We start from the raw sequence: 142982 nt of genomic DNA, 5'->3' as shown, positions 1-142982 counted from the left end.
TGAGAGTAATTTATTTGGGGGAACATTTAGACACTGGATAACTCCCCTTTTCTCTGAAATGGTATAGAGTGACCATTAACAGATAAGTGAAGTCATGTACACATTGCCATTTAAAGAGGACTTTCCTTGCCCCACCCCCTAATATGACCAATAAGTCCAGAGCAGGGCTTCCCAAACTTGGGTCTCCAGCTGTTTTTGGACTACAAATCCCATCATCCCTGGCTACTCATCCTGCTGGCTAGGGATGGTGGGAATTGTAGTCCACAAACAGCTGGAGACACAAGTTTAGGAAACCCCAGTCCAGAATTCAAAATTCCCCACTACACCATGGTGCAGAGATGGGCGGTTCAGAAGCATTTTAGGAAAGCTTGGTGTTTATTTCCAAGCAGAAGCATCCCTCTTTGAACTCCTTTCTTAGCCCTGCAGCTGAGGACACAATCAAGCTACTGTTTTGCATCTGAGAGCCAGAAGTTGGTCATATGTCAGAGAAGCAGCAAAACTCGGCTTTCGCATGTACTCAGCTGGGAAGCCTCCAGTGCAAAATATTTATGTGAGATGTAACTGTTTGTGCAGGCTGACTTGGTTATTTCAAGTTGTTTTGGATGTTAGCCAAGGCACCTCCTGATTACAATTAATCAGGAGGTGCCTTGGTGAGGAGCCAGAACAGTTGTGGACACATGGCATGTGAGTGTAGGGTCTCCTTCATGGGGACTTTTTTTGAAAGGGCTGCTACTCCTGCTTGCCTTCTCTGAAATTGGTACAGCAGCAACAGCTTATACAATCTGACCTTTGGTTCATCTTGCTTAGTGTTGTCTACAATGACTGGCAGGATCTTTCCAGGGGTTCAGGCAGGAGTCTCTCCCAACCCTGCATGGAGATGTCAGGGATTGAACCTGCGACCTTCTGCTTGCAAGGCAGATACTGTCACCACTGAGCTATGGGCCTTCCCAAGAACTGCCCTCCTCTCTATTTCTAGATGCAGAGATCTTTGTACATCCCTTGACTGACAGAGAGAAGGAACAGAAAGTTGAACAAAATCTTCCCTATGTTAAAGAAGAAAGGAGTGGTTTTATGAAAGAGAAAAGATGAGATTAAGTTAGATCTTTAATTTCTCTGCCAATTTCCCATGAAGGAGATGGAAGCAGTTCACAATACAGTGGTACCTCAGGTTAAGAACTTAATTCATTCCAGAGGCCCGTTCTTAACCTGAAACTGTTCTTAACCTGAGTTACCACTTTAGCTAATGGGGCCTCCCGCTGCCGCCGTGCTGCCACCCCACAATTTCTGTTCTCACACTGAAGCAAAGTTCTTAACCCGAGGTACTATTTCTGGGTTAGCGGAGTCTGTAACCTGAAGCATCTGTAACCTGAGGTACCACTGTATACAAAATAGAAGCAGCAATCATGAATGCAATTGTAGATTGAATTAACTGAAGCGTAGTGTCCAGATCACAGGAAGTAAGTGTTCTGACTTAGTTCTGCATTTTTTATGCAGCCTAGGGATAAGTAAGTCTTTTTCACTTTCTCTCTGTTTCTTACTTTTTCAGTTTTCCAGTTTTAAATTCAGTTCAGATGCATTTCTTCATCAGTCTGCAATTTATTTACAGTGGTACCTTGGGTTACATTCGCTTCAGGTTACATACGCTTCAGGTTACAGACTCCGCTAACCCAGAAATAGTACCCCGGGTTAAGAACTTTGCTTCAGGATGAGAACAGAAATCGTGCAACAGCAGGTTAAGAACGGACCTCCGGAACGAATTAAGTACTTAACCCGAGGTACCACTGTATTTTTAAAAGAACAATCTTCAAGGAAATTCATCAGCGTTTCTCCTAAAATACACTCCCCCCCCAAAAAAAAAACCCCATAATGCATTTTGTATACTATTTTCACTAACAATTAATTCTATTGTTTTTATGGATCACTGTTGTGATGCCATGATGCCAAAAGTTTTTTATGCCCCCCAGGCTTGGCCCCATTTTATTTATTTATTTATTATTTTTTAAAATAACGATTTTTAGAGGCTGCTTCCATAGGCCCCCTGCTGTGATACTGTGCTGCCAGAGGGGTTTTGTGGCATGTGTCCATTTTTTAAATAAAAAAATAGCAATTTTAAAAATTCAAAAATATTTTTAATTAATTTTTTTAAAAAAATATGCATTTACTGCCCACTCTGAGAAGTAGCCCGCTGTGATGACACAAGGTCTTTGTGCCCTCAAGCCAGCCCTAATTTTTCTCCATTTGAAAATAGTGGTGGTGGTCATGGTCATAATTTTACTGACCACTGACCACTCCCATAGATCCACTGCTGAGATTCAGTGGTGCCAAGTGTGCTATGTGACCCCTCCAAGATGAGCATTAGCTATCTGAAATATACTCGGAGTCGAGAGTGGATTTCATGCTCTTTATTCAGCTCATAGTGGTGAGGAGGAATGGAAGTTCCCCCAGAATGTCTGCTTTATATACATTATTTACACAATGGGCCCCACGTGATTGGCTAATTCCAGGATTCTCCTGTAGGCCAATCAGGTTGTGGATTCACTTCCACCTGGAGCTGGATTGGGTGGCTCCTGTGGACCAATCAGATTGCTGCATTCTGGATCCTATTGTTCTAGGACCAATCAGACTGCTGCATTCTGAATCCTATTGTTCTAGGACCAATCAGACTGCTGCATTTTGGATTCTATTCAACTCAGTACATAACACTCTCCATGGTTTCAGATGGGAAATGGACATATTTCAGTAGCAGAGCATCTGCTCTGCATGCAGAAGTCTCCAGGTACAATCCTCAGCCTCTGCACATAGCGCTGGGAAAGACTCCAGCCCGAAACCCTGCAGTACTGACAGTCAGTTTAAACAATATTGAACAGGATGGGCTAACTGCCTGACTTGGTATAAGGCAGCTTACTCTGTTTCAGGTGGGAGTCTTTTCCGGCTTTGCTAGGAGATAATGGAGATTGAAGTTAATGCCTTCCTCGTGCAAAGCATGCACCTTGCCCCTAAGCTCCTGCTGCTACTCAAAGCCCCTGTCTTGCAAGCAACCAGAGTCTGCCTCCTTTCTGTACACCCATGTACAGCCCACGTCTTCAGTGCCTGCATAGGCTGGGTATCAGGAGCACCTTCTCTGACCTTCCGATCACAGGAACGTAGGAACATCAACACAGCATTCCCGAGGAATAGGTCCTGGTGCAGTGGACTCGCATTTGCTCATGTGAGCACCTAAAACACAGCAGAGTAACGGGAGCAAAGCTGTGGAGGTTTTGTTGCATATCTAATATGTTTCTTCTAATTAAACAAATAAAAGAACACACATGTATGAGAGAAACAGCTCTCTCATACTGCCATCTTGTCTCTAGACAGGTCAAAGAAAAAGACACACAGTGCTAGGGATGGAAATCTGGAAGAGTAGCTTCTGTCCCCTCCTTTCTCTCAGACAGAAAGTAAAACAAACATGACCTGGTGATCCTTGCAATGGGAGGGATGAAAATGCTGACACCTCCTCCCTGTACCCAGAAGATAAGCAAATGAATTGTTTGTTTTTCTAGCCCTCATGCAATTTTTTTCTGGAGCAGTCTAAAGGCTAAATCAATTCATGACTGCTACCATTTCTATCTCTAAGGGGTGAAATAAGGGGTGAATGGGTGGGAATGAATGTCTGAAAGCTTTCCGAAGTGCCATGCACACCAAAAACTAACATCTCAAGGATAAAGATCAGCAGATCCCTTTCCCTGCCTTGACATATTAGCTTTCCATATGCAGGAAGGGTTTTGTTATGTACTGAAGTTCTCATCCTGGGCCAGCAGGGGGATACTGTAGATAGTTTTCACTCAGATCCACATATGCAAATAAGGAATTGAAAGTGACGTTCAGTGATTGGATAGTTACAGAAAGTTGTTACTGTTGCTTTGTAGTGGAGCTCTATATAAGCAGGTTGGCTGAACCCTTCAGTCCAGTTCTGTTCTGGACCTGTGAATAAACAAGAGCTGTTTGAATAATCACTATGTTGTCTGATATGTTCACCCACAATTTAACAGGTTTATTATTATTATTATTATTATTATTATTATTATTATTATTATTATTATGGTCCGATCTGCACTAAACATATAAAGCAGCATCATGCAAATTTAAACAGCCATAGCTTCCCTCCAAAGCATCCTGGGAAGTGTAGTGCTGAGAGCTGTTGGGAGAACCCATTCTCCGCAGAAGCCTGCAGTTCCCAGAGTGTCCTAGAGAACAGGATTGGTTGTTAAACCACTGGGAATTGTAGTTCTGGGAGGGGAACAGGGGGTCCTGTAACAGCTCTCTTTGCCCTTAATAAACTACAATTCCCAGGATGCTTAGGGGGTGGGAAACAATGACTGCTGAAATAGTATCTTAGCCCTTTAAATGTATGGTGCAGATGGAGCCTGTCATACCCATTAGACCCATTGAAATGGACTGAGGTCCATTTATTTCAGTGGGTCTACTCTGTGACTAATGTTGGCTATCACCTATAGTCCAAGAATGGCTAATTTTAGCTGTTTCCCATGGCTTAGAACTTCAAGCTGAGTTACTCATGGAAGTTCATTCCTGCACCAAAGCTCAAAGTCTTAATAGGCTATGTATGACAACTGTTCTATAAACCGGACAAGTTGTTCAGGACCTAACACAAAGAGGAAATCTCATTCTGGTTGTTGAATGGATATCCTAACTGTTATGCAATTTATTTCATTAATCCACATTTTATTATTTACCGTATCCGTGTAATCCAATATTTAGCGTGAACTGAAACAAAACTTTCCAGTCTAATTCAAAGTAAACCAGTCTGGTAATCAGATTTCCAAGACAGCTGATTCACTGATTTAAGAGCTTTTTAAAAAAGGAAAGAGGAACTTCCTCAGCCAGCAAATCATTTCTGAACATGTAAGGAGAGCTTTCATAAATTCTTCTAACAGTTTTCAAAACTGAGATGTTTTACCTTTATAACTATTTTGTTTCCAAAGTTCATTCATCTAATGATCAGAAATTATTTTCTGCTTTTCAGCTGACATTCTTCAAAATACATCTGACTGATATTTTACATATTTGTTCCATGAGCAGAACACTTGCATTTCATACAAGAACTTGCAGATTTATTTTTTTCTAGGGAAGAGGCTACACATAGCCAGAATGGTATTGTTAGACTCATAGGGACTCATAGGGATGCAGGTGGCGCTGTGGTCTAAACCACTGAGCCTCTTGGGCTTGCTGATTGGAAGGTCGCGGTTTGAATCCCCACAGCGGAGTGAGCTCCCGTTGCTCTGTCCCAGCTCCTGCCAACCTAGAAGTTCGAAAGCATGCCAGTGCAAGTAGATAAATAGGTACCTCTGTGGCGGGAAGGTAAATGGCATTTCCATGCGCTCTGGCTTCCGTCACGGTATCCTGTTGCACCAGAAGTGGTTTAGTTATGCTGGCCACATGACCCAGAAAGCTGTCTGTGGACAAACACCGGCTCCCTCAGCCTGAAAGTGAGATGAGCGCCGCAACCCCATAGTCACCTTTGCCTGGACTTAACTGTCCAGGGGTCCTTTTCCTTTTACCTTTACCTTACTAGTTGGGCTCAGTAGTGACTGATGCCCATTGTGACTGGTCCTCCACAGTCCTCCCCCCATTCACTACTGCCTGTGGCACTTCAGATGTGATTGGGCTCTGAATCCCATCAGCCAGATCTATAGCAGCCAATGGTCAGGCACACTAGAAGCTGCAATGAAGAAATATCTGGAGGGCCACAGATTCCCCATCTCTAAACTAGATAAACCAATTGTCTGACTCTATATGAGGCATTTTTATATGTTCATTAAAGTGATCTTGTACAGAGCAGTTGCTGCACCACTGAGTCCCTCCATGTTTGCTACTAGGGCGAGGGGATGTTTAGCATTTTTGTGTAGCATTTTGTTGTTGGCTAGCTTTGAATGGATGGGCATCAATTCAGCCTAGAACACCTACACAACAGAAAGAGGTGATACAATGGTGAAAGTTCAGAATGGGACTGTAGACTACAACCAAGGAACATTTCTGAATATTAAAAAGTACTCCTGGCAACCAGAAAGCCGGGGTGGGCACCAAATTGTCAAAGGCTGGTGTATAGGTTTGCCTGATACCCCTACACATGCAAAGAAATGAGTTCAAAGTTATAGGAATCCAGTTCTCCGCTGAGATGGCATGCTAATGATGTGTTTCCCCTCTTTCAGCTGCTTGCAGAAGACTGGCCTTTTGGTGTGCAGGTGTGCAAATTGGTGCCATTCATTCAGAAGGCCTCCGTTGGCATCACAGTCCTCAGCCTCTGTGCTCTCAGCATAGACAGGTAACAGACCACCTTTGTTGCCTCCTGTCAAGCCTGGTTAATTAGGTCCATTCAGCCATTCACTTAGCCAGCCCTACCTATACAATTCATTGACCCTCTTCAGTCTTCCCTGAACACTGTGGTGGATAATCTTTTCAGCCCGGTGGAGCTACACTGTCTTTAGAGGAGGAATGTGGTCCTGCAGATGTTGCTGGGCTGAAACTTCCACCTTCAACTCCCCTGCTGTATTTTCTCCATGCATTGTGTGGGAGTTTTCAGATGTGAGCAAAATATGTGTGCAGCAGGGAGGTTGGACTAGATGACTCTTCTGGTCCCTCCCAACTCTACAGTTCTATGATTCCATGATTCCATTTGCTTTTTCCTGGGCTGCACATGGCAGGTATAGAGCTGTGGCCTCTTGGAGCCGGATCCAAGGGATTGGCATCCCCATGTGGAAGGCTGTTGAGGTGACCCTAATCTGGGCAGTGGCGATCATCCTAGCTGTCCCTGAAGCCATTGCTTTTGACTTGGTGGAACTGAATTACCGTGAACAGACGCACTGGGTCTGCATGCTGGCCGCTGAACAGAAATCCAGCTTCATGACGGTATGTTCTCTCTTGTTCAGCCAGATGATTTGAACAACCAAGGGAAGGGATGGGCCAGACTGTCAATTACGGCTTCTCATTTCCCCTATTTTAAATTCAGCTCCCCACATTTGCGCATCAGCTTGTGAATTCTTATTTTGTAAAACAGTTCTCATAGAAATTCACCAGCTTTTTTTGGTGCAATTTCCCCCTTGTTTATACATTTTTATATGCAATTTTCCCTAATATAAATATTGTTGTATATCGGGGGCGGGGGGTTGAGGTTGGATTAGATTACCCTTGTGGGCCCTTCCAACTCTACAACCCTATGATTCCATGATTCTGGTTTGGTTTTTTCCTGGGCTGATCATGGCAGGCACAGAGCTGCATTTTTGTATGCTATTTTCAGAAATGTGTACCTTTACATGCACACTTTAGTTTATGCATTTATTTATTATTTTACGCATTGTTTGGATGGAGAACCGCATTCCTAAAATTTGGACCATTGGGAAATTTGAACAATGGCTGTGTTTTGGTTTGCATATTGCTTCGGAAAATGTGACTTGTGTAAATTTGCCATTAAATGCAAACTGAATCAAAGTGTGTATTCTTATGTTAAAAGTGTGCCCCAAATGCATACAATGAGATGATTCCATTTGCTTTTTCCTGGGCTGCTCATGGCAGGTATAGCGCTGTGGCCTCTTGGAGTCGGATCCAAAGGAATGCATACAATGCGTACAATGAGTTGGAGCAGGGCAGAATAGCATGCAGTTAACGTATCATAAGAACATATGAATAGCACTTGATTTCTTGGAGAAATCAGGCCAAAGGAACCCCATTTGGTCCAGCCTCCTTTTCTCACAGTGGCCAGCCAAATGCGCAAGAGATGCCCGAAAGCAGAACCTGAGCACAACTCACCCTCCCCTCCTGCAGCTCCTAGCAACTAGTATTCAGAAGCATTACTGCCTCTGACATTGGAGGCAGAGTATAGTCATCATAGTTAGTACCCATTGATATCCAATGGGATGCAATGGCACATCATGGGAGGGGAGGGAATGGAACAGCTGAGTAACTGAATGCCAGTGAAACCAGAACATGTTGGAATCAAAGGCTCAGTCCATCTCTGGTCTTCATGTGTTCCACAGGTGGTATAGGGACAAATGTCCCCCAGGCAATCCCACCCTCCACACAACAGCTAACAACTCCCTTGGAGAGGCAGCTGCTTTCATACCTTCCTTCCCTTCCATCTGCAGTTCTACAAGGATGTGAAAGATTGGTGGCTTTTTGGCTTCTACTTCTGCCTGCCTCTGGCCTGCACTGGCGTCTTCTATTCCCTCATGTCATGTGAGATGCTGAGCAAGAGGAATGGCATGAGAATAGCACTCAACGACCACATGAAACGGGTGAGGTCCCCCAACCAAGGCTCAAGGGAACAAACCCTGTTCCTTGGCTTAGATGCAAGGAATGACGTCAGGCCACCAGCCCACATGGCCAGGCTTTGCCTGCTCTGTCTGGCAGTGGCTTTCATAAGAAAATAAGAAGAGCTGTGGTAGATCAGGCCAAAGGCCAAACTGGTGTTGTCCCATGGGTCAACCAGGTGCCTATGGGAAGCTCACTAGCAGGAACTGAGTGCAAGGTGCCCAGAAGATGGCCTGCTAACTGAAATCTCTTTCATTGCAGTAGGGAGCCTGTGACTCTATGGCCATGTTTGGGCTCCGCTGCCCATCGTCTGTGCTCATTGCCTGTATCTGGGGTGGAGAGCCACAGCTGGAGATGCCATGGAATGAACATCTGAATGAATAGTGGCCTGTCCTCTGAATTTTAGAAGTATGCTCTGATACAGAGGTGGGCTTTCTGGTTGGACAGCCTGTCTCCCTCATGCAACTGGTGAAATATGAACATCCTTCCCTTTCTTCCATTCCTGGCATGCAGGACTCTGAGGGTGTTCTGAATATTCCCTAATACCAGAATATGGTAGTCATCTGAAGTGCTAACATCATGCAGTGGTTAGAGAGTTCCTTAGCTTTCATGAGGTTGTTGTGGAGATTAAGAGAGGAGGTGGGGATCTGTGCATGCCACCTTGAGCTTCTTGGAGAAAAATGTGGTTCATAAATGCAATTAAAAAAAATAATTTCAGAAAGAGATTCCATCACAGCTTCTTGTGTTCTGGAAGAGTCAGTTCAGACTTCAGGCTGGACTATTATTATTATTATAACTATTATTATTATTACTCACTGGAACTGTCCGAAGTCCTGCATTTGTGGGCACAGTAACATAGTAAAGCAACTCCTTGGTCTCTGCTTCTGTACATCACTCAGCAAATAGCTGAACTTTCAGCTCATAGTAGTGCAGGATGAACAACAGAGAAACCAGGGTGTGAAACAGCAGTGGGGAGCAGAAAGACAGGAAAAGACAGGGCTTGGGTGTGAAGAATATGGTTGATGGTATTTATTGATGTCTTTACCATGTTATACACATGCTCATGTCATCTTTGCCTTTTGTTGCTTCTTCATTCATTAACTTCAATGACTGGACTGCTGGTATTCCAGCGCCGGGAAGTAGCCAAGACAGTGTTCTGCCTTGTGGTGATATTCGCCCTCTGCTGGCTACCTCTCCATCTCAGCAGGATCCTTAAGAAGACCATTTATAGTCAACAAGATGCTGATAGGTGTGAACTGCTTAGGTAAGCTCAATATCAGAAGCTCCTTATTTTCTTCTTGGTGGTGGAAGAGATCTCTACCCTCCCTGAGATTAAAGAGGCCTTTTCCGATGAGATCGGGCGTGTTCAGGGTAGTATGGCCGTAGACATTACCCAAAGACATTTAAAGTTACCTCTTGGGATTTTTATTTGTTTGTTGCATTTATGACCTGCCTTTCCATTAAAAAAATTTCTAAGGCAATGATCAACAAAAAATATTTTGGAATTTAAAGTCCCACACTGGTTGTCACCATTAGAGGTAATGTCGGTAAAGAATATTAACATGAGGCCAAATTGGAGTGAGTTGGTAATGAAAGAGGGGGAGAAATGGAAATTGAAGCCATACGAACAAGTTAAGGAGCATGTCTATGATTGGCTGCACTATTTTCAGGCAAATGCAATGTTTAATAAAGATCTTAAAGAGAGGGGCTATACAGAAAAAGTGTCTAAATTTCAATCAGAAATAATTGATAATGATTCTAAGATAATTTCAAAAATGTATAAAATACTTTTGGAATGGCAAACAAAAGATGAGGAGATAAAGTCGGTCATGATTAAGTGGGCCAAAGACTTCGGTTATAATATACAGTTGGAGGATTGGGAAAAGGTATGGAATGAAAACATGAAATTTACTGCATGTACGGCACTAAAGGAAAACATAATGAAGATGGTATACAGGTGGTATATTACACCGGTAAAATTGGCAAAAATGTACAAGACATGTAATAGGTGCTGGAAATGCAAAGAAAAAGAAGGAACTCTCTTTCATATGTGGTGGGATTGCAGGAAAGCGAAGGGGTTCTGGGAAATGATTTATAGTGAGTTGAAAAGGATGCTTAAATATTCGTTTGTTAAGAGACCAGAAGCCTTTCTGTTAGGAATAACAGGAAGAGAGATAAAAAGACGGGATTATAAACTGTTTCAGTACACTGTCACAGCAGCAAGAATACTGATGGCCCAGAGGTGGAGACAAGAGGAATTACCGACTTTGAATGAATGGAGGATGAAACTCATAGATTATGCAGAATTGGATAAAATGACTGGAAGAATAAGATATCAGAAAGATCAAAAATTCATCAAGGACTGGGGAAAGTTTATGGAATATCTGGAAACTATATGTGATGAACAAACAACGCTAGTGGGTTTTAAAGAGACTTTGTAATATTTTAAGGTATATTGCAAGACAGAATTAGAGGTGAAAGGTTAATGGTAAATCGGCAATATTATATAGAAAATGCGGGAAAATAAGAAAAATGGAAGATTGAGGGAGGTGCTGGTGGAAGTTTAAAAAACTGTTAATCTGTAATTATCTGTAATTATGGTTGTAATTAATACTAGTAAAAAGAAAACTGAATAAAAATTTAATTGCAAAAAATAAAATAAAATAAAGAGGCCATTTCCAGTGTTAGAAATACAGGTAGCCACTTCATACTGATTTGGACCACTGGTTCATCTAACTCAGTATTGTCCACATTACTCTTAACTAAAAGCAAGATGTATGGGTGGTCCATATGGTGATATGGTGTAAGGGGTGAAGGAATGCAAGAGGTATAAGGGGATCCTCCAACATATAGGGCTTTCAGACTTACTCATGAGCTGTTGATAATGCATTTTCAATCCGTTACCCCTGAGGATGTGGACAGGCTGCTTGGACGCGTGAAACCAACCACCTGTCTCCTTGATCCTTGCCCATCCTGGCTAATAAAAGCAAGCCGGGAAGGGCTGGGCGATGGGCTCTGTGGGGTGGTGAATGCTTCCCTCTGTGAGGGAACATTCCCAGACCCGCTGAAATAGGCGGTCATTAAACCGCTTCTTAAAAAACCATCTTTAGACCCGGCCAGTATGGCCAACTATCGCCCAGTCTCAAATCTTCCATTCTTGGGCAAGGTGATTGAGCGTGTGGTTGCTGAACAACTCCAGGCACGCCTGGAGGATGCGGACCATTTGGATCCCTTCCAATCAGGGTTCAGGCCTCATCATGGGACTGAAACTGCCTTGGTCGCACTGGTTGATGATCTCCGGCGAGCTAGGGGCAAAGGTGAGAGTTGTTTCCTAGTTCTGCTGGATCTCTCAGCGGCCTTTGATACAATCGACCATAACATCCTTCTGGACCGTCTAGAGGGGTTGGGAGCTGGGGGCACTGTTATACAGTGGTTTCGCTCCTTCCTCCTGGGCCGTGTCTAGAAAGTGGTGGTGGGGGATGAGTGTTCAGACCCCTGGGCTCTCACTTGTGGGGTGCCTCAGGGTTCCGTCCTCTCCCCCATGCTTTTTAACATCTATATGAAGCCGCTGGGAGAGATCATCAGGGGGTTTGGACTGGGTGTCCATCAATATGCAGATGATACCCAGCTCTACCTTTCTTTCAAATCAGAACCAGTGAAGGCGGTGAAGGTCCTGTGTGAGTGCCTGGAGGCGGTTGGAGGATGGATGGCGGCTAATGGATTGAAGTTGAATCCTGACAAGACAGAAGTACTGTTTTTGGGGGACAGGGGGCGGGCTGGTGTGGAGGACTCCCTGGTCCTGAATAGGGTAACTGTGCCCCTGAAGGACCAGGTGCGTAGCCTGGGAGTCATTTTGAACTTACAGCTGTCCATGGAGGCGCAGGTCAGTTCTGTATCCAGGGCAGCTGTCTACCAACTCCACCTGGTACGCAGGCTGAGACCCTACCTGCCCCGCGGACTGTCTGGCCAGAGTGGTGCATGCTCTAGTTATCTCCCGCTTGGACTACTGCAATGCGCTCTACGTGGGGCTACCTTTGAAGGTGACTCGGAAACTACAGCTAATCCAGAATGCGGCAGCTAGACTGGTGACTGGGGGCGGCCGCCGAGACCACATAACACCGGTCTTGAAAGACCTACATTGGCTCCCAGTACGTTTCCGAGCACAATTCAAAGTGCTGGTGTTGACCTTTAAAGCCCTAAACGGCTTCGGCCCAGTATACCTGAAGGAGCGTCTCCACCCCCATCGTTCTGCCCGGACACTGAGGTCCAGCGCCGAGGGCCTTCTGGCGGTTCCCTCATTACGAGAAGCGAAGCTACAGGGAACCAGGCAGAGGGCCTTTTCGGTGGTGGCGCCCGCCCTGTGGAATGCCCTCCCATTGGATGTCAAGGTGATGGACAACTACCTGACATTCAGAAGACATCTTAAGGCGGCCCTATTCAGGGAAGCTTTTAATGTATGATATTTTAGTGTTTTTTGGTTTCTGTGGAAGCCGCCCAGAGTGGCTGGGGAAACCCAGCCAGATGGGCGGGGTACAAATAATAAATTATTATTATTATTATTATTATTTTGATCACTGAGATTTCCAGGCAAGACCAGTGTCAAATGTTGGCATTGCTCGGTACTTTATGCTGGCCCACACCTCTGCTGGGAACCCACTGCCGAACTCTGGAGACTCCCAGGGCACAGGAAGTTGCCTTTGTACAAAGTCATACTATTTGCCCATTTAATCCAGCACTGCCAACTCTAGAGGTAATTACAAGCACCCGCTATCTGATAATCTTAAGAGGTGACAACAGGGGGTTGAATCTCACACCATTGACATATGAAGCATGTGCTGTCAGCCACAGCCCTTTCTACAAAGTTTGCATGATGGTGGCCATAAGAATTGTCAAAGGATTGAAACATGCAGCTGCCATCATGCTCCCTTCTGACAGCACTGACTCTCCATTCTCTTCTCCACTCCAGCTTCCTTCTGGTCATGGATTACTTTGGCATCAATATGGCTTCGCTCAACTCCTGCATCAACCCTGTGGCTCTCTATTTTGTCAGCCGGAAGTTTAAGAATTGCTTTCAGGTAGGATTGGGATTGTGCTTATGGAGGTGCAGAGGAAATGTCCAAGTGCCCCAGCCAAGTTGTTACCGGGACGAGGAGGAGAAAACTTTATTGGGGCTAATTCTCTCTCTCTCTAGTGCAGATGTCGTTGTTGTTATTGTTATATTTTATTACTGAGCCTTCACCCTAGGGCAGGTTGTGATCCAAACACATTAATATTAAAACAAAATACTGCACAATATTATGAACAGATGTTGCTGAACTACAACTGCCATCATCATAGATTTCACAGAACTGTAGAGTTGGATGGGACCCTAAGGTTCATCTTTTCCAACCCCCTACATTGCAGGAATCCTGCCCATAACCATCTCTGGGTGAGCTCAAACCACTAAAATTCTGATGAACAGCCAGACGCACTGACCCATTGTACCACTGTCATTGACCGTTGTCCCTGGGCATTGACCATGCTTGGTGGGACTGGTAGGAGTTGTAATTCAGTTACATCTGGAGGGCAAAAAAGTTCCCACACCTGTTCTTGTTCTTCAATACATTTGCACATGCAGAACGAGTATCATCAGAAGTAAACATTACCCAAAGACACTTAAAGTTACCTCTTGGGATTTTTATTTGTTTGTTGCATTTATGACCTGCCTTTCCATTAAAAAAATGTCTAAGGCAATGATCAACAATAAAATCCGCAATAAAATAATATATAACCCTTTTAACAAATAAGCACCACAATTAATCAGATGAAATATATCAAAGTGCTGTTGCAGTAGAGGCAGTGAGTGAGAGGAACCCAAAGGACTGAAACTGGCACACAGTTTTCTTATCACAATGTTAATTGAGTCCAAAGGTCAAAAAGCCAGATTTGCAATTTTTTCAACATCCTGAAAAAATATCTCAAGGACAGCACAGAATGCAATATTGTCTTCATCTTGGCCTGCCCTTGGTAGTGTTGTCCCTGCCTCTCTCTCGGATGGGGACCTTGGTAGAGCCTTTATTTATTTATTTATTCATTACATTTTCAGCCCAACCTTTTCTCCTCCCAAAGAGCTCATGCTGGCATCTATGGTTTTCCCACTCCTCATTTTATCCTCACAACAACCTTGTGAGGTAAGCTAGACTAAGGAAACAGTGACAGGCCCAAGATCACCCACTGAGCTTTATGGCTAAGCAGCTATTTGATCCTGGTCCAACACTCTAGCCACCATACCCTGCAGGTTTATCATCTTCCTAGGGCTGTGGTGTAGGGTGGTTCTTCATAAGCCCTAAACATCTCTGGTTTCTTTCTCATAGTCATGCCTTTGTTGCTGGTGCCAGAGACCAGCTCTTGGCATTGCACCAACAGATGACAAGGGCTCTGTTGGGAAGTGGAAAGCCAACGGGCAAGAATTGGGCCTCGATCGGAGCAGCTCCCACCTGAAGTACAGCTCTTCGTAGACAAGGGGGTAAAGAAGAGAAGGGTCCACCAGGACTATGGAGATGGCCAGCCTGATTTTCCTTGTGGTTCCCCTTCAACTTCTCTGCTTTATTCTGGAAGGAACTGGCAGTTTCACCACCCAGCCCTTTGAAAAGATCTTGCTCACCTGATGTTCCTTAGCCCCTTATTGCTTCCTTAACCCCACCCAATTAATGAATCTTTCTCTCTTTCTGAACAGCAGAATGCCTCATAAAAATAAATGGCAGGTTGGAGCAGACCAAAGGCGCTTATAGTCTAGAGGTGGGGAAATTCAGGCCTCTCTGGCTGGTTGCTGATGCTCTCCCATGCTACACACCCCAACAGCCTTGCTTTGCACCCTCCTTGGCAGCTTTTGCCTGCTGAGAATGAGTCCCTGAATGAACTTTGATTGCGCTCCTTACCTGCCTGGATGGAGAGAGAGATGAGTAGGGGTGAGTGTGTGAAACCTTTGAAACATGCATAGCTGGAAAGTAGCCTACTATTCAAAGGTAAGAGTCAAATTCATTGTTATGCCCACTTTTGCTGCCCATTTGCATGTGGCCCTGTAAGGTTGCCTAATGGCGAATGTGGCCCTTGAGCTGAAAAAGATTCTGCACCCAAAGATGCAGTTGATGTATTAGGTTCCAATTTTCCCTAGATATCAAATAAGGGCACAGTTGGAGAGAGGGAGGACATGGAGAACAGGAAAGCAGAATGGATGTGGTTCTGGAAGTGACAGAATTCTGGAAAGGAACTGGACAATATAGCAGATTCCCTGCTCCCTCTTGCCTAAAGCTGGGTGGGTAGATCTGTAGCTAGGGATGGGAGGGAGAGAAATCTTATTCAATTCATGTTTAAAGCCAAATCTATCAAATTCACAACATCTGAAGCAGTATGAGAACCAAAACACAGCTGTCCTTCTGAATTTGCATGTGTCCAGATTCTCCAGTCAGTTTTGCAGCCAAACAGTGTTTACAAAAATGCATGTATCAGGGGGGCAGTGTGCATAAAAATTGAATATATTGGTGAAGATAACATAAAAAATGCATGTGTTAGTCAAAACTGAAGGCAAAAATGTGTTTATTAGGCACTAATACACTGAAGAAATTTCATGAGAATCCTTTGGGAAAAGATTTTTGCAAATTGCTGCATAAATGTGGGAAACTGAACTTAAGATGAGGAAAATGAGAAAGTGAAAGAACTAAAACTGAGAGTTATTTCCATCCCTTTCCATAGCAGAGCAGACTGTTTGGCTATGGATTAGGGTGAAGTGGTGGTAGATTTCCTGCTATGGCTCGTGCCTCTCCTACTTCCCCCTTTCACCCCTAGTCATCCCTACACTCCCAGGTTTCTATCTTGCACATGTGCAGGTAGGGATGAGGGAGAAATTTGATTTCGTTTGCATTTACAGGCAAACTTACTTGATTCATACTTTCTGAAACAGTAGGTGAACTGAAACTCAGCCCTCCTTCACAATATTAGCAAGTCTCTAAATTTTGCAGCAGTTTTTCACCCACATTTAATTTAACACACACCCATAAACATGATAATAGCATACAAACATGTCTTACATTAATGGGAAATGCTTTGCAAAAAAATGTGTGTATCAAGCAAGATTGCTTACAAATATGTGTATATGAGCAGAAATTCACACTGAAATGCAGATGAATTTTCATGCAGATTTTTTTTTAATGCTAACCGATATGTAAATAGGGAGAACCAAACTTGAGGTTAGAAAATGTGTCCTTGGACTATTGTACTTCCTTTTCGATGGAAGACAGAGTTGCATGTATAGAAAACCTCTGATTCCAATATAGCTGACTGCAATCATTATCTGTTGCTCCACCCACTTTTGTCTCTGGCCCCACCCATTCCTGGCATGTAGGCCTTGGAAGGTTGGCCAAGATGGAATGTGGTCCTAAGGCTGAAAAAGGTTCCTCACATTCTTCTTCTTCTTTGGCAATCACTTCTAGCCAAGTAGGATTGTCTTCCATAAACAAGGTTTTAACAGTGAGTCTGTAAGTGACTGTGGAGGCCAATTCTGAATCCACATGTCCTTCCACAGTGGGGGCATAGGTTTCCTGGCAGGAGTAGATCATAAACACATGGACAATAACAGTGCTCCACCTACTGTGTCATCACTTCCAGAATATGGGTGGTATTCAAATACAGTCGTACCTTGGTTTTCAAACAGCTTAGTTCTCAAACGTTTTGGCGCCCAAGCTCCGCAAACCAGTGACTGTTCTGGTTTGAGAACTATTTTTGGAAGCTGAACATCCAATGGGGCTTCCAATTGGCTGCAGGAGCTTTCTGCAGCCAATCAGAAGCTGCACCTCGGTTTCTGAATGTTTTGGAAGTCAAACGGACTTCCGGAACTGATTCTGTTCAACTTCAGAGGTAACACTGTATGTTCTACTCAGAGTGGCTCTATTGAAATTAACGTGTAATTTAATTATGTCCATTCATTTCAGTGGATCTACTCTGAGTAAAACTTAGTTGAATGCTGCTTTGCATATGTGACATCACTTTTTGTGAGCTGAAGCCACCAAGAAAGCAAACTATGAGATTGGAATGGGAATGCCTCTCCCACTGTAATGCTTTTGTGATCCACCATAGTCATTTTGTTTCATCAGCTTCTTTTCGCCTCTTCTCCTGGACTGCTTGGCTCTGAAGATAGCTCAGTCTTCTTTATTTTGCATTTTGCTAGCCTGCTGGTGTTTCAGTGCTTACCTATGTGAGTGTGTTTGTGTAGACAGTAGCTTATCTCTCATGCATGTATATATTATATATTGTACAGAAAACCATGTAAGCTTTCGGACTTCAATAAGGTAACTGTGAAACAGTTACAGAATCTATTCGAGATTAAGTCTTCAGTCCTATGCCCACTTAACATTTAACTCAGTGGGATTTGCTTCTGAGTTATATATAATGAGTTCATATAATCACAGTACAAGTAAACTCTTAAGGGCTGTATCCAGCGAAGCTGACCCACAGAAATTAATGGACACGGCTAATTTAGCTCCGGTAATTTCAGTTGGCCTACTCCGAGTAGGATTTCGTTGGATACATTCCTAAGCTTCTGCTAGACAAGATAGTGCTGTGATTTAAGAATGACAAGCAGCTGTAATTTGCTACAATATGACTGGTTTCCATTCGCATCAGGTAGATGTTCAAGGGTACCAATGAGATTTGAAACTGTTACATTTGTGAATGTGATCAACTCATGCGCTGGTGATCAGCACCACACCCGGGCCTCCTTTTCCAAGTATTTTGAAAAGGATTTCTTTGCAACAGAATGAACGTATCATAATTTTGGGTTGTGACTTTATTCTGTAGTGTATGTAGCCGTGATATATATTATGCTGAATTGCAATTAAAATTTCATTGACTGTGCCTCAAACCTTTTTCTGGCCAATATGCTGACTGGCAGTTGCAAGCATTAGTAGTAATGGCAGAAGGCCTTAGTCATCCCCATCCATACTATAAGCCATCTACTTCCTAATTGCTTGGATATAATTTATTCTATTTCTCTGTTTGTGATGGCTGGGTGCAAGGGCTTTTGCATAACTAGCTGAAAACAGCACCACCCATTCTGCAAGGATTCCCACAGATGTCGGGAACTCCAAGCTTTATAAAAGTACAGAATGTGAGGTTGGGGGACCTGAGGCAGGAGCACCCAGAGTGTTCAACACAAATATACTGAGTGTATACTAAGTGGCCATGGAATGCTGGCTGGTTGGGTCAGAGAACTGGGTGCTGGGTTGCACTGCCTCAGATACATCTCTCCCAAAGAGGGGGAAATACATCTGGAAGGTGGGGAGTGGAGGCTGGTCCATTAGGGCAAATAGATCACTGCCTCACAAACTCAACCTGCTTTCTTACTTGCAGCCAGTTCAGAGGGTGGCTCTGGCTGTGTGCTTCCTCCTTCTTAGCCTTGGTGTTCCCCTTGCAAAATTCAGCAGGATGGGGAGGAAACTAGAAATTGTCAAATCTGCCTGCTGTTGGTTCTGGCTCCACCTGCTGTTGGGCTCCTTCCTTTCCACCCAACCAGTTGCAATGAGCAACAGCCACCACTAGTTAGGTGATTTCGCATCCCTTCCCAGCAACTGTGCACTCAGCCTGAAGTCATTATCCTGCATCCCTTTGCACAAAAAAGAAAACCCTTGCAGGGAGGAAGTCACCATGCTGCAGTTTTGCCAAGTCGTTAACTCTGTCAGTCTTCCAAGAAGTCACTTCCTCAGCAGAAGTGAATGTGAAATACTAACTTGAACTAGGAAGGAGCGTTATTCAGAAATACCTAGTTTGCTTCCTGACCTAACATCTGCATAAGCAAAGCACACCATCAAGCCACTTCCAGGGCCATGTTGGTCAATTTGTAGGTGAAGGAACAATTGTACGGCAAATGGTGACATTCATACCCCTGTCATTCTCCCAGCTTAGTGTGAATAAAATATTTCCCTATATGAAAGATTTAGAAGGATTCTTATTAATGGTTACATGGGCCTGGGAATCTACTAAATACTTCATACTGCTATCTAATTCATCCCTCTCGTGTGTGCCTCTGGAGAATGCAAACATAGTGCAGACAATCCCATGAGCCCCAGTGGCTGACATGGGAAGGAGAAAGTATGCTCAGCACGTACCATGTACCGTATTTTTCGCCCTATAGGACACACTCTTTCCCCTCCAAAAATGAAGGGGAAATGTGTGTGCGTCCTAGGGGGCGAATGCAGAGCTCCCTGCAGTCCCAGGGCGAGCGCAGCTCTGCGCAGCCATCCGGAGCGGGGCGCGAAGTCGCACCCGCCTCCCGATGGCTGCACAGAGCTGCCTGCTGTCTTGGGGTGAGCTGCCTGCATTCCGAAGCCTGGGGAGACCGGCGCGACTTACCGCTGGCCTCCCTAGACTTGCGGATAGCAGGCTGTTCTCGGGGCTGGGATTGGGGGAAGCTCGGGCTTCTCCTGCGCCAGCCCCGTGCCTGGGGGGAAAAATAATTTTTTCCCCTTTATTCCCCCCCCAAAAAAAACTAGGTGCGTCCTATGGGGCGGTGCGCCCTATGGGGCGAAAAATACGGTAATTGCAGGGCTTATCTGAACATGTTTTAAGCTGCCATACAAAGTCCAGAACATTGTCTCATGAGAAAAATCATAAACAGATTGTGGGTTAATTTTGTTGCACAACAGATTGCATGTGCACCCTGTTGTGCAGTAAGCTTTCACTATCACAGCTGATTGGATTCCTCTTCTGTGCAACACTGACACTCGCTTGCTAGCACAACAGCCATTGTGCTAGCCGACAAAGAGCACTGGATGCAGCCGTTTGTCAACAATTACTGGTGAACTGTTCTGGTTCCAGGTTGTGGAGCTACTGAGGGGGCACCATGGAGGATGAGTCAGCTTCACTGCCAGGTGCTGCAACAACTCTCCCTCATCACTGCTCCCATCTGCTTGTTTGCCATGCAGAGAGCAAGCAGGCAGTGACATCTGCTGATCCTCTCTCTCACCACCGTCTGGGCCAAAGTGAAAGGCAGGTGAACAACCAGGAGGTTCCAATGGTGAGGTGGAGGCCGGGCCAGGGGTCCCTGTCAGGCTATCAGCAGGTGCCTGGCCATTGCTAGTGATGTGAATAAAATCTCCTTTTTGGTGCTCCTAGTACCACAGACAAGTTGGCTCAGCTTCCTTGTGTCATTGACCTGATGCTTTCTTGCTACCAGATATGAAACAATAATTTTTAAGAGAATTCTAAACAGGGAGCAAAAGCATTTAAAAACAAAAAGCCACACACACAATAAGTTGGAATCTTATGTTTATTGGGGGGGGGGGACTTTAGTCCATAAAAAAACAAGACCCTTTCTTTCCCAACCCCACCCCCTCCCCACAACAAGACAATCCAATTTATGTCACGGTGGTTCCATTATTTACTTATTTAATGAAATTTATAGACCGCTTGATTGTGATGCTGCAGCATTCTGCAATAACTGCAGCTTCCAGTTCAAAAGGCACCCTCCCAATGTCAGACTCGGTCCTGAAGATAGGGTTGGAACTGCTGCCCCCAAATCACATTTGCTGGAGCCTGTCCAGGAGGATACCATGGTTAATAGCATCAAATGCCAATGAGTTAACAAGAAGCAGGAGCAAGGTCACACTCCCCGTCCCACACTATGCAAAGGCCATTCATCAGAACAACCAAAGCAGACAAAGTTCTGTGGCCAAGTCTGAACAACAGATTGGAACTCAAGACTATACTTCCTCCATAGTCACATCCTTCTGGGCATTGTACTCTTCCACACTTGCCTGCAAGGGGGAGCAAACAAAGGCCGTGGTTAAGGGATTTGTGGTCCACATTTGAGATGCAGCTCCTAGGGGGTGGATGGACCAAAGAATCTGCACCACAACATTCTGTTACAGTCCCCTCTGTTAGCTGTAATAGGTAAATAGAACTTTTGGGCTCAGGCTGTGTGCCTCTTCATCCATCCTTCTAATTCTGATATTCAAGCTGTGAGTGTCATTGCTTATGTAGTCAAATGCCACCACCCATGGACAAAAGGATGGTAATAGCAGCATTGGGGGGAACCCTGAAATATGTTCCAAGTTCAGAAGAGGAGAAAAACAAAGGGGAGAGGTTCAAAAACCAATGAGTACCAAACATGCTCAGTGTCAATAGAATGGAGGATTGGGAGGGATGGAGAGAAAATGTAACTGAATCCTGCACCCATGCACTTCACACTGTAACAGGTCCTACTCTATAATGTATATTACAAGTTCTTAGTTGCTTTTGATAACATGTTGCACCTTGCTGAGTACTCTTGGGTGACCTAGAAAAACAACTGATAATTGGTTCCTGCCCTTCTCAGAACAGAAATGATGATGCAGCCAAGGACTGCAGCTGTGGTACCCCAAGAATAGCAAAATGGTGCTCTGTTTCTGGCAGAAGGACCTCAATCCTTAAATTAAAATAAATACATTTCAAGAGGGTTGGAAAGGACAAGACCCACCTCAAATTTGCTGAGTACATGCTGGCAGACACCCCTGAGATCCTCCAGCCCCTTCTGGAACACATCGACAGCCGGTAGGCCTGCTATGAAGAAAGGGAAGCATTCAGAGTCAGACAAGACTTAAAGAGGGTCCAGATCCTTCCTCTGCATTAATAGGTTCCTCCATTTTCAGGTGAGCCATGAACTTGTGAAACAGAACTGCCTGCAGGCAAAAGACCATAATAATTGCCTCCTATACAGTGGTACCTCTGGATGTGAACAGGATCCGTTCCAGAGCCCTGTTCACATCCAGAAGTGAACACAACCCACATCCGCGGGTTGCAATTCACCGCTTCTGTGCATGATGTCATTTTGACCGTCTGCGCATGCGGCGAAACCCAGAGGTAACACGCTCCGTTACTTCCGGGTTGCTGCAGCGCATTTCCTGAACTCTTGTTGCAGTACACTGCGCCTAAGATTTCAATTTAAATTGCCTCAGAGGGCGCTGGAGAAGTCCCTCTCTACCAGCCCTATGTTAAAGAGACTGCTGAAGTGGGAATTCGAAGTGAGCTGTAACCTGCCTGCCCGGGGGTGGGGTGGGGAGAGCTGTGGGGCTTCAGAAAGCCCTGCCAGACCCTGTGCCGCTGTGGATGCTGCAGAGGTGCTGTTGCCTGGAGCCCCATCAATGCAGCAATTGTGGAGCTGCTTGTAGCTCCAAACAACCCTGCAAACCCGAACAACCCTCTCACTTCAAGAGGGTTGCGGGGTGGTTTTGCATCCATGCTGCCACTGAAGTGCCAAAGCTGCAGGAGCTGTTTAAGAAGCTGAAGCAGCAGAACAAGCAGCTCCGCATTTGCAGCCAAGCACCCCACTGTTCCCTGCCGCTGCCCGGAGCAGCCCTAGATGTGCCTCTTTGGGTGCTGCATGAGCCAGGGGATCTGCCAAGCACTGCAACCCAAATGCGACCAGAAAGTGTGTTTCAGTGCCCCACAACCCAGGTTCCAGGCACTATGTAGGGCCTTGCTTTTCTTTCCTGGTTTCAAACACTGAGCACAACATAACATAGCCAACGGTCAGTGATTATGAGAATTGCAGTCCAACAATCAGAAGACCACTGGTTTCTGTTACACAAGATAGTATTACTATCCCTTATGTTGAAGCTGAGAATAGGACGGTGCAGAGAGTGACTGCATAAGGCAGGGACAAGATTCGGAACAGCATTTGTAACTCAGCCTCTTATTCACTAAGTTGTGCTATGTGCAGGCACCATTTCTCATAGAACCCACAACTAAATTCTGCAGGATTGCCCAAGCCTGATGGTGGGATATAAAGAAAAGTTAACTGGCAAGCTTCCCAAAGGCAAAGGGCTCACCACAGTAGGCCTCCCTGTTCACCACGGATGCGTATGGAATGATACAGCTAATGACATATAGCCCAGGTGGATGTGAGGAATACACCAATCAGCCTTGTCAAAATAGTGCAACACTATGTAAGAGGGAGCTAGACAATGTAAGGAAGGGAAGGACATATCCACCTAGCTCAGATTGTGGCACCTTGATCAGGTACTGTAAGGAAAGACCCAGAGCTGACAGAGATGCTGTACTGTGGCTGTAAGGGATCATTTGTGCTTTAATATGCAATTTGCAGGCTCAGAATCAGGTTGGCTATGTGTACTGTATGTTGATTCTTGCTATGCGTGAGTAAAATGTGTAGTTTTCACCCAAAAGTTTGTATATTGTCTATGAATCACAAAGAATAGCTGCCCTTTAGCAAAATAGACCTCCAAGAAGCAGGCCTGCACACTTCACCTTTGGTCTGGATGCGGAGGTTTATTTTTCTTTCAGAAGGATGGGTGATGCTATATCCACAGAACTCCACTTCAGGGCTATGGAGAAATGAAGAGGTTGTTACTCATGATAGAGAGTAGTTGTGCTCGGATATCGCAATAAGGTGGTTTATAGTGATGGGAACAAAGCCTAACTACCCCCCAGGCTTGCATGCTTCCTCTGACTTGGTTGTGGCTTCTCATTTCAATTAACCACAGTGTAGTATTAAATCTTGTGTTAAGAATTCACCTGTACACCACCTTGTTCATTACCCAGCTGAGGAACAACCAGCTTTTGAATAAACCACAGAACCAAGGAAACTATTTCAAAGTCCAGCATCCAGATTTAGGGATCCAGCATTTATTATAGCTATTGCAATAGGAAAGAGCTCACTCAACTCAATGTGGCAATTGAAAAGGTCTGCCCTGAGGCATTCAGAGCAAAAGCTCATATAGTAGTTCAAACACAGCAAACATCATAAAACATCTTCATATGCATCAGGAAAGGTTACAGATCATGAAAAGTAAAGCACATGTGGCTCCATACTGGTATCTTCACCCCCGCATCACCTTGGAGTGGCCCCGATGTGCCCAGAACATTTGACCATTTTAGGTCTTCGCTGTCTGACATTACCCTGGCAATCTAGCCTTCAGTGAGGGAAGAGCATCATAAAATCCTCTTACTGGGTCTCAGATAGCTTCAAGGATAGCAGATTTACATGCTGGTGCTAAAACATCATGCCATTTGTACCAATTTCAGAGGCAGATAAGGAGATGGAATGCCGCATAGGAGGGGGCAGACTCACAATTGCAGAACACAGAAAAAATAAAGCCTAGTACTGTACATTCTAAAAGGTTAAATACAATTAAAGTGAAACATTGAAACATTATTAAAATAATATACACCTGGGGTCTCCAATTCTTATATCAATCTGAACCCTATGCAGAACTTGATCTTAATTACAATTTGTTGAAGCGAGTCAACTTCATAAACTATGAATTTGACTTGCTTCAGACAAAACATAGTTAAGGTTAACCAAGATTGTCACATTTCGACAACATGACAAATTCTAGTTAATCAAAAACAGAAGCAACAATCTTCTGCTTCTGGATGAAAAGGGAGGGGGAGTGCCAAGAGGGAGCCTAGGTTCATTCCCCTCACAATAAATCATGGTCAATCACAATGTCCAAATACAACAAAAAAAGAATACTATCAGCAATGTGTGCTTATTGGAAGTAAGTGAAGATAAAGGCAGTCTTAAAGTAAACTGGTAGTGCACTTGAACCCAAGGCGATTTGGCAAAGGGAGAAACTGCCCCGTCTCTTGCACATGTGGATTGATTGGGCATGGGTGGCTTTCAGGGGCAGGAAACTCACCACAACTCTTCACAATCCAACAGCCACCGTGTTAAGATTGCTGTTCTTAGGGGCATTTCGGGTTAAGAAAAATACACTCTTTTTTGCAGTAGTTTCCTTACACTTACACACACACGCAATCACATACATCCCAGGACATTCAGGGAAACCTAAAATGTTAGTGGGGAACTTAGCAGAGATTTGAAGAGCTACAGTGGGTTTTTGTTTCCTCCTCATAAATAGCTGGAATTATAATCCCCCACCCTCCCACCCCCACATTTCATAGTGAATACGCCCATGACTAGGGAAGGGTCATTCTGCTTAGCTCCAGTTCTAATCTCAAATTTCCTATGTCCCATCTAATTGTATACTGAATTGAACCAAAATTTTCTGAACCAGCCAGATCCCACAGGTTCAAAATGGGCAAAAGTAACCTGCCACTGACTTAGCTGACTCCATTAGCAGTCCCAGCTACATCTGAACATGCATAAGTGCTCCTCATAAGGCAATCAATGGCTAGTCCAGGCAGCCTATGTGTTGGCCTCACCTTCGGCACGCCATCAAAAGGCAATAGGACTCTTACTTACTTTTTCATGATCATATATCGAAGAGAGTTGCCAAGGGTGTGGTCCTCATTGTGGAGCACAAACGTAAAACAGTTCTTATCAGTCCCATCTGCCCGTACCTAAAAGAGAAGTAGTGAAGATAAAGAAAATAAGGTCCCTGAAGGACAACGTAAGAAGTGGCTATATACCAAGTCAGACCATTGGTCCATCTAGCACAGTACTGTCTACATTACACTGATTGGTAGGGGCTTTCCAGGCTCTTTCAGGTGAGACTCTCCTAGTTCTACTTGGAGATGCCAGGAATTGAACACGGGACCTTCTGCATGCAAAGCGTGTGCTTTACCACTGAGCTATGGCCCTTCCATCACTTCTTTTAATACCACCTTTCCACCAAAATGGTACTGGTGATATATTAATTTCACGCTTGCAGTATGTCTCCATGTGCAAAAAGCAAGACAATTATCTGGTTAAGGAGGGCACTTTTTCCTGTGGATGGATTTTGGACAAGCAATAGTTTTAAAAAACATTTTTTAAAACACCACGTTTCAGCCAAGAGGGCTCCTGGGTCAGACCATACGTCTAACCTACTCCACAGGGTTGCTGAGAGGATAAAAGCAGGCAGCAGAGAAGATAAGAACTAGGCAGGCCACACTGGGTCACATATGAGGAATATAAAAGTAAATAATGGCAGCATTGCTATTGCTACTGCCAATAATAATAATAATAATAATAATAATAATAATAATAATAATAATGGTGTTTTTCAGCTGGCCATGCTGGTGGGGATAACGTGTTACTCTGTTACAATAACAACGCTAGTATAAACGCAATAGCAGTAATAACAACAACATTGTGGTGTTTTTCAACTCTGCATGGGCTGAACAGGTGCCTTTCCCTTGTGCCCAGGGGATCTGAAAGCCGAGTTAATATTAATCTGTTTTAGCATTTTAACTTTTTAGTGTTTTAAAGCAAGGTCGATTTTAGTTGTTTCAATCTCTTTATAAACCGCTTTTGAGGTTTCCCCCCACTCCCTATTTACCATTAAGCGGCCTAGAAATTTTAGGAAGTAAATAAAACAAATAAATATCTGTTGCCCGCGGTGGTTCTCACCGAATAAAAACAACCCGGTTCGGATGCCCACCTTCCTCGTCCACAGCCCCGGACAGAGGAAAGCTTCACCTGTTGGATGTCAGCCTGTCGCCCCCGTCGCCCCCCTGTGGCGGGGCAGCCTTAGCCTGCCCGGTCGCCCACCCCCCATCCCCGCCACGCGCTTCGGTCTCACCATCTGCAGCACTCGCGGCTTCTTCCCGTCCTCCTCGTCCCCCATCCTCTTCCCCGCGAGGCCACCAAGCGCAGAGGACGACGGGAGCCGCGGTCACGCACATAACACTCACACACCCCCTCACGCACGCAGAAGCCCAACCTACCAGTCATCAGCTCCCGGCAGCCACTGCGGCAGAAAGGCCAAGTACAGGAGCCCGCGCGCAAAGGGCTACTGGGAATCGTAGTTCCTTAGGGAGGGAGACCCGCACAGGCACCAATTCCCTCAGAGAGCGGGAATTCGAGCTAAAAAAAAAAAGTGTGAAGTGGGAGAGTCGAATGTTCACAAACCGCTATAACTTCGCCGCCGCCACAGAAAAACTGAGACAGGAACCCGATTCTTAAGCTCGGCGGCAGCAAAGGGGTTAATAGATATCAGGAGGCTGGAACTGCCATCCGCTGACCCAATCCGGAGCCGGCTCTGCTGCCGTACTTCCGATATGCGTTCCAACGGAAGGCAACAAGAACACGGGGGCGGGGTGTGCGTTTATAAATGTTTCCGCCCTTCCTCCGTGTTTGTTTTGGCTGTTGTCGGTGGCAGTAGAACTCCATTTCCCAGGATCCCGCGCGGCGGTCAGAAGCGGAAGCTCACGTGCTGTGTTTGCTTGTCCTCCGAGAGACGCGACGCGGGTACGGGGAAGAGAAACGGGGTTCCGGGTGGGTTCCCAAGCAGGTAGGGAACGGGCGGGCGGGCGCTCGGTTGTTGCCTGGTTGTTGTTGTTGCTGTTGTTGTTGTGGGGATTGCGGAGGGTGGGGAGTCACCTTCGTTTCTTCACCCCCTCCCTGCTACGAGGCCTGGCTGTGGCTGCCGAGAGGGAAGGGAGCAGTGAGTTCCCTTCAGGGTAGAAACGCCCCCACCCCAGCTGTCGCTATGACAACGCCCCCTCAAGGAAGGGTCGGTCTGCCCCCTCCCTTTGTGTGTGTGTTGAGGGGCGCTTGGACCCCCTGCCCTCTCTCTATGGGAATAAAGGGAGGGGGTCGTTGCTTCTCACCACGTCCACCGTAGCTTGAGATTGGGATACAATTCACTGTTTTTTTCTCTCTCTCTCTGTGTGTATATGTGTGTGTGTGTTTTTAAACATATTTATTTCCATATTTCATTGTGGAAATTACAGTAAGAAAGACAACAGCAATAGCACACTTGAAATTATGATGCAATACGATATGTGGGTATATAAGGTAGTACCATTATCCCAGCAAATGTAAAATTATTAACAAGTCGTTATAATTTTTGTAAATCATTCCAAATTGTTGTTCTATTTATCCACACAGAATCTTATCTAAAAGCAACTGGTTCGTATGTTGCAAGAATTGTCGTATCTTCTGTCCGTTGATCAAAGGGCGTGTAGGAAATCTAGGGTGAGGATACCAGGCTGCTTAACCCACATAATCCCCAACCCCCACGAATCCTTGGGACTGTAAGTTATGCCTTAGGGAGCTATGGTTCCCAGCATCCTTAACACACTACAGTTGCTATCCTAGGATTTTTTTTTGGGGGGGGAGTAATATGCTTTAAATATATACAGTTTGTGCACAGCCTAAAAGAAAAAAGGAAGTGCTTTTTGTCTTATTAAGTGCTGTCCGCTAGTTGCAATGCAATAGTTAGTGGAAGTGTGTTCAGCTAAAGGTGGAGTTAGTTTTATGAAAGCGAATGTTATTTGTTGTTACAACAGTATGATGAACAGATGCAGTGAAGTGTTTCATGTGTCTTGACACTGTGACAGAAGCTTCCTGGATCATCATCCATCAGATAATGATCATTATCATGACTGCTGGGGGTTTTAGTTGGTGTTATTGAATGTTTTTTTATTATTATTGTGATTTGCATTATATGCAAAGTTGTGTGTTTGTTATTAATGCCAAGCTGCTTTGGAAAGGCAATAGTCACAAAAGGCAGCTTAGAAATATCAGAAATAGTAAAGTGGGTTATGGACTGTGAAAGCATATGCAATAATAAATGCATTGGTCTCTATAGTGCCACAGAGTAACTGTTTTCATTGTTAGCGGTTTTTGTATGAGACTAATACAGGTACACTTCTGGAAATTATTATAATGATAAGCAGAAATATATGCTTCCCATCTCACATCCCTCACTTTTGAGGCAAGTTTAGATAGGGCCCTTCTTAATGCACGTCTTATTTGACAGAGCATAAAAGGATAGGCCCCTGCAGTGACAAAATTAAAATTTATCAAAAAGGAAAGATAGGGAGAAAGAAGACAGCATAGAATCTTGGAGGAAGATGGAGGCAGTGGTAAAAATGATCAGACTATGTTTTCAGGAAATTTATTCATAATTTTCAAGTGTCTTACAAACCAGCAAGTTTTTTTTTTTCTTTCTTGGTAAACATGGCACCTCTTATGAAGTAAAAAAAAGACAAGTTCTTGTTTCAAGGAGTTTGCAATTTACATTTTGCACAGTAAATGAATATAGGAAAAGAAGTGAGATTGAGTTGAGGGTAAATAGGAAGAATGAGTGTTCAGTCTAGTTATATCGACTTAAGCTTAGTTTTAGTGGTGAGGTTCAACTGAAGCTTTCGTTGAAAAGATTTTGAGGAAGGATTTAGAAATATTCTGAGGCAACATCACCGAAACAAGCACTTCCTTAATAATTTATCTGGATCCCAGATAGGTAGTAACTGCTTATTTGTGCTGAACAATGCATTCAGGAGCCTGAATTATTGCTAGTGGAAGTATCAGCTACCAAATTTCTGACAGTCGCAAATCTGTTAATTTTTAAATTATATCTCACCTTTTCTCCAATGAACTCAAGGTGGTATATGTGGCCTTTATCCCTGCTGTTATATAAACAAAAAACCACTATGTGATAGGTTTGCCTGTGAGAGAATGACTAGTCCAAAGTCATTTTGTGAGCTTCATGTCTGAGTAGAATTTGAATCTGGGTACAGCCCCCAGTCCTAGTCCAGTCGTTGCACCTGCCAGGGAAATATGGGAAATGTGGAGGAGAAGTTGATAACAATTAGGTGTGATGTGTGACTGACATTCAAAGTGGGCAAGTCCAGCTGAACTTTCAAGGCAAAGTCTGAAGATTCTGAGCAGCAGAAAAACTGACGCTTCTCTACATTTCTGCTTTGAGACTTGTCAGTGTCCACTTTTCTGTGAAACTTCTCTTTGCAGATAAGTGAAGCGCAGAATGGGGTGGGTGGTGGAAATATGTAGCTTATCTTCAGTATTGTCATGGGTACTTTCCCATAGATGTCTGACTTGCACAATCATGCAGCACATCAAATTACAATGGCCCCTGCTAAGCGGACAGAAGGAATTGCATTTTCTCAGCAACAGTATATTGCAGTCTGCTTAAATAATCATGCAACATCTTCCAAACTGAAAAACTTAATTGAGAAGGTAGCATCTGCACCCAGTTCAAGCAATGAGTGGGGACTTTCAGTTGTGCTGAATAAGGGAAAAGGACTGGAAGGAACTTTGGACTTTAGTATGGGTCTAGAACACAAACAAAAGAAAACAAGTGATGTTGGCCAAGCAAAGAGAAGGCATTTAAACTGTTGGGGGAAGCATGCAAGAAAGACCCTTCTTGGCTGGATCAAGTTGAGCAACAGCTGCTGCCTTTAGCAAGATAGGGAGCTAGGAAGTGGTTGGGAGATACCACATTAAACTGTCTCATATTTGTGCGGTTTTGTGCAAGAAGCAGGGTTGAATAAAACCTGGGACTTTTCGAACCTTTTCAACACAAGGTCAACAGCATGGGAAATGGATAGTAATAAAAAAGGCAAAGCTTACACTGAGCAAGTGTGGCTTTTGCCTGTTATATCTAGGAGGTGAGGAGGGTCTTCTAGATCAGATTGTGTGTCTTTTTGCCATGCCCAGGACTTCTGAGCATTCTTGAATACCAGAGCTCCTCTCCTTAAAGCTTTGGCAGAGGGCAAAAATTAATACATCACTTAAAGAGTAGTGAAGGCAGTTTGATTGTTTCTTTGCTGTATTCAAAAATGCTTGCTTTTTCTGTCCTGGAGGCAACGTCTGAAAGCAGCTCTGCAGATTTCCAGCATCGCTTCTAGTTGGCATCTCATTCCACCTGGAGCAGTCTGTATTATTATTGTTTTTAAACTGTACAGTTAATTAAGACTGACAAGACTTAACAATAACAAGGTTAGCTTACTCACCAATCCAGCATTTAACTTGTTGTTCTGTATACATTTATTGCATTAGTTGCAAAGGTACATTCACTTTGAAGGTGAAGTGCTCCTGCCCAACACTCAAAAATATGAGAAAAATAAGAAATTCTTCTAACAGTGTTCTGAAGAACAGGATGATGGTGTGAATTTGGAAACAACATGCTTGAGAAGAACAGTTAAAGTAGACAGTTTAGTCTCACCAGTTTGAAGATGAGCGAGAGGAAAATGTATGCTGAATACCCACAGTGTGGAACGTGAGTGTAGGTGGCACAGAGAAATGTCCATGGTTTTAAGGATGGATGTAATGTGATCTGTAGTTGCAAACTAAGTTAGGTTGGTCCAGGTATAGAGGTACTCAGTGGCTCTCCTACTCTCCCCCCCTTCTTAAAGGAACTGAATTCCAATGGAAACAAATAATGGGAATCTCTGAGCAGCGCTGGAATGTCACTTTAGGTTTGCTCTAGCTTTCAGTGGTTGGAGTTGCAAAACCTTTGGAAAGAGGAATGCTGTGATTGTTCCATGTGGAAATTTTAATGTATGCAGTATCTATAGGAAACTGAAATTTATTCACGATCTAGGGACCCACAGCTCACTGCTCCTATGACTGCTTCTTTGTTTGAGTTTTCCTTTCTGTGCCAGATGTTTGGTTCCATAAGCATCTTGAGGTGGTCAGGTGGCTAGTTGGATTGAATCATGTGCTCCTTTGCTTACCAACACACACACACACACACACACACACACACACACACACACACACACAATCACTGGGGATGACCTGGTGTTTTGTTCCTGCCATGGGGTGACTGAGAACTGTTGTTGAAACTGGAATAGCACTGCTTCGTATTTGCCACTGGTAGGCATGTAATTGACATTAGTTGCAGGCTATAAATTCCTTTGTAGGCCAGTTGAAGTGTCACATATATTCACATTTTTCATAGGGAGCTTTAGAGTCAATACTTTGTGGACAAAAGCCAGTATTAATTTAATCCTTAAAAAGTAGACTTTGTGGGGAAGTTTCTAGGTCAACAAATATGAGTTTGAGCAGATTAAGGCATAACATGTAAATTTGTGTCCTCCCGACTAGTTAATATGTACGATGATGTGGTATTTACTGTACACTGAGTTGGACCTTGCACTTGCCTGTAAATATACATAATTGAGCATCTGCACCATGAAAGTTGCAGAAAAATTCTCTGCATGTCTCAAGGATGAACAATACTGAGCTAGATGGACAGACCCCTTTCTTGTTTACCTCCCCCAGGCAGGAGTTCTTGGTGTGTGTAGAGGAACCTACTAATAACCCACTACTGTGTGAAACATGACCTCCACATAGCACCAGTAACATGTGAACAAACCTCTTAAAAGACCTGGAGAGGACTTTGTTTAGTTATACAGTACAACCTGCAATGGAATGACAACATGTGACTCTCATTTAAGGCAATATGCCATATGCATTTATGTTACTCAAAACAATTCTAAAAAGGGCAGTATGCCAATCACTTTCAGATTCCCTCAAATACTTAGAAGAGTTCTTGCAGAGAACTCAGAAAGTCCTTAGTCAAACTCCACTTGGATTGCCACATAGGCAAGGATTATCAAATAGAATGATGCTCTGTGGGGCTGTTGCCTTTCGTTTTACTTGAATGGTGCCTAGCGCCAGCTCTCTTCAATAGAGGTGTCTGCAGGTCTGAGCATCTTCTTCCTCCTCCTTCCATCTGCAGTAACAATGATGTTCTCATTTTGGTCCCCTATCCCTTGTGTCCTGCAAGAACTATCAATTTCAGAATACAAAGCTCTTAGGAGTGAATGCAAATGATGCAGACTTTGGGTGAGGGGAAAGGGGGGGAAATAATTGTTGCAAGCAGCTCTTGTGATGTTGCTTATCTAAAATGTGGATTTCTGCCGATGATAGTTAAAACCGGCTGTGGTTTGCAAGATATCTGAAAAGTGCGGAACCACCAATGCTTTGTTGCTGTGTGTTTCTTTTGCTCTTGGCTGCACACTTAAGAAGATGGGGCAGCGGCTGAGGTGTGTGTGTGTGTGTGTGTGTGTGTGTGTGTGTGCGCTTTGCTCTGATAGGCAAAAGTTTTCTTACGCTTTTTTTCTTTTCTTTTTTTTTTTTGCTTTTTAGCCAGCCGACAGCCATGGCTATCCTGTTTGCAGTTGTAGCCAGAGGCTCCACGATCCTGGCCAAACACGCCTGGTGTGGAGGAAACTTCCTGGAGGTGACGGAGCAGATCCTGGCCAAAATACCCTCTGAGAACAACAAACTCACCTACTCCCATGGAAAGTGAGTACTACTCTAGGGAGAAAGGAAATGGCAGGGTGGGAGAAATGGATCTGTTGCAGATGAGGAAATAAAGTGGGATGGGATGGTGGTGGTTGCTCATGAAAAGCTTGGTGTGATGGTCTCAGGTATTATGTTGCTGATCTAGGAATGCTTCCCAGATCCATTCTGTTATGTTCTCCAACTAGAGCAGTGGTTAGGGGCAGGCCTGCCTTGATCAGTATATGACCGTGTGATTATCTAGCAGCACTGGAACAAATCACCTAAAGAGGAGACTCCTTTCATGAACTACTGTTCTCAGTTCTGTCTCCTGGAGTTTTGAATCTGCTTACTTTTTGTAAACATAAATGTTATTTAATCAAAGAGAATTGATGCTATCAATATCTCAAGGACCACCTCTCTCCATATGAATCTGCCTGGACCTTGAGATCATCCTCTGAGGCCCTTTTTATGTGCCACCTCCATGAGATGTCCAGAGGAAGGCAACACGAGAAGGGACCTTTTCTGCAGTAGCTCCATGTTTGTGGAATACTCCTCCCAGAGAGATTTGACTGGTGCCTCCGTAATAAATGTTTAGGCGCCAGGCAGAAATGTTCCCTTTAACCAGGCCTTTGGCTAATTAACTTCCAATACCATTTTAGTTGTGTTGTGGGAGGGGGGGTTGCTAAAAAATATTGTTCTTATTTTTAATCTGCATTTTGTGTTCTTTTATATTATAATTTTATGTTGTGAACCGCCTTGAGATCTACAGATGAAAAGTGGCCTACTGCTATTACTATTACTATTACTATTACTATTACTACTACTACTACTACTACTACTAATAATAATAATAATAATAATAATACATTATTGCAGGGGTGGGGAATATCAGGCCTGGGGGCCAAATATAGCCCTAAGGGCTGTCCCCAGGCCATGCCTCTCACAAGCCCTGCTTCACACTCTTCTTGAGTGTTTTTGCCTGGCTGGAACAGGTCCTTCAACTCTGATAATGTCTCTTGCCTACCTGAATGGAGGAGGGAGAGTAGTGTGTGTAGAAGCCTACTCTATAAATGTAAAATTTACATGTATTGCTCCCCACATGTTTGCCTCTGGCTGCACGCACCAATAGCATGCAACCCTGGAAGTTGGCTTGGAAGGAAATACGGCCCTTAGGCAGAAAACAGTTTCCGGGCACAAATAAAAGTGTTGGTGCTGACCTTTAAAGCCCTGAGCGGCTTTTGGCCCTGTATACCTGAAGGGGCATCTCTACCCCAATCATTCAGCCTCTACACTAAGGTCCTTCTCCGAGGGTCTTCTGGTGCTTCCCTCACTGTGAGAAGTAAACTTACAGGGAGAAGGCAAATTCGGCAGTGGCGCCTGCCCTGTGGAATGCCCTCCCACCAGATGTCAGGGAGATAAAGAACTGCGCAACTTTAGGCAGCCCTGTATAGGGAAGTTGTTTAATGTTTAATGTTTTATTGTGTTTTTCATTTTTGTGGGGAGCTGCCTAGAGTGACTGGGGCGGCTCAGTCAGATGGGCAACAACTACTACTTCTTCTTCTTCTTCTTCTTCTTCTTCTTCTTCTTCTTCTTCTTCTTCTTCTTTCCCACCCCTGCATTATTGTAGACGAGTTTGTATTCATGTGATTTAATTCAAACACATGAGGGAAGTTGCACTATCCACAGTTCTTACAGAGAACTATAAATGGTTGGGTTTCTCATTCTGTTGAAGTCTTCTCATGATCTCCTACCTTCCCAACTACCAGTTTACTGATTGAGTCCAGGAAATGCTTTGATGTAAAATAGCACTGTTCCATGATTGATGCCAAGTAGGTGTGCCCCACCTCAGGATGGGAGTTCTAACTTCTGTATGAAATGAAAATGTGCTAGCAATAGCTTTGCCTGCTTGGATCCATGTTGGAAAGGTGGCTATGTTTGACGTTTCTGCTTTGTGTTTTGTGCTATTCAGTAATGGCTTTTGCACCATGTGAATATAGCTTTGTTTTCAGGTAATTTTGTTTTCAAGTTTTCTCCATGTTTTGAGGAATTGGTTGGCTGTCTTGTCTTTGAGACATTGAATTAATGGGGTCTGGTTGCCAGCAGAAGAAATTTTTTAATGTACGAATTTAGTGCAAACTTAGACCTGTGTGCTTGAAATGCCATTGAGTGTATGGCAACATATGGCCTAGTAGCTGTTATGTCATAATCTATACCCACCTACTTCTTTAAACATGGTTCTGGTATCTTGTCTTCCTCTAGCTATCTGTTTCACTACATCTGCCAGGACCGGATTATATACCTCTGCATCACTGATGATGTAAGTATGTAGGACAAAAAATGTATTTCTGTGCTCTTTAAAGGTGATTGCTGGAAATGCCCACTGGGGCCCAAATACTGTAGAGTTGCTACATATCTTCATTACGTAGAGCAAGGTCTAGACCAGCAGTGGCTATCCTATGGCCTTCCACATGTTGTTGGACTACAACTCTCGGCATCACTGACTCTTAGCCATGGTAGCTGGGGCTGGTGGGAAATGAAGTCCATCAGCATCTGGAAGGCCACAGGTTAGTCACCCCTGGGCTGGATCTTATTTTACACACTGAATATATGTAGCAACACCGCCCCTGCAGTGCAATCCAGGCCTTGTAGTTAAGGTTTAAGAAGTGTGCATACTTGGCTGCATGAAAAAATATTGGCCCTTTTCCCACCTGCAGCTTCTTCCCCTCCAGCTGTCATCTCTATCTAGGTCTTTGCAGGCTTACTTGCTTGTGTCTTGTTTGCATTGAAGACTAGTGGCTAGTGAGAGAATTTGCTTTTGCTTTGTACCCTATCTTTCTGCTTTAAATAACTTTCTGGCAATTTTTGCTGTGACAGTGTTCTTAGGTTATTTTGTTTGGAGAACAAAAGTTGTTGTGGGCCCCATCTTCCAGCAGTGCCCAACCAGGTGCCCCTGTGGTTTGTCCCCAGCACCTCCTGTTTAGATATACCTTGGTTTACGAACTTAATCCATTCCAGAAGTCCCTTCTTAAACCAAAGCATTCTTAAACCAAGTTGCACTTTCCTATAGCAGCGGGGGACTCAATTTACAAATGGAACACACTCAACAAGAAACAAAACATATTCTGCTTCCAAGGCAAAGTTCACAAACCAAAACACCTACTTCCGGGTTTGTAGCGCTCTTAATCCAAGTTGTTCATGAAGCTGTTCTTAAACCAAGGTACCACTGTACTGCCCAAGTACACTGAGTTTCTGTTTTGCAGTCACAGTTCATAGCTATCAATGCACCTATCCTAAGTGCATTTGTTGCTCTGATGAATTTGTTCTCCTTTTAGGACTTTGAGCGTTCCAGAGCTTTCACGTTCCTGAATGAAATCAAGAAGCGGTTTCAGACTACCTATGGCTCCCGTGCACAAACAGCTCTGCCATATGCCATGAACAGCGAGTTTTCCAGTGTTCTGGCTGCACAGCTGGTGAGGTTCATTGATGTCTGTCTGCTGGACACTGCATTCAACTATAGAGCACCTGATGTTGGGGAATAGGTCTGTGCTTGGCTAATTATCCTGTGGCAAGATCAGGGCCTCCCCAGGCTTCTAATACTGGTGACACACTTCTTTTATTTAAAATTGGCAGTGAATTTTTATTCAACCTCAAAAGATAGCTTCTTTGCATGCATTACAGTAAAAGGGGGTAAACTCTGCTCTTAGAAGAACATGCACCGTTGTGTTTCTGAGGAAGAGTCTTGGATTCTGCCTTTCCACCTCCAGAACTGAGGTGCTCAAGGTAGCTTAACATAAAGAATTAATAAAAACAATACAGCAGTCTTTTAGATCAAGAATTGTAGGCAAACCCATAAAAAGTGAAAAAGCAGTAACTGACCTAAAGTTAACACTGAAAAGAACTGAGACAAAAACAAGGAGAATCCTATGCAGCAGACAAATTGAAAGCATGCAGCAAAAGAAGCCATTCAAGGCGATGGCAGAACTCTGAAGTAGGAACCTCATGAAATTATCTTGGAGCTCATATGGTTTCATTGTTTGTGTAGTTATTTAAGTGTAGTAGCTTAAGCTATTAAGGACAATGACTGACTCATTGAATTGCACCTATAAATGAACAAGTAGGTAGCGTGATTAGTACAGTTTGGGAATAGCATGCTCCCCAAACCTGAGTACAGTCAGAACACTTGCAGAGCATTTTGGACTGGTTGATGATCTTCATGGGTAGCCCCATAGAGGGTATGTTGACATTAATTCAGCCCAGCTGTAACAAAGGCATGTGTGACTTTTGCAAGCTCCATGATCTTCAGGGTTAGGCACAGCTGGCACAACATTCAAACCTGAGCAAAAGTATTCTGGCTACTGTCATTGCTTGGACATCAGGAGCACTCCCAACCTGATATTTCAGTGGAAATCCAATCCAAAACAGGCATCACCCTATCATTGGGTTGGTTGGACCTCAGATGGAGAGCATTTCTATTTTGTCCTGATTGCAGTAACTTGTGCAGCAATGCTTTAAGCAGATTCTTCTGTTGGTTGGTATTCCGGACTTATGGTGCTAGTCTGCCCTGAAACATAGCTTAGGAATTTTGGGGCTAAATGCTGAGTAGATAAATCTCAGATCAGCCAGTAGAGGGAAACCTTATTTAAGTTACAGTACTGGGAAGCACAGAGATGAATTGTTCTGAGGGCTGAAGAAGCAACTAAAGTGGAGCTGAGGGTCACCCTGCCCAGCTCTTAATGCTGAGGATAGTTCCTTTTATGAGAGGATCCCGTTGGACTTTTCAGATTGCTCTACAGAGACTTTACTTTCTCTTGCTTCAAATTAAGCAAGAACCAGAAATTCGTTACATCTGCTCTTCCTTTCATGCAGAAGTACCACTCAGAGAACAAGGGCCCTGACCAGGTGGCAGAGACACAGGCCCAGGTGGACGAGCTGAAAGGGATCATGGTCCGCAACATAGGTATTGTAGCGCTCATTGGCATAAAGATGGTGCAAGGTCCTGCATGTGTACTGAGGATGAAACGGCTTGGGTGTGATGAGAGTCCCTTTCTTGCAGTAGCATAGCTGTGCTTCTGCCTGGACCTTGCTTTGTTGTGGGAAAGATCAGTATGGGAAAGGAGGGATGGCTCTCTGTGTTGGCTGTCACACTCTTGCACAGCTCTTGTACAGCTGACTCACCTGGCAAAAAGGTTGCATAGGACAAAATACAAGCTGCTTGTTCTACTTGCAGTCTGCCATCGCCCTGAACCTGGCATGGAGCTGACCCTTATGCTGCTAGCCCCTTTGCCTTGTGCTCTGCTGTTGCAGATCTTGCTCTGAGGTAGGGTAAAACCCACCACATACCTGCCCCAGAGATCAAGAGTACAATGCCCATGCAGTCGGCCTCTGTTTGCGGTCTTGAGGGTAAGCCGCCTGTTTAGCTAACAGCAGGAAAGGAGGCGTTTCCTCCCCATTGGATTCTCACTGTAGCCTTTCTTCATCCCAGATCTGGTGGCCCAAAGGGGAGAAAAGCTGGAGTTGCTGATAGACAAAACTGAAAATCTTGTGGATTCGGTAAGTTCTGGAATTGGCGGGGGAATTGGCTGGGTTTTTAGGGTACGTATAACACGCATGCAAAAAAAAGGCAGGATTAAAAGGGAAGACTTCCCAGCTCTCAGGCTTTTGCTGTTTCCATCTTAAGAAAATGCTTTGAAAGAAGTAGCATACAGATGTGGGGCTGGGAGTTGAGCAAATCGGGTGATGCTTTTTCTCAGAGCAGCCACTCCTTAGAACATACGTTGCATGTTCTCAGGTCACACAAAACCTTCTAACCTAGGTGTTCAGAACAAAATTAGTTAATGTTTGATAGGATGCTGTTTAACCTAGCAGAACTTTAGCTTGGCAGACCAAAACAGCAGAGTGGAGGTTGCCAGCTGCTGTCCTTGGATAGCTAGACCCTCCATAGTCCAAGTGTAAATTAGAAATGTGTGTTCGGAAATAAAACAAGAGAAGTGAAGAGTGGGTGCATTTTGAGGATTTCTCTAAAGCCCAGGCTAGACCAAGACAGTGTAATGACCCCCCTCATGCCAGAATTTATCCTGGTGCTAGGCTGTTTTTTTGTCCTATGTGAAAAGCAAGTTGAGGGTGAGAAAGCCATTCCATGGTGCACAGTAGGAAGAGATTGAGAACATTATCTGTTCAGGGCATAGGAAATTATCACAAGGATCAGAAAAGAAGAACCAGACTAATGAACAGAATCACTTTTTGCTGTAATTTGTGAATGGATTATAGATTCCCAAGTGGAGTTCAAATTCTCCAGTGTGCAAAACAGGGCCCAATAAATGGTTCTGACCCTGAGACCAGGTGCTTCTAATGGTTGAGGCATCTTTCTGGGGGGAGTGATCCTTGCAGAAGGGTTGCTTATTCTAGGGGAGAGTAATGACAACTAGACCTGCTTAAATGTTCATTTGAGTGTATTGGAAGCAAATTAAAACTTGCCTATTCTTATATGTTGAGGCTGAATTGCAAAACCAAGTAATAGCTGGGCAAGCTTTGCAGGGGGGTGCAGTGTTCAAAACTCACACTGTTATAGGCACATTTAGTGGCTGAATTTCATTAGCACTAGCAGTTTCTGAGCTCTGGGTGCAGTACTGCACCTAAGATTTCAGATTAAAACTGCAGAGTGGAAGGAGGAGCTTTTTCTGTCTCCCCACTTCCAGCTACTCTCTGAAGACTGGAGAAGAGACCCTCTCATAATATTTTAGCTGTACGTAGTTTATTCAGTTTAGCTTTGTATTCTTGTTATAAAAAAGCATGCCTAGACATTCCGTTGTTGCACCCATAACCTAGGATTTAGCTCCTAGCTTTCACATCTCAGTTTCTAACACTGGGGGCATGGCTAGGGAGAAACTGGCATGGACTTTTACAAAAGGCTAAGATGGTGTTGGATGTCTGATAGCATGCATCTCGTCTGTGCTTTTCCCATAGTCCGTCACTTTCAAAACAACCAGCAGAAACCTGGCTAGAGCGATGTGCATGAAGAACCTCAAGCTCACCATCATAATCACCATAGTATCCATTGTAAGTTGTTGTTCACATCAGACATTTGGGGGGGGGGGTTACACTTGAGTCTAGATCTCGGTGTAAAATTAAATAAACTGATGTTTACCTCTGTCCTGCACTGCAAATGTGAATTCTTGGGGTATTCTGTGTAGTCGTTTACAGTACTTTTCCCTCCTTGTGGCTGGTGCCCTTTATCTCTCTCCTATGCCCCCATTCTTTCCAGGCCTTTTGGAAGGAACGTTATAGCTAGGATGAATTAAGCAATAGGTCTGTATAATTCTGAGTGCCTTTGGTATCCTTAAACTCCTGGATTCCAGTATTTTACTTTTTGTCCAGAAGTGACAAATATGGCCTTTGAACAGCCACCCCCCAAGCAAGAGGGAAACTTAAGGCAACCTTGGTTGAAATGTAGAGTGGCTCTCTTTACAGCTATTGGGCAGTGTGCACATTTTGTCATGCACACTAAAGTGACTATCTTCTCCACAGGTCATAATTTACATCATTGTGTCAGCTGCTTGTGGTGGGCTCTCGTGGCCAAATTGTGTCCACAAGTAGCTGTTGGAACACGTCTACATGAGAGCACACGTGAGCAAGAATTTCTGAAGGAACGACCCTCATAAAACAAACATGGACCTCCTTGCTCTTCATCCTTCCAGGACACTCAGGTCTTTTTGCCTTATCACCCCAAAAGGGCCTGTGTGGGACCCCAAGCCAGAGGGAGGCATCTTTCTTTTAAAGCTACCTACTTGAAGGGAGTTTTGTCTTTTAATTGCAAGGCTTCCCAAGAGGTAAGGAAAGTGGTTGACATTGGGAGGGTCTAAACATACTTCTGTATTACCATGCTTTGCACTTTACTGTCCTGATTCCTGGGAGGAGGGGAGAGCTGATGGTCATTTGTCCTGTTCATCCTTTGGCCCTTGAGGGGGCAATGTGGGTGGGACCACCAAAGCCAATGGGTTCCTGTTTACATACCGTAGCCCAGATGCATGTGATCAGCTCCTCCCACAATTGCTTTCCCAGTGGTGCCTTTCCTAAACTCATGTCAGGCTGTGACTTGTCCTTGGAGGAGCCTCCTGTGGCCACCTGATGTGCACACTGGTGGGCTCTGCTTTGTGACTTGGGTGATTGCCAAGTGTGTAATGTTTCGATGTTGCTGTAATGTATCTGCTCTGTAGTGTTAAGTGTTTTTTCTCTTGCTTGGTTTGGAATGTTTTCAGTCTGGAAAAAGTGCTCGGCTCAGGCTCCACCTGCAGGGTCAGTGAGAAGGGCTAAAATATTGCTCCAGTGAACAAAGCCCTGTAACAGAGCACTTGCACAATGCACAACATAGGCTATTAGTCAACTTGATTATGAATGGGGTAGGGTGGAGAGGGGAGGGTTCTTAACAGGCAATGAGTAAAGTCAGATGACAGGCCAGAAAACAACACAGAGATCTTCTTCTGCTGATCTAGGGGAGGGGCAGGGGGAAGGCTGAAAAGAACTGCTTAAGGCTTACTCAAAATTCCCATGGAATCGACCCATCAAGTACTTTCTCTCCCCCTAGCCCCCCCCCCACACTCCTGTCATGCATTGCCCTAATTGCATACAGGAGTTTCACATCATTGTCAGCTGCTGGTAGATTGCGCAAATGCAATTGGATGCCATTTCAAAGCTTGTATGCATGCTGAGTGCACTCCTGGACACTTTGGAGTGATTTTTGTGGCAGACTCTACCTGGGAGCTAAAGCTTCTATGGGATCTTGCACTAAAAATATAGGGCTGCTGTTTGAAATGTTGGTGGGCAAGGCAAGATTGCAGTCCCAATGGGATACTCTACATATGCTGCCCCAAGACCTCAAACTGACAAGATACTTTGGCTGTCTTCATCCTTGTGTGTTGGGAGTATAGGACAAGAACAAATTATATAGGAAATGGACACTGATTTGTGCTGGTTACAGCAGCCACAGGACATTTAAACGTTCCTCCTCCCCAGATTTATATGCTACTGAAGAACTGAAGCAACTCCCTAAAGTAGGGTGGCACTTTGCCACTCCCTCTGTGCTGTTCTTTTACTAATGCTTTTTTTCTGTAATGAGATAATTTTCAACAGCAACATAGGTGAGTGTTGCTTTATGCCCTATCCACTGTGCTGCAGAAGTTGGGCTATCCTGGGCATGTCCTCACTTGCCAGGGCCTGCTATCTGAGAAGGGCTCCCCTAATATTTTTTCCAGGCACATGTCAATGTTCACTTAATTGTGCATGTTTCAGAATTAGTTGGTAGCAGTTAATTTTCTTATTTTTGTTGCCTTTATGTAAAACCTTTAAGAGAAACAGCTTCTTCCTGTTTTAAAATTACACTGATGCATTGTAAAATAAAGTTAATCTGTTTGAATAAACCTGTTGTACAAATAATTGATGTGAACCTTTGCGGGGGAGCTTACTGTTTTCCTTGAATGACATTAAAAATCTTAGAAACGTAATATGGGATCATCTCAGCTGTAGGTAGTGCATTGAGAAAGGGAATGTGTATGGTAGATATATGTGGAAGTCACACAGTATGTTAAAACGCTTCTGAGGAACTTTCACTGTATTCTGTATCTCTCTGGCTTGAGACTTCATGAAAGGCAGAATATAAATAACATACTGCGCAAGCTGGTAGTGTTGTAGAACTATATTGTAGACCCACTTCTGCAATTGGAATGTGCATCTGTGATGTTGCACCTCATCCTCAGATGTCTGGATTGAGGGTATATTAAGCTTAGTCTAGATCTTGCTTTTTGGCAATGCAATAGCTGAAAACAGCTTTATTTTTGTAAATGGGCAGTCACTAGTACTTGAGTTGGCATGCTCTTCTACCTTTGAGCATTGTTTAGTATGAATACATCCTTTTTTGTTATTTTTGTTATGTTAGGTTAAGTCCAGCTTTATTCACAAGCATGACTGTCCACTCCACTCTTCTGCTTATTATTAGTTAACTCTTAGCTGCAAGTTACTGTTAATTACTAGTTCAGGTTTATTACCAACAAGCCCATCCCACTTAAATGCTAAATTTAAATAGTGAGTTCAGCTGCTGCCATTTCAGTGACACCATTAATATACAAGTACTGAAGTAAAAGCTTTCATTATTTGAGGGCAATATTCCTCCCACAGAATACCTACATATAATTAACTTTCCCAGAGACTTACACCAAATGCAAGTCTTTTCATGGGAATTCACATTATCCTCAAGGCAAGACAGTGCCATAGGGAAGGGGTTTTTTGCTTTTACAAAAGAAACCATACAGCCCCACTCTGTGCACATACCCCTTTGAAATAATAATATAATAATAATTTATTATTTATACCCCGCACATCTGGCTGGGTTTCCCCAGCCACTCTGGGTGGCTTCCAACAAAACACTAAAATACAACAACCTATTAAACATTAAAAGCTTCCCTAAAGACAGAACTTTAGTATTAAATAGAAGGTAGGTATTAACTACAATATCAAGTCACATTGGTGGCAGGAACTAGGAGTGGCAGGCCAGTTTGCATTCCCAGGTATGATTGTGTTGTATTTATAGCAAGCACCAGCAGGCACTGATTTAGCTGAAAATTCAATTTCCTTCATTAAAAACAGTAAAATATAACGAGTTGTACAAAAAGCAGAAAAGGAGGATTTTAGTATCTAAGATTACCAGTTGAGAAACATCAAGCACTTGTTCTGCTTTCAGATGCAGTACTACCTACACTATATTACTGTGTGGTGTAGTGGTTAAGAGCGGTAGTCACGTAATCTGGGAAACCGGGTTCGCGTCCCCGCTCCTCCACATGCAGCTGCTGGGTGACCTTGGGCCAGTCACACTTCTGTGAAGTCTCTCAGCCCCACTCACCTCACAGAGTGTTTGTTGTGGGGGAGGAAGGGAAAGGAGAATGTTAGCCGCTTTGAGACTCCTGAAGGGGAGTGAAAGGCGGGATATCAAATCCAAACTCTTCTTCTTCTTCTTCTACTGCAGCACATTATGTGGGACTGCCTCTGAAGAGAGTTAAGAAACTTCAGCTGGTGCAGAATTCGGTGGCAAGGTGGCTTGAGCACATTACACCAATCCTGGCCCGACTGCACTGGCTGCCAATTAGTTTCCATGTTCATTTCAAACTGCTGGGTTTGTCTTAGAAAGTTTTGGACCACCTCTTCCCATATACTCCAACCCAGACTCTGCAATCATCGTCAGAGGTCCTTCTTTGTGTGTTCCCTCCACAAGAGTTCCAGAGGGTGGCAATGTGAAAACAGGCGTTTTCTGCAGTGGTTTCCCACTTGTGGAATGCTTTCTCCACAGAGTCCTATCTAGCACCTTCATTACATATCTTTAGGTGCCACGCAAAACCCCTTTTCTAGAACCAGGACTTAGGCTAAGTAAATATTCTGTGGCCTTTTAAATGGGTTTGGGGGTTATTGGTTTGTTTTTATGTATTTTGTGTTCTCGTTTTGTACTTCTCCCTGTGACCTTCAGATGAAGGGTGGCATACAAATTTCATAAATAATAAAATTATAATAATACACCAAAGACCATCATTACTCAGGAAAAGAAAAAGGGAAAAGAGCAAATAGGTACACATGAATTCCCTGCAGGGTACACAGCAGCCCTTCAAGAAACCACATAAGAGTCTTGGTGTTTTGATATATTTATTTGGGAGTGTGTACTATCAATGATCAAAAACCAGCTTCAACCACTACTATAATCAAAGTAACTGAGATACCCATACTTGGGATAATTAGAAAACCTCTGAAAAGTTCCTAGAAAAGTTAAGATACCCCATATGACACTGTAACTTCTAATTATTTCTACTTCTCTAGATGCTTTTTGGGAGGGAAACCCCCACCCCCCCCAAAAAAAAATCAAATGCTTTTATAGCCATAGGGGCACTATCCTGTGCTCATCTCCCCCCCCCCTTTGGGGGGAATGTTCAAACAAATGTTCAAGTGTAATCAGGAAGCTTTCTATATTCCCAAGTACAAAGCAATAAGAATATAACAGCTAAAGCAAAATAAAGGCAGTCAATTTCTACAACTGAAATAAAACAAAGGCAAAGAGGTGGCATGAATTCAGAAAAATATCCCTGTTGCTCAGGTGCACTGATGCTAAAGATGAATAGACTTTTAAGAACCTCCTCCTGCCCAGCCAGCTGGGCTCTTGGTCCAACTGCAGTATTTCCCAAACCAACCAGTCACTGTTTAGCAGTATAGTCGTACCTCAGGTTAAGAAATTAATTCGTTCTGGAGGTCTGTTCTTAACCTGAAACTGTTTTTAACCTGAGGAACCACTTTACCTAATGGGGCCTCCCGCTGCCACCGCAGCACAATTTCTGTTCTCATCCTGAAGCAAAGTTCTTAACCCGAGGTACTATTTCTGGGTTAGCGGTGTCTGTAACCTGAAACGTATGTAACCCGAGGTACCACTGTAACTTCACATTGGCTCAGAAGCACCCTTCTTTCCAAGAGTCATCAGCAGAAACATTGGCCTTCGGAAATCTGTAGGGATACAAAAAATTAAGTACTTTAGAGGAGTAGCCACATGCTACTGTAATAGAGTAAGAGCCAACATACATGATTAGCACTTATGTGCTGTATCTGTTGCTAAAGTACAGCAAGAATTTTAATGTTTGAATGCTCTGCTGTATTAAAAAACTCCAAGCACAAAGAAAACTAGCTTTCTCCCCAAATGTGCTCAGGACGTCTGTTTTCTACACAGCTGCAAGAAAAAACAGGTGTTAATGTGTTTTACTGCATGTGCATGTGTTGGGAAGTTATAATGAAAGGATGGTTCCAGAAAACTGATATGCAGCAAAATAGATGTAACACAACTTTCCCTACTACAATGTATACTGCTTCTCTTATATACACCAAAGAGAAACATTGGGTATTGAACAGTACTCTTATTTGTCAATTAAAAATGCAGTCTTTTCATAGGGGGTGATTTTTTTCTGGGCATGTTGCACAAATATGGAACCTTGATTGTCACATAGGAAATCCAAGGTGATACAGTGGTTACCATATCAGAGAGCTCTAGAGCTGAAATAAATGTCATCAAAGCAAAAGTACATTGGTTGGCTTTTAAAACATGCATGCTTCTCAACATCCCTGTAGCTACCCAAGAACCAGGATTCTTCCCTGTGCACTAGCATCAATTCTATACCAAACACAAGGCCAACCTCAAAATAGATGGTTTAAGCACCATATATTTCACATATACCAAGCAATCTTCCTTTACTACAGCCACTTACTGCTTGTTGAGGACAGAATTATGCAGACAGCACTTCACCCAATAAGTCAGTTCAGAATTAGCAAAAGTAACAGCAACTCGCGACTATAATGACTCCCTAATCTCTTGCTGCAAGCACCTGCCCTCACATCCACCTCCATGCTTATATTTGGCCTTTTTGAAAAAAACAAAAGCATTTATTCAAAAGTTACAATACAGCTTTGTCCACTGCCATAATATCATAGAATGATCAATCCTCAATCCCACATCATGTCTGCCTTTTTACATTTCATGCAGCAAAGAAACTTAACACACTGCCCCTAAACCTGACCACTCAGAAGGAAGTTCCACTGAATTCTGATAGAGCTTCTGTGTTTTCCTCTAAAGTTGAAGGAAATTATCACAATTGGTCGACAAATTTTGCTTGGCCTTGGTGAGCCAAAAAAATTGTGGATGCCAGGATCATATAACCACAAATCAAGCATTGCCTCTGATTTTGCACTGTGTCCCTGAGATGTCATGAAGTTGGAAACAAACTTCCATCTTGAAAGTGGACGGCAGGCACAAGCTTGCTTTGCGCCTATGCTTGCCAGATGCTCCAAGCACCTGGCCATGTAGCAACAAAAAAAAAAAGTTAAGTTTTCTTACCAATTTTTCAGCTGAGGAGGTAGGGATCATTCTGCCCTACACTGCATCTCCAGAACTAGGAGAATGCCTTTGGACTCTTGCCCAAGGGTGATGGGCGTTTGTTGTGGTGAGCAAAACTGTGGAGTCCTGACTCCAATGCAAATAATATTAGAAGCCAATATTGATATCCCAACCAAGCCAACGGCACAGATATTTCTTAATTCTCAGGGCACAAGCCCAGAACATCCTTTTATTACTTTGCACTTAAAGCTTTTAGCTCTTACCTCTTGGCTGGCTGTGCCAGCTTGCTCTTCAGGGAGGATGTTCCCCCAATGGACGTTCTACTTTTTGGAAGGGCGTGTTTTGCTCCTGTGGCCATACTATTGCTTCTAGCCACCAAACTGCCACCACCAGCAGAATTTGGATGCTGTGTGGAAGACTGTAGCTTTCGAACTCTGCCAACAGTACTGGCAAAACCAGCAGCTCTAACGGACTGCTGTGGTGTTATGGGACTACTGGCACAAGAACCTGCTTTCATTGGCTGTCGGACTATTAAGGGTGGCTTCCCAGCACCCGAGGAATAGCGGAGCTTACTTGGAGCCAGACCTTGAAGTAGGGTGGGAGAAAAGGCACAAGTGAGACCACAAAAAGATTTACAAAGTTTATATCCTGTCTTCTCAGGATTACAAAATTTAATAATAATAATAATAATAATAATAATAATAATAATAATAATAATAATAATAATAATAATAATAAAAAAATTTTATTTATATCCCGCCCTCCCCAGCCAAGCCGGGCTCAGGGCGGCTAACAACAATCAAATAAACAATCAAATAATAACACATTCTAAAAATATTTCATTATAAAAATTAGTTAAAATCAAATTGATGGCAACCGATTAGGAATTATATTGTTTAGGAATTATATTGACAAGCTTGAACACACGCAGAGGAGGGCGACCAAGATGATCAAGGACCTGGAAAACCAAGTCTTATGAGGAACAGTTGAGGGAGCTGAGTATATTTAGCCTGGAGAAGAGAATACTGAGAGGTGACACGATAGCCAGTTTCTAATATCTGAAGGGCTGCCACATGGAAGATGGAGCAAGCTTGTTTTCTGCTGCTCCAGAGGGAGAGGACGTGAACCAATGGATTCAAATTACAAGAAAGGAGATTCCAACTAAATATTGGGAAGAACTTTCTGACACTAAAGAGCTGGTAGACAGTAGAACGGACTCTCCTTCATTGAAGGTTTTTAAACATGTGGCTGGGTGGCCATCTGTCAGGGATTCTTTAGCTCTGATTCCTGCATTGCAGGGGATTGGACTGGATGGGATCCCTTCCAACTCTACTATTCTGATTCTATGAGTGGGTTTGTGGACAAGCCCATGGCAAGAGTGAGGCCTGCCGGCACAGCTGCCCTTGCATCCTCTGACCCACAATTGGAGAGATTTAAGAAGTCTTCTCTCCGCCTGACACACACAGAGGCACATCCCAATGGTGCCAAAGTCTGTAGGCTCTCGGTCTGAACAGAATCCTTTCGTTTCTCATTCAGGAATGCATCCTCAAAATCTAGGGTAGCCAAAAGCAGGCCTGGCTCTGTGACACACAGGAAACCCAAGGCTTGAAACCTGTGGCTGCTGCCTCCCCTCACATGGGCTGCTGCATGCAGTTCACTTGGACTAAAAGGCATTCATGAACAACAGTTGGCCTCTCATGAGCTGCTCCTTTCCATAAAGCAAATGAGCTGGCGGCAGCCGGGGGGGGGGGGGGAGAGAGACACTCTGATGAAAGAGGGCGACTGGCCAGCCTAAAACACTAACAAAACAAAAAAGCCAGGACACCCCCTTCCCCCAAAACCCCAAGAATAGCCATTAGAGTTCATTCCTGAAGACTTCCCATTGGAAGAGAATCTTCAATGCCATCCTAAAAGCAGACCACGAGGGAGTCTGATGCACCTCTCTTGGGAGGTTGTTCCACAAAATGAGTGACACAACAGAAAAGGCCCTGTTTTCATTCCTAATTATCAATGCAGCGACAGAAAGAAGTGCTTCAGAAGTGAAGCGGAATTCTCAAAAAATGCTTTATGGAAGAAGGCGATTGTTGAGATAACCTGTTCCAGGCTGTTTAGGACCCAAGCATGAATTGATCCTAGACACAAAATTGGTAGCCAAACAAGTTGGTAAAAATTAGGATGGCATGTTCCACCTCCTGGCTCTAGACAAAACCATAGTAGCTGTATTCTGGACAGCAGCTGTATTCTGCAGCTGCATATAGAGCACATTACAATAATCAAACCAGGAGATGACAATGCCATGAATGAACTTCGGTCCAACACCCTCGGGAAAATGTACAACTAGTTTGCAGAGATGGATCCAAGAGCATCTCCAAGCTGTGAACCAGCTACTTCTCAGAAAGTGTAACCCCATCCAGAACAGGCTGCATGTCTATTGCAAGATTATCATAACCCCCAACCCACCAGTACCTCTATCTTATCTGTTTTTAAGATAAGTAACCAACATTCACAGAAAGAAAAGCTAACTTACCAGCCGATGGCTGATTGATTCTGGAGAGTCGACTACCGGGAACCTGCAGATCTGGCTCCAAGCTGCGGCTGTTCTTTATAGACTCCAAGGAACGCCGACCTGTTCTGGCCAGGTTAGGCATGCTGTGCCTTAGCTCTTCTATAAAGGAAATGCAAAGACAATGAGAAATCCAACTGCTTTAATGTATTCACTTACACAACCACTGCAGGCACGTGATCTTCTCAAGCATGATTGGATTCAACAAGAGAATCACATACCTTCATTCCCAGAATATTTCAGCCTTTCCGGAATGGAATTCTGCACTGCTCTCCGGGAGGTGTGAATCCGGGTGCCTGTTGCCCTGCCAAAGTCTGTGTTTGTGGATGGGGACTGGCACCGTGGTGAGTTCAGTGGGGATGGTGAGTATCTGTGGCTACTATGATAGGAAAAGGAACAGCCATCATCCTCATCCTCCAGACTGTATGTGTCAAAGTCTTGGTCACTGTAGGTGCCTTTGCGCAATGAATGCAAAGAAGCACTGGAACTACGACGGGAAACAGAGGCTGAGCTGGAGGCATAATCCTGGCGAAGACCTAAAATATGGCCAACAACAAAGGATACAGTTATTGCTCATTGTTTTTTCCCAGAGTTCTTGCCTGACATATCTTTGCTGAAGTTTCTACAATATGACCTACCACTGAACTACTAAACCAGACAGAAAGCAAAGACATAATACACTGCTTGTCACAATCACAGTGGTGCAATCAGAAATATTGTTCCAAACCCTACAGATGGAAGATAATCATTCAGCATGATATATTCCCATCAGGTGCTCACATTTTATGCTACTTTTAAAACCTAGTTACAAACTGTACAAACAGTACTAGCACTGTGTACACAATGCTATATTTCTAGATTGGTGCCAGAACTCACCATGAATGCCTACCATGTTCTCTTATAATGGCAATGACACCCACCTGAGAGGTGCCAGAACTGCGTTGCTATGTATTCCGGCTGGGGGGAAAGCCCTGACTACACATATAGTTTTACAGCGATGTGTGTGGTTATTTAAAATGAATCGCTTGAATTTTAAATTGCAGGAAGGTTAACAAGACATTTGTTGAAACAACAACAAAAAGCATTTACACACACACACTGCATCCATTCTTTTGTTATGGATCTTTGCTTCCCCACTATTTGACTGGATTGTCTTCCAGTGGAATAATACTGTTAACAAGCAGCCACCCAGCCCATTTGCTCTTGTTTAAATTCTCTTAATAGGATAATTCAAGTTACTTTGTTTCCATTTTAAATCCCACCTAAGCAAAAACATCTTCAGACTAACACAACAGCTAACACAACAGCTCAACTGAAGATCCCAATATATAAGATGGACACATTTTTGCACCAAAAACACTAATTTATGCCACAGCTTTTGATGCCTCTAACCTCATGTCTTCTCAGTAACTTCAGAACATTGAAATTGCAGTTGTGAAAGCTAGACACCCTGCAAAGCAGCTGCTTACAGGTCATGACACCCACATTCAGGGCATAACAAAATCCACGGAGATTTCAACGAGTTTTTTAGCTGTGAAGTGCATATATGTATGAGAAACCAAATGCTCCATACGTGTTTTATACACTGCAGATAGTAAAAGACTTATTTAGTTTAAAGAAGCTGGCGGAATTTTGCTGCACTCTTCACAAAGATACTGTTTCCAGACCAAGGCCCCAGGACTAGATATGCTATTCCAACCTGTTCTCCTGTTCAGCAAACACTAAGTTTGCTGTCAAACTTATTTTCTTCCCCCAAATCAGCCTGTACACCTGACCATCACCTAAACTGAAAAGGTGCTCTTGATCCAGAAGCAACTGCAATGAGTCTGAAAGGTTTTACATTCATCAGAGCAATAGTAGTCCTTACACATATAATGTTCACAACATTTACTAGTATCAATATAATTTATTCAGCAGGGCTACTCAATTACCCAATCTAAGTGGAGAATTTATGTTACTGTGTTACATATAATGCGAGAAAACAAAATTAAAATGTTACATATAGGGAGAAAACACAAAAGTAAAATAAAAAAAATTCCTTCCAGTAGCACCTTAAAGACCAACTAAGTTAGTTCTTGGTATGAGCTTTCGTGTGCACGCACACTTCTTCAGATAGCATGCACACGAAAGCTCATACCAAGAACTAACTTAGTTGGTCTTTAAGGTGCTACTGGAAGGAATTTTTTTATTTTGACTATGGCAGACCAACACGGCTACCTATCAGTAACAAAAGTAAAATGTTATTTAGCCTCTATTTGGGAAGTTTTTTTAAACCTCTTGTTGTAGGTGCTACTGTCCTAATGTAGAGGAAAATAAATTGCTTTCACATACTTTCTTCCTGTAGACGGGCCATAACCAGCACATCTGTCAAGTCTTGCAGTTTGTATCCCATCGTGATAGAGTCATCTGAGGTACTGAGTTCACTGTCAACGGAAGACTGAGAGCTCAATGCTGAATGCATGCCCACATAACCTTTCAGAAGTGGTGGAGGAGAGAGAAAAGTCAAAATGAGGACTAGAAAGTATTCTTTAAAACTCACTAGTAGTAGCATACTAGGTACACAGCCTTGTTTGAGTCTAGTAATGAGTACAGTGACACTTCCTTATAAAGCATTCATGTTTACCATTAAGATTAATTGGCAATTACTTCTGAGTAAGAGAACTTCCTTATGTAACTAAATTACAGAGAAGGCCCACAAGTACAGAGTTTGCATTTAACATAGTTTTCATCTAGGAACACGGGTGGTGCTGTGGTCTAAACCACCAAACTTCTTGGGCTTGCTGATCAGATGGTTGGTGGTTCGAATCCCCATGACAGGATGAGCTCCCATTGCTCTGTCCCAGCTCCTGCCAACCTAGCAGTTTGAAAGCATGCCAGTGTGAGTAGATAAATAGGTACTGCTGCAGCGGGAAGGTAAACAGTGTTTCCATGCACTCTGGCACTCGTCACGGTGTCCTATCACACTAGAAGCGGTTTAGTCATACTGGCCAGCTCCCTCGGCCTGAAGCGAAATGAGCACCACACCCCATGGTCCCCTTTGACCGGACTTAACCATCCAGGGGTCATTTACCTTTACCTTTTTACCTATTATTGTTAACATCCTGCCCTTCACTTTGGGAAGGTCATAATAATTTAATGGCCCAATGGCATATAGTATCTAAGCAGGGGAGTAGGAGGGCAGGGAACGGTCTAGGGCCCTTGAAAGAATTTTGGTGGAGCTACAGCTAGGCCTATCATGACCTAGTGACTCTCTTAACTGCCATCATTCTCCATTTCCCAAATAAGAAAAAAGGCACTGTAAGTCAAAGGGAGATGTCTTTTAGAATGAAATGTGTTCATACAATATTTGTAGACATGTTCTTTTTAAAATAAAAAGTACCCCTTCTTCTGGCTATAGCGAAAACAAATAAACCAAATCAGATCACCAAATCTTCATGCGTCAAAGCCTCCTAGATTGCAACAATCAAAACCTTTCTTGTCCTCTTGCTGGAGGTAGATTTAGGAGTCCTCCATATTATCCCTTCCTCCTCGATTCAGACACTGTGGATTTAGGCTGAGTCCTAAGTTTCCTATAAGACACTTTCAGAGAGGGGAACACTTTTTGCCTGAAAACATCATAAATAATTGACTATTTAAATTTTTTTTAAGCCCAATACAAAAACTGGGCAAGAGAGAACAGCCCCTTTTCTGTCCAAACCCACTGCGAGTCCCCACAAAGGTTTGCTTGTTTGTGGAGAAGGGCTGTCAAATATTTGCTTTGCATGCAGAAGGTCTTGAGTTCAAACCCTGGCATCTTCAGGTAGGACAGAGAAAGCCTCCTAGTCTCTGAAACCCTGGAAAGCCACTGTCAGTGTAGATAATATTGAGCTAGATGTACCACCTCAATATAAGGCAGCTTTCATTTATCATGTTTTTTTCTAACCCATCTTCTAGTTCATTTGTGACCTAAAAGGAAACAACTTACAGTCCACTATTTGTCAAGTTTCTTTGGTTGATTGCCCAAAGATATTCTTACTCATCATAGATAACCAGGTAAATGGCTACTAACCAAGCCCTAGGACACCATAAGGAAAATACAGGCTTACTCACAGACCAAGAACCTAAGCTAATTATATTACATGGTTCATATGTATTTAGGCAGGATGTGCATTCAAGTCTAACCTCAGCAATCTTAATTTCCTCAGACTCTTAGACATGATGACAGCTATGATCAGGTACAGTGGCACCTTGGTTTACAAACGCTTCGGGTTACAAATGTTTCAGGTTACAAACTCCGCTAACCCGGAAGTAGTTGCTCCGGGTTGCGAACTTTGCCCCAGGATGAGAACAAAATCGTGCGGTGGTGGCATGGCAGCAGCTGGAGGCCCCATTAGCGAAAGAGCGCCTCGGGTTAAGAACAGTTTCGGGTTAAGAACGGACCTCCGGAACAAATTAAGTTCGTAACCCAAGGTACCACTGTATTCAGAGGCATGAATTTGTCTGTTGCTGAGTACCAACAGCAGGAAAGGGCTATTGCTATCATGCCTTGCTTGTGGGCTTTCCATTGGCATCTGATTGGCCTCTAGTTATATGGTCTGGTTATGCTGTTGTCACCTGTGCATACTGGTCACACTACTCTTTGGAAAACACTTTGACCAATTGAAGTTTTTCCCAAGTCTAAGCAAAGAAACTCACGTGCCATTTCTATAAAGTCCTTTGACTTCAAATGCCAAGCTAATCCTCCCCCAATACAGAAGGAATTTTACACATGCAAGTTAAACAACAAGTCTTCATACAAACCATGAAGTGTCAAAGCAGCAGAGGGAAGTCCTGTAACAGGCGGCTTCATCAGGGCTTTATCTTAAAGACCAATCAAATGCCCCAGAAATGAAATGCTCAGTTGTGCTGGGAGGTGGACTTTTCTCTCAAGAAATAAAACTTTTTAAATTCCCCAGAATTAGCACAAACAAGCAAAGAGGTCTAAACAATCAGCATTAGGCAAAGGCAAGAAAAAGAACTAGGCAATCACGTTAAGCCTGAAGCTACCAAGCCAGTCTCACCTCTTCCTCCCCCACTCCCTCATGCATCTCCCACCTCCAGTCCTCTGAAACTGTCCCCAATGCCATGCCGTACCTGAGCTGCCACAAGTTAGTAGTGGTTTGTTAGTTGATTTGCAGTACCCGGGTATGTTTAGTGCATTGCTACAGGACCCTGTGTCTGTATTCAAGTTATGCACACTTGAAGATGCCAGTGGACCGCAATACATGGATTTCCACCTACTGGCTAAAGGAAAATACAAGAAAGCCATGTAACTTTACCAAGTTAAATAAAGATATGGGCAGAAGGGGTGACAGACTACATTTGCATGCATTACATGCCAGACACACTCACCCTGAACACAATACAAACAAATCATTTGATTACCAACAGTTTAAAGTGTCTGGAATATAGAAAAAAATTAAGACAGTTCTCAGTTCTGCATGCAGGGTTCTCTCCTTGGCTTAATACTGCATGCCTGCACATGTAAAGACAAACAAAACAATTGCTTCTGCCTCAGCTTATAATGCCCTCCCCATATATACCTGAGACAGCATCAAAAATATCAGACAGAAGGAGAGTGCTTCATGCATTATACTGAAATACTAATAGTGCTTCTTCTTTCCATGCTTCCCAGATAATATATAGACAGGGTAGATGGGATAGCTCCCCTATGTGGGAAGACAAGATAATTTTGACCTCTACGTCATCCTGAAAGTGAGGATTTAAATGATTCACAAATATCGTTTTGTGCCAGTCCTGAGGAGCAAAGCTAGCCTCAGTCTAGTGTAATTAACATTTATGCTGGTAAAGTAGCTGGCCTACCCCAAGCAGGGGCAGGGAGCTTTGTTTCACATCACCCAATGTGGTACAGGATAATAATTTACAATATACATCGTGCATTCTAGAAATCAAACATCCAAGAGTAATCAGTGTGAATCAGCTATCCTGCTGGTCCAGATACAGGCAGAGTAGTCCCATGAAGCAGCCATCTGTGGACTTACGGGAATGAGGGGAAATAATGTTGTCCTTCTCTTCTCAATGCTCTCTTAAAGCACTTTCATTTAAAGTGTATTAAGAAGTTTTGAAAGACATGCTGCAAATAACAGCTATAAAAACCCTGCATGAATAGTCCACAGGTACTTGGCATACAGATATTTAAAATCAAAGACAGATTTCCCATCATTAGTTGCAACTAAGATCTAAAACAAGTTAATGTTGAGAGTTCAAAAAGGAGTGGTGTTATTAGTGCAGAGAACAATCAAGCCTTATTCTGAGCCATCTTGTCCTTGAAATCCCTCAACTCAGAATGGTACCTCAGGATACAATGGACATTTAGATTCTTTGAAAGCTAACTGAATGCCTTCTTGAGAGACCAACTCAGCCATAAAATGGAAATGGGTAGAAGCCTGAACAATATAACACATTTCCAGGTGGTCTGAATATATTTCCAGGGTCTGAATACAGGCTTGTTTAATAGTTCAAGACAAAATGATTACAGTGTTCACCTTACGCATATTAAGAGCCATTTTGAAAATAGTAAGATTAATATTTGGCCACCCAGTAGCAGGCAATTATACTGTGTTTCTGCCTCCCTGAGCAGGCTGATAGATGCCAAGTGACAAAACTGGGCTTTGGAGGGATGTGTCTCTCTCCACTCTACCAGTCATCAGAGCCTTGTCAGTTTTCTGTTGCTGGCTGTATGTAGGCTAACAAAATCCTGGTGCCTTGGTGCAAGAGGAGATCTGTGGAAAACAGAAGTCTGAAGGGCTCATTTAAAAAAGAGGATGGGAATTCTTTACTCCCCCATAACCAAGGCCTAAAATGGAGCAAATGGGACTTTTATGACTTTTTTTCACAGTAAGCACAACCCTTCTGAAAGCATTTTTAAAACATATTGCTACCACAGCTAATACATATGGATGCAACTTTTATATTAAAGATCAAAGCTAGTAAAATTAGCAATTATAACATGGCTACCAACTTGACTTAATTGCTGAACAAGCAATCCTAAGAGTATTGCAGAGTACATACAAAACATATTTTCAGTATTTGAAGCAGAAATGCAATCAAGAGAAGGATTCTGCCAAGCAGATTGCCACTGCAACATACAATTATCTATGTAGAACACATCCTCTGAATCTTCTTGCTTCTCATTTGCCTCAGACCTCTATTTTCTGCATTATGAAGCAAATGATCAATGTTTGAACATTTTCACACACCAATGAACAAACTGAAATGTGTGAAAAGTGTTGAGATGCTTGTTAAAATACATGCAAATCTTCCAGAATAAGTAACTACAAATCTTTCAGATACTGATTCCGAGTAAAAGGACAGATTTTTATTTGCATTCTACCCCATCCCAAAAATATATATTTTAAAATAGCATCATTTAATCAAGAATGTAATTCTTTTAAACTTGTAACTTAAAAAAACTTTTGCACCTGCAGTTTTTATATTGACGTATTTATTATTATTTTGTTCCATGATGCCTACAAGTTTTAACAGAAAGTTGGCATATAAAGTTTATACTTCTCATAAGGAGGCTAATCATCCATCTACTATTACTTGCTATGAATGATAGGAAATTGAAGTCTTCAATATTATTATATGGTGTGTAGACAGTCAACACAAAATCTAATGGACTAAAAGAATTTACTTTTAAGTAGGCATGGATAGAATTAGAATCCACAGGAGTTTCATTTTTCAGAGCTCTCTAAAAAACCACTCACCTGTTTGTGAATAAGAATTATGAGGTTTTTCAGAGCTCTCTAAAAAACCACTCACCTGTTTGTGAATAAGAATTATGAGGTTTGCATGATGATTTTAAGTATAGATCATAAAGCCTTACTTTTGTTTACTACAATATTGATGGCTTTAACATTAACGATTGTTAGCAGTCCTGGGCTAACTGAGTCAGATATGATAATAAGTATAAATTTTGCATATTATTCCCCTACGTTGAAAAAAATAAACAAAGATTAATTGGGGTACAGGAGCTTTCAGCTCCATCCACAGCACTGGTCACATCTAGAACAGTTATTATAACAGACATGTATACTTTTAAACAACTAATACATCACACAGTGATTATGTTATGATTAATTATCTTTATTCTGAAAAACTGTTTGAAGCAAATACAGTATCAAAAATTCAAGAAAATGTTTATTTATGGTTAAAAGTGATTCTCTATTTGACATGAAGTTACCAAAGCTGTTTACTTAGTATTATCATCCACTGATGAAGCCACCTCAGCCCAAGTATCATGTACACCACCTTGCCTCTGGCAAGCTTAGAAAGATTATCTCCATGGCACCCTGCCCAGCCATTAGTGCTAATGCAATGTGGTTTAAGCTCTGGCAAGAAAATGCTAAAGAGCAAAACAAGAGATCAAGGTACCAAAGCTCTTTGAACTAAATTCAATTGCAAAATTCCAAATACTACCTATGGAAGGAGCAGAATTGTCCAATCAAATTTAACTTTGCAGGTGCTTTGAGAACCTTCATGGTTTATCTGCTTGGTAATTCTTGTGACAACCAAGGCCTCAATCCTACACTCACCTTCCAGGGAATAAGTCATATTGAACTCAATTGCACTTTCTTTTGGGTAGACATGGACAAGATCACACTGACAATAATAATTTTGACCCTTCTGGTTTTTTTCTCAGCAGCCATACAACACAAAATATTAAAACACCCTTTCAAACACATTCAGCTCACCTACCTTGGTCAAGTCTGCTAATTAGGGTACGGCAGGCTGCCTCCGTCTCAGGACTAGGATTGTCTAACACATGCCTACACCACTTCAGGGGAGACTCCTTTTCATCTGCTGGTATTTTTCTTGAAGACACATATAGCCTTAAGCAGAAGGAGAAAGTTTAACATGCTGATTCAGTAAATAATTATATCAGTTTGTCCACCTTTACAGCCAGGGTAAGCTGCTGAAATAAGCAACATGAACTATATACAGTATGCATGCCCACCCCAAATAGATAACTACATTTATTACACTGCAAATAGGGAGTCAGTGTGCTTTCAAGGTCAGTTAGTAATTTTTGTATTTTATTTTTTCTAATGATACTTGGTGAATTAGGTGGTTCTGGTGGAGTCCAACAAGCAATGGTGCTACAGCAAAAGAAGCTACCTAGCAGCAGCTTTTACTAACTTGAACTGCTTGTAGTTAGAGCAGATAATTTTTACCGAATACATTTTTAGTAAAGTACTCAAAGAGACCCCTTTTAATGTTTTTAAAAGAGAGTTCCAAACTGGGAAGATTTTGATTTACTCATTCATACAGCTTAAGAGAAAAAAAACTGACACTACATCAAGAAAGATGGGAAAAGAAAGTGTTGGGAATTTACAAATTTCATTGTTTAACTTTTAAACAAGACTGGTTCTTTAGCCAAAGAAAGGAAAAAATCATGGTTAACTACAAGGGAAAAGTCCTAGCACAAAACAAAGACAAGCCCCTACTTTAAGAGCTGAGGAAGTCTTCCATTTTATTCCAAATAGAAAAAAAATACTAATATTTTTCTTACATTTTATGAGATCTTGTTCTGAAGCAGAGTACTACAGTATAAACACATAATGCACTTTTATTTCTGTATTCCAATCCATTTTCTATCAAAAAGCTATATTATGTTAGGATATCCACAACAAGATATGGGTACACCACAGAAAGCAGGTATGCCACAGTGCTTTAAGTAATTTCTAGATACCAGCTTCAAGTGCAGAAATGCAGAAATGATGCCTCTACCTCCGTTTCTCATTGGTAAGTCTGCCACACTTCACTCACAAAGGCTTGTTAGTGAAAAACAGAATGAACAATTAAGATGGAACTTCCTAGCGCTTATCTTTAAAACAGGCATTTATTGGAATGCAGCAGGTGTGACATTCCTTCAGAGAATTAGCAAGACCCATGGCTATATGAAATATAAGTCCTGCCACAAATTATTAGGTAACTATCTATGATATTGACATACGAGCAATAACTACAACCAGTATCATGACTCACTTCCTGAGAAGTAGTCACATACAGCTTTAGATAAATGAAGTTCTCTATTCTCACAAAAATTCAAGGTGTATACAACTAACATTCAATTCCCACATACCTTTCCACAAAAATTATAAATGCACAAGCCTCCACAGCAAGCATATTCCAGCCAGGAAAAAATGACTATACATAATTTCTTTCTAATGAATAGCTGGATTCATGCAAAAATAAATAAATAAATAAATGAGGTTGATATTTTAATTGTTGTATGTTGTATATTTCTATTTTTGTAAGCTGCTTTGAGACCTAGATGGTGAAAAGCAGGATACAGGTTTTTAAAGTAAGTAAATAACTGTCACAAGCAGTAGTGGCTCAGGGCCACTCCACACGTTTTATTATGTCTATATATAATTTATGTACCAAACACGTGTTGTATGAGGAACAAGAACTGGCAATAACACCCCACCACATTCGGCAAAATCAAATGTGAGTAGTAGTGGGAATGCATCCTACACTACGGAGGCAAACACTCCTTAATATCTTCCAGCTCAGTTTATGGCTGTCTCTCGAACTGATCAGGGCAGGGCCCAAAATAAACAACCACCCGCCTCACTCACAACTACAATGTGAGGAGTTATGCACCTGTAATGCATCGTTTTACACTGCTGTGTTAACTAATAGCTCTAGGGGCCAGTAGCAGTTACACTTTTTGTGGACTTTTTTGGGGCTGCTTCCCTTAGAACCTGTCCACTTCCAGAGTATGGGTGGATAGTGACTGCCCAAATGTCCTTTTTTTTTTCTTTGACTTTACATTTAGGAAAAGTTGCTGACAAAACCAAGGAGTCCTGGTTTAATTCCTCTGAACACAGATGAAGGCCTCATTTCTTTTATCTCAATTCAAAACAACAAAACAAAATAGAAACTGCTCCAGACATTTGATCCAGTTCCCTCCTCCCTTGATAGGCATAATTTTGAGTGACTTACCAGGTGTCCTCTTCATCGTCAGCATTCTCAAGTTCTAACAGCTCCACTTCATCCAGAGTTGTCTCATTAAAGAGGTGTTCTACTTCTGCATCCCCTTCGCTCTTTCTCAGTGCTGGCTCAATACCTGTGATGAAGTCTTCTACTAGCACTGTGCTGCCACCATTCCAACTAGACAAGTCATTGGTATTAGCATCACTGTTCTGCATTTCTGTATTGCTCACAAACTTTGGGTTAGGAGGCTGTTCCCCACAACCACTGGTACAGTTATTCTGTTCTGTGGCCTCTACATCCTTTTGCAAGATGTCATCAGTCTCCTCTGCTTCTGAACTCATTTTACTCAGTGCAGTGTGTAAGTCTGCCACTATCTGCAATTCCTGTTTATCCATCAGAGTGTTGATGCTATTATTCATTTCCATCCCATTGAGCCTGGAATTGCAATTATCCACTCTAGCACCAGCTTGGCTCAGCAGTTTTGCCTCTGGCACACTTTGAAGGCTTCTAGTTTTCAACTGCTCATTCTGGAGCTCAAGTCTCCTCACAAGTTCTTGCAATTTCCGCACCTCTTCCAGCTCAGGGCCCACTTGATCATCCACTGGTTCAGTAACGGGACCCATCACAGAGTTCTCTGCTGAGCCCCGGCTGAGTTCAGTTCCAAGACTATGGTCTGGCTGAATTACAGGGGCACTCCCAGGGACAACCATCTTCATGGAACCCCTGAGGAGACTTGCTAGAAAAAGATACTATAGAAGATACCTGTTAAAAAAATAAAGTAAACATACCAGTTCTTTTAACAATTGAATGTCTTCAGGGTAATGGTGCAAAGCCAAGCCTTAATAAAATTTGAAAGCACTTATCCGCAAGGGTAGTGCATGTTACTTACAATGGACATGTTGACATGAACTAAATTTGCCCAGCAGCAACCATAATCACTACCATGGGAAAGGCAACTCATTGTTGTTCATGGTGTAAGCAGATATCCATAATGAACACATACAAAATAAGTAGAGTGCTCTATAATCTTCCCAACTTCACATGGAGCTGCCAAGGCAAATGTGGTTTCAGGAAGACAGCTTTAGATCTGTGAGGTCAATTTGGAAAGGACATGACCAACTCAAACTTGCAAAATTCTTTTGAGCTAGCAAAAAAGAACCACATACAACAGTTACCTAAGTCTGTGCCAAATGATAGATTCGGAGACAAACTACCATGGAATTGATATTTCAAGTATAACTTGAACTACTGCCAGCCAGCATTAAATTTCAAGTGTTTAAGATTTTTGTAACCCAGGTTTTTCAATGGCGAGAAAAAAGACTGAATGATATGGAAAGTCTTGTTAAATATCTGAAACACTGATATTAGAGGGAAGTTTCTATATTGTGAAGCTGCATTACCATGTTCAGTAGATAAATTCTGCAATTAACTGACAGCTTGGTTACATACATTGTGCATGCACAAACATAGGAAAATTACTTATTGAAGGCAAGAAACAAAGTAAGCCAGTAGCTAATATCAGATCATGAAAATGCAGGAGAGGAAATTGCTTCTTTCCCAATTGTTTACATTGGAACAGTAAACCATAAACTTATTTCTGCAGGTTTTGGTAACAAGTGATCATACAGTGAAAGAGAATGAAGGACACCAGCAGTTTACTTAAAACTAGATGCATGGCACTGCCCATAAGTGACTTTTTACTATACTTTCCCCACTCCAGCAATTTGGCCTGACAAAAGCCAGTGAACTTGGGCTTCTGTTTACATAGTATGTATGTTTTTGGAAAAACAATTATACACACATACACCTCTTTTGGCTCAGTACTTTACTTCAAACTGAGTGGTTATGTTGACACATGGAAGGGTGTGTACAGAACCACCTTTGTCAATTAACTTTAAAGTGCACGAGACACACATAAAAGTACAGAGTGATGCCAATAAGTATGCACTAAGTCTTTCATTTAAGTCATACCCAATTACAGATGAGCACAAAAAAGGAAGCAATGAAAAAACTCAAGGTGACAGCTCAAGACTCTCTGGGCTCTATTATTAATGTGGTACATGGGACTTATTAGTAAGGGTGTTATAGAAACCTATCAAGTCTTAAAGTGAACAGGTTTCTCTGCTCACATTTACAACTCTTGGGAAGCAAAACAGATGTCAAAGCCCCTAAAGCAGGGGTCAGCAAACTTTTTCAGCAGGGGGCCGGTCCACTGTCCCTCAGACCTTGTGGGAGGCCAGACTATATTTTGAAGGGAAAAAATGAACAAATTCCTATGCCCCACAAATAACCCAGAGATGCATTTTAATTTAAAAAGACACATTCTACTTATGTAAAAACATGCTGATTCCTGGATCATCCGCAAGCCAGATTTAGAAGGCAATTGGGCCGAATCTGGCCCCCGGGCCTTAGTTTGCCTACCCATGCCCTAAAGGAACCATCATATAAAAACTGTGTAATTTCCAATTAAATACTTTATCTGTAGGGGAGAAATATCTGCCCCAATTCTGAGCCTAAAACACCCTCTCATAAAATTGAATTTACTATAAAGCCAGCTAACTGGCCTATAATTTTCTGAATTCCTCCCGAATCCCTTTTTTAAAAATAATATTATACTAATCACTTTCCAGTCCTCAGGTATGGAAGCTGATCTTGGGGAAATACTACACATATTTGATAGAATATCAGCAATTTCACATTTGAGTTCTTTAAGAAGTCTGAGGTGGATGAAATCTGAACTCAAGTCAGTTTTTGTTTTGTCAATAAGACCTAGAATTTTGTCTCTTGTATTCACCATTTGCTTCAGTTCCTCAAATTTTTCCTGTGAAATGTAGTTAAGATATAGGGATCTGCCCTACACCTTCTACAATCCACAGTGAAGGCAGGTGGAAATAATTCATTCAGCTTCTGTGCAATATTTCTTTGTTTAGCATACTTGCGACTCCAACTGCCTCTCCAGTCAGCTTGCTTTTAATCTTTGTGTATTCTGCAATTAGCATTTCGAATTATTTTTTATCATCCCTTGTCATCTGCTTGTGTTTCTTTTCCCAAAGCTTGTGTTCATTTTTATTGTCTTCTATGGACAGTTCCATTTTCTAAAGAAAGCCTTTTTACCTGTAATATATTCCTTGATTTTGCTCTTTAACCACACTGGAATCCTCTTGGCTTCAGTCCTACCTTCCCTAATCTGCAGTATATATTCTTCTCATGTTTCTATTACTGTGGTTTTGAATAACTCCCACGCATTCTGGGGAGACCTGACTTTCTTTATTTTCTCATTCAAATAATCTTTCCCTCTTATGTTTGTGTCCAGTCTTAGACCAGAAATGAGCCTACTGTATATCCTACAAAACTGAAGGAAAGCCACATGTAGTGATGTTATGTTTTCTTTTTTAAAAAAGAGTTCTGTTAAAGTATAATTATCAATGTTTCCCAGCCACTATTTTTAGCCCTATTTCAAGCAGGCTGCTGCAATTAAGCAGAAAGTGGCAACCATTATCTCTAAACTACCCATGAGATCAACTGAAGCTCCAAGCATCCATCTCCCTCTCTCTCTTTTTTCCAGGAGAACAGTCAAGTTGTTACCAGCATAAGTGTCAGAGCGAAGCAGAGCAAAAGCATCACCCTGGTCGGGATAGATGATCTTACAGACTGACAGAGGCGTTGCATGAAGCCCTGAGGAGTGAAAGATACACACAACCAGGAAAAGAAAGAACAAATCAATTGCCAGAAGAAGCAGGATCTGGGTCAAACAACAGAAGCACTTAATGTCTAAGGAGGGCCTCTCCACTTGTGAATGGAGGCTGGTGCCCCCTGCCCTAAATATGGGGTTCCTTTCTAAGAGAACAGGAGGGGCAGATAGATGAACAAAAACATAATCTCCCTTTCTCCAAGCCCTTAAAAAAAGAAAGGTGTGACTCTCCTCAGGAGAAAGAATTGGGGCAATAAAGCTGTGGGGGGGGGGAGTTTCCCCCTTTTCCCATAATGCCATGAAGGCAGCCACCACCAGAAGAGACAGATAGGTGGGTGCCTTCCCCCTCCAGTTTTTTCAATAACATTATTTATTATTATTATTATCATTTTCATTTCATTTCATTTATTTAAAGGATGACCGGGAAGGGTGGGTGGGGAGAGCAGCAGTTGCTGAGCAGGCAGGGAAGGTTTTGTATTAGCAGCAGCAGCAGCAGCAACACCACACACAATATGCACATCCTTCACACACGGAAATTTAACCAAAGATGAAGAGGAGAGAGGGAGGGAGGGAACATGCTATGGGACTTAAACACTCCTCCCCACACATTTCCTCAGGCAATTGAGTCAGGTCTCCCCCCGCCCCTTCCATACCTGCTCCTCACCGGAGAAGACCCTCCGATACCTGCTCCTCACCGGATCCTCCGCTCAAGGGAGGGGGGGTCCGAGGGGATCGTCCTCTCAAGGGAGATGTGGTAGGTGGGAGGGAAGGGACGGAGGGCAGGAGGGATGGAGGAGGCGCCGGGGACCCGAACTGAGCCACGAAGGATGCAGGAAAGAGAGCGAGGAGGCAGAGACGAGAGAGCGAGAGAGGCCCGGCTCCGCTGCCCATCGCTTCAGGGGAAATGAAGGCGGGGGGGGGGGTTCTGCCAACCAACCGTTGCCAGACCCTTATCATCGCCGCCGCCTCCTCTTCCACCACCCGCCACATCCCCGAGGGCGCGCTCATTACCTGCCACACACACACACCACGCGCGCGCGCGCCTCTTCTCTCTCCTTCCAGCGGCGACCGTTTGCCGCCGCTGCTACTGCTTTATGTTTCTTTCTTTCTTTTTTTCTCTCGTTTCGTCCTCTGGTGGCTGATTGGCTACGTTCGCAGCCTCATTTGCATATCTACTGCACGGCCGGCCGAGCGAAAGCGAATCAGGAGGGAGGGAAGCGGAGTTAGGGGCGGGATGGAAGCGTTTTGTGTGTGTGAGAGAGATAGAGACAAGGGACAGCGCTCAGAGAAAGTCCCGCCCACCTCCGGCTTTTTGAAGCCTCCTGACGCCGCGCGTGTCCTAAAGGTGTATGTATTCTTTTACGCCTGCGCGTTGATAGCTGCAAGGAGATATAGGGGCAAAAAAAGGTGGCTTAGTTGAGGCAAGGCAAGGGGGTTTGCTTTGCTGGGCGGGAGGTGCTAGGTAGATTGTGACTGATGCGTTAGAGGTGAACGCGGGGTCGGAGGACGACGACGGGAACCTGCCCTGCCAATATCGGTGTGCCCTCGCAGCCTCATGCCACATTTAATTATTTTATTATTACTACTGTTTATTGTGATGAGAGGAAGCAGAGCAGAGCAAACCCTGATGGCCACGGAGCACAAAAGGTGTTGAAAAGCAAACTTTTTGGAGTTTCTGGTCCATAGTCTCTCCTCCTGGCTTTGGAGGCGCTAATACATCTCTTTGCCAAGTGTGCAAGGGAGCCAAGGTACCGCTCTGTATCCCACAATGCTCAAAGTGGCACTATATTAGGGATGCTCTGAGAAATTTAAATGGTGGCTGGATCCAGCCTTCTTGTGGCCCATGGCAGGCATCAGCAGTTTGCTCTACCAGGACACTTGTCGCTACCATGGACATAGCCAGGATTTTTGTTGCGGGGGGGGCAGGACTTGGTTTGGGGGGCAGAACCAACATGATTGGTCAGTTAAGTATTTCTATTTTATTTGATCTGGGGGGGGGGCAGCTGTGCCCATGGTAACTAACCAAGGATGCCAGGTGGTTAGGCCTTCTCCGTGGTAGAGCATCTGCTTTGCATGTAGAAGACTCCAGGTTCAAACCCCAGCATCTCTAGGGAGGGCTCAAAGAGACCCATCTGAAATCTTGTGAAGTGATACTGGCAATACTGAGCTAGATGCAGTTCTGCCTGTGCTAACTGTTTTCATTATTCCAAAGTCTTATTCCGTTTGCCATCAAGATGCATGCCACTTGAATCGGTTGCTCTTTTGCGTGACATAGCAGGGTGGGTTGGAAAGGAGAAGACTCACAGATGAGCTAGTCTGCACTGAAAAAGAGGTGACACAATCTCTCCCTAAAAGAGCACATAGAATCATTGAGTTGGAAGATACCCCGAGGGTAATCTAGTCCAACCCCCCCTGCAATGCAGGCATCTCAACTAAAGTGTCCCTGACAGATGACCATTCCCCCTTTGCTTAAATACCTATAAGGAAAGAGAGCATGGGCACAGCCAGTTTGGGGGGGCAGGACTTTCGTTAGGGGGGTAGAACCAATGTGATTGGTCAGTTAGTTAAGTATTTCTATTGTTTTACTTGATGGGGGCAGCTGCCCCCTTGCCCCCTAAGCTACATCCATGAAAGAGAGTCCACTACCTCCCGAGGGAGACCGTTCCACCGTCTAAACAGCTGTTACTGTCAGAAAGCCCTTAAGATATTTGAAGATGGCTCAGTATAAAGCAGTATAATATTGACTCAGTATAAGACAGTTTCCTGTGTTCCTATGCTGGGCAGCCTCTCGAGTGCCAGCTTTAAAAGGGGTTAAGGCAAAATCCTGGAGAATAACGTTATCAGTGGTTACTAGCCATGACAGATATATGATACTTCTAAGTTGCTGGAGGTCACAAGCAGGAGAGGGCTACTGCAGCTGTTTTCCCTCCTACCATTAGGGTCCAGACCAGGATTTTCATACCTGGAAGCTGACCATCCTTGCAACCTACTCATAAGTAGACTAAAAGTATCGTAGTTAATAGGTTAAGCTGTCCAGTTTTAAATCCACAGTGCTCTTATTTATTGCGTACTGTATTCTATTTTGCCCTTTTGCTTGCTTTCCCCCTACTTTTTAAGAGATCAGCACATCCTTCTGATAGCTGGGAAGAGACTTGAGGTGTGTGGGCTGCTGCCTTTACTCAATTTATAAGAGAACCATCTGGGAAAAACAGGATGTGTTGGTCTCAATCCCTGGGTTTTCGGATGTTTGGAAGAATGCAAGCTGCTTTGATCTCCAAGTGGGATAAAACAGCTGGAAACTACCCCTGCCTGCCCCCAAGCAGTTTGTGTGTAGGTTGAATCAAAGTGTACAGGGTGAACTCCTCAGCAATTTGTTAGATTAATTGATTTGGTGCATCCCCAGTTTTCCCCTTTTGGTTCTGGGGCTGTAGGTGACCAAAAGAAAAAGTGGGTGGCAACATCTACCAGAGTATGATTCAACTGACAGTACTGCAGGGCTGTTGTGTTGCGGCTGGGCAAATAAGCCCCAGCCAGTTTAGCCAGTGGTCAGGCATGTTGCAGGTTGTAGTCTAAAACATCTGGAGGGCACCATCTTGGCTCCTCCTAGTCTAGATTTACTGGCAGTAGAAACTGCAGGAGGGTAGAGAGCTGTTGCACTCGTGTCCTGCTTGTGGGCTTTTCAAAGGTATCTGGTGTTGACTGCTGTGAGAACAGGTTGCTAGACTAGATGGGTCTTTGGTTTGATCCAGCAGGCTTTGTGTTATTATGCTCTGCGGGGTTCCAGGCATGAGTCTCTCCCAGCCCTGCTTAGAGATGCCAGGGACTAAACCTGGGATGCAAGCCAGGTGCTCTACCACTGAACTATGCCCTGTTTCCCATCTTGTGGCCTAAGTGAATCATGTGTTGTGCAAAGGACTCCCCCCATTCCTAAATCTAGGACTAATCAATTTAATGGCAAAGAGAGACAGATAGAGATAATGGTGTGAGACATAAATCTACCCTCATTCCCCATTTTGTGCAGTTTTGCAAATTTCCCTTAGCTGCCACATCTTTAAAATAACACATTTCCAGAGTTCTCAGGAGCCACAAGAATGAGAAATGTGCTTTTCCTCTGGAAACCAATAGTCTCCTCTGTCCCACAGTGTGAACTTTTTAGATCAGTGCACTTTAATCTTGGGTCTCAGTCCAGATGTTGTAACTCCTATCAGTCTCAGCCATCTTAGCCAAAAGTAACGGGTGGTGGGAGTTATAGACCAACAAAATCTGGGGACCGAAGGTTGATGATGAATGCTGTGTAGGACCTTTTTGGCTCTGGAGCACCAGGAAATATATCACACAGACAATTAAGAACTCAAGTCAGCTTTCTGCACATAATATTTATTAGAAGAACTGTTATGTAGAGATTAAACCATTGGTTCAGAGAAAATAGGTTGGCAAGGACAACGAAGCAAAACATCTATATGACCTATATCTCCCTTCCCAAAGCAGCTTGCAGCGGTACATGTCATTGAGGAAATAAAGCAATCAGTTAAACAGCTTCTGAAATCTTGCTTGTTGCTTGATAAAAATGTGTGCTCTAAAGCCTGCAGAAAAAGAAGTCAGCCTAGAAGTTAAATATTGACCATGGACTTCTAACAAAAGATCTTGCCCAAGTCACAAGGTTTTATTGCATGCTTGTGTACTACGAATTGGTAATTTTCAGGAGCAGCAGGTATTTTAACTGGAGGCATATCTTTAAAACATATGAGGGGCATGTAAAGGAAAAATCTAATGTCTTGAAACTTGAACATGAAAGATTTGATGAATACAGCAATTCACCATGCAAAGGTTTGCTGAAAACTCTGCAAGAGTTTTGCCTTAAATTTCTGCAAGAGTTAAGTAGCTATAGCCTGAGGCTCAAAATCAAGAGGAAAAAAGTAGTTTAGGAGAAAAGGTCGTAAACATTTACCTGTGCTCCACGCTTTCCGGACACAGGTCTGGGTTTTCCAGCTCTGTGTCAAAGCAGTTATGTTTTTGTTTTGTCCCAATGCTTTCCCCAGGAAAATGTGTGTTTTACTACTGAATTAGAGCAAACAGCAATCTGGAAAATCTGATTGCCAGGTTTTCCTGGGGAAAGTGCCGGGAGGAAATAAATTACCTGGACCTGGAAAGACCAGACCTGTGCCTAGAAATGAGGCACAAAAAGGAGTGTGGATGAGCCCCAGCATATTTGCTTCATAATGTTGTAATGAGCCAGCCAAAACACCCTGGTGCTTGACAGTACTTTTGGGCAGAGGTAGAGGGTCTCACTCAGCAGGGGAAATGACCAACCACTCTATGAAGTGAAGGAACAGACATTACCATCTAAAAAGCCCCCCATGAGAAGACTATTAAGTCTAGAGTCTAAAACGGTCACCACTATTTTTAGGTGCTGTAATAAGTTTAATATCTTGAGTTAAGATGGGTGGTCTTATTAATTAGCAGCCACAACAAACATTAATATTCTACTGGAGGCCTCTCAACCAGGCAGGCACTATTCTCCAACTCCTACCCCAATGTCTCTTGTAAAAAATAAAATAAAAATCCACATTACTATATGGATTTTTTTAGTAACTGCCATGAATGACACCCATTCTGGTCAGTTTATCCCCAAATATCAACAATCTTCTCACTTCCTCCTTCAATTCTACGTACTTTCAGAGAGAGAGAAAGACAACCACCCGCACTACTTCATGATGATGGAGGCAGCGAGTGGGGACCTTAAGAGTCTTTGTGGGCCCAGGTGAATCAAAGGCACTTTCACATCCAAAGACAACACTTCAGTGACCCTGGTCTAAAATTACCTAACTATACCACTGCATCCCCCTATATTTCACAAGTCAAATAAGGACACTCATGTGGACACAACCCTATTCTCACACCAAAAATGATGACACAAGGGAACGCCTTTCATGCAGTCACTATTATGCACTATTGTGTAGGCCTGCCAGCTGTACATCTGTATGCATTTACCCTGTGAATAACCTGTTGAGCAGTTTGTATTTAAAAAAGAAGAAAAAGCTTAAGAATATTCAAACCCACAACAGAACTGAGGGAATTTACAGATTAGCTACAATGCAACTCAAACACATTCAGCAACATTTCCAGACAAGCAATTTTGGTGGAATGGAAGAAAAGCTACTGGATATATGAAGCTGTCCTATAATGAATGGGGACATGGGTCCTCTTAGTTCAGTAAATATCTGTGTTGCATGACAGTATTTGTCCAGGATCTTGGGATATGTTATCAATCACCTGCTGTTCATGATCCTTTAAAAACAAAACACCTGGAAATGACAGAGTTCAACGTAATGCATATAAGGCATGTTTGAACTGAGCTACACCCATTCCGTATGTGCCAAGGGTGGCCAGTTCCACATAGCTCCAAAAGAGGAAATGCATCATATGTGCACAAAAAGAACAGGTCACAGATTTGCATACAATTTGCACATGCTCATTTGTATGTCTAGCTAGAAATTTAGAAAGAATTAATATAATAGAAATATTATAGCCTATTGGGGTAGACGGTGTGACCTGTGCCTGCTCAATTCTGCTGTCAAGGTGCTGTTGATGGGCTACTTCAAGGTTTCTGCAGATCTGCCTTCTTATAGTACTTTTCCTTTAAGCTTGGATCAGACAGTCCTTCAAACAGAAAGTTGCATTCTTGGACATATGGCCACCCTCCCAGGTGTGCACGTCTCCATGTTGATTTTGTTTAAAAGCACCCCAAAATCAAAACAGAGGATGTTTTCAGACTGTCACTATTTTCAGGTGGAATTCAATCACATATCAGCAAATTCAGGCAGCACAATTAAATATGATTCAGCTCTCTCGTGCAACAAACTTGCTTCCTATCCTCCACCCCCCCCAAAAAAACCTGCCCCCCCAGTACAGATTGGAAAATGCATTGGAACATGCAGAATGACAATTGCCTGGTGTAACATTGTATAACTTAGCCACCAGAGACAGGATTTTTAAAGAGATTAATACCAGAAAATAAGAGCTGTCTCTGGAAGATAGGGACAATGTCTCCCCCTCTGCATCTCATTCAGTTTAGCACTTGGACGAGTTTATCAGAATGAAATGTGTCCCAACAAATCTTCTCAAAGACAAATGATCTGGAGGTGCTCAGCAGTTTATAATTTCCCAACACTCTTTTCTTTGACTGGTGACACTGGCTTTTTGTTCCTATTTTGGACCTGCCTGCCTGCCTGTTACTGGGTAGTAAAGTTAAATGAGTGAGTGTGAATTGCTTTCCCTAGGAAAAGGTGGCTAAAGAAGAGTAACGTAAGAGCAGAGGAAGAACAGATGTTCGCTGGTCAGAAGGCAGTCAAATCATCCTGGCCCACGTGGGCTACGGTCTTCTCTTGGGTTAGGCTCTTCTGGCCGATGGAAATCTAAGAGAAAATTGGAGAATGAATGGACGATAATGAACTGGTTAGGCAATATACAAAGCAAAGCAGTGGTACTCTGCAAAAGAAGGAGGAGGAGGAGAAGCAGCAGCAGCAGCAAGTGGTGCAAAACAGCACAGTGACAATATACCACCGCATACAGGCAATTACTGCAAAATTGAGCTGCTGCTGCTGCTGCCAGTCAATAGCCAAAGATGGGGGGGGGGGGAGAGACTGATAACCATATTGGCTGCTACAACAGAGCAGCCATAGGAATGATGGAAGCTGCCTTATCCTGAGTTAGACAGTTAGTCCATCTAACTCAGGCCTCATCCACACTTCCTCTTCTCCCACTGCTTCCCCCCAGGGAAAACAGCTTTTTAGCGTTTAGCTGGATCAAATTTGTGTTTCCTCCGCATTGACGTTTACTCTGATTCAGCACTACAGAGTGAGTTTTCCCTGGGGAAGGAGTAGGGCAATGCTTTTTCAGGCATGTAAGAAGTGGAAGCATGGCTGAGCTCTCAGTATTGTCCCCCTTGGCTAGCAATGGCTTTCCAAGGTTTCAGGCAGGGAGACATTCCCAGTCCTACCTAGAGATGCTGAGGATTGAACCTGGACCTTCTAACTGCAAAGTGAGCTACCAGTGAGCTATGGCCCTACCTCCTGGAGGGAGGAGATATTAGCAGGGCAGACAAAGACTGGTGAGACCAGGGTTCAAATCCTTCCACTCAGCCATGGAGCTTACTGGGTGACTATGGCCCAGTTACATACACTCAGCCTAATTCACCTCACCTGGGGATAAAATGGGCAAGAGAGAAAAGGATCACGTATACTATCCTGATTTCCCTGGAGGAAAGGGACTAGTAATAAGTAGTTTATGTGATCCAGATCCAGCTACATTATGAATCGCAGCCACACTGTGCCTGCATCATCGGTGCCAAGCATATTATTAGTACATAATTACAGCAGTTACAATGACAACGACAAAACATATCATTAGCATTCCTGGAATGCCTTAACAGTGTTGAAAGTATCCCACATTCCTTACCTGTAACATCCGACAATGCAGGACATTATTATCCCTATGTTGCTGATGTCAGGGACAGGGAATGTATCCAATGTTAATCATACTAAGAGTAGGCCCATTGAAATGAATGGCTATGACTGACTTAGGTCCATTAACTTCACAAAGCCATTCCCAAGTAAAACAACCCACTGAATTTAAAGTTAAGCTGAGGCGAAAAGAGAAAAGAAAAGAAAATTCCCATTCCCGCACCCACCTCACACAAAAAATAATATTCTGCCATTTTTACTCCATTTTTTAAAACGTGTGTGTATGTGTGTGTGTTGGCTGCCATTTAATTCCCACAATGCTTCAAAATGCAGCTAAGGCCAGGGCACTGTGAAGGGCGCAAAATGGTGACCTGACTGCCAATACAGTTGATCCTACTGCTGCTAAGCCATGGGTGTGTGTTTGCAGGAGGGAGAAGCTGTGCTATTGCTACCACTTACAGTGAGGTCTGCTCTGTAAGAAACTGTTGGAGAATTTACTGTATCCTGGGGGGTGATTGGTTTTTGTTTTGTTTTGTTTTGGGGTTTTTTTGCAGGGTGGGATGTATCCTCCCTGCAAATTTCAAAAAAAAACTTTGAATAAAAAGGAGAAGGGAAAGAAACCGTTGGACAATTTTTCCTTCCCCTAATGAAATTCAGTGAAATGTCCCCTAAATTACTCTGCCTGTAGATAGGGTGGAAAATTCCAATATAGACCACGTGTGTACAGCACTAGTTAAAAGTTATAGATAGGTAGATATAATCAGCACTATTTCTGTTTCGGTATTTAGCCTCTTCCTCAGTGTTTTTTCAACCATGGGTCTCATTCCAGATGCTCCAACTCCTATCGGCCCCAGCCAGATAAGCCAATGGAAAGGGATGATGGGAGTTATAGTCCAACATTATCAAGGGAACCAAGGTTGAAGATCAATGCTGTATACTATACTACTGTATTTCCCTCCTCCTGTCCTCTACCTCTCCATCCCATTTTAATGCTTCAGAGGAAAGGACCCACTCACTTAGAAGAGCCTCTCGTAGCACTTATCACAGTGGACAATGTCCCGGTGAATGAAGATTTTATCCAGGAGATCTCCCATTGGCTTGTGACAAATCCCACACTGTGGAGAGAGAAAGAAGAAATAGCTGCAATTGAAATATGCCAAAAAAAAGAAGGATCTATACAGAAGAATCCCACACTGGTAGGGTGGCAGCATACAAAGGAAGATATTTATTCACACATCTTAGTTGGACAGGCAGCAAGCATATTAATATTTTCAAATATTGCACATCAGTTGTGGTTCGAGGACCCGACCCGGCGAAGTGAAATAAAGACACAAGGACACGTGATGTAAGGTTAATGGGCTAGAAAAGGCCACAACTTTATTGGTTACAGCAATTGAAAGGTATTGGCTTAGGCATTGGATCGAAATAAGTGGGTTATTCACCAGTAGGTGGAGCCTGTTGATGCTAATCCAACTATAGGCTCACCCCTGCTGTCACCGAGGGTCGTGCCAAGGCCTCCCGCCAAGCAGGCATCGGACGGAATACACAACCCCCAGATTCCTTTAACGGAATACCCCTAAAAATTGAAGGCATAGGCTATGGCCACACCTAGCACTTCGACACACCACAAAACATTATTCCAATGCCTAACCTACCCACCAATACCACAGACGTTGTGCCGATTGCTACGAGGTAGGCGAAAAAACCAAAAAGCCTAGTGCCAAATGGAAAAACTCCTACCAGGCCCCCCGGGCAAGCAGGGCGACCAACCTAAGGTCCATAGCAAGGCCAAAAACCTAAGCCCTAACTAAAAGGGAGTGGAGGGTGGGTGACTCGCGACGGACGGAGGAAAAATGAGGCTGGGGAAGGCTGGCGCTGCAGCAAAATGCTGCTGAACACGCCCCCTCCGTGGCTCCTGATTGGATGGCCACCGAGGGGGCGTGAGCGCCAGCCAGGTGAGCGGGCGGGCAGGGGGCCACGCCCCCTGCTAGCCGGAGCTCAGGCCCCGACCACAACCCCTCCCCTCTCTTTCAGGGAGGAGAGTCTTTATACAGCCACACAAAGAACAGGTCTTGTGAAGATTCTGAAACACACCGAATGCTAAATTTCCTTGAATTACCATCTGCAGGAGGGATGGTGGCGACAGCTGGAAGATCTGCTTCCCCATCTTACACAGGAAGGTCCTCCCTTCTCTCTCCTCCACCCCGGTTGCCGAGCTTTCAACTTTCAGCTGCTCTTTCTCCTTCCTCGTCCTTCTCTTCTGTCTGGGGCTGCCAAACTGTACCAGATACTGACAGAGCCCAGGGACTCATAGCAGATAATAAATTGTGTAACCAATACCCTACTTTTGTGCCTGGTCTTGGTGTGATGAAATAAGGCATCTTGATACTTGTATACTATTGTTTTCAAAGGTTTCCGATTAATAAGTGTGAGGTGGTTCCCAAATGATATAACCTCCCCATTTCCCCCCTTGCCATATAGATACGCATGACTTGTGGCAAAAAGAGGGACCTACCCGGAAGCAGTACTCATGGCAGCAGATTCTGAGGTTCTCAATAGTTATCTTAGCACAGTTGCGGATCTCACGGCCACAATAAGTGCAGATGTCTTCAGTTGGTCTGAAATAAAGGAGGAGGAGGACTTAGGAATGCATATAAGGGGAACTTGCCCATCAAGTGTCACTGCTCTTGACTGAAGCCTTCCTCTTGACTGATTTAAATGAACAAAAACAAACATCAGGAGATATGATGCTCAGTTGTCCAAAATGCTGTATTTTTTCTTGCCTTCCCTACACAAGGCCATGGAACTTATAGCTTCTACATCTAAACAACATCTTGCGTTTCCCCAGATTTCCTGCTTTTCCAATTTTGTGCAAAAGTTTTTTAAAAATCTAAATCTAGTGAAAGAAAGAAGAAGAAAATGCATGAGGAAAAAAGAGGAAAATAACTTTGTGTGAGCAACCCAATAGGCTCCTTATATAAAAACCTTTTTTAAAAATTGCCCCTTAGTTCCAAAGTATGTAATGTTGTCCCTTTGTAGGAATTATCTCTTGGACATTGTAATTATTTGTTATAATGAAGCTTTCCAGGTTGACAAACGGTCCTACCTTTTCGGGGGGCTGCTATTCAGAAAGCTGGCACTGCTATAGCTTGTCCTCTCCAGTTCAGACAAATCAGCCAGGCTGCGACTGGGGGATGAAGGTAAGAATAGATCATTACATGTACAACATTACATGTACAACTTAAGGGTTAATTATTTTAGTGTTAAAGTCATCTAACCAAGAAGGGGACAGGTGGAGGTGTTACTTAGCAAGTAGGCAGAATGGCATGATATTTGCTGAGGTAGCACATGCCCTGATTGGCTTTGTAGTTCTGAGGGAGCTTTTCCTCTGTAGGCTTGGTTGAATGTCTGCCTGCTATGTACAAACCTCTCTGTTCTTTTTTCCTTAAAGTATAGCCTGTTTTCGTTCAGTTTTCCTCATTAAAGTGTGATCAGGATTTTCTCTCTCTCTGGACCCTATCTGTGTTACTCAAGTGACTTTGCAATCAAATATTGCATACAAGGAGGATCATTTAAATACACAAATATTTATAGATTGCAAGGAGCAACACTGAGAGATTATGGCAGGCTGAGAGAGGTTGCTTTTATGCTGGAGTACCCAATGTCCTGGAGGCTTTCCCATTTTGAATTAAAATGGATATCCCACACAACCTTTATTACAATGCTATTCTATAATGTTTACTCACAAATATAGCCACCTTCAGTGAAAGGTCCCTCTAACATTAATAAAAAGGTTTCCTGTTGGAAATTCTCTGTTGACCACAGCAGAAAGATTACTAACTGCCTCATGCAATAGCCTTTCTTAATTCTTCAGTGTCCTACTATTTTACTAAATAGGAAAGAAAAGGGAAGAAGAGTGGAAGTCATTATTTAAAGCTGTCCCCCTGTAGGACAGGACACTGAGCCAATTAAGAGAAGCTTTTCAAGGGTAATTCATTTCTAGTCTCCCAGGATAGGATAAAGACTGGCAAACCGGGAACCGTTAATTAAAGGCAAAGGACCCCCCAAAGCCTCAATAGCAACTTTTCCTGTCGACACTGGCTGGGTTAGTGCAATAAGGCTTGCATCTTATTGCACCCAAACATAAAATGTCATAAATCAGAACTGAAAAAGCACTGGTGAACAATACAGAAAGCACTGGTTTGCAATGGCCTAACACTGATATTGTCTAGATGCTCTGCTGAAAGTGAGTGAACAAAGGATGGTAATTCCAAGGCAGGCTCTAATTTGGAAACATCCAGGGGAAGTCAGAGATATTTCTGATTTCCCACATAGATGCTAGCTCTCCAAAGCAACTCTTTGCTTCATCCCCTCCTATATCCATGCCTTTTCTCATCTACTACATCATCAAATTTGGGGGAGCTATCTGAGGGATCTTCTGCATGTGTGGGACCATTTTTTGGGTCATCAGAGCCAAAGTAGCCAAAGACAAACTAACAAAACGTTTTACACACAGATTTATCCATACATAAAAATGACATAGGTTTACATGCTGCAGAGGCAATCATAGATGCACCCATCCACTCCCTATTTCGTTCCCTTACCTATTGTAACGTGGTGAGGATGACAACTCCGTGCTGTTGACTGATTGCTTCACGAAGAGAAGGCCTTTGCTAAAAATGGCAAGAAAAAGATTTTGAACAGGTTGTTTTATACATCTGTCTATCTAGGCATGCCTGGCATGCTCTGGTCCATGGGGTCACGAAGAGTCGGACACGACTAAACGACTAAACAACAATATCTATCATCTATATCTATCTATCTATCTATCTATCATCTATCTATCTATCTATCTATCTATCTATCTATCTATCATCTATCTATCTATCTATCTATCTAATCTATCATCTATATCTATCTATCTATCTATCTATCTATCTATCTATCTATCTATCATCTATCTATCATCTATCTATCTATCTATCTATCTATCTATCTATCTATCTATATCTATCTATATCTATATCTATATCTATCTATCTATCTATCTATCTATCTATCTATCTATCAATCATCTATCAATCAATCAATCAATCATCTGTCTATCTATCATCTATCTATCTATATTATATTATTTCTATCAATTTTTAATTGTTTTTAATGATAATTTTTTTCTATGTTTTAGCAGGGGGGCGGGTTCCATCTGTAAACCACCTCAAGGCGGAAGTGGAGTATAAATATTTGTAGAAGTAGAATAACAAAGTTTACTTCAGATAAGACAGTATAAGAGTCTGTGATGTATAGTGTTTCGAGCAGGCATGTCCAAAGTCCATTTTGGTGACCTAATCTAGCCTGCCGGTTGCGTTATTCCGGCCCCTGTGGTAGTATTTCTTGGGGTAAAATCCTAAAAAAAGCTCAACAACTTCCAACTTCAACAACTTTGATTGGCCCTCTGGTCGGCCCCCATGGCCCTTCACTTCATCAAATCTGGCCCTCTTTGAAAAAAGTTTGGACACCACTGGTTTAGAGAGTGCCAAACAAGGAGCAGGAACAGCCACATTCAGATCCCTAGCTAAGCCATGAAGGGGTGTTTCAATGAATCCAATGAATCCCCTCATGGTTTGAAAGCATGTGTGAAGGGCACATGAGGTTGCAATGAATAACCCTTGCCTGCCCTTGCTGATGATGCATGCAGCAGCCTTGCTGTATGTTTGGTGGCAGTGCAAAGGGGGCAGTGCAAAGGGGCCATATATGGCTACCGATGAATACTACTACTACTATTATTATTATTATTATTAATTATTATTATTATTATTACTGTTGTTAAACCTATAGCCTGCCTCTCCTCCAAGGAACTCAAGGTGGCATACATGTTTCTCCCCATTTTATCCTCACAACAACCCTGTGAGCTAGGTTAGGTTGAGAGGATGTGGCTGGCTGAAGTCCACCCAGTGAGTTTCAAGGGTGAGTAGGGATTTGAACCCCGATCTCCCGGATCTCAGTCCAGTACTCTAACCTCTGCACCACATAGACTCATGCATGCTGGACTCCTCCACAGTGCCATATTATGGCTGGTGGAGGGCTGTTTGAAGGGTGAAGATAGCCAGTGCAACCTCCTCATGAGCCCTTCTCAGGTGACTCTGGGCTAGCCATGACCTCTCTCAGGCTGGATCTAGACACATCAAAAAAGTGATTCAATTAAACACGTTGTAGATTTCATACAGGGAAATCCCATTGGTGAAAAACGGGACTCCACAGCGTTTTATCTTTACCAAAGTAGCTGAGTCCTCAGTCTAATCTACCTGACAGGGTTGTAGTGCCAAATCAGTGTAGGAGAAAGAGGAACTTGTATAATATCCTGATCGCCTTAGAACATAGAGATGAAGGCGAGATTCTGGAAGTGCCGAAATGAAGGCCACATTCTGGGAACCACTAAGCAGTTCTGTCACTGTATTAATGTCACAGGCAGTGTACAATGACTTGTGGGAGTGAGTAGCCATGAAAACTAGCTTCCTCTTGCCCTCCACTTTTTACCTTGATGTGGTGGGGTCTGAGTCATAACCAGAGGCCGAAGGATTCTTAAGCCGAGAGGAAGCTGACGCAGCCCTCTCATCTGAATTCCTGTCAAGGGAAAGGAAATTAGATAAGCAGCACATCTAATTAGATATCAGCTCAGGGGCATGTGTTAGTGAAGGATAGACATTCAGAGTGGCATCCCTGCTGTATCCCCTCATTGCCTGAGCAGCCATTAATGAATGTTTGGTACAAGGGCTAGGTGTAGAGAGTCCAAGAAACATCAGCACTGGTCACCTCCACAACATAAATTTAAAGCACATGGCTTCCCACAAAGAATCCTGGGAACTGTAGATACAGGGAACCTCATGGAGATACAGTTCCCAGCACTATGAACAAACTAGGGCCAAATATCTGTGCCAGCAACCATAAATTTAAAGCTTTGGCAGGTTGTTATGGGTGAATAACAACCTGTTTAACCACCTCATCTTTACCTTCTGATATCTGTGTCACAGATGTCCTTATAGAAAGGCACCCTGTGGCTCCTTGGGGAGCCAATTATTGGGCCATCTCTGAAGGGGTAGTAGGACATACTGGGAAGAAACAGATATATCAGTGTTAGCAAAACAGCAAGAAATGTAAGAACAAATGAGATGACGCCTTTTATGGGTTGTCTCTAAATAACCAAAGAGAGCTATCAAAGTACATGTGCATTATTAAAAACACCCATTCCTACATTTTAAAGAAATTAAGGCCCTTGTTTTGATCCATACATATACATTTTTATTCATTATGCAGATGCCCCTGTTCCTTTTGGATTAACCTTTAGTTGTTCCAGTAAAATATGCTTTGCCTTTTGCTTTGTGCTTCTAAAGCACATTAAGCTCAGTTCGTGAACATGTTTCTCTGATAATAGTCACCACCAACAAAATATGGCACTGCATAATGCTCCTGGAAGCCAGCCATGTCCTTCTCCAGGACACTGCTTCCCACTCCCACAATTTCCCGTTCTTTTCCCCTAACAAACCAGCCAGTATTCCATGATCACTGAACATGCTAAGTCCCCATTTGCCCATTTTGGATTACCTCACCCCTACATTAGAGGATTTATTGTACTTCTATAAACCTTGATGTTCCCTCAAGCCTAGAACTAACTATGATGGCTATTATCTGCTTCCACTGTCAAAAGGCAGTGTGTTTCTGAATTCCCGTTTCTGGAAACCGCAGGAGAGGAAAGGGCTACTGCCCTCAGGCCTTGCTTGTGGGCTTCCCACGGACATGTGATGCGCCAGTGTAAGACCAGAGTGGACTAGATGGGCCATTGGCTTCACCCAGCTGAGCTGTTCTTACGTTCTCTGTCTTGTACACAGACTGTACCATTTTGGATGGACAAAGATGGATACTTGAAGAATGAGTTTGCTATTAGCGCATAGAATTCTGGCATGAGAAGTAACTACGTCAGCCACATATTTCAAAATGTTCTGCAGGACAAGCATGGTGCAGGGATAAGAAGAAGTTCAGCTAAACCACTGTTTTGCTCGCAGAGGGTTGAACAGGATTGCACACAAGCATGGGATCAGCAAGGTTAGGATAATGGTGATGCCTATTGCGATAATGCTATCCATGGCAACTGAGCTGATTTTTCCTCCCTACTATTCTGAAGCCATCACCACTGGTGTTCTTGCATATCCTGCCTCTATCATGTTATCTGGTTGTGATGATTCATAAGTTACTGCTTCCACTGACTTCTGAAGACTCTTTTTACTATACAGACCAGAATCCAACTGATCTGAGCCAGGTTATAAGATTCTCAGGTCCAATTCCCACACAGCTTTCACTCTACTGTTCTCTATGGATTTCTTACTTAGGTCTTTTGGACTGTTCAAAGCCTCTTTACCTTCCACTGTTGAATGCTTGGTTGTTCAGGTATGATGTTATCTCATGACTGATCTCCAACTTTCTGGCATTGGATGGCTGGTTGCTCAGATATGATGACATCCCATGCCTAGTCTCTGATCTGATGGTATTGTTGGGTTGGCAATCCAGATATGACGATCTCCTGTGACCTCTCTCCAACACATTGGGGTTGTCCATATAGGTTGGCATCCTATGACTTGTCTCTGACATGCCCAAAATAACCCCCCTGGAGAGACTGAAAGAAATCCTAATTGTCATCATAGCAAGATCTCTCAGAGGATGACTCTGTTGCCTATCTGCCATGATTAACTATTGGAGTTGTTAATCCATAAAACATGGAGAATCTCAGCACCATGTTTGATTTACAAGAAAGAATGTTGTCTCCTCTGTCCAAAGCTGAGGGGACAGCAAGATGGTTTGCAAGTCCTGGCATATAACGATGGATAAATTTATCCAGATGGAAAGCAGCTGGAGGAAAAGGAAGCCCACAACATCTGGTGGTGCTAACAATGTGAAATAGTTTGCAAAATTGCAAACTATTTTATTGCTGAGGAGGAGGAGGAAGAGTCAAGGACAAAGAAGGCAGCAATCCAATGCAGAAATCAATAGATCTCACATCCAAGTGATAAAGAAGGAAGTTTTAACCAGTCTGAAAAATAAGGGAAAGTGCCAGAAAGATAAACTGCACCACCGTTTTTTTAAGCCACCAGATCAGCTAAATCCTATAGAAAAAATAGAACAAGTTAGTCCCAACAAATCCCCCTTGCTTTTAATGGAACTGTTGGGACTAACTTTAGCTGGATTTGGAGCTAAAGAATGATGAAAGCTTAATGAGAATAAAAACAAATAGCCAAAATATCAAATCTAATGAAGTTAGTTCAGTAGACATGTTTTGGTTTTTTTCTAAACCAGATTGCCATTCTGAAATATTTGGCTATTTGAAATAAATTCAGATCAGCAGGATGCAAAGGATGCTGAAAGAGCTAGATGAGGAACTTTCAGAGTTACCAGCATCTATTTGGAGAACTCAGTGGAAGATGGATGAAAAGACTGTAGAAAGGTAAATAATGTACCATGAACATGATATTTCACATTCTAAATAAAGGCCTTGGCACAGTCCTACACAACACATGAAGAAGTTAATATCCTCCTCTCGTTCTGACTGAAAATCTGACCTGTGTTTTGGTTTCTAACAGATTAACAAAACACACAATAGGTCACAATATGCTTATTGCCGGTCTAAGATTAGGTGATGTTCCGATTTCTCATTAACCTCTTCTGTCAGCGTGTTTGTCAAATTAGCTAGTGCCACAAAACTGAGGACTGTAAACAATAAGAAGAATAGGATTAGGTTTAAAAATGATTGGCAGCAAAGAAGTACAGTGGTGCCTCGCAAGACGAAAAGAATCCGTTCTGTGATTCTCTTCGTCTAGTGGTTTTTTCGTCTTGCGAAGCAAGCCCATTGACGGATTAGCGGATTAGCGCTATTAGCGGCTTTTAGTGGCTTTTAGCGGCTTATCAGCTTATCGGATCAGCTGATAAGCGGCTTAGCGGCTTAGAAAAAGGGGGGGGAGGAAAAAAACCCCACAGGAACTCGCAAGACATTTTCGTCTTGCGAAGCAAGCCCATAGGAGATTCGTTTTGCGAAGCACCTCCAAAACGGAAAACTCTTTCGTCTAGTGAGTTTTCCGTCTTGCGAGGCATTCGTCTTGCGGGGCACCACTGTAATATAAAATGAGAAGACCCAACTATGTAAATATGCCAAAAGAAAATAACGCAACAAGAGAAACTTTTTCCATAGCACAGTTCGACAGGACAGGCAGGTTGAAAAATACGAATACTACGCCCAGTTGTGATTGCCGCTTTAAGAAAGGTGTAAAATTCATAACACAAACAAATTTAAATGGATTCACAAGACAGGAACAAATGAGATCAACTGCCAGAATGTTTGGGAAGGGACTCAAGAATTCAAGATTCTGAATCTAGAAAGATGAAGATTAATGATTTGCAACTTTCATATAACAAGGGGGAAAAGTGAAGCAACTGCTTTCTCTTTTGCCAAACATGGAAAAGACAAGAGGCAACTGAACTGAAGTCATAGCAGGTGAATATTTGTTTCACTGTCCTAACCATCATGACCTTGCCCGTACACTAAGATCTGCACTGAAGGCCCTACTTGTGTGCCTACTGGAATGGCTGATTAGGCTGATGTGTGCAACAGAGAGTCACGGAACTCCCTTCTGAATGACTTATGCATGCCCCCCTTTGGCACAGGTTTTCAAGAAGGCCCTGAAAACATCTCTCTTCACTGCTAGAGCGGTGGAACCTTCTGCATGCAAAGCAGATGCTCTACTACCTCTTCCTGTTGCTTATACTCAGCATGTGGCATTTCTCTGTTTGTGGTGAAATAACCCATCAAATTTAACATGCCGTCAGCATAAACCACAATTTTGCATGCTGACGTAACTCGTGAGAGGGTGTGCACTGAGCACGCAATTCCTGCTTGCTGTCTTCTATGGATGCACAGCTAGGGAAGTGTTGTGGGCTGTTATAAAAAGTATTCATCCAAGTATTCATCCTCTTCAGTGGAGAGATAAAATCTATCAGAAGCTTGCAGCAGCAGCAGCAGCAGCAGCGACCCATTATGTAAATTTACTAATTAACTGAGACTCTCACATTACCTGCCGTTTCTTGGCCCCTGCCCTACTCCTGTCCATTTCACAGCAGCCTCAGACATAGAAACCAAGTAGGCGCATGCGGAACAATAAAACAATGGAGAAAGAGTTCTGTTTGCTTTGTTTTCTCATGGCAGGATGCTCTTAAAGAACAGGATAAGAGGCAGGGAGGTGGAAATGGCAACCCTACTGTGCACTGGTGGGGGGGGGATGATATTTTTACAACAGGGATGGGGAACCTGTGGCTCTCCGAGTGTTGCTGGATTCCAACTTCCATCAGCCCCAGTCAGCATGGCCAATGACCGGGGGTGATGGGAACTGTAATCTAACAACAACTAGAGGGTCATAGGTTCCCTGCTGTAAGTCCTGCTGTAGTAGAAATGTAAATAATACTCAATGGTTTTAAAAGAGGTTAAGATTATCTGTACCTGCTGGCCACAATGGTGATGTTCTCCCTCCACTGCTCCTCTGAATACCAGTTGCTGGGAAGCTCAGGTGGGCAGAGTGCTATTGCACTCATATCCCACTTGCGGAATTCCCACAGGCATCTGGTTGGCCACTGTAAGAACTAGACTAGATGGGCCTTTGGCCTGATCTAACAGGGCTCACCTTGCATGCTTATTCCCTATGTTGCAGATGTGGATGCCAAGGTTGAAAGCGAAAGAGAGAGTAGCTTGCTGAAGGCCACCTAAGTCAGTTTATGGTAGAGACAAGATTTCAACCTGGGACTCTCTATGTTTCTGTTGGGAACTGGAGTCCATTGACATCTGGAGAGCTACAGGCTCTCTGGTAATGCAGCATCTTCCCAGGCCACAGCTCAAGTATGAAACTATGAGATCGGTGAGGAAGGGGAACTCTGCAGACACTGCAGCCTTCCATGTTTCCTTACCCTGATGTGTCCGAATCTGTCCCATGCTCTCCTTGTTGGCTTTCTGGAGTGGCAACGCCACTCTCTGTAGAGAGAGAACTGGACCTGCCAGGGAAATGGAGGGGATATAAACATGTGTGCGCAAACCATGCTTTCCAACTTTCCATTGCTGTGAGCATTTGGGCAGAGATGGCCAGAAAAACAATCCCTGCTCAAATCCTTGTGAGCAAGTTGGAAACAAGTGGGACCTTGCACATAGCATACAGTGGTACCTTAGTTCTCAAACGCCTTGGTACTCAAACAACTTGGAACCCAACACTGCAAACCCGGAAGTGTTCCAGTTTGCAAACTTTTTTTGGAAGCCAAACATGCTCCGTTTTGAGTGCCACACTTCTTGTTTTAAGTGCCACGCTTCCGATTTGAGTGCCACACTCCCATTTTGAGTGTTACGCTGAGGTCTGTCTGTTTTTGCTATTTATTTCACGTTTTTGTTTTTGTGGATCTTTTTGTTTTGTTTTTGTGACTGTGTGGAACCCAGTTCAGCTACTGATGGATTGATTGTGTGACTGCAGTACAGTGGTGCCCCGCAAGACGAACGCCTCGGAAGACAAAAAACGAAGGAGTTTTTCGTTTTCTTAGCCGCTTCGCAAGACGCATTTCCCTATGGGCTTGCTTCGCAAAACGAAGCTTGCCCCGCAAGCTCTGGGGATAGCGGGGAAGCGCAGCGCGCCTTCCCCTCTGTCCCCGGAGATTGCGGGGCAGGCAACGGGGAGAAGCAATCTTCTCCCCACCGCCCCTTGCTTTAAACAGCTCCAGGGACAGAGGGGAAGGCACGCGGCGCTTCCCCTCTGTCCCCGGACAGTCTCCATAGGAACGCATTGATTGATTTTCAATGCATTCCTATGGGAAACCGTGCTTCGCAAGACCAAAAACTCGCAAGAAGAAAAAACTTGCGGAATGAATTAATTTCGTCTGGCGAGGCACCACTGTACATTGTTTATTGCTTTCATTTTATGGATCAATGGTCTCATTAGATAGTAAAAGTCATGTCAAATTGCTGTTTTATGGGTTATTTTTAAAATTCTGGAATGGATTAATCCGTTTTGCATTACTTTCTATGAGAAAGCGCGCCTCGGTTTTGGAATGGACTTCTGGAACGGATTAAGTTTGAGAACCAAGGTGCCACTGTACTGTGGAAAACATAGAGAGAAGATTGTTCACTTCAAAACTGCAAGCACTGCCACAGCTTTCTCCCTTCTAAGACAGGACAGTGGCGTAGTGTGGGGGGTGCAGGGGGGGTGGCCGCACCGGGCGCAACATCTGGGGGTGTGCGCTCGCGCTTGCACTCGCAGCTCTCTGCCCCTACCGGCTTAGGGGGGCGCAAATTACTTGCCTTGCCCCGGGTGCTGACAACCCACGCTACGCCACTGAGACAGGATAAATATGTCCATTTCCATTTCTCTCCTTTTCTGTTTTTTCCAAATATTAAATTCAGTTTGGCACATTTCTGCAAACATTTGTGCTTTTATTTATTTCTACAGTCTGCATGAAAATTCATAATTGTCGCATAATTTTGGTATGCGATTTTGCCTAGTATATGCATTTTAGTATATGGTTCAAATCCCTGCGGCGGGGTTAGCTCCCGCCATTTGGTCCCAGCTCCTGCCCACCTAGCAGTTCGAAAGCACCCTTAAGTGCAAGTAGATAAATAGGTACTGCTTTATAGCAGGAAGGTAAACGGCGTTTCCGTGCGCTGTGCTAGTGCTGGCTCGCCAGAGCAGCTTCGTTACGCTGGCCACGTGACCCGGAAGTGTCTTCGGACAGCGCTGGCCCCCGGCCTCTTAAGTGAGATGAGCACGCAACCCCGGAGTCGGACATGACTGGCCCGTACGGGCAGGGGTATCTTTACCTATACCTTTATGCATTTTTGCAAGCAATTTCCCCCAAACAGAATGCATCTATGTACATTGTTTTCACAAGCATATGCATTCCCCCCATGCACTTTTCATTCATATACACTTTTGTGTACGGGCTCTTTGGTGAGATAACTGCATCACACAATTCAGAGAAGTGCAAAGTTTTGAAGGATAGTTTGGCTTTGGTTTGTGTATTGATTTGGGAAGTGTGAATTTTGCAAGTTCACATTTAATTACAAAGGGGGGAAGGATCTCCATTATTCCTCCTTCCTTTTCCTGCCCGAAAGACCCATTTATTTCCCCTTCAACAGAGGAAATATGCAGGCAATGGTGGAGACTCCAGTAGACCCAGTGAAGTTTGCTCCTGATAAGAAACTGATGCTACTTGCTTGAGTTCCATCAGGGAGAGGACCCTCCGAGAGCATTCTGTGAGCAAGGCATGTCCTTTTCACAGAGTGATACTCCATAGCAGCAAGAACAGCTCTTGAACCATGCACTCACCTTGCACTTTCCAGCTCTGACTCATCCCTTTTGGCAGCTCTTGGGAGTTCACCTTGGATGCCAGTACTAAGGCTGCTTTCACTGGACCATGAACCAGATCTGACCGACGAAAGACAGTAACATTTGCAAATCTTGTCCATTAAAAAAAGAATACAGATGCAATATACCTCTCATACCAGTTGTTGGGAATCACAGATGGGGTGAGTTCTGGTCTTGTTTGCAAGCTTCCCATAGGACTGCCACACTAGTTTATCTCTGCTGGTTGTGTGACAGTTTGTATATTTTCCTGTCTGCTTTGTTTTAATGTGTATTTGATTTTAATGTAAATCTGGCAATGAAGACTGGAAAAGGAATATCTGAAATAAATGGGAGAGCAATCCAGCCCCCTGAACTGCCATGAGCAATGCTATCACTTGATCTGGGTTTGGTTTGCTTTTCAATCCTAGGTTCTCGTGCAGCAAAGGGGCTTCCTTCCTCTCTCCCTCCACCACACCTTCTGCTCTGCCTAGTGTGTGGCAGGGCTGTGGCTGTACCACTCCATCAAGCCCTGCTATTGTTTGCCAGGGATTAGGGCTGTAGCCTAAGTATAAATAAATAATGGAAACTGAGCATGCTCAGCAAGCATCGGATAGTGATTGACAGTTTTGGAGAAAAGCTGGAAAACAAAGTAGGAGAGGGAGTGGAAAGTTGTGGTTCGAACTCTGGAGACAAACACTCCACACTGCAACATAGTGCTGCAGGGACCCACTTATATATAGATTACAGAAGCAAGAGTTACTTTTAAGGAACAAAGGCACAGGTGAAAAATGCCATTGGTATCCTAGAGACAGTGGAGCTGCAAAATATCTTCAAGGGAAGGTTTGACAGGGTCCTCCTCTCACTGCTTCTGTGAAAAGTTTTATAGAAAGCAGCTCATCTGACTTTTGCCCCGACCATATCAAGTAGCAAAGGTGGAACCTTCTGTTGTCTGCCTCCTTACTTTGCCAGATGAGCTTCCACCTTTTTGTATTCTGTGTCACTTGGACTCTCATATGCCATCTCTTGCACAGCCTTCTTCTCAAAGTCAGAGAAAGATCTGCAAGAAGAAAGGAGACGGTTGCGGACCCACTTGCAGTGACACCTCCCCAGGGAGCAAGGCCTAGCCTTAGAAGGTGAACAAACTGGACGAGACAATGTTCTCGGATTTAAAATTGGCCACGACTTTATTGATTCCAGATGTAGGTAGGATTTGACTCAGATACTGGATGTATATTATCTCAGCCTCCAGGTAAAGGGCTGACATATGACAGGGTCGAGCCTGGGGTTAATGAGTTCTCCACAAGTTGCAGGTCTACATGGATGGCCATCCCAGGCTGCTAAAGGAAGCTCTAGGGCCCATCTGCCCCATGCCTTGGCTTTTGGACAGAAACTTCCACCTAGCTTCCTTTAACGGGCTACTTTGTGATTGCACAGTTTTGAGGTAGGGGTGATGCACCACTTCACCCCTGGCCTGATGTTAGACTAAAAGGATTCCACCTAATGCCCCATCGAGCCAAGTTGCAACTATTGCTATGGGGAGGGCTAAACCTGCAAACAGGGCCAATCTGTTTGCAGGCAAATTGCTTCCTAGCTCCTGAAACGGCAACCATTACTGAACCACAGGAAAGCCAGTAAGCACAGTGCCCTGGGAAGGAAGGAAGGTTGGCATACAAAACCCACAGCATCACTAAATGGGGTGGAGAGAGGGAGGGTTGTTCTTCACCTGACTGCAGTCCCAAGTGTGGGCACAGCCAGCATTTCTGTAGACTAGGGGCAGACAGGAGAGAAGCTTGCTCCACTCTGGTCCTCTTACAAGCCCTGCCCACTCAGCCTGGCCGGATGGGCCAGAATTCAAATAACCAGATGGCAGGAACACCCGCCACTCCTAGCAGCCAGCCTTGGGATTCCCCAACTGCTGGCCACCTCGCCCAGCATTGCTCCCTGGGAATCGAGGCCCTCCGCGACAGGCCGCAACCACCGCCCATCCTGGGACTGGGTAAGCTGCCAATTCCAGTCCATCCTAAAACTACTGCCATCCATGAAATTGCCAGAAGGTGCTCCTTGCTCCTATTAGACAAAGGCTACATTCACACTATACATTTAAACTACATGGCTCTCGCAAAGAATCCAGGGAACTGTATTTGGTTAAGGGTGCTGGGAATTGTAGCACAATGAAGAGTAAAGTATGGTCCCTAGGACTCTTTAGGGGGAGCATCATGTGAATTAAATGCAGAACGTATGAGCTGCCATATGTCTGGATTTTCCCAGGCATTTGGCTGATTTCTGCCCGGACACTGCTGCCGACTGCAGTATTCTGGATATGTCCGAGAAAATCTGGACATATGGCAACCCTAAATTAACCCACATGAACACAATGAATTACTGCAGGACCAATGACATTAATTCTTAGCATGGCTTACAAAGCTTTAGGAAAACATATCTCTGATTAATTTTCTGGAAGTCTGAGTAGCTGTGTGTAGGGACACTTCAGTGCAGTGATGGGGAACCAGTAGCCCTCCAAATGCTGGTGGACTACAATTCCCATCATCCTTGAGCATTGCTTCAGCTGAGGTTAGGCTTCCTGAATTTATAAATAACCCCTTCCCCTAAAAAAACCTCCCAAAAGCAATTTGCAACAATAATAAAATGCAGTGATAAAAATACATAAGCATATTCAAGACACAGCCAGAGTAAAAACATCCAAACGTTGGTGCTGCCCAAATGCACAGGGTGGGAGGGAAGAATTGCTGGGCACTGAAACAAGGACAAGCTGGTGCCAAGCAGGCCTCCCTGTAGATAACAATCCATAGACAAGAAGCAGCTGTTTGATCGATATACTACCATATCTTGCTAAATTTCATTCACACCACCGGGCATGGTAAGACACAATAGCAGACCACATTGCGTGCTTCTGTTCCTCCATTATTTTACCCATGAAAATGGTAGTAAATAACTGTATGCTAGAATACCACCCCAAATTTTGTCAGATGGCGACACAATCCATGACAATCATGGGGAAAGTATAGATCAACCCCCCCGTAATTTTCCAGGTTAGCAGGTAGCAAACATTTCTTTTCCTGTAGGAAATTAACACAGATATGAGCACTAAAGTTCCCCGTGGATTTTGCTGCATTTCCACAAGTGGCTTTTATGTCATGTGAAAGATCATATAAAATGCAGAAATTATCAGGAAGATGCAGCCCTGGTTTGGGAAGTTCAGATTAGGTTGGCTTGCTTTTTAAAGCATACTGAATTGAATTCCCAACCCCATTCCTAATTATGATAGCCAATTCCTCCAAGATTATGTGGTGTCCCGTCCCCCCATCAAGGGGGGGAATATGGAATATTTCCCTAAAATTGGACTCTTTACCTAAGATAGCTGAAACCTGATTCTGACCTTCTGGGGAGAAGGCTGATGACAATATAGCCAAAATGCCAATTTTGCTTTTTCCTATGTACCTTTTTGAGCCAACATCCCCATCGCTGTCAAAGTGGGTGGGAACACTGTATGTTGCTCCAGAAGGAGTATCGGTGCTGTCCCTATTGAAAGAGCCAGCCCTATCAGAGATAGAAATACAGTTCAGTGTTAGATGAATATTCAGTGCCTGGATTTGCTGGTTTTCCTCTTCCATCCCCTTTTTCATTTGTATTGTGACTATTATACTGTAAGCCCATACGCAGGGAGCATGTTGCTGTTCTAAAATCTTTTCAGAAGCACTTTAGGAGCTGCTTGAATGCAATTGGGGGCCCTACTGAAGTTGTATTGGGAAGTTTTAAATGATTGATATTTTATTATGTTTTTATATGTGCTGTAAGCCGCCCAAAGTGGCTGGGGAAACCCAGCCAGATAGGTGGGGTATAAATGTTGTTGTTGTTGTTATTGTTGTTGTTGAGTTTGCTCCCCACTTTCCCCTTCCATGTTCACACAAAATCTGTGTGAATTCTGTGACATGAACTTGGGCTCCCTGGTGGAGCTTCCCTCTTTGTGAGCCTGGGCAGATCTGCCAAGAAAACATCCAGCGAATTTTTGTTACGCATGAAGCAACACGGATTGTCAATGGCTGCTGAGCATGACAATAGTATATTCTGCCTCCAGTATCAAAGGCGGAATGCCGGTTGCTGGGGAACACAAGTGGGGGAGAGAGTGCTATTGCACTTGTCTCATGCTGCTGGGCTTCACACAAGCATCAGAGTGGCCACTTTGAGAGAAGGATGTTGGACTAGACGGGCTTTTGGCCTGATCCAGCAGGATTTTTGTGTGTGTTCACGCATCTCATTTCCCAGCATTAACTTCCCAGGGGAAAAAGGGAACGGGGAAGACCCAGTTTAAATCTTCACTAAGCTTAGGAAGCTCATTTGGTGACCCTGGGCATAGATATAGCGTGTTGTAGGGGATTGAGTGTCAGACCTAGAGGGCTAGACTTAGAAGACCCAGGTCCATTGCTGCACATGAAATCCAGTAAGTGAAATTGGGCCAGATTCAGCTTTAACCTACCTAGGAGAGTAGGGAAGGGGTATAGCTCAGTGGTAGGGCATCTGAGAAGATCGCAGGTTCAATTCCTGGCGCCACCAGGTAGGTCTGGGAGGGGCCCTGAAGAGCCGCTGCCAATCAGTGCAGACAATACTGAGCTTGATGAACTACTGGAATACTGTGAGGTGTTCCCATGTACATTCTTAGGGGTGAATTGGCAGCTGCTGAAATTGCAATTATGGTGCCTTTTTTCAAGTGCAGGCTAATTTTAGGACCTTGGGACAGAGCAAGGTGGGGATTTCAGGGGAGCCAACAATGAAATTATGTGAATATTCTTGTCCATGGGAGGTCACTACCATGCTAGAGTTCCAATTAAACTGAATTGAAATTTTGTGTCAATGAGGTGAGTGGTGGCAGAATCCATGTCTGCCCCACCCACTTTTAGGGAGAAGTCTTGCCACCACCTTTGGAGTCTGTTCAGGAGCTTTGTGCGTAGAAAAAACAACAGCACAGCAGCAGAGCTTCATTCCTGCTTCCAATGACAAAACTATCCCCCCGCCCAAGGAAGCTGTCCCCACTACACCTTTCCACCACTGTAAATGCCACCCTGTTTTGGGTTTCCTTGGGCATTTTTCAGGGCGGATGTAGTCAAAAAGTGAAAGGAGGGAGCAGGCTAGCTTTTCAGCAAAAATGTGAAAAATAGTGCCTGTACCTTTTGTCTCATTCTACAAATGCTAGAAGCTTTTAAAATTAAAATTAAATTGCAGGAAGAAGGATATCCCCCCACAGGATACCCATGTGACCACTGTCAAAAATATTCATATGTTCAGTAATCAAAATATTCAAATAATTTCACCCATATCCCACTAAAATGAAGAGATGCCCCATACATATTTGGAACGGCAAATGTGAGAAGGGAATGGGGTAGCCTGGAAGTCCCTGAACAGTCTTTGTGCTGGCTGGACAGGAAAGGAATGAGGGGGCCGGAGCGTGGACACTAGCCAATGTACCTGCACATCTCCCCCTGGCTGCGCTACTGCCCATGAGTCTCCCCAGGACTGGGAAAGCTGGCAGAGAAACGCCAGCAATGTTTTTGTGCATGTGTGTTTTCTCTGTTGGTAGTGGGGTTTCTTGCTGTGGATGGTTGTGGGCACCAATTCATACCACTCAGGGTGAGAGCCTGGATGGATTGGAGTGGGGGAAGAAAAGGGGTTAAGTTACTTAAAAGCCATAGAGTCTGTTGGCACAGAATGTGAGAGTGTCTTCATGTGTGAGAGAGCAGGACTGAGTGGGCTGCTGTAAGTGAACAACAGAGTGGGAACTGTTGCTAAAACCACAGGTTATTTATTCTATTTAAATCTGCTTGAATGCCTTGTGTTTGCTTTTACCTAAGTATTTGGTTAAATTGGGAATTTTAATTTTTGTTATTGTAGTTTTAAAGCTTGTTCACCTTATGACAGAATTGTTAAATTGTTGTTCATTGAACCTGTAATCTTTTAAAAATTTTGGTATACTTGGTTTTTCCTCTCTTTATTTCATTAACTTTGCTCCCTGCTCTTAGATTGAAAATATTTATTGAGGAGCAGGCCATAAATACTGCAAATAAATAAATAAAGTCTAGATATCACAAGCTGGTGGAAAGGAGAGACATACCGCACAGAATACCCTAACCATCTTGGAGGATGGTGTGATAAAAATGCAACAAGCAAATTAATTATTATCATCTAAAATGAAGCCACTATTTTACATTATCTTTAGACCTCCAAAGTTTTAGCCGTGCCGCCCTTTTACCTTGGGGAGCCAACATCTATGTCACGCAGGTGTTCTCCAGCCATGGACTGAAGATAAGTCTCAGGTGTAGAGAAAGCATCTCTGGTTCGATAATGAGAGGTGGGCCTGCTAAGGAAAGTCCAATGAACCTTTGTGAGGACATTTGGCCAGACAGACTGTCAAACGTGACTAATGGTAATTTCCATACTTGGAAGTAGGGTTTTATTTGGCCCAGTTTTTGCTGCAGTTAAGATGCTCAAAAAATGCTCATTGAAACAGTTTTGTGGAAATGCATACAAAAATACATGCAATAATAACACATACAGTGATGCATTTAACAACATGTACAATTTTAATGTGAACTTTTCATGCAATCTCTCAAAGAATCCACACAAAACGGGACAGATTTCTGATTGAGCGCCAGCAAAAATGAATTAGGAGGTTCTTACCTCTTTGGGCTCGCCTCTGGGGAGATGACGATGTGCGGAGGTGTTTGACTCACAGTTGTACTTTTGGGCTTTATTGTTTCCCAGCTGTGGATGGCAAGAGGGCATCTGGTTAATAAGAGGCCTACAACCACTGTTCCATTCTCAACCAGTTGTCTGTTAGTCCAGGCATCTATGCAGGAATGTTGGGCTGTGTATATTCAGAAAACTCCAACTTTTGTGTGCCCGGAATACAGCTTACTGAACGAACACATCCATTGCTCCATCCTCTTGTTTACTCTGGCTCCACCTACCACTGCCATGCTATTCCTGGGATGTGGGAATGTGCACCCTAAGAGTGAAAAACGTTCCTAATTTAGGGAGTGAGAAAAAAGCCAGTATAAAAGTATAAAATTTATCAAGTGGATGCTCAATATGATTAAAGATACAATCCACCCTATGCATTTAAAGCACATGGCATCCACCTCAAAATCACGGGAACTGTAGTTCGTTGATGGTGCTGGAAAGTGTGGCTGTGTGAGGAATAAACTACAATTCCCACGATCCTTTGGGGGAAGCCACATTGCATTAAATGCGTGTTGAATATATGCTGTGGGTGTGACCCTGTGCAACTTTCCAGGAAGTAAGCCCCACTGTACTACTGGGATTTACTTCTGAGTAGACATATATGGAATTGCATTGTTAATTTTGCATTTTTGGTGATCACACAGGAAAAGATATATTGACTGTATTGTTGTTGTTTTTCTTATATTCTGAACCAAGGAAGAAATTTACTCTCTGCTGAATAAAAAAATAGATCCAATGCCAACCATCAAATCATATTTATACTATCTCCCTGAGATAAATTTGTAGCAGACTGAGGAGTAGGGCATTAATCTAAATATCAAATAAGCAGTGTTTATCTTCTAGGAAAAAAAGGTGTCGGTTCTCACCATGAAGCTGTTACTGTGAGTGCCACAGTTTTAACACATGCTTTTTTTCTAGGGAAAAAGAGGTGCCAGTACTGTGTGCCCTTGAGTACCCCCAGAATAAAACAGCACTGTAAACAAGTAAATACCTAGATATGCATTAGCTGCCTCAAAAACTTAGGGAACGTTCATTGAGAGCAGCTTGATAAACTTCTAGTTTATTTTTTAAAACTTTGAGAGGAATGTATATTGATTTTAATTCTCCAAATTTTATCTTTAGTGCTTCTGATCCTTTCTGATATTGCGTTTCTGCTTTAATTATGAATATAACCATGACCCTCATGGTTGGAAATATAAAATGCAAGTATTCCGGTTATTAATTACAGTTTCGCTCCACCGTTTGGCTAAATATGCATCCCCACTTTATCCTACCTTGACAGGTAGATTCTGCTGGGGAATCGTGAGCTTTGTGGAGGGACGGGGCATTAAACCTAATTCTCAATCCAGCACTCTGACCACTATGCAGTGTAACACTTTTGTTGGGCACGTGGGTGGTACCTCTGGCCTGTGGGTCACACGTGGCCCCCTGGACTCTCTCCAGGTCATGCCCCTCACTGCCCACTGCTCTGTGCTTTCCTCAAGTGCTTTTACCTGGCTGGAACTGTAATAATTGCTCTTTCTTGCCTCGATGGGAAAGTGCATGCACACCTGGCTTTTGTGTGGCTGGGGAGAGTGATGTTGCATTTGGGTCCTGTTTGGGGGCTCCCAATAGGCACCTGGCTGCTGGATTAGATGAGCCTTTGGCCTCTTCTTATGTTATATAATCTGCCCACTTTTGCCTCTGATCCTGCCCGTCAGTGCCATGTGGCTCTTGTAAGGTTCCCCGCGAGGGAATTTAGCCCATGGCTTGAAAAAGCTTCTCACGCCCATTTAAAGTGCTGTTTTAAAAAAGCAGCAGCATTAATCATAGACACACTTATTAGAGGGGCAAGTAAACATGCATAGGATTAGCCAGTGTAAAAGAACGCAAGTGGAAATTACCCTCTGACACTGCTGTGCAAACAGTGTACATAAGCTAAACACTTTACCTCCACAGTAAATGTGGAAGTGAATTACAAGTGTTTAGAATAGGACAACACGAGGAGGATTACCTGTCCTCAGAAATAACGGCACGAGGTGTTTCAGCACTTCGTGTGGCCTCGGATTTTCGTTCATTCTTCTCACTGTGGAAATCAAAGCATAAGCAGTTGGAAATTAATTACAGTTCATTTCTTTCTCACTCCTTCCAACCAACCAAGCATACCAGTTCCACCAGGAAGAGCAGTTCTCTACTTTGTTGCCTGTATTTTATGAGTAAATTAGGATTGCACAGATTATTACCTTCTACGTGAAGGAGATTCAGGAGATTTTGGAGAAGAGTTGTTCCAGGAAGTCATCTGATTACTCTCTTGATCCAGCTTGTTACTGGAAGAAGAAATTAGAATAATTACGTCCTTGGGAGCATATCTGGGCACAGTAAGCTGAAGAAGAAGAAGGGATTTGAACTCTGTGTGTGAAAAAAATCTCAAAGGTTCTGCAGAACACTGACCCCTATTTCGCACCCGCAGCATAAATGTATAACATTCACCGCAACCCTGAATATACAGGAAAACATTGAGTATGAATAAAACATGGTCAGTTTGTTGCAATTTATATAACTGAAACTGAGGCCTGGGGATCTATGCTGGAGAAAGAGACATCATTTCCACAAACTAGATTGGCCAAGAACTGTTCATAACTAGGATATCTGTTTGATTTCTGCCCAGTCTGAGTCAATGTAGAGAGTAGCTTCATTTACCTGTTTTCCAAAGAACTGAATTGTTTGAACAAGGATTCAGAATAGGAACTGGAGGCTTGGTTTCCGCTGTTCCCTGAATCGAAGCTATGAAAAGAGAACAATGCAGCACAGGGCAAGTACATTAAGGTTTTCTCCTTTTGAAACCCAGAGTTCCTCCACCCAGCTCTTCTCCCTCCAACACCACTTTCCTCTTGTAGATAAAATGGGCCTGATCCAGGTTTAGAGGAAGCCTGCCACTGAATATCAAGTTGCTGTGGAGCAACAATAGACCAGGATCCCACTTTCATATCTTGTTTTTGAATAAGGATGGAGAAGAAAAATGCATTTTTTTTCCATTTTGGAGCTGATTTTTATTTTTATTTTTGGAGAGCAGCATCACAAAATATGGGGTGTGTGCAAATTTCAAAGGATCGTTCTAGCCCCCTCTGCACTATACATTTAAAATGTATACCACTATAAACAGTCATGGCTGTTTGGGAACTGCCTGGGAACTGTAGCTTTTAAGGGAACTGAGAATCATTAGGAAACTCCCTTAATTTAATGCATTATGTTGCGGAAATGGCTAGCAAAAATATGTATATCATGCAAAATTGTATTCTAAATTATGTGTGTTAGGAGGAAGCGGCATGAAAATGTTATGTGAAGACATAAAAAAGGCAAAGGATTAGAAAAACTAAAAAGTGAGAGGAGCACGATTGACAGATTATCTGGTTCTGCTTGTGAGCTTTGCAGAGGCATCTGAGTAGCAACTATGGGCAATGTGAAGTAGATGAACCTTTGGTTTGATCCAGCAGAGCTCTCATGATTTGGCATCATGTGCTATGTGTCCTTTACCTTGCATGTCCCGGCCCTGATTTGGCTCAGTACCTGTCTTTCTAATATGGAAAGGGGGTGGCTACTGAACTACAGTAACCATTATCCTTGACCATGCTGGATGGGGCTGATGGGAGTTGTATTCCAGCAACATCTAGAGAGCCACAGGTTAGCAACCCCTGCTTTGATGGAGAGCTTGGTATAAGCAGTTTAGTAAGACTTGTTTCACGCATTTCACAACAAACCCACATGTCAAGATCCCAGACTCCAGGGAGATGTTTCTTGAGTTACAGGTATTTGTGAGTGATGCGCCTCCTTCTCCCTGGTGGTTCTACAAGGGGCAATGAGGAAACTGACAGCTAATGGGCCATCCTCTGGGGCAATTGAGTTAAGGACACACTTGCTTATTTCTTAGGCTATTTTAGTTTTCACCACTTGCTATTCGTGTTAGAAACAGATATATAACCTAGGTGCCAAGTGGCTCCTTAAACCAAGGTTACAGTTGCCATATTGGACTGTCTAGTTGCCATTTTGGGGCAAGACAGCTCTAAAGTATTATTTTTCAAATGATGGACTGGTTGTGATTGATTATCAGTTAAACATTTGGTTGGTTCAGATGACAACCTTGAACTAGGTTAAGAACACTGAGAACTTAAAAGAAGAAAAATCACTTTATCCAGGGACATATATATTGGCCTATTCCGACCTCTTTTTCTTAATGGTGACACAAACCATTCATAACGTAGGGATATTCTTCACAACTGTGAGCAGGGCAGTGGGGTGTGGTAAGTGGAGACAAGCGACAACCATTAAATATAACATTGTTCACTGCTCTTGCTCAGGCTGCACAGAAAAGGCATTTAGGTTCCTGGGATTCATTCTGATTGTGAAGATAAAATATAACTGATAGAATTCTACAGGTTGTGGTTTTAGAGTATGAAAACAGTCAAGATCCCAGGATCCCCAGGCATGCACCTCCAGGTAGTAGAGACGTCAGGTACCATCCTGGCATCTAGACACCTTCACTTGGTCGCAGGTGGCTGATAGCCAGGTGCAAAATGCACCTGGCGCCTGGCTAATTTCGAACATTGCTTGCTATAGTAATGCAGATTACACTAACCTTGTGCTAGAAGAAGCATTCACCACCCTTGTCTCACTTCGTGGGGATCCTGAAGTGCTTATTCTTTCCCCAGTGGTGCTGCTGGCAAAACAAAGAAGGCCTAGTGGTTAGTCCATGGCATTATTGTCTTCAGTACACCAGACCCTCCAAGTCTCCCTATTTTCCAGGGACGTTCCTAATTTAGAGAAGCCATCCCAGTTTCTGATTTGATCCTGGAATGTCCCACTTTTCCTTAGAATATCCCTATTTTCATTGGAGAAATGTTGGAGGGTATGGAGTTTTTCGACCCCTGAGCCGTCTGAAGGCAATCCTATATAGGGAAGTTTTTTAAAAAAATGTTTAAAGTTTCATTATGTTTTTATATATGTTGGAAGCTGCTCAGAGTGGCTGGGGAAACCCAGTAAGATGTGTGGGGTATAAATAGTAAAATTATCCTTATGGAATGGAACGTCCCTATTTTCATCGGAGAAATGTTGGAGGGTATGGTAGACGCTCAAAGTAGCCAATTCTATGGTAGCCAATTGCAGTTTGTCTTTGGAATGGTTCCTACCATTAATATCAGGGTGTAAATTAGAGATGGGTAATCAGCCCATCATGGGTAACCTTCTGGGGGCCACATGCCAGTGGTAGGCAGGGTGCCAGATGCAGAAGTGGAAAGAATAATGGATGTGACTCTTACGTTTCTACAGTACATTTCTGACAAGTAAAAGGCAGAAATTACTAAACAACACACACAGCATCTCTCCATCTTCCTTCCATGAAGGTTAGGAGCCTTATGACAATTCAAGGATCCATGTCAGTCAGGTAAAAGTATTCAAGGAGGGCGTGACCTCTGAGAGGAGGTGTGGCCTACCAAGAGTTCCATGGGCTAGATTGCAACACCTGGGGGGTTTCATTTAGTTTTCATGGCTTGAGGTTCCCCACCCCTGGTTTAAATAATAAAATCCAGCTCAGCAGCAGGTATTTGCAAAAATCCAAAATCGGGCAACATTGTAGAATTCAAGCTGGACTTTTTCCACATTTTGATCTAACAAATGCAGATCTTTTGTTTCTTTTTCTGTTTCGGAAGCTGCAACAAAGCTACTTGCTTCCTCACAAAACTATGCCATCATTTCCTGAACTATTTTTTTATTGTTTAAAATACAGGTCTAGCACTGCAGCACATAAACTCTATGAAAAGGAAAGGAAAAAAGAAAGGCGGGGGAGTTACAGGCAGGCAGGCAAGAATTGGTGAAGGGTCAGGACAGCAGGTAAGGAAGGAAGGAAGGTGACCACCAGATACAGATGTCCTGATTAGGGATGGGAGAGAAATTAAATTAAATTCTCATTAAAATGTAAACTTGCTTAATTCACATATGCCAAAATAGTACATGAACCAAAACACAGCCATCTTTCCAAACTCGCACTTCTCCATGCAGCTCTCCTGCTATGGAAATGTGTGCAACAATCCATATGCTAGGGTAAAGTGTCCTTAAAAATGCATATATTAGTGCAAATAACATAAGCAATGTATTATGTATGGAGAAATTGCTTTACAAAATTGTGTATATTACGCAAGATTGCATTCAAATATTTGTGCATTAAGAGAAGCTCACACTAAAATGCTGATGAATTTTCATGGTGCCTTTCTGATGTGGAAAAGGGAACTGAAGACTAGAAAACTGAAACTGAAAGAAGCCGAGATTTACAGATTTGCCCATCCCCTAGTCATGGTGAGAGAGTATCAGAGTCTAGCCATAAGGCAATATGGGCCACTATCCAGAGAGGCAATTGGGGGACTGTTTTCTCCCACACCAATTGGTGGGCATGCAGAGACATCTAAAGTGAGAATCACTTTCATATTGACCAAAGGGTCTTACCTCTTCCCACGGCGGCTGAACCATCCTGAAGCAGGTACTGTCTGACTTCTGGAGCGTGGGCCTGTGTCATCCTCTAGATCAGTCCTATCAGGAAGACAAAAAGCCCCAAGTATAAGTTGTGTTGTCCCTCTCTTTACACACACTTCATTTTGGGTTGTGAGGAGTGCCACGTATCTGACAGAGCTCTTATGTTCTCCAATTTGGTGTGTTTTTGAAAAGCAATTTCATTGGGGACATTTGAAAAATGGAGCAAGGGAGCACAAAGGCACAATTCCACCCGGCCTTGAAGACTACTCAATTTATTATAGCACAAGTTTTTCTGGGCTGGCATCTGAGAAAGTGGACTCCACTCCAGGGAAGCTTGTGCCATATAATACATTGGCTAGTCAATAAGGTGCTGTAAGACTCTTTGTTTTCCATCCTCATCTGGACCATTGAACCAGTAGAGAGACAACAAGGGGCCTTAACTCACCTCTTGGCCACGAAGGATGGTGGCTCTTGCGTTGGACTTCTAAAAACACACAAGTATTAAAACCCATCAGCAGGGTGAGTTGAGGTCACCATAACTTTCAAAAGATCAACCGCTCATGTGTTTTTATTCATTGTTTTGTGAATAAAAGTGATAGGTGGCAATGCCACCACCACTTTCCTTACAAAAACACACCTCTGCCTGCTCCCTCATCCCATGCTGTTAGTACACAACCTTCAGTCAACCTTTCCTCTTCTTCTGCCCAACCCCCTCAAAGGAATCCTTGAAACCTTGTTTGTTGTTTTCCTCCCATAACTCCTGTGTAAAATCTAAAGCATGGGTGGGGGAACCTATAGCCCTCCAGTTTGTTGTTGAATACCAACTCCTGCCAAGCCAAGCCAATGATCAGAGATGGTTGTAGTACAATGACTACAGCTGGAGAGCCATGAATGTCACTGTTAAAAATAGTGCTATGAAGAATAAAAGGTAAAGGGACCCCTGACCATTAGGTCCAGTCGTGTACGACTCGGGTTGCGGCGCTCATCTTGCTTTATTGGCTGAGGGAGCCGGCATACAGCTTCCGGGTCATGTGGCTAGCATGACTGAGCCGCTTCTGGCAAACCAGAGCAGCACACGGAAATGCCGTTTACCTTCCCGCCGGAGCAGTACCTATTTATCTACTTGCACTTTGACGTGCTTTCAAACTGCTAGGTTGGCAGGAGCTGGGACCGAGCAACGGGAGCTCACCCCCTCATGGGGATTCGAACCACCGACCTTCTGATCGGCAAGTCCTAGGCTCTGTGGTTTAACCCACAGTGCCACCTGCGTCCCACTATGAAGAGTACAACCTGGCAAAATGTGTATGTATGTGTTTGGTAGGGGTGGAGAGACTGGTCTATCTCCAATCCATGCCAATTTCAAATGAGTTAATTTGAAAAATCCAGTCATAATTCTGCTGGCCTGTTTTAGTTCGTTACACCTTCAAATGTCGCTAAGAACTGTTCTTTTGTTTCTCTTGTTAATAAATCCCCTTCCCTCCGCTCAAACTCACCCATTGCTTTTCTTAGCAGCTGAAAGGACATAGGAGCGCTCCCTGCTGGCTGTTCTCCTAAGCACACTGCTCGCAGCTTCAGTCCTGTGAGGGGAAGAGAGAAAGGAAGTAGGATAGAAACAGGACATGCCAGTTTCTACATCTGTGAAGTTTAATCACAGAATATACAGAACTGTATAGACTATTCTCATTAGGTTTGGCATCTTACACATTGCCAAAAGAGACGAAATACATCACCACAACAATAGGACTAAAGAAAGCTGACACAGGCCTGTATGAAATTTGCATATACTGATTTATATGTAATAGATACATATTTGGAAATAATCACTGTAGGCAAGACTGACTAGGTGACTTGTATGCTTGCTCTCTCTGCTGCCTTGTTGGTGGGCAACAGCTGCTCCCTGTTGGTGGGCAACTTCAAAGCCCCTTCTCTCCCTTCTTAGGGTCCCTTACCTCCAAATTAGACTTGGACTGGACAGTCTTTCAAGCAGAGTAGCCCTCAAAAGAGAGGACTGTCCTCTGTGGTCTCATATGGCCACCTTGTACTGTTTGCTTCAGACTGCAGATGAAGGCTCTCTTGACTGAAAGCTCCACACAAACCAACAAATCCTTGAGCACAGAAAACTTGCTGGTTTTCTGTGCAGATGGAACTTTTCATATGAAGTAGCATTTAATCATGTGAGCCCACAGCTGCAGTTGGAAGAAGTGCAGTCAGACACGCGAGAACGAGAACCTGGTCTAACAGAGCAATCCAATCTATATGAACTGTTGCTAGGTTGCTGGTTCATGTGACTGAGCTGAAAGATGTTGGGAATTAGTGCAATTATCTCTCTCTCTCCCGCCACCCCCTTGGAACGCCCCTTTCATGGGAGGGGGCTACGCCTACTTAAGCTACCCTGGCATTGCAGCACCTCAGCCTGGGTGGGAGATTTATGCCAACGTAGCCCTGGCTAACCTTGCCAACAAAGGTCCGTATAGTTAAAGCCATGGTTTTCCCAGTAGTGAGGTATGGAAGTGAGAGCTGGACCATAAAGAAGGCCGAAGAATGGATGCTTTTGAATTATGGTGCTGGAGGAGACTCTTGAGAGTCCCATGGACTGCAAGAAGATCAAACCTCTCCATTCTGAAGGAAATCAGCCCTGAGTGCTCACTGGAAGGACAGATCCTGAAGCTGAGGCTGCAATACTTTGGCCACCTCATGAGAAGAGAAGACTCCCTGGAAAAGACCCTGATGTTGGGAAAGATGGAGGGCACAAGGAGAAGGGTACAACAGAGGACAAGATGGTTGGACAGTGTTCTCGAAGCCACCAGCATGAGTTTGACCAAACTGCGGGAGGCAGTGGAAGACAGGAGTGCCTGGTGTGCTCTGGTCCATGGGGTCATGAAGAGTCGGACACGACTAAACGACTAAACAACAACAAAGCCCCGGCTCAGCTGGGGCAGCCCAAAACCCGTTGGATCCAAAGCTCCCCATTCTGGTGAGTCTGGGATTTGGATTGCACTGTAAATCCCCCATGCACAGCTGTACAAGAGCTCATTGTTCATGGTGCTCTCTCTGCTCCAGGGACTAAACTCTGTTGCTTTCAAACATAACCCTCAATGTGCAGTCTGCTGCAGTTATGATGAGGTACCTCTTTTGTTGCTCATCTGGGGAAACGGAAGGCTCCACGTCACCTGGTTCGGATAGCTCTCGTTTGATGTTATAAGGAGCCCTGGATCATGTATAAGAAAGAAGAGGTGGATTGTTGTTATTTTCAGCAAACAGCCACAGGAGGAAGCTTGCTCATCAGCCTCACCTCTCTACAACAGCTCCAACCACAGTGAGAGGCAGCAAAGTACACTTTGGATTTTCTGAAGCCTGCCAATACCTCCCTCTTGTGGCTACATCAGGATCCACATGCCCCTCTGAACTTTGGGAATGGGAGGGAATGATCTGGATTGTGAGATCATAGGATGTGGGGAAAGTGTGTGAGATAGCCAGCCTCATATAACTGACATGCTTAAGTTTAATTAATGCATGAAGGCCTGGCCCAAGACATGGTACCTTCCTCCCCACCAGGGATGTTCTACATCAGGAACAAGGGTGGAATAAAGACCTACACTGATATCTCCTGCCCTGTGGATCCTGCCACCTGGGGCAGTTGCCTCACCTTGCTTCACAGGTAGGCCGGCCTTGCTGCCTGTGCAACTTTCATGACCGATGTGTGAAAAAGCACATGAACCAGACCTTTGGAGAATTTGTAAGTAAACCATTTGTAACTTACTAAACATGTGGTCTTCTGCTATGCTGGGGAAAGAGGGGACTGTTTTGGAACTCACTTGGAAAGACATATTTTAAAGGTCTAAATGGCCTATATTTCCACCCTTTGCTTTACTGCATATTTTGTGATTTTAAAATCTCTGCTGGGATTTTCTCAACAAAGAGTACTTTCTATTCCCACATTTTCTCCTGAACCAATAAAATGAAAGAAGGAGCACAGAGCTTGCGGGAAAGGCAAGGAGGGTAATAGTGGTTAGTGAGAGCTGAAGAACAGACAAGAGAAAGGAAAAAAGGAGGGAGCAAAGCAACAAAACTGAACATTGGGAAGAAGATGAAAGATGGAGAGAGAGCGACTGAAACTAAAAGGCGCTTTGTGTCACAGAGTGTCTGACTGCTGTCCAATACTGACAGTTAACTGCCATCATTGTTATGTAAAATAACGGGAGTGGGGGGAATTTAGTTCATTTGTTGCCTTTGGCTTGGATTCTAGCTTCCATTCAGTGAATGGAGCATAGCTCCTGTTCCCAGAATTAGACCTCCCTGCCTCACCCTTCCATCTGCATCACCCTGCTCCTCCTGGAAATGTGATCCTGGGCTTAGGAGCTCCTTGAGAATGGCATGGAATATGGAGCAGATGGGCTGCAGGTGTAGGAGGGAGCTGAAAAGGATGTAGCTCAGTTGCAGAGCATCTTCCTTGCACACAGAAGGTCCCAGGTTCAATTCCTGGCACCTCCAAGTAGGGTTGAAACCTGGAGAACTGCTGCCAGTCAGTGTAGACAATACTAAGCCAGAGGAACCAATGGTATGACTCTGTATGAGGCCATTTCCTATGTTACTGTAAGAAATCTCCCCTGACATGAAAAGAGGAACAAAACAAAAAAGAATCCAAGTTTTTTTCTTCTTGTTGTTTTTATTTGTTAATTGTCAGGTTGTGCTGTTTTATTGTGGAAAGTGATAATGTTTGAGCAAATATGCAGTCTTTTATCTTGTGAACTGCTCTGAGATCATGTGATGAAGGGTGGTATTTGAATCTAGATAATAATAAATGAACATTGTTCTTTTAGCAAGGTTGGGCTGGATGCATCCTTTTTATTCATGTTGCCGGATAAACACCTTTCGGTTTTTATTTTGTGCTTATTCTACGTACCTAGTTTTAAACACTGGATAAATAGTTTGATGTTTTAAAATGTGGGGCAATTCACTCTGAGGCTTTTTTTTTGTAAAAATAACACACACAAAACCCAGCATCAATCAGAATGGGTCTTCCTTGCCTGTGATTGAGTTCTGTTGAGCATTACATATGAGGCACCTGCCCTGACCAAGATGGGGTTTCTTTAGAGGAGGGGAGCAAATCCCTTCTGGGTATACTCACAGTTTCTTGTACTCCTCAGTACTCATCTTGTGCCCTTGACTGAAGCGGGGCAGGCTGGCGCTCTTGGCACTGAAAGCAGAACACGCCCAGAGATAATCAGTGGTTTGAACAAACAGAAGTGATATGTCTGCAGGGTTATATCCTCATAATATAACGGTGTGAAGAAGTTGCTGTGTCAAAGGTCTGAGGTTTTGTATCCACAGATGTCCCAGCCTCTTAGCCACCCCACTTTTCTAAATGTCCAGCTTTCTTTCTTTTAAGTAAGCTTCTAGATTTTTACTTGATACAGGACAAAGTGTGCAGCAGGACTATCCAATTACACTCTTGGACACAGTACAATTTAATAATTTTGGGATTATTCACACTTACCAGGGAGTGAGCCCCATTGAGCATTCCTGTGTTGTAGGGGTTGGACTAGATCAGTAGTTCCCAAGCTTTTTTTGGCCATGCCCCACCTAATCATCTCTAAAATCCTGGAACTACCCCCCCGACATATAATTCTTATTATTTTGTTGTATTTTCAATATTTTGTTGGAAGCCCCCCAGAGTGGCTGGGGAAACCCAGCCAGATGGGCAGGGTATAAATAACAAAGTTGTTATTATTATTCAAAAAGTGAACTTCTATTCACATGGTAAAGGTAAAGGGACCCCTGACCATTAGGTCCAGTCGTGACTGACTCTGGGGTTGTGGCGCTCATCTCGCTTTACTGGCCCACGGAGCTGGCGTACAGCTTCCGGGTCATGTGGCCAGCATGACTAAGCGGCTTCTGGCGAACCAGAGCAGCGCACAGAAATGCCGTTTACCTTCCCGCTGGAGCGGTACCTATTTATCTACTTGCATTTTCTGCTAGGTTGGCAGGAGCAGGAACCGAGCAACAGGAGCTCACCCCGTCGCGGGGATTCAAACCGCCGACCTTCTGATCGGCAAGTCCTAGGCTCTGTGATTTAACCCACAGCGCCACCTGCGTCCCCAGATGTTGAGGAAGCCTAAAAGGCCATTAACTTGGTCTAACTCATTCTCAAATTGCCCCCCCTAAAAATCAAATTGCCCCCCTGTGGGGTGGTGCCCCACGTTGGGAACCATGGGACTAGAAGGTCCATGGAATCCCTTCCAACTCTATGATTCTACCATTCTATCACAACTACTTCTGAGTAGGCACTCTTTTTTAGACAAATGTGGGCTACCTGTATTTATATTCTGATGGTTCTGAAATGATTGCCCATCCTTAACCCACCCACCCTTATTTCTGGCAAGGGGTGTGCTTCGATCATATGGCTTTGACTTCATTGACAAAGCCATGTGTCTGTCCGAAGATCAGAGATTAATCAAACACACCTCTTTTGTGAGCCATTGGATGCTGTGTTCAAAGGAGTAGTCTTATCAATGGTCTTGGTGAAAACCCCTCTAAAAGAGAGACACAGAGAGAAAAGATGTAAGTAACTTCCAAGATCACACAGCACATTACAAGCTTGGTGGATCTGGGAATGCTGTGGACTTTGTGTATCTTGATCTCCATAAGGACATAGTGTATCTTGATTTCAAAGTCCCCCATGATATTCTTGCAGAGAAGCTGGTAAAATGTGGGCTGGTCAAGGTTACTGTTAGGTGGATTTGTACCAGTTTGAAACTATACCAGACCCTGCTTAGCTTTGCAAATGTGCTGGCAATTTTATTGCTGCACCACTAGGAGGACACACTTAAGCAGGAATAACCAGCTGCACAAATATAAGATGGGAGACACTTGGCTTGCCAGTAGTACATGTGAAAAGGATTTAGGGGTCTTAGCAGACCACAAGCTTCATATGAATCAACAGTGTTATATGGCAGCAAAAAAAAAAACAGCTAATGCTATTCTAGACTGCATCAACAAAAGTCTAGTGTCTTTATTAAGAGACATAATCGTACCATATTCTGCGTTGGTCAAGCAAACCTTAAGAGGAATGGTTGAAGGAGTTGAGTATATTTAGCCTGGATAAGGGGAGACTGAGGAGAGATGTGATAGCCATATTCAAATATCTAAAGGACTGTCCTGCAGAAGATGGAACAGGCTTGTTTTCTGCTGCTCTGAAGGGTAGGACCCATACCAATGGATTCAAGTTACAAGAAAGGAATTTCTGATTAAATATCAGGAAGAACTTTCTGACATTAAGAGCTGTTTGTGGGTGGATTTGACTTTTTTGGAAGGTGGTGGACTCTCCTTCGTTCTATGATTCTATATCAAAAGCAAAATGCTTTCCTTCTTTCCGGTCCCATCTCTCTCACCTGATGAGGTATCCTGAAGGTGATGTGGCACTGGGAGATCTAGGTAGAGAAGAGAAATACATTATTGGCAAAAGGAGAAAAATATGCAGAGACATAACACTTAAGGTTTTATCCAGACTATTGGCTTTGGAAAGTTTGAACAAAGAAAGACATTTCCACGGAGAAGCACTGCTGTTGTGGGGAAACTACATTTGCCCCAGGGGTCAACAAGTTGTTGGGGAAATGTGTGTTTTGTTTTTAAAAACCTTTGGACGAATCATCGGAAGAACTACATCCATCCTGTGCCATTTATTTTTTACCTGAGAAAGGAAGGAACTACTGAGTTTGGGGCTGGGGAGGATACAAATGGATGGTAGATATTGGCTGGGGAGAAGCTGCAAATTCTTCTCCAGCTCAGTTTTTAATCTAAGCCAGAGAAGAATTGCAGGGTTTTAAAAGTTCCTCTCTCATTGTAAGGTGGGATTTACAACTGCTTGATGTTCATTTCCTAGCCTGGTTCAGGAGAACTTTGATATCTAGTTTTTACAAAGAATTACAATAAACACATACACAAACTGAAATTCACAGACTACAACCTGCAATGCCAAACTTTATCTAAGGTAACCATACCCCTCCCCCCCATTAAGTGCCCTACTTTTTGCAGTAAAAGGGAGTCACTAACTTTTTGGAATAACTTTTTGGAGACTGTGGTTCTGCTTGGGAAGGTGGTTCAGCAAAGGCTAATCTGGAAGAACAGAAGAGAAATGTTACCAGATGACAAAAGACAACATCATGGCAGGATAAAACATCACAAATTCATGATGGAATTTGAGTCCTATTGCATTTGGCTAAGGAAGAGCTTACTGTCACTTGACTTTTATGTAGACTGATGTTTGCCTAGTAGCCTTCGAAGATAGCTGAGCAGTTGAGTCAACTACCATGATAAGAAGTATATAAATTAAGGAAACTGTCTTATACCGTATTGAGCCAGATTCTTGACCCATCTAACCAAATATTATATTCTCAGACTGGCAACAGCTTCCCAGAATATCATACAGAGGCATCCTCCCAGCACTGCTGCATCTCAAAATGTTCTAAGTCCAGAATGCATCTCAAACCCTACAAAGCCCACACAGAATTGCCAGTGGATAGATCCCAAAGGAAGCAAGATGTGTGCAGGCGGTTCGTCAAAGGCACCTGCGAGTCGGTGACAAACTCTTCGGTGAGGCAGGAGATTTCCCAGTGGTGCCCCTGGTCCTCAATGGTGAATGCCTGTTGGACGGGAGAGGGGAGAAGAGAGGCAAAAGTGAGAAATCAGTGTGGTGGAAGCAGCCCTGGTGAAAGAGGCTTTCATGCTCTTTCAGTTATTATTATCAATATTTAAATCAATAAATCAATATTGATATCATTATATCAATATTTATTCATTATACACCCTTCACCATAAAGTCTGGAGAACCAAAACACAACCATCCTTTGAAATTTTTGAAATTTGCACTTATCAGAATGTTGAGATGCTATTCTCCAAGCAGGAGAATCATAATATACAAAAATTCACCATGTTACAGAAAGTCTTCTGCAAAATGTATATATTGGTCAAAACTGCTTGTACAAAAATGTGCTTATCTGGAGAAATTTACACTAAAATGCTGAAGAATTTTCATGATTTTTTTCTAATTAAAAAGATTATAAATTGTTGCAAAATTTGGAGAATGGAAAACTGAGAAAATGAGAGAACAGATTCCTCCAGCCCTAGACAACTGATAGATGGGCAGTTCTGCCCACCTGGCAAAACTGACTTACAAGGGTGAAGTGGTTCTACCTTGTGAGTATATTCCCCACAGAGAATGCACTGGCAAAGCAGCACCCTTCAGGATTGAACTCTGTGTTCACCAGCTGGTGAAGTGAGGATTCAATCCTTTTGGCTGCAGGGGTCTGCTTTGTCAGTGTATTCCCTGCAGGGACACCAGCTGATAGACAGGCAGATGTGGTTTGGGAAAAATGGCCTTGCAGGACAACTTGTACCTGGCTGGGCGATTGGCCCAGGGGCCAAAGGTTCCACCCTCTCCTGTGCTAGGACCAACAAAAAACCTCAGACATACACTTGCATACATATGAGATAGATGACAAAGAATCTAAAATCCTAGTCGTTCCCTCTTTACAGGCTGCACCTTCAGAGGAAAGTGAATAAATGGATCTTTGGTGTTCTGGATCCTCAATTACATGCCAATGTCTCTCAGTGCTCTGGCAGACACCAGCTGCTCGTCAACTGCCTTTTAAAAAAAATACAAGGCTCTTCATATTCAACAGCACTGCACACAATGCAAAATCTGAAGTCTGATCCCTTGTGAACTTTTCTCTGAGAAGTTGGGTGATGATTGAGATATTATCTTTTGTCAGCATTGGAAAGAGGACTGGGCAGATGGAGCAGCAATCTTGCTGGCAAGGCAGGTGAATGCCTCTACTCACAATGGGCTATGGTTCTGATCCTCCTCAGGGTCCGATCTCTGCTGAATCCAGCTCTTATCCCCTTTCAGTGTTGTCCGCACTTTCATCTGGGTGATGATCCTCTTTCGATCCTCATCGCTAGGTAGAATGACGCCATCTAATGAATGCACAAAGTGTTAGCTAAGTCACTTGCATAATGCATACACTTGCCCTTCTTCCAATTGGAAATGCTCTGTTGCAGGGGACAAAAAATGCGGGGGGGGGCAGTGAGAAATGTCCCTATTTTCATCTGAAGAATGTTGGAGGGTATGCAGCTTAAAAAAGAGACGCTGGTGGCGCTGTGGGTTAAACTACACCGATCAGAAGGTCGGTGGTTCGAATCCCCGCGATGGGGTGAGCTCCCGTTCTCAGTTTCCGTGTGCTGCTCTGGTTCGCCAGAAGCGGCTTAGTCATGCTGGCCACATGACCCGGAAGCTGTACACCGGCTCCCTCGGCCTGTAAAGCAAGATGAGCGCTGCAACCCCAGAGTCGGCCACGACTGGACCTAATGGTCAGGGGTCCCTTTACCTTTACTATGCAGCTTAAAAGTAGAGCCCTGCAGAATGAGCTGCAAACTTCTAAACCCTTGGGAATGAGTAAGAATTACTCAGCAGTTCATTACCTTTCACAACGCCGAGGGACAGCATGGTTTGTGTTTCCTCCTTCCTCAATATTCAGAGTTTTGTTCTAGCAGGTATAACTGGGAAGGGAAGAATGAAATCCAGGTTATTAATGAGACTGGACGAGCATTGCTGAACTTTCTGCAAAATGGACTCTATTTTTTATGATTCTTCCAACAGTTGCATTACTTACTGCAGGGGTGAGGAACATTTTTTCAGCCAGAGGGCCACATTCCATCCTGGAAAACATTCCAGGGGCCACTTGCTGCTGGTGGACAGGACCAGATGCATAAGGGGATGAGGCAATGAATGCAAATGTTATCTTTGCATGTGAGCTCATGTGAGCTTTTTGTAAACAGACTTAAATTTTAAAACACGTGGGCACCTTTATGCTTTTCGTGTAGTCCAACATCCTGAGGGATCCAACCCCCCCCCGCCCCCAATAAATGTTGTTTTGTAAATCCAAATGTTGTTTTGTAAATCCAAATGTTGTTTTGTAAATCCACCTTGGATTTACAGAAATATGGGCACAGAGAAAAAGAACTTGGAGCTCTTGTGTTTAAAGAAATTATTAGCCCTAATGGTTAAAGAAACCTCAATGTTCAGTGGCTCCTTCCTGATTGTTGTTATCTTGCAGGTGGAGTCCAGTTGCATACCAGCAAGTTCTGGTTGCACAATGAATGTGGTTTTGGTCCTTATGTTCAGTAAACCTGCTTCAAAATAAGTAAACAGGCCATTTAGAAGCAACCAATGGCAATGTTTCACTGGATACCAGTTGGTGGAGAACAATGGCTGGAGAAGCAATATCATTCCTAGCCTGCTTAAGGGGTTGAGTGATATACAGCTCTGTAACGGAGTACAGACTTTGCACGAAGAATTTCTCAAGTTCAGTCCCTGGCATCACTAGTTAAAAGGCTCACAGAGGTAGCAAAGACCCTAGAGAACTACAACCAATCACAGTAGATAATACTGAGCTAGACAGATGAACAGATAGGCCTATTTGCTATCAGGCAGCTTCTTGTGTTACAGTTTTTTTCGGAAGTACCTCTTTGGCCACTGTAGGGAAACAGGATGCTGAACTAGATGGAGTTTTCTTCTTAAGCATTCTTATCTCAAGGTACAAGGCAGGAAACATATAAATGTCAGGAAATGTACCATAAACTAAGGAAGTTGTTGCTTGGGTTCTACAGAAATCAATTACATTAACATTGCAGTAGGGAAAAAAACAACAATGTATGAGAAATAAAAGAAGCAATAAAAATGCAATTAACAACAAATCCACGTTGTAGACCACCCTGAATGAACACATCCACTGGCAGTCGACATATGGAAATGTCTCAATTGATTGTATTGTGTGTGTGTGTGTGTTCCTAAGGTTTATAAGCTGTTAGCAAGATTCTACAATATGGAGTTCTACTGCTGGCTGTGCAGGTCTCTTGTCTTGATAGATCAACAGTTGGTAGAGCTGCCTAGAAGAGTGTCTCTAAGGAGAGAGAATATCTTGGTGGGTTGCTGAGATTAGCATGCGTTCTCCCTGCAGCTGAGCTGCTTGTGTTCCAAAATGCAGAGTGGGGAGAATCCTCTGGGCTCCTGATTCAGCAGCTTGGGGGGGGGGGGGATTTGGCAAGTGTGTTCCAGTATTCCACTCAAAAACCTTAATAGAAGCGGAGAGAGGAAGCAACGTCTTATAATGTGTGGTGTCTGTGATATGACTTTAGCGATGAGCTAAAGCTCATCCTGATTGCAGAGAGAGAAATTAAGAATCACAAATAGGTGGGTCAGGGAAGGAAGAGGGAGGAGAAGACAGCTGTAGGGAGCTGCTTTGGAAATGCTCAGCTTTCCTCATATAACAAGCAGGATGGGGAGTCTGTGATCTTCCATGTTTTGTTTGACCGCTAACTCTGTTTGCCAGCATTGGTGAGGAGGAGAGTACCTACTCAAGGAGGAAGGGAGCCCTGAAGGCAAAACATATGGCCAGCACAACCCTTGACATTTTGAACTCAGCCATTCTAAGGAGATGTAGATTCAGTGACATCCTGGACACAGCTGTGGGAAGTAGGAGAAAAGAGGAGGAGGAGAGTTTTGATCATCATAGTGTTGACCAATTACAAGGTGGACGCACAAGACCTTGTTACTCTGAAGTGCTCTTGTTCAGGACTCAAGCCAGCCAGCCATACCCTTCCAAAGATACTCCATTCAGCTTCTAGCTCCAACCCTCTGCCCCACACACAACAGTCATTCAGCATTCCATGCCTACTGAGCACACTGTTTTTGGCCCTAGGCTGTTTTCTCGCACTTTTGCAAACCTTGGCTGCCACCCAAACCTGTTGTTACCACCCTTTTTTATGTACGTAAGGATCCGCCCTCAGAGAATGAGTTCACTGTTAGTCTATAAGATGGAAGGGACAGTGAGCCACTCCCGTTGCTTTAGGATGAAGTAAGCACTGCTACTTCCGCCCCCTGCCTAGCCACCGCTTGGCATCCCGGTCCTGTCATGCATATTTGTGCACTAGTTTGTTTCCTTATCACAATGCAATCCTAAACAGTAAATGTGTCAGCCCAGCTGTCAAGAACTGGTGTCGACAGCACTGAAAGCAGGAAATAAAATTTATTTCCCCAGTACCAGAAACTTGCCTTGATTCCAAGGTGTTTGTTTTAGCCAGGGCACCAGGTTTGGACCCCACCCAGATCCCTCAAATATGCTAGTTTCCATAACAGCAAAGAACTGAAGTATCAGAGGTACTGAGACTACAGGCACACTCTCCAACATGTCACGGATGAGAAGGGAGAAATGCATGTTGACATCATATCAAGGATGATTGAAAGCTACATTCATGCACTGGTGGTTCATCCTGAAACTGCTGGAGAAGTTGGAGGGCTCTGTAGAGAATATTCTGTGAAATGTACTACAAAGCCCACTCACACAAAGCAAATTCTGTCACCAACCAGTGCCATTTTTCTAGAAAAATAGGTGCTGTAGCTCACCATGAACTTCTCTCATGTTCTCTTAGAATGGCAATGGCATCCACCTGAGATGTGCTGGAACTGAGTTCTGGTGAGTTCTGGCTGAAATAAAAGCCCTGCCACCAACAAATGGGGTGTCTATGCAAATATCAAGGACACGGGTGGTGCTGTGGTCTAAACCACAGAGCCTACGGCTTGCCGATCAGAAGGTCAGCGATTCGAATCCCCGCGATGGGGTGAGCTCCCGTTGCTCGGTCCCTGCTCCTGCCAACCTAGCAGTTCGAAAGCACGTCAGAGTGCAAGTAGATAAATAGGTACTGCTCTGGCGGGAAGGTGAATGGTGTTTCCGTGTGCTGCTCTGGTTCACCAGAAGCAGTTTAGTCATGCTGGCCACATGACCCAGAAGCTGTCTGCAGACAAACACCAGCTCCCTCAGCCAGTAAAGCGAGATGAGCACTACAACCCCAGAGTCGTCTGCGACTGGACTTAACGGTCAGTGGTCCCTTTACCTTTACCTATCCAAATATCTGGCTCATCTTGACTTTATAGAACCTCAGTAATGATGGAACCCACAGGGGGAGAAAACTTTTATTTTTACATATATTTTGTTATTTGTATGAGCTAATGCTTTATTATATATTTGGAACAGCTGTACTCTTGTCCCCCCCAGGCTGTGATGCTTTATGGTCTACATTTTTTCGATTCTTTGTTTTCTTTCTTTATACCTGCACATTTTTTTTGTTAACAAATCAATAACATTTAAAAATTTTAAAAATGCAGTGACAAAGCAGGAAGGGGAGAGTGTCAATCTACAGAGAGCTGTAAGGTTTGCAGGAAACATGGACCACTTATAAACACCATCTCCAACTCGAAAGATTCCATCAACGGTGTCTCCGATAAATTTTACACATCACTTGGGAAGACAGGCAAACTAATATCGGTGTACTGGAAGAAGCAAAGATCACCAGTGTTGAAGCAATGATTTCTCAACATCAACTTCGTTGGACTGGTCATGTTGTGTGGATGCCTGATGATCGTCTTCCAAAGCAACTACTCTATTCCAAACTTAAAAATGGAAAGCGCAATGCTGGTGGTCAACAAAAGAGGTTTAAAGACAGTCTCAAGGCAAATCTTTAAAAATGTAGTATAAACACCGACACTGGGAAACACTGGCCTGCGAGCACTCCAGTTGGAGAACAGCCTTTACCAAAGGTGTCATGGGCTTTGAAGACACTTGAACTCAGGATGCAAGGGAGAAATGTGCTAAGAGGAAGGCACGCTTGGCAAATCCACACCGTGATCAACTCCCGTCTGGAGACCAATGTCCCCACTGTAGAAGGACGTGTGGATCCAGAATTGGCCTCCACAGTCACTTACGGACTCATTGTTAAAACCATGTTTATGGAAGACAGTCTTACTCGGCTACGAGTGATCGCCAAAGAAGAAGGAGAAGGAACAGAAGTATGATAAAACTTCAGTGGAGGGGGGAATCCTAAAGGGGCAACAGCTAAACAAATCCCAATATACCTATGTTCAGTGGACATAGAATGCTAAGTGTCTCTGGGGTGGAACAGGAAAGATTCCTGTAAAGAGTGCTTGTACCTGTAACATGCTGGGAGAAACTGTCAAGAAAGGGCAGGGCTTGCTACTGTTTCATGATTCATGGTTTGGGGAGGGGAAATGAGCACCGGCAAGGGCTGTTTGTTGTTCCCCAAAGCCATACCTGCCAAGTGCTTCCAACCTGCCTAGTTCTGCATGAATCTGCAAAGCCAGAAATTCCAGTGCAACCTGAGTGTCTGGGATGAGCTATTCCAAGTTTAATTGAGAAAAAGAGGCAGTCTAGACCTGTTGATGAGAGAGCCTTGGCGTAGCTAGTACATACATTGTCAAGTCTCTGAAAAATTAGACGGCTGCTTTAGCGTGGGTCTCTATGAGTGACGGGAAAGGATGAAAGTGCCAAGTTGCGTGGCCTCTTAGTGGTTTTCTAACACAGCAGCTCAGGTAGGATGCCCCACTTTGCAGAGGACAGCCTTCCAGTTTTTAGGGGTAGGGAGCCTGTGGACATCCAGCTGTTTCTGGACTAGAACTCCCCCCATCATCCCTTACCACTGGTTGTGCTGGCTATGGCCAATGGAAGTTGGAGTCCAACATCTGGAAAGCTACAGGTTTCCAATCCCAATTCTAGTTGAAGGAGTCCTATTTCTGAAAGGCTGTGCAGTTTAAGCCTAGTTTAACAATACCCATAAGAAGGGAGAACAGTTTTATTGAAGATGCCCTATCAACAGTGGCCTGGTCACAGGCTTTCCTGTTAAAGTGAACTGCATTGTACTGTTCTTTAAATTACAATAACAGGGTTATATCCAACTAAATTTTTACTCAGAATGCACTCAGTGAAATTATTGGAATTAAGTAATGTCCTTTAATTTCAAGGGGTCTACTCTATGACTAACATTGGATACAGCTCACTGGGCCAGATTCAAGTAAACCAGTGTGCAAGGGCTCCCACTAGCATACTGGGGTTTCCTCTTTTCCACTCTCTTTGTGCCCCCAATCCGCCCCCAAATTGGCTCTGGAGGGGGTCAGGAGAACACCTAGAACAGTGTGCAGGGGGAGAAAGAGGCAGAAATGTTTATACTGACAGAACGATCAGAAGAGCATGATGTTGAATCCCTCCCATTTATAATTTTGCATCTATAGTAATAAATTAACATATGCAATTCTTACGCCACTCTCTTTTTTGGCTATGTGCTTCCTGCTTTTTAGCAATGTGTACACCCAGTTCCCAATGCTGGTGAGTCATCTGGAGCAAGAGACATCCCTGAAGACCTGCAGTTAGTATTGTTGTGAGTATGGGGGCTTAGTCTGCATGGAGTTAAAATCTAATGGATTGAATTAGCCAGGCAAGGACTGTCATTACCACCTAAGTAGCGTTAGCATAACAAAGACAGCTGCTCTGTGCCATAGGGTAAATGAGTGGGCTGGCAGTGAAAAAGACAATAGCTGGAGTTAGTGTGTGTGAACTGGGCAGGCACAAGCCGCAGAGTGAGCGCCATGGTTGATTTCTGCAACTCGCTGCTGTCAACTGAAGACAATCAGCCATGCCCTGGACCCCCCAACCTCTCTCAATGCCAATCAAAACTAATAATTGAATAGAAAATGAACCTACCCACATGAGGCTGATACAAAAACCTTGTACATACACTACAGTGGTACCTTGGTTTAAGAACAGCTTACCAGTAGTTGATAAACAACTTGGATTAATAACACTACAAACCCGGAAGTAGGTGTTTTGGTTTGTGAACTTTGCCTTGGAAGCAGAATATGTTGAGTGTGTTCCATTTGAAAATTGAGTCCTCGGTTGCTATGGGAAAGCATGCCTTGGTTTAAGAACGCTTTGGTTTAAGTACGGACTTCCGGAACAGATTATGTTCATAAACCAAGGTACCACTGTATTGTAAAAGAAAGAATGTTTACTACCCCCTCTCTCCCCTCGTCTCTTCTCCCCCAATTTTATACTGTATACTGTATATTAATGTCTCACATCAAATATAGCTGACCTGTAGAAAGGGCTTTATGATCTGAAAACAGAGATGATGTGTGTACTTTTGTAACCAAGAAAAACCTTTAATAAAAACATTTTTTTAAAAAAAATGGGTGGCTATGGAAGAAGCAAGAATTTCCGATGGGTTAATGCTGTGAGTCCCTCTGTTGTTGGTTCAGGTTGTATATATGTGTAAATAAATCATATATCCTAGCACACCATAGCCTCCGCAGTCCCTCATTCTAAGTAAACCGAACACTGGGCCTGGAACCCCTGGAATCAGAATTCAGGGTTGCGTGCAACATTATTCTTATAAGTGTGACCTACAACAAATTGTTGCAGCATGGATTGTTCCCCATTGAGGATTCCAGATGCTCCACCTAATTTTCAGGTTCCCCCCATGATCCCCATCAGCATTCCATTTATGAAGTCCAGTGTCAGCTCTGGCCTTCTCATTTTGCAGCACCCCGCTAGAGAGTGGGCTTTGAGCTCTGCGAAGCTGAAAGTTTCTAAGGGTAGGAGGTTATCTCTGGAGTTCTGACACAGTGAACAGTGAGTGGATCTGTTCTTCGTAAGAGTGTCAAGCTGTCTTCTTCAACCTTTGCTGAACTTGAATATTTGTAAGTGAACTCAAGCATCATAGAAATGTCATAAATCTCCAATGTTCTCTCCTCCAAAAACTCATCAATCCCAAGTAGCCAATCCACCTTCAGACATAAGTTGACATATAACCTTGCTGGCTTTATTTGTATATCATTGATATTTGTTGTATATTGTTTTTACGTGCACACTTTGGAATTCTATTATTATTATTAAGCAGTTTATAGATACTTATAAACACAACAAATAAAAATGTAACTTCTGGATATGCTGAGGAAGAAGCTGAACCAAGGCAACGATGCTAGCAACTCACACAAATAAAATTTTAACAAGGCATCCCTGAAACCCAAAAATAAAGACAGAAGGTTGTTTTCAATGTTGCTCATACTCAAAGTAGCCCCATTGAAATCAATAGGAATGACTAGCTGAGGTGCATTAATTTCAGTGGGCTAAGCTGGATACAACCCTGAGTAGTTTACCAAAGGTAAAAAAGTAAAGGACCCCTGGATGGTTAAGTCCAGTCAAAGGCGACTATGGGGTGCGGCGCTCATCTCACGTGGAGTCAGAAAATACTTAGGAAGCTGCCTTATGCTGAATTAACCCATTAGCTCAGCCAGTTCAGTATAGCCTCTACACTGACTGGCAGTTCAGTATAGCCTCTACACTGACTCTCCAGGGACTCAGGCAGGGGTCTTTCCCAGTGCTACCTAGAGATGTTGTGGACTGAGCCTCCAGCATCTCTCAGGTGAAAATAGGAACAATCTATTCTACATCAGGAAGCTTCTCCCACATTCGATCTCACCGCACATGTAGATGTCATATACCCATATACATCTGTCACCTTGAGCCAATTACAACCTCTCTGCCTCACCTGTCTCACGGGAGTTGTTGTAAAGAAAAAAATTGAGAGGGAAGGGATTGTATAGAACACCTTCTACAGAAAATTGGAATGAAATAAAATTTTAGCTATATGCTGCCTTGAGTCTCTCTCAGGGAAAAAGGTGAAGAAGAAGAAGAAGAAGGAGGAGGAGGAGGAGGAGGAGGAGGAGGAGGAGGAGGAGGAGGAGGATCAGGAATATACCAGAGAGTAAAAAGGTAAAGGGGTAAAGGGACCCCTGACCATTAGGTCCAGTTGTGGCTGACTCTGGGGTTACGGCGCTCATCTCACTTTATTGGCTGAGGGAGCCGGTGTACAGCTTCCGGGTCATGTGGCCAGCATGACTAAGCCGCTTCTGGCAAACCAGAGCAGCGCATGGAAACGCCGTTTACCTTCCCTTCAAAGCGGTACCTATTTATCTACTTGCACTTTGACGTGCTTTCAAACTGCTAGGTTGGCAAGGAGCAGGGACTGAGCAACAGGAGCTCACCCCGTTGCGGGGATTCGAACCACCAACCTTCTGATCGGCAAGTCCTAGGCTCTGTGGTTTAGCCCACAGCACCACCCACGTCCATATCAAAGAGTAAATCCTATTAAACTCAGTGGGACTTAGTTCTGAGTAAAAATGTTTAGGATCACAACATTAACACTGCACAGTCTTTGCCCAGTTACCTGGGAATAAGCTCCACTGAATACAGTGAGACTTAACTTCTGAATAGACAGTATAAGGCTCCATTTACAATAAATGGCAATATAACAATATGAATCAGCATCTTTAGAAACTGGCTTCTGAAGAATTTTGCCTCCACCAAGCATCATCCCTAAGTTGTGGCTTGTTGGTACCACTAGCATGCCTACCGAATGCATGCACGTTTCCTTAAAAATGACTGTCTGCTGGAGCGTTGCAATTAAAGAATTGAACATGGAATGGCTACATTTTCCTTCAAAATTATAGGAAGGGCTTTGCATGCCAGCTTCATTGGTTTCTTCAATTGATGGAGGTATTTTCAGTATAAACAGGACTCTGTTTTTGCACCTATACACAAACACACACAAACAGAGAGAGAGACAGACAGAGAGAGAGAGAGAGAACAACAGCTCCTATTTCCAAAAAGAACAGGAGCGCGGGGGTCTGATCTTTCCACCACTTTTAATCAAGACGAGAAGAGGAGGAAAAAGGAAATCCGCAACATTCCAGGATCAAATCAGAAACTCGGGTGGCTTCTGTAATTCCAGGACTGTCCTTGGAAAATCAGGACACTTGGAGAGTATGAAATAGGGGTGGTTGGATCAGGTGTAGTAAGACCAATAGGGTGGCATAGCTTCCCCTTTGACAAAAACCATAAACCCAGTGCTTTTTATCTAGGGGGACGCAGGGGTATGTATACCCCTAAACATTTTGTGGCTCTAAGTTTGGCCTCATTGAGGGGCAGTATTTCAATATGAGTAGGAAAATGAGAGTCCCCCTAAACATTTTTATTTTTTTTAGAAAATAAAGCACTACATAAACCTATTCTGCTAGCCCATGGAACAATCTTATATATCATCTTATATATCAGGGCTGGGAAATCTTTTTCAGTCTGAGAGCCACATTCACTTCTGAGCAATCTTCCAAGTGTCATGTGCCATTGGAGGCAATAGTGAGTGCTCAGCAGAGTAGGCTAGTTTTTACTTACTTACATGCACATATCCCGATCCTCCTGGCATTATCTGAACTCAGTGGCATTATCCAAGCAAATATATTTGGGCTACAAAGCAGAGCTATTGAGGGGCTGCAGTCTGGGGCCAGACAGAGATGCTTGTAGGGTCACATACTCATGAATTTATTTTATTACTTTATTTATTTATGACATTCCTATTCTACCTTTCTTCTATGGAGCTCAAGGTGGCATAGCTACTTCCTCTTCCCTCAGTCTATCCTTTGCAAGGTAGGTTCAGTTGAGAGTAATTGACTGGCTCAAGGTCACCCAATGAGCTTCAGGGCTGAGTGGGGATTTGAACCCTGGTCTCCCAGGATTTAAGGGACACAGGTGGCGCTGTGGGGTAAACCACAGAGCCTAGGACTTGCCGATTAGAAGGTCGGCGGTTCGAATCCCCGTGATGGGGTGAGCTCCTGTTGCTCGGTCCCTGCTCCTGCCCACCTAGCAGTTTGAAAGCACGTCAAAGTGCAAGTAGATAAATAGGTACCACTCCGGTGGGAAGGGAAACGGCATTTCCGTGCGCTGCTCTGGTTCGCCAGAAGCAGCTTAGTCATGCTGGCCACATGACCTGGAAGCCGTACGCCAGCTCCCTCGGCCAATAAAGCAAGATGAGCGCTGCAATGCCAGAGTCAGTCACGACTGGACCTAATGGTCAGGGGTCCCTTTACCTTACCTACCTCCCAGGACTAACCACTAGACCACATCAGATCTCTCAGTGAGTGCAGTGGGGTAGTCTGCTGTCAGTAAAATGTAGGCATCTAGATATATAGTGACTGCCTAATCAATTTATATGGGCGTATTAAAAAAAACCCTACAAACCCAAGTGATAGAGATGTCAGCCTCTCTAATTATAGATTTTAATCTCAGGGTGTGCCTTTCCACTTTAGGGAGCCAGGACAGACCGTAATGGATGTTAGGGTGTGTCATTATAGGGGTGAAACTTGATTTTTGCAAATTTATTCAGTGGGAGGTCTTAAAAATATGTTTTTGGGTGTGAGGAATTCAAATCTGCTATTATTTTTATGGCTGGGCAACATTTAGGTTCGTAAGCCTGTTTTCAGAAAAGCAAAGAATTTAAATGTTACCTTCTGAAAATGACAGGTAATGCCAAATGATGACGATGATGATATAACTGCAAGTACTTAGCAATCATTTAATATTTTTAATTATTTCTGTGCAATTTTACACACATTTTGCTTATCAAGCACAACTTAATTATATTAATTTAATCAAAATACCTTTAGATATTTAAAACGGAAACAATTTGAACAAGCTAACAAGCCAGGGAAACTATTAGCTTGGCAAATAAAGAAGAAGAAAAAACAAAACTGTATTAATAGACTAAATGTAGCAGGTAGAGTTGTGGAAAATCCGAAAAGAAATAAGAGATCAGTTTGTGAGTATTTATGCAGAACTATATTGAGCCAAACCAAGTAATTTAGATGAAATGGGTAAATATTTAGAAGACATCAAACTACCTATGATACCAAAAAATAAAATGACATTTCTGAATGCACCTGTCACAATGATGGAATTACAGCAAGCAATTTTACAGCAAAATTAGGGAAGACACCGGGACCTGAAGGACAGCAACATATTACAAAGTAAATTACAAGAATACCTAATACAACCTTTAAAAGATATTAGGAATATAACTTTGAATACAGGAGAGTTACCAGATTCTTGGAAGAGTGCATACATAACTTTATTTCATAAGCAAGATAGTTCATAACCAACTCTGTATCTCTATCAACCTATTTTGTTGTTGAATAACAATTATAAACTGTTTGGAGACATATTAGCTAATAGGTTGAAAACTGTATTAAAAGAGGTGATCCATGAAGATCAGGCCAGATTTTGTCAGAAAGACAAATGAAAGATAATATTAGAAACATAATTGATGTAATATAATATTTAGAAATAAGAAATAAAAAACAAGCAGCTTTAATGTTTTTAGATGCTGAGAAAGCATTTGACAATGACTTCTGGGACTTTATGTTTAAGGCTTTGGAAAAACCGAGAATAAAATATAAAATACTGATAGATGTGAAAGAGAGAGGAGGTTTTTCCCTGTCGGATATGAGATTATATTATAAAGCATCTTCTCAGTGCTGGTTGAAGGATTGAAGAATACACATATTTTAGATTTGGAAGGTCATGATAATATTTTTGGTTGGCATACTTACTTGTGGTATGAAAAGGCGAAAGTACATAAAGGTTTTACAAACCATACAATCAGGAAAAAATTGTATAGAGTAAGGGATAAGTATAAAAACTTGTTGGAGACCAAAGCACCACTATGGCTTTCACCTTTGGAAGCCATAGCAGTAAAGAAGAAAAATATGATGGAAAATTGGGCAACTTATAGAAATTTATTAAGAGAAGAAGGTGGAAAATTTAAATTAAAAGAACTTAAGTATTTATCAGAGGTGTTAACAACATGGTTACAATATCATCATTTGAATGAAGTATTTAAAAAGGATATGAAGTAGGGGTTTGGGGAACAAAAATCACAACTAGAAAGAGACCTGTTAAACTGTAATATTAAAGTGTTATCTGAAATGTATAAGATGTTATTGAAATGGAAGACAAAGCACAAACAAGTGAATCTTCAGTTATACACTGGGCAATAGATATTGATCATAATATAGGAATGGGTGCATGGGAACATTTATGGAATGTGGATCTAAAATTTACAGCATGTTATAGTTTAAGAGAAAATTATATGAAAATGTTATATAGATAGTCCCTAACACCCAGTATATTGGCCAAAATGTATAAACAGAAATCAAATATGTGCTGGAAATGTAAAGAGAAAGAAGGTAACTTTTTTCATATCTTGTAATGGTCTTGTAATAAGGTTAAAGCTTACTGGGAAATGATATATAATGAACTGAAAAAGATGTTTAAGATAACATTTATTTTTAAAACCAGAAGCTTTTCTTTTGGGAATTATGAAATCAGAACTACCAAAACAGTATAGAAATTTATTTATGTATGCAGCCACAGCTGCAAGAATATTATTGGCCCAAAAATAGAAGAAAGAAGAGGTCCCAGCAAGAGAAGAATGGATACAGAAGTTAATGGACTACACAGAAATGGGGAAACTTACTTGAAGAATAAGAAACCAAGATAACACTTTTAAAAGAAAGGAATGGAAATGGTTTATTGAGTATTTACAAACTGTAAATAGATTAAGACATTGGAAGGATTAATGTAAAAACCTGCAGTTTCAAAATATATACGAGATACGGGAATAGATATATAAAAGAATATGTTGAGATATGCAGGGAGATGAAAAGAAATGTAAAGAACCACAGAAAGAGGGGGAAGGGAGTTGGAGTTCGAAATGTTAAAATTACAACTGAATACCGTATTTTTCGCCCCATAGGACGCTCCGTCCCATAGGACGCACCTAGTTTTTTGGGGGGGAAATAAAGGGGGGGAAATTTCCCTTTATTTCCCCCCCAAAAGCAGGTCGGGGAAACAGAACCAGGTCGAGGAACAGCGGGATGGCGGCACTGCGCCTCCCTGCTGTCCCCCGAGCTTGTGGGGCTGGCCGATGTCTGCCCCGGCGAGGGGCGCTCTGCATCAGGGCGCCCCCCCTCGGGGCCGGCAGGCTGCTATCTGCAGCGTGGGGAGCCTTGCTGGGAACTCCGGCAAGGCTCCCCACGCTGCGGATGTCTGCCTGGCGAGGGGGGGCGCTCTGCTTCAGGCCGCCCCTCGCGCCGGGCAGCAGGCTGCTATCTGCAGCGTGGGGATGTCTGCCTGGCGAGGGGGGCACTCTGCTTCAGGGCGCCCCGCCCGCCGGGCGGCAGGCTGCTATCCGCAGCGTGGGGAGCCTTGCCGGGAACTCCGGCAAGCCTCCCCACGCTGCGGATGTCTGCCTGGCGAGGGGGCGCTCTGCTTCAGGGCGCCCCGCCCGCCGGGCGGCAGGCTGCTATCTGCAGCGTGGGAAGCCTTGCTGGGAACTCCGGCAAGGCTCCCCACGCTGCGGATGTCTGCCTGGCGCGGGGGGGCGCTCTGCTTCAGGGCGCCCCGCCCGCCGGGCGGCAGGCTGCTATCCGCAGCGTGGGGAGCCTTGCTGGGAACTCCGGCAAGGCTCCCCACGCTGCGGATGTCTGCCTGGCGAGGGGGGTGCTCTGCTTCAGGGCGCCCCGCCCACCCGGCAGCAGGCTGCTATCCGCAGCGTGGGGAGCCTTGCCGGGAACTCCGGCAAGGCTTCCCACGCTGCGGATGTCTGCCTGGCGCGGGGGGCGCTCTGCTTCAGGGCGCCCCGCCCGCCGGGCGCCAGGCTGCTATCCGCAGCCTAGACATCCCTGCCGGACCTCCCGTAGGGCTGCCTAGGCTGCGGATGTGTTCCTGAAGCCTGGAGAGCAAGAGGGGTCGGTGCGCACCGACCCCTCTCGCTCTCCAAGCTTCAGCAAAAGCCTGCATTCGTCCCATAGGACGCACCCAGATTTCCCCTTCATTTTTGGAGGGGAAAAAGTGCGTCCTATAGGGCGAAAAATACGGTAATTGTTGTAATATATACAAATGAAAATTAAAGATTAAAAAAGAGAACAAAGAGAAAAGGAGCCCAAAGGTTTGCAGAGCTACCAAAAAAAATTAAACAAATCTTTATTTAAAAACACCACCACCACCCCGACCCCGGGAAGTAAATACACTAAGAAACAGCACAAGGAGGAATGAGTGAAGTTTGGGATGCAGGAAGACAACACAAAGCACAGGAGGAAAGTAGAATGCCCTGCTGGGACACCAAACAGGAGAGTCCCGTTAAGAGGGAGAAATGTCCCTTTTCCTTAGGGTGTCCCTACTTTCGTCAGAGAAATGTTAGAGGGTATGGAGTTATCTGACCCCCCCAAACCAATGAGATAATTGACTATACAATGTTTAGAAGACATCTGAAGGCAGCCCTGTATAGGGAAGTTTTCCTTTTTAATGTTTAATGCTTTATTATGCTTTTATATATGTTGGAAGCCACCCAGAATGGCTGGGGCAATCCAGCCAGATGGGCAGGGTTATAAATATTATTATTATTATTATTATTATTATTATTATTATTATTATTATTATTATTATTATTGAATAGGACGTCCCTTTTCTCATTGGTGAAATGTTGGAGGGTATGGAAGTGCCTAAGGCCCCATATGCAGAGGTGGAGTTAGGTTTCTGCAATTCTGAAAGACAGGATAAAGGGAGGACTCTCAATCAATCAATCAATTTCCTTTATTCGACCGATAGTCAGAATTAAACATTACACAATAATTATAAACTATAACATCATAGGGGGTACATAAATAAGGTAGGGCCACAGTACTAGACCTCTCACAGATAACCCACGTCAAAGCATATGGGAGGACTCTAAATATATACTCGGTCCTGTATACCTGAAAGAGCGTCTCTACCCCCATCGTTCAGCCCGGACACTGAGGTCCAGCACCAAGGGCCTTCTGGCGGTTCCCTCACTGCGAGAAGCCAAGTTACAGGGAACCAGACAGAGGGCCTTCTTGGTAGTGGCCCCCGCCCTGTGGAATGCCCTACCTTCAGATGTGAAGGAAATAAGCAGCTATCCTATTTTTAAAAGACATCTGAAGGCAACCCTGTTTAGGGAAGTTTTTAATATTTAATGCTGTATTGTTGTTTTTAACACTTGTTTGGGAACCAGAGTGGCTGGGGAAACTCAGCCAGATGGGCGGGCTATTAATTATTATTATTATTATTATTATTATTATTATTATTATTATTATTATTATTATTTAGGACTGCTGTTGCCTCCAACTCTTGACTGCTCCCACCAATACCTGATAGAGATTTGTTGCCTCTAACAGCTTTCTGACAGGCAGAAATTCCAGTTATTATTGGCATTTCTGAAGTGCCTCGCCCCACTTCAGCTGTCAGTAATTATTGTTGTTACCTATAATTAATTCCTAATGATTATTCAACAGATTCATCTACCTAAAGAGGATGGAGGCCCTGTGGCTGCTATAAGCCCGCACAGCCAGTTTCAGGAAGCTCCCCCACCATTGGAGCATCAGCAACACTCTAGAAATTGTCCTTAGGAGGTGCACTTGGATTTCTGCTTTGATTTCAGCTTCCTAGCCTCTGATGTGATAATTAAATTACATAATGCTTGATTTCATGTAAGGTGCCTTTTTGGTTCTAATTGCAATTCTGCATACTGCATAGATCTATTTTCAGATGCCTGAACTATGAAAGTGAAATGTAACAGCAATAATAACAACAGCCACCACCCATGTGCTCCAATGGTAAATCACTGACCCTGTTTTCTGGGTACAACAGGGTAGGGCTTTGGAGCAGAAGTCTAGGGCCCCACTGTACAAGAGCCCCCTCACAACACTTGAAAAATCTGCTTTGCCACATTTTGAAGCTTTTTGAAATAATACACATCTGCCTTCTAAACAGGCAGGCTATAATGCAATTTGAAACAAGTGGAAGTCATACACATTACTGCCTGGAAGCCCATTAACTCTAGAGTCTAAAATTACCCATTTGGGAGAAGAGTTTGAGGCTCCTGTAGCAGTGTGAGGGAGGGTCTTTGTGGGAGCATGGGTGTACCCAGGAGTGCCATGCTAGCAACCCCTGCCTATGCTGAAGGTCCAAATAGTAAAAGGTAAAGGGTAAAGGACCCTGGACGGTTAAGTCCAGTCAAAGGTGACTAAGAGGTTGCGGCGCTCGTCTCGCTTTCAGGACAAGGGAGCCAGTGTTTGTCCACAGACAGTTTTCTGGGTCATGTGGCCAGTATGACTAAACTGCTTCTGGCGCAACAGAACACTGTGATGGAAACCAGAGGACACAGAAATGCCATTTACCTTCCCGCCACAGTGGCACCTATTTATCTTCTTGCACTGGTGTGCTTTCGAACTGCTAGCTTAGCAGGAGCTGGGACAGAGCAACAGGAGCTCACCCTGTCGTAGGGATTCGAACCACCGAACTTCTGATCGGCAAGCCCAAAAAGCTCAGTGGTTTAGACCACAGCGCCCCCCACATCCCTTTTGGTCCAAATAGTAGTGTTGGGCTAGCCAGACAAATAGTATGTTATGGGATTTTAAAAACTTCAATTGCTCTTAACTGGGGGGGGGGACGGGGCTTTCCTTGTTTGTGATTTCTCTCTGTGTGTCTCTCTGTCTCTCTTTGTGTGTGTAGTTCAGTAGTTAGGGCACATTCTTTGAACGCTAAAGGTCTCAAGTTCAATCCCTGGCATCCTTTTTTAAGGATCTGATAGCAGGTGATGCGAAAGACCTCTAAGTTGAGACTTTGGCGAGCTACTGCCACCGCTTACAAAGCTAGATGGACAGGCCATCTGTCCTGGGTGAAGGCAGCTTGCTCTGTTGTAAATTTAAGGATCATGGAGAAAATATAGTTTGCCTTTAAAGGTGATCCTGCCTAATTCACAACAATATGCAATCCGAAACATGGCCATCCTTCAAAATCCACACTTCTCTGAATATTGCAATGTAGCTCTCCAGCCAAGTAATGTCTACAAAAATGTGTAGACTAGGGTAAAGTATGCATTTAAAAATGCATATATTAGTAAAAATAGCATACCAAAATGCATTATATTGGGGGAAATTGCTTCCAAAAATGTGTGTATTAGACAAAATTGCATAGAAAAACATGTACATTAGGAGAAATTTTATGCTAAAATGCGGAGGAACTTTCATTAGTACCTTTTAAAATAAATTTTGAAAATTGATGTGGAAATTTGGAGAACTGAAATTAAAAAATGAAATAGAGATAAACTGAAATTGGCAGCTTTGCGCATCCCTAGTTGCGGTGTTTGGTGTGAAAATCTTTTCTTTTTATGCCGCCTTTTAAGGCAAAACCAACACAAGTTGGCTCACCTACTGTAAAAACAACCGCAAGAGGCAAGCTCATATATCATTTAAATAGCTTTAAGGAGAAGCTGAAAACAATACAGAGACCAGCAAAACAACCATTAACAGAAACCCCCCCCCCCCATAATACTTCAGTCAGGAAAAACTGTGCAAGCATTGATGTGCGTCTGGACACAGTCATGGGCTGGATAAGAGGCAACAAGCAGAGTCTGAATCCTGGCAAAATGGAGGCATGTTGGATTAGCTAGTGCTGTAACTCTGGGGAAGGGGAGCTAGCTGGTTTTTTTTTGCCCTGGGTGAAGCCTCCAGAGGGGTGCTATTGAGACTCCCAGCCTGTGTGTGTTTACGCAAATGCACCTGGGGGTGGATGCCAAACGAGGTCTTTGATCCAGGTGAAATAAAGCCTAGTTTTGCCCCTGAATTAGCAGTTCCCATGTCCAGAAAACAGGCCAGTTACCTGCTTCTGACAGTGTTGCATTTACTTTGTAGTCTAGGGAAATCCCCTGCCTTGTTGATAGAGGCTCAGGTGTATTCAATACATAGGAGTGCCTTTAACCAGCTTTGGCTAGTAAAACAGCTGAAACATTCCTGATGTCCCAGGGTACAGTTCATGCATTAGTAACTTTGATGCTTTATTACTGTAATGCACCAAACATGGAGTTGCCTTAAGCTTGGTCCACAAGCTGCAGCTGGTGCAGAATGCAGAGAATGGAGATGCCTGTATCACTATCATGTAACATCTGTGCTGAGGGATCTGCACTGGCTGCCAATAAGCTACCCTATGGATGGATTAATCTGTCAATTTCAGTTCCTCCCAGTTTTTCATTTTCCCAGTCTTAAATTCAATCCTCCACATTTCCACACCAGTGCATAATCATTTTAAAGTCATAACAAATTCATCAGCATTTTAGGGCAAATACCTCCTGATACGCACATTTTTGCAATACATTTTTTTTACATATTTTATTTTAATGCAGACTATACTCTGGCATTTGCATTTTTGTACACATTACTTAGTTGGAGAGCTGTGTTGCAAATTTCAGCAAAGCGCAACTTTTGACAGACAGCTCTGTTCTGGTTCATGTACTGTTTCGGAAAGTGAGAATTAAGTAGGCTCACCTTTAAATGTAAATCCTTACTACTGGACGAGGTTAACATCTTTCGGCCTAAAAAGCCCTGAATACCTTTGGAAAAGGGACGCGGGTGGCGCTGTGGGTTAAACCACAAAACCTAGGACTTGCCGATTAGAAGGTCGGCGGTTCGAATCCCCACGACGGGGTGAGCTCCCATTGCTCGGTCCCTGCTCCTGCCAACCTAGCATTTCAAAAGCACGTCAAAGTGCAAGTAGATAAATAGGTACCACTCCAGCGGGAAGGTAAACGGTGTTTCTGTGCGCGGCTGTGGTTCACCAGAAGTGACTTAGTCATGCTGGCCACATGACCTGGAAGCTGTACGCCGGCTCCCTCGGCCAATAAAGCGAGATGAGTGCCGCAACCCCAGAGTCGGTCATGACTGGACCTAATGGTCAGAGGTCCCTTTACCTTTACGTTTGGAAAAGGTATACAAGTGCAATCACTGAGGTCACCAGGGTATATACACTCTTGTAATGCCTCATGCCTCAGAGGTCAGGACCATGGGAACCCAAGCAGGGCTTTTCATGCAATGGCCCCAGTGTTTTGGAACTCCTTTCCTGTGGTTATCAGACAGGTACTGACCCTTTGGGGATCTTAGTACCTATTGAATACATGTTTATTCTGCTAATGGAGCCACACACACATACCACTTGGGGTGGTGTCCTGTAACCACGGAGCCCCTACCAAGAAGGCCCTATCTTTTATGCTCACCAATCTGATTGATCTTACATGTAGGCTTGCACAGAGTGTCTGAAGCAGACCTCAGAACCTGGGCAACTTTGTATAGCTTAAGGAGTCCTTCAAATAATCTTTAAAGGTCAATACCACCAGCATTTTAAATAGGGATATTACAAGTATACAGAGGTGCCCCTTTCCATCTAGAATCCTTTTTACAATCAGTTAAAAGTTTTCAACACAGAACACAATAAAAGCCAAACAAATCTAAATAAAAATAAAATAGAGAGAAAAGATAGAGAAAAAGAAGCAGGGAAGGAAGGAAATAATAAAAAGCCCTCTATCAAGGTTGTATTTTTAACCTTTATTCCACACAAAGAAGGGTGAGCCCTCCCAGCTCTCACCTGGGAGCTTCTCCCCTCTTCCCCCCTCCTACCCTGGGAGTTCCTCCCTACCCAGTCCCTTCATCTTCCATCCATCACCTTCCTGTATGTATCTTCATTAACCCAAAGTAGGAAACATCAAAACAACATAAATACAGATAGAGTTAGCAGAAGAAAGCAAAAATTAGAAGTCACAGAAAATAAAAATTAAAGGAGAGATAAGAAAAAGGAATTAGAAGGGCATCAGATTCTCCACCTGCCAATTATATATATAAATATCATTCAAATTATTCAAAATATACACTCCAGGATAACATCCAAGGAGATTCCAGTGGGAAGACTAGCAGTGCTGGAAGCTATGAAATTACTTTAAAGGTAAAGGGACCCTTGACCATTAGGTCCAGTCACGGATGACTCTGGGGTTGCAGCGCTTATCTCACTGGCATACAGCTTCCGGGTCATGTGGCCAGCATGATTAAGCCGCTTCTGGCAAACCAGAGCAGTGCACGGAAACACCGTTTACCTTCCCGCCGGAGTGGTAGCTATTTATCTACTTGCACTTTGATGTGCTTTCAAACTGCTAGGTTGGCAGGAGCTGGGACCAAGCAACGGGAGATTCAAACTGCCGACATTCTGATCAGCAAGCCCTAGGCTCTGTGGTTTAACCCACAGCACCACCCGCGTCCCTATGAAGTTGCTTTAGGAAGCAGAAAAGAGAGCTTGGAAAACAATAGGGAAAATCTCAATGAACTGGTTTGGGAATTTTGCTCCATAGGAATAATCACAGGTGGTCTGCGGGGGGGGGGCGTTTACAAGTGTGTGTGCATGTGGCCCTTGAGGCCAACCTTTCTGGCCCTTATAATTCTCCTAAGGCCATACCCCTCGCTGGCCTTGCTTCACATCCTGAGTGCAATTGCCTGGCTGGAATGTTCCTTGAATTCTGATCTTAACTTTCACTTGTCTGGTTGGACAATACGGAGGGGCGTTTCTCAAAAGTAACCTACTGTACAACGGTAAAATTTATGTGGGTTGCTTGGCCCATGTTTGCCTGTGGTCCCACCCAACAATGGCCTGTGGCCCCCAGAAGGCTGCCCAGAAAGGAATGTGGCCCTCACTCTGAACAAAGTTCCTCACCCCTGGTCTGTAACATTGATGGACTAGGGAGTAAGTCTGCCTCCCTCAAGTGGCATCCCAGATGGACCTCATGCAAGTGTGTGAGTATTTGAGATGTTTGCCAGGCAGGTTACTTCCTCTGGTCAGTCACCCCTGCTGTTGTTGTAGACTACATTCCAGGAAAGCAGGTAATATACAGTACAGGTCCAAACAAAACAAATGTGTCTAATAAACTCTTCATTAAAAGCTATCTGAGCCAATGGTAGTCGTGTCTTCGTATATGACAGAACTGCAATTGTGGGTTATGCAAACACCAGTGGCTTGAAACGCAGTAAGGTCAACACACACACACACACACACACCTTGCATTGCGGTTCATATTCTTACACTGCTGTGCAGCTCAGAGAGGCAGCAGGGATGTCTTCATCCTAATGTGCATTATCCGAATTGTTTTTCTATGCACAACAGCCGCCTGAAACGTATGCACCATGGCTTCTGTTCTCAAATCAGACGGAAGATGGTTTGAAGGAAAGCACTTCAAACAGGGGGATTTCTCAAGAAGCTACAGGATACCTATGAATGTGGCTATTGTCATGTGTACAATCACCAGTGGTGGGAGTGCGCTGGAGCTGGTGTAAGCAGCAATGTACATGCAGCCTTGCCCTGACAGTTGATGGGTTTGGGCCATAAGGAAAGTGGAATAATAATAAGCCAACTGATTAATAAATCAAAGTTCTCTGGTAGCAAAACAAATGATTCATACCCCACAATTTTATGCACATATCTGATCAAATCAATAAGGCATAAACTCTGTTCAGCATTAGCAGGAACAGCAATTAGAAGAGGAATGCTACCCACGCTAGACTCAGCCTTCCATCCCAATTACAGAAATAGAAGAAGCGTTGGGAGGGTGGGTGGGTGTGTGTCACTGGAAAAAAGCTTGCATAGAGCAATGGAGATTAGGTCCAGTCCCCAGCATCTTCAGGGGAAGTCTCATGCCTGAAATCCTGGAGATCTGCTGCCAATTAGTTTTTGTTTTTGTTTTGTAATAAACAGAGCAGAAGGCGTCTTATTAGATTCACTTCAGAGAAGTCACTGCTCAATGAAAAGCAATCCCCCCCATGCACAACTAGACGAGGGCCTATTAACTCAATGGCCGAGCATCTGCTTTGCATTAAGGCAGCCAAGTGTCCTGCTGCGCAGATGATAGTCCTTGGTTTGAAAGCATCCTCTAACTAAGGGCCCTGGAGTCCAAGAGCTGCAAGAAGGAAAACCTGCAGAGGCCTTGAAGTTGCCCATCCATAGTTGGTAGCCAAAGAGCAGACGAAGAAGGCACACAAAGGCCACAAGGAAAGTGCACATGCTTTGCCTACAGAAGGTCCTAAATTTAATCTCTGGCATCTCCAGGTAGGACTGCTAGATACCAGCATTTGAAACCAAAGAGAGTACAGACAATACTGAGTGAGATGGACCAATGATCTGGCTCCATATATGACCACTTCCTATGTTCTAGGCTAATATCTTTGAATACCAGTTACCAAAGAGTGCTTGCAGGTTTCCCACAGGCCTCTGGTTGGCCACTGCAGGAACAAGCTGCTGCAATATATGGACCACTGGCCTGATCCAGCAGGACTTTCCTTATGTTCTCAGAAGTTCATATGGTCACATTCATGTCTCCCACTATGATGAAATGCATTTTAGTTCTACTCATATTAAAGAAGTTACTGTATTTCTAAATCTGTATCCATATGTATACATTAGGACATTTTGGAGGGGAGTGTTGCAAATCAGTATTATCCTCTTTTGTGGCATTGTGTAACTTTGCATGCTGGAGGAGCCCCATGCGCCATCCTTGGCATCTCCGGAAAAGGATGTCCCATGGCTGAGAAAGTCACACACACCCTACAGACGGTGTCAAAAGAGGTACCAGAGTTCCCAGAGCCAGAGTTACTATAAGACTGTTTCATATAATAAGTCTTAATATAAGACTGTTTCATAATATAAGACTGTTTCATATAAGCCCATAAGAGAGTGGGTTGCAGCAAATGGGGAAAATTATAGCTGAGTGGTGGAATACATCACACAACTTTGCATGCAGAAGGTTCAGTCCCCAGGGATGAAAAGCATCTCAGCAGAGAACTGGGAAAGACTTCCCTCTGCCTGAGCCTCTACAGAATCAACAGCATTCAGAGCATGTCTGATATTGATCTACATAAGAGGTCGAGAACCTGTGAATCTCCAGATGTTGGACTCCAGTTCCCACCACCATCCCTGGCCATTATCTATGCTAGCTGGGGCTGATGAGCCCTTGGACTAAAATGGAGCATCGGGTATGACGAAGCATAAAGCAGCATCGCAGATCTGAAAGTTTTATTTGCCAGAGCTGCTCAAGCTCCTGCCATACACTTATCAATTCATTAATTTTGATAAGGTAACCCACTTCTTTAACCTGCATATATTGTACAGATTAACTATCTTTGCATATTTCTGTTTCTTGTGCATGAGATTATTCTCCACCTACAATTAGGAGAAAGAGCAGAGAAGGGTGGTACAAGGCACCGAGAGTCTACTTGCAAATGACTGGAAATCATATTCTGCTCCTCCCTGACCCTGATTTCAGAAATGCCAAGGTACACACTCACACACTTCCAAGATTGCCCTACGTTTGGACACATGACACAATACCCTCATTGAAGCTAAGCATGTCTGGACTTGGTTGGTGTGTGGAGGAGAGGCTACTTGGGCACCTCTGTATTTACTGCCTCTATGTTTACTAATATGTTTACTCTGTGTTTAAAGGTAAAGGTACCCCTGACCGTTAGGTCGAGTCGCGGACGACTCTGGGGTTGCGGTGCTCATCTCGCTCTGGAGGCCGAGGAAGCCGGTGTTTGTCCACAGACAGCTTCTGGGTCATGTGGCCAGCATGACTAAGCTGCTTCTGGTGAACCAGAGCAGTGCATGGAAATGCCATTTACCTTCCTGCCAGAGCGGTACCTATTTATCTACTTGCACTTGACGTGCTTTTGAACTGCTAGGTGGGCAGGAGCTGGGACCGAACAACGGGAGCTCACCCCGTCATAGGGATTCAAACCACGGACCTTCTGATCGGCAAGTCTGATGCTCTGTGGTTCAGACCACAGCTATGTTTACTATGATGGTGGTGAGATAGATAGATAGATAGATAGATAGATAGATAGATAGATAGATGATAGATAGATAGATAGATAGATAGATAGATAGATAGATGATAGAGATAGATAGATGATAGAGATAGATGATAGATGATAGATAGATAGATGATAGATAGATGATAGATAGATGATCGAGGAAGCTGATGGATTCTTAATTATATTGAATTTGGCATACAGTACCAAATGAGGCAGTCAGACAGACAACATAGGTTTTCTGATGGAATGCAGAGGGTGCTATAAAAGAAGCCACTTCCTCACTCCTTGGTGCAACTATGGGTTTGTCTACATTTGAGCATTATTTAGCTATTAGCCCACTTTCCCCCATGTGAAGTAGACTGGAGTAGTCCACACCTGTGTGCATCTGAATTTGTATATGAGGAGCCACTTCAGTCATTCCTGATTATATGACTGGGCATTCCCTTTTGTGTTTGTTCTCAACATTCTTATTTGTTGATTTCATGATGTCAATTAAGTATCAACAGGGCATGTGTGCCGATAGTTGTGCATATATTTCTTTTTACTTCCTGCATGAGAAGTGTCCAAAGCACACAGATATGCAATTGTAATATTGCTTGTGCATGCAGTTCCCCAGTTTCATGCATATCCGAGGGATCGAAAGGGGGTAGAGATGCCTTGAGTACAGCTGGTAAAGAAATGGAAGTATTGAGGAAGTAGTGGGAATGGAAAAGGCAGTAACAGAAAGTGGTCGTTTATTGCCCACCAACCCAAAAGCACTGAAACAAATAATCTGTGAACCAAGTAGGATACAAAAGGAAAACACTGAGATTGGTATTGCTGGAAGGTAATGAGGATGCTGCAAATTAAATTGGGGACACAAACAGCTGCAAACGCAAGGTAATCGTGGATGTGGACAAGGCCTGTTATTATGATGCTATCACAACAGCATCTGTGCTGTTTGCCATTATGACAGTTACAGGCCTGGGTGTGAGGACGGGAAGATAACAGGATTTGTGATCAGGTGGAAAATTGAGGCTGAGGGAGGGACTCTTCAGCACTGCCCATTCTATCATCTCCTCCCTTACTCAGACATTTCCTTCCTTCTTATTGTGACAGATTCTCAACAAAAATTTGATGGAAGAACCACCACCAGGAAGGCAGATGCACTTCTTAAACTGCAGCCCACTGGTGCCTGTTCGCCTGATTTCTACAACATTGTACAGTTATGAATTGTATAATTAGAATTGTGCATTGTAAGCTGCCATAGGAAGATATTTACCTTGAAAGGCAACTTAAAAGATGTTTAAATACACAAGTGAAAACTCTGAACTGGAGAACCAGGCTTGTCACCATTTTTTTTTTCCTGGCAAGGATTTAACAGTGGCACAGCAGGCAGAAATCCCACAGGGGAAGTTCCTCATCACTTCACCCACATACTGAGAAGGCAGTATTGCATAATGGGAGATGCAGACGCAAATCGCTACTCTGCCATAAAGCTCACCGAATTACCGTGGAGTAGTCACACTCTGTGTTTCTCCAACCACACAGGAATGTTGTGAACATAGAATAGGTTTGAGAGAACCACGTACGCTACCCTAAGCACCTTGCAGCAGGGTTAAAAAATGCCACAGATAAATGTTGGGTGAACTTCACCAGTTGAATTTCTGCCTGCTTTGCATCTGTTAAAAGGCACTGGAGGCCTGCAAAGAAATAATGAAAAATGAATGTCGGACATTACCAATTGAGGGATGTCTCTAAAAAACAGAAAACACCTGACATCTACATTATTGCAGATCTCTTATAATTGGCATTCTCTTCATGGGGTTACTGATGATAACGTCCAGTGTCTATTTGGGAGCGCCCCCACGCAAAGATATTCACAGAGCTTTTGCCAAGGTGTCTTGGAGCCATAGGGGCCCTGGGTGCCCTAGCACCCACAAAATTCCCTATGAGGGGCTGGGCACCCACAAATTTTGGTGCCAGGGTCATGCAAGCTGCATGGCGCTCACGGCCCTGGGCACCCACAGTTGGGGGCCAAGCAGACACTCCTGCTTCCAACTCCATAATTCTATCTTTTTTTGACCCTGTTGTGTGCTTCCAGCAAGGTGGAGGGCAGAGGACCCCTCAGCAAAATGATGCCAAATCCTTCTCCTACTTCCCCAGTTAAGCAACTTTTTGTACTGATGATGCTAACAGCTGTATGGCAGACAGACGTTCACAGTACTGTATATATAACACAGCAAGTGTTGTAATTAAGAGAAAGTGCTGCAGTGTTTTTGGCTCAAATGCCACCTCCTCTCCAGGACTTGCCTACCTTACAGGGCTGTTGTAAAGATTAGTAGAAATAGCAATGAGACCAAGGAAGAGATTTGCATAAGAAATAAGAACCACAGCAACATTTCACATCATTGCACCTGCATACTGGAGGAAAATATAAAGCTAACATTTCAGGAAATCTGCTGGGGGGTGGTGGGGGTGGTGGGAGGAAGTGGCAATTGTTAACACAAAGCAATGGATTTTGCTAGCAGCTGCCAAGCTGGATCTAAAGAGAGCATAGTGGTTAGAGCAGGGGTCAGCAACCTTTTTCAGCTGTGGGCCAGCACATTGTTTCTCCCCAAAGAATCCTGGCAACTATGGCTTACCCTTCTCATGGCTACAATTCACCAGACCCTTAACAAACTACAGTTCCCGGGGTTCTTTGAAGGAAAATAATGTGCTTTAAATATATAGTATGCCAGCCCAAATAACTGTTCAAAGCCAGGCCAGCTCATAGAATCGTAAATTTGGAAGGGACCAGGAGGGTCATCGAGCCCAACAGGTGGCGTGTTGGGGAAGTCGCTTTCCACAAGCTGTTGATCTGTGGTGGCAAACTTTCCTCCCACCTCAAAGAAAGGATAATCAAGGCAAGGGAGAAAAAGAGCAGAGGAAGAAGGGCAAGAGAGGAAACCCTCTCATCTTTGAAACCAAAAAGGTGGTACTTACTCGTAACCTCAGCGGCAGTGGGTCCCTTCTCCAAAGGTGTCCTCGCGCATTTAACAGGACTCCTGCCCTCACAACTGTGGCTGGAGCAGTGCTCTCTCTGCTAGTCCTTATGCGCTCAGCGGCGGAGGTGTGGGCAAGCCAGAATGCGTCCCAGACAACTAAGGCTGCCCTTGCCAAAAAAAGAGGCCCAGCCTTGTTATGGGAGGGAGATGACAATGTGGGTGTGTTTTTTTTGCCCTTCAGGGGATCAAACAGGTTTCTCTTTCCACAGCAGAAAGTCTCCCCCTCCTTCTCTCTCTCTCTCTCTCTCTCCCCCCTGCACTTCGGCAAAGAGGTGCCTCTCCCTAGTACATTCCTTACATTCTCTGCCCTCTGTCGCTAGAGACACCCAAGGCTGACAAGGAGAATTGGAAACCAAGTCACGGTAGCACTTTTTTTCTGCTTTTGCCAAATTCTGTATGGGGAGTAAGGCTTGGCACTCAAGGAGGGTTCGCAAACAGCCATCTTGAGAATCAGTTCCCTCTTCCTGTTCTGTACAATTATTCAGCTGCTGTTAACCAAGGCCTACAAACCTAAAGCACCCATCAAGGGACAGGCACATAGCTCTCACGCGAATCGCCACACCAAAAAGTTAATAAAACCTTCATAGGCAGGGCTATTGAGAAATTAGCTGTATTATTTTGCTTTAAAAAATTGCTGCATTTCTATACTTTAGGGAACTTATTTCTGTAGGAACTTGGGAACAGAGGAAGCTACCTCCTGCCGAGTTCGGACCATTTGGTACATCTAGCCCATTATTGTCTACACAGACTGGCAGCAACTCTCCAGGGTTTCAGGCAGGATCTCTCTCCTCCCGTAAAGATACAGGAGATTGAACTTGAGACCTTCTGCAAGCAAAGTAGATGCTCTGGCACTGAGCTATGGTCCTTTCCTGAAAGACATATGAACATAGAAAGCTGTCTTATACCAACTCAGACCATTAGCCCATTTAGCTCAATATTGTCCACACTGGCTGGCAGCAGCTCCTCAGGATTTCAGGCAGGGTTCTCTCTCAGTCCTACCTAGAGATGCCAGGATTAGAACTTGGAACCTTCTGCATGCAAAACAGGTGCTTAACCACTGAGCTACAGATTTTAATGCAAACCTCATTCGCACTTCCCGGACCAATATGCAAACTGAAACATGGCTAGCCTTTGAAATTTGCACTTCTACAAATTTTGTGATGCTGTTCTCAAAACCAAAATGTGCACACAAGAAAAGCAAAGCAAAGCATTTATTAGGATAAAGTGCGCACATAAAGTGTAAGTATGGATTTTCATGTTGGATTTTAAAAGTCCACAAAGAGGTGTGAAAATGTGGTTTTCCAAAGAATGTAAAAATGAGAAACGAAGGAAAACATTAACAGCTGATTCTTATTGTTCATTTTCTCTCCCCGCTTCATTTTTCTGTTCACAAGGAAGATCCAGAAAGTTGATATAAAATATGCAATTGCTGTCATTTTGAAATGGTTTTCCATGTAACTGCGTTTTTTAAAAAAATATATATCTGCAGCTGTTTTGTTCCTATCTATGTAATTATTTTATACATGTTTTAATTGTATATTTTTTTTTTGAGGTCATTGGAAACAGTTCATAAATGAAGTAACAGCTACAGCAGCAGCTGCACCAACTGCTACTACTAAAGGTATTGGGGGTCCCATGCTCAAACACTCTTCCAGCAACAATTGGGCAGTCATCCTCACTTTTAATTTTCAGGCATATCTCGAAGACCTTTTATGCCACCAGATCCTTCTGTACTGCTTTTCAAGGTTTTTATTTTTAGGTTGCTATACCCTGCCCTGATGTTTTGTGAGAGGGCGGGATATAAACACTTTCATAAATAAAGCATGATGTCATTAAAGGTTTGAGAAAGCTTGAAGCTCACGTATAACAAGAAAAACCAAAACAACCTCTTGACTCCCCCCTCCACAAATCCAAGTGCCAGTTTATGGCATGCCAAGTAAAGCCTAGTTCATTAGACATGCATAGAAGCCTACTAGAGACAATCCACTTTTCATTTGGCTGCCTTCCTGGAACTGGACAAAGCAGGTGAGCTGTCCATCATCTGGCCATTGGCAATGACATGGGTACTGGGCCCATGTGACTTAAGGAGCCAACAGTTTTGTAGACATGATTTGCAAAATGTAGAGGTGCATATTCTTTCCTGATTTGTGCAGTTCAAGTGTGTGGTGGTGGTGGTGGGAGTTCATTCTTGTGTTTTGATTTGCTAACACTTGTGCTTTGGTTATAAATCTTCAAGCTCTCTAAATGAGACTGATGAGCACAATTATGATTATTTGACCTCTCAGTGAACCACTATGGTGGCAAATTTCACAGGCTAAGTATAACATCAGGCAAAAGCCTAATCTCTTTCCAACAGCTCTATATTTAAGAGCCTCAGAACTTAATTGGATTCCCCGCTGTTTTCAGTAACCGTCAATCTCCCACCAGGCAGAAGGCAAGAGGCTGCTTTCCTTCACCCTCCTCTTTCCCCAAACAGGGTGAATGATGCTGAAAGTCAAGAAGGAGGGTGTGGAAGTCAAACCACCCATTTGATGAAAGGAAATCAAACAGGTTTTTCATGAGTCTTGCTCCACAGAGCTTCTATCCTCCTTAAGTGTGAGTGGCAGGTAGCAGGCAGCCCTCTTGCTAAGGCTGACAATCAATCCAAGATGCATTCAATTTTAGCAAAATCAAGAAGAGTCTCATGGAACCTTAAAGACTAACATGTATTATGGCATACACCTTTGTCAGCTACAGTTCTATGCATCAAATTCACAAAGCATTATCCTAGTGTAGGGGTGATTTTAAACAGTGAAGTCAGAAGGAAGTGAGATACAAAAAAGGACAGGTGGCGAGAATTACACTATTATCAACAGTGGCAATTCACAAAAATGTTAATAATAAAGACAAACTGGCATCAGTAAGCCAAGTAATGCTTTTAAGTGTGATAAACAATACTTTGTCCTGAGTTGATGTTACGGTCTTCATCTGAAATTGCTTTGGTTCCAGAGTGGCCACTTGTAAGAAGAGTTAGTGTCCTGGGAAGTTAAAATACCCTTGGGGTTGTGTGTCACTTTGTACATCGCAACTGAATTCCACCTGCCATTCCATTGCACAGCCAACTAATTTGGAGATAGCATTCTGGAGCTTCTAACACCACCATGAAATATCCAGAAATGGGGCACAACAGAATGGTTTCTTTTTGACACAAATGCAGTTGTTCTAGAACAAGCTTCTTGACTCCAGCAGCTACAAAGGTTGGTTCAACAAGTGTCCTGCAAGCTTCAAAGCCATTAAAATGACCCAGGTCCATTTCACTATCTTGAATCTTCAACTTTCATCTGCCTTCTAACACCGTTGTGCAATAATCTCTTTGACAGCTTTAGCATATTCCTTGTTAGAATTGTGCAAATGGTTAGGATTGTGCAAATAGTTTAAATGTCTCATTTGGATTGTATATTAAACTTGTTACTGCTTGAAAAGTTGCATGCTTTTAATTCTGCAAATAGTCTTCAGCAGTATTGTAAGCGGTTATTTTGACGTTGTTATGGCCAATGGGCAAAGCAAAGCAAAACCAACATATCCATCGATCCAAAGAAAGCACAGGAAATGTCTGCTATTTATTAGCATTGCCCCAGATTTCACAAAAGTACTGGCCCAACACCTAAGATTTGTGTTTTCATGATCCAATTTATTCCTGTGACTGGTATTCATTTTAATGGTTTTTAATACTTAGTTTTGAATTGTTGCAAACCACCCTGGAACCTGCTGGTAATAACAGCAGTAATACTCATAAATCTGAAAGGTCCGTCAACCACAGGACGTCTTTAACAAAATGGCACCATTTGTTCCTCTGCCCCATTTAATTTGGATTTTTTTCCAATCTGCAAAAATGCAGAAGGGGGGGGGGAATCCAACATAAAATTGCATGTCACCTATCTGTGGATGTGCTGAAGTGCATTGGGTGGACAAACACCATTTTTAAACGTTTTGTGTGGGTTTGCCATCTATTACTCTATCCCCTACTACTTCCATTGGGGAGTTGTAGATCTATTAATGGTTTTTCTTCTTATACTAGACGGAATTGTTTTTATGCTGCTTCCCACTCCCTTGATACCATATATTGTTTTTAAATGTACTTTTAAGCTGCCCAGAGAACATAAGAGCCCTGCTGAATCAGGCCAGTGACCCAATTATCTTGCTCTCAGGGTCCAACCAGATTAAAAAAATGACTCCTGGACGGTTAAGTCCAGTCAAAGGTGACTATGGGCTTGCAGTGCTCATCTCTCTTTCAGGCCAAGGGAGCTGGTGTTTGTTCACAGACAGCTTTCCGAGTCATGTGGTCAGCATGACTAAACTGCTTCTGGCGCAATAGGACACCCTGAAGAGTGCCAGAACACACAGAAACGGCATTTACCTTCCCGCCACAGCGGCACCTATTTATCTAATAATAATATAATAATAATATTTTTTTATTTATACCTCACTCTCCCCAGCCAGAGCCAGGCTCAGGGTGGCTAACACCAATAAAATTACAATAAAATATAATGGGGGGAAAACAAACAAACAAACAAACAACCCCCCCAAAAAAACAAGTTTATTAAAATATGGGTTAAAATACAATTTAAAATGCAGCCTCATTTTAATAGTAGCCCATAAATGAAAAACGTAAGGGAAGGGGAACATAAGGGTCAGACTGAGTCCAAACCAAAGGCCAGGCAGAACAGCTCTGTCTTGCAGGCCCTGTGGAAAGATGTCAAGTCCCGCAGGGCCCTAGTCTCTTGTGACAGAGCGTTCAACCAAGTCAGGACCAGTACTGAAAAGGCCCTGGCCCTAGGTGAGACCAATCTAACCTCCTTGAGGCTTGGGACCTCCAAAGTGTTGTCATTTGTGGACCTTAAGGTCCTCCAAAGGGCATAGCAGGAGAGGCGGTCCCATAGGTACGAGGGTCCTAGGCCTCGTAGGGCTTTA

At 43.5% G+C, this 142982-nt stretch overlaps 5 protein-coding genes and 1 long non-coding RNA gene across 23 annotated transcripts in view; 2 read left to right on the top strand and 4 right to left on the bottom strand.

Moving 5' to 3' along the window:
• Window positions 1-18199, top strand: part of LOC308579167 (endothelin receptor type B-like) — a 22999-nt gene extending 4800 nt beyond the window's left edge. The window contains exons 3-8 of the mRNA XM_081179980.1: window positions 6210-6322; window positions 6702-6906; window positions 8139-8288; window positions 9435-9568; window positions 13271-13379; window positions 14658-18199. Of these exons, the coding sequence (XP_081036106.1) occupies window positions 6210-6322; window positions 6702-6906; window positions 8139-8288; window positions 9435-9568; window positions 13271-13379; window positions 14658-14801 (855 nt within the window). The 3' untranslated portion in view covers window positions 14802-18199. The remainder of the gene's footprint in view (window positions 1-6209; window positions 6323-6701; window positions 6907-8138; window positions 8289-9434; window positions 9569-13270; window positions 13380-14657) is intronic.
• Window positions 16404-19469, bottom strand: LOC308579168. Its single transcript, XR_014004324.1, has 2 exons — window positions 17321-19469; window positions 16404-17224 (listed from the first exon to the last, which is right to left on the bottom strand). It is a non-coding gene; the product is annotated as an uncharacterized lncRNA (long non-coding RNA).
• Window positions 19470-20613: 1144 nt separating this feature from the next.
• On the bottom strand, window positions 20614-26955 carry LOC308579293 (DNA-directed RNA polymerases I and III subunit RPAC2-like). Of its 2 annotated transcripts, none has more exons than XM_081180228.1 (5): window positions 26799-26955; window positions 25538-25635; window positions 23578-23654; window positions 21791-21873; window positions 20614-21089 (listed from the first exon to the last, which is right to left on the bottom strand). In XM_081180228.1, the coding sequence occupies exons 1-5, from the start codon at window positions 26841-26843 to the stop codon at window positions 21036-21038; spliced, it is 357 nt and encodes a 118-aa protein (XP_081036354.1). In that variant the 5' UTR covers window positions 26844-26955; the 3' UTR covers window positions 20614-21035. The 2 variants fall into 2 exon arrangements, with proteins under 2 accessions (XP_081036354.1, XP_081036355.1); XM_081180229.1 differs by having other exon boundaries at window positions 21791-21870.
• Window positions 26956-27327: 372 nt separating this feature from the next.
• VAMP7 (vesicle associated membrane protein 7) lies at window positions 27328-42669 on the top strand. Of its 4 annotated transcripts, XM_081180205.1 has the most exons (9): window positions 27396-27509; window positions 28109-28195; window positions 33119-33277; window positions 35516-35573; window positions 36589-36726; window positions 38123-38213; window positions 38739-38806; window positions 40220-40312; window positions 40781-42669. In XM_081180205.1, exons 3-9 carry the CDS (start codon window positions 33132-33134, stop codon window positions 40847-40849), a joined length of 663 nt encoding a protein of 220 aa, XP_081036331.1. In that variant the 5' UTR covers window positions 27396-27509; window positions 28109-28195; window positions 33119-33131; the 3' UTR covers window positions 40850-42669. The 4 variants fall into 4 exon arrangements, with proteins under 4 accessions (XP_081036334.1, XP_081036332.1, XP_081036331.1 ...); XM_081180208.1 differs by lacking the exon at window positions 28109-28195 and having other exon boundaries at window positions 27328-27466; XM_081180206.1 differs by lacking the exon at window positions 28109-28195 and having other exon boundaries at window positions 27359-27509.
• A 2253-nt stretch (window positions 42670-44922) lies between these two features.
• On the bottom strand, window positions 44923-65509 carry LOC308578631 (SLAIN motif-containing protein-like). Of its 6 annotated transcripts, none has more exons than XM_081179108.1 (10): window positions 65408-65484; window positions 64330-64380; window positions 60715-61467; window positions 58462-58595; window positions 54835-54984; window positions 52054-52194; window positions 49944-50258; window positions 49687-49824; window positions 47423-47744; window positions 44923-45781 (listed from the first exon to the last, which is right to left on the bottom strand). In XM_081179108.1, exons 3-10 carry the CDS (start codon window positions 61419-61421, stop codon window positions 45727-45729), a joined length of 1962 nt encoding a protein of 653 aa, XP_081035234.1. In that variant the 5' UTR covers window positions 61422-61467; window positions 64330-64380; window positions 65408-65484; the 3' UTR covers window positions 44923-45726. The 6 variants fall into 6 exon arrangements, with proteins under 6 accessions (XP_081035234.1, XP_081035236.1, XP_081035237.1 ...); XM_081179110.1 differs by lacking the exon at window positions 65408-65484 and adding an exon at window positions 65050-65377; XM_081179111.1 differs by lacking the exon at window positions 64330-64380 and having other exon boundaries at window positions 65408-65509.
• Window positions 65510-68757: 3248 nt separating this feature from the next.
• Window positions 68758-138188, bottom strand: ZNF185 (zinc finger protein 185 with LIM domain). Of its 9 annotated transcripts, none has more exons than XM_081180143.1 (29): window positions 137971-138181; window positions 110997-111074; window positions 110357-110492; window positions 109085-109159; window positions 108570-108632; window positions 107909-107947; window positions 106982-107050; window positions 105646-105714; window positions 103645-103725; window positions 102011-102094; window positions 100491-100574; window positions 98632-98712; window positions 96699-96782; window positions 96242-96325; window positions 96013-96084; window positions 93957-94040; window positions 93529-93633; window positions 90726-90824; window positions 88228-88323; window positions 87249-87347; window positions 84853-84936; window positions 81269-81523; window positions 79866-79964; window positions 79393-79479; window positions 77463-77531; window positions 75965-76045; window positions 75374-75476; window positions 73875-73973; window positions 68758-71811 (listed from the first exon to the last, which is right to left on the bottom strand). In XM_081180143.1, the coding sequence occupies exons 2-28, from the start codon at window positions 111019-111021 to the stop codon at window positions 73875-73877; spliced, it is 2406 nt and encodes an 801-aa protein (XP_081036269.1). In that variant the 5' UTR covers window positions 111022-111074; window positions 137971-138181; the 3' UTR covers window positions 68758-71811. The 9 variants fall into 9 exon arrangements, with proteins under 9 accessions (XP_081036269.1, XP_081036267.1, XP_081036268.1 ...); XM_081180141.1 differs by having other exon boundaries at window positions 93529-93636; window positions 137971-138174; XM_081180142.1 differs by having other exon boundaries at window positions 93529-93636; window positions 98632-98709; window positions 137971-138173.
• Between the last annotated feature and the right edge of the window lie 4794 nt (window positions 138189-142982).

This window comes from Podarcis bocagei, assembly GCF_964188305.1.
Source record: "Podarcis bocagei genome assembly, chromosome: Z".
Taxonomy (NCBI): Eukaryota; Metazoa; Chordata; class Lepidosauria; order Squamata; family Lacertidae; genus Podarcis; species Podarcis bocagei.
The sequence above is the reverse complement of the archived record's forward strand: the minus strand, read 5'-3'. Positions and strand labels throughout refer to the sequence as shown.

Bases quoted from the DNA above. Each gene is read 5' to 3' on its own strand.
- LOC308579293 (XM_081180228.1), bottom strand. From the start codon at position 26,843: ATGGGGGACGAGGAGGACGGGAAGAAGCCGCGAGTGCTGCAGATG. The intron at 23,655-25,537 runs GTAAGTAAGAGT...ATTTCTCCATAG, and splicing joins CGATATATGATCATGAAAAA to CCCTGAAGTGGAGTTCTGTG. The intron at 21,874-23,577 runs GTGAAGTGTGCA...CTTTCTTCATAG, and splicing joins CCTCCGCATCCAGACCAAAG to CAGGCCTACCGGCTGTCGAT.
- VAMP7 (XM_081180208.1), top strand. From the start codon at position 33,132: ATGGCTATCCTGTTTGCAGTTGTAGCCAGAGGCTCCACGATCCTGGCC. The intron at 36,727-38,122 runs GTGAGGTTCATT...CCTTTCATGCAG, and splicing joins GTGTTCTGGCTGCACAGCTG to AAGTACCACTCAGAGAACAA. The intron at 40,313-40,780 runs GTAAGTTGTTGT...TCTTCTCCACAG, and splicing joins TAATCACCATAGTATCCATT to GTCATAATTTACATCATTGT.
- LOC308578631 (XM_081179111.1), bottom strand. From the start codon at position 61,421: ATGAAGATGGTTGTCCCTGGGAGTGCCCCTGTAATTCAGCCAGACCAT. The intron at 58,596-60,714 runs GTAAGTCACTCA...CTTCTGCTTAAG, and splicing joins GACGATGAAGAGGACACCTG to GCTATATGTGTCTTCAAGAA. The intron at 54,985-58,461 runs GTAGGTGAGCTG...ATTTTCCTTTAG, and splicing joins AATTAGCAGACTTGACCAAG to CCAGTAGGTGGAAATCCATG.
- ZNF185 (XM_081180141.1), bottom strand. From the start codon at position 111,021: ATGCTGTCCCTCGGCGTTGTGAAAG. The intron at 105,715-106,981 runs GTGTGTTTGATT...TTCTGCTTTCAG, and splicing joins TCCAATGGCTCACAAAAGAG to TGCCAAGAGCGCCAGCCTGC. The intron at 76,046-77,462 runs GTAAGGGAACGA...TTCATCCCCCAG, and splicing joins TCCTCACCACGTTACAATAG to TCGCAGCCTGGCTGATTTGT.